General features: G+C 37.6%; 10 protein-coding genes across 61 annotated transcripts in view; 4 read left to right on the top strand and 6 right to left on the bottom strand.

Annotated features, from left to right (window-relative positions):
* The window catches only part of smad3a (SMAD family member 3a), a 36,456-nt gene extending 30,960 nt beyond the window's left edge, over window positions 1–5,496 (bottom strand). The window contains exon 1 of the mRNA XM_046840121.1: window positions 4,891–5,496. Coding sequence (XP_046696077.1) covers window positions 4,891–5,093 — 203 coding nt within the window. The 5' untranslated portion in view covers window positions 5,094–5,496. The remainder of the gene's footprint in view (window positions 1–4,890) is intronic.
* Window positions 5,497–17,195: 11,699 nt separating this feature from the next.
* On the bottom strand, window positions 17,196–25,772 carry smad6a (SMAD family member 6a). Its single transcript, XM_046840120.1, has 5 exons — window positions 24,284–25,772; window positions 22,827–22,883; window positions 22,522–22,599; window positions 17,713–18,283; window positions 17,196–17,677 (listed from the first exon to the last, which is right to left on the bottom strand). The coding sequence occupies exons 1-4, from the start codon at window positions 25,002–25,004 to the stop codon at window positions 17,748–17,750; spliced, it is 1,392 nt and encodes a 463-aa protein (XP_046696076.1). The 5' UTR covers window positions 25,005–25,772; the 3' UTR covers window positions 17,196–17,677; window positions 17,713–17,747.
* Window positions 25,773–26,661: 889 nt separating this feature from the next.
* Window positions 26,662–59,723, top strand: lctla (lactase-like a). Its single transcript, XM_046840584.1, has 14 exons — window positions 26,662–26,798; window positions 54,124–54,293; window positions 54,930–55,090; window positions 55,275–55,362; window positions 55,475–55,584; window positions 55,786–55,914; window positions 56,135–56,230; window positions 56,360–56,414; window positions 56,615–56,776; window positions 57,327–57,601; window positions 57,707–57,833; window positions 57,928–58,127; window positions 58,714–58,777; window positions 59,248–59,723. The coding sequence occupies exons 2-14, from the start codon at window positions 54,167–54,169 to the stop codon at window positions 59,361–59,363; spliced, it is 1,710 nt and encodes a 569-aa protein (XP_046696540.1). The 5' UTR covers window positions 26,662–26,798; window positions 54,124–54,166; the 3' UTR covers window positions 59,364–59,723.
* On the bottom strand, window positions 49,039–53,701 carry crybgx (crystallin beta gamma X). The gene is made up of 8 exons (XM_046840029.1): window positions 53,678–53,701; window positions 53,569–53,576; window positions 53,279–53,415; window positions 51,150–51,199; window positions 50,743–50,864; window positions 49,628–49,763; window positions 49,388–49,527; window positions 49,039–49,295 (listed from the first exon to the last, which is right to left on the bottom strand). Exons 1-8 carry the CDS (start codon window positions 53,699–53,701, stop codon window positions 49,163–49,165), a joined length of 750 nt encoding a protein of 249 aa, XP_046695985.1. The 3' UTR covers window positions 49,039–49,162.
* Window positions 59,724–60,519: 796 nt separating the features above from the next.
* Window positions 60,520–65,147, top strand: tipin (timeless interacting protein). 2 transcript variants are annotated; one of them, XM_046840557.1, is made up of 8 exons: window positions 60,520–60,617; window positions 61,263–61,413; window positions 61,503–61,593; window positions 61,683–61,758; window positions 62,959–63,081; window positions 63,758–63,824; window positions 64,024–64,209; window positions 64,342–65,147. In XM_046840557.1, exons 2-8 carry the CDS (start codon window positions 61,275–61,277, stop codon window positions 64,554–64,556), a joined length of 897 nt encoding a protein of 298 aa, XP_046696513.1. In that variant the 5' UTR covers window positions 60,520–60,617; window positions 61,263–61,274; the 3' UTR covers window positions 64,557–65,147. The 2 variants fall into 2 exon arrangements, with proteins under 2 accessions (XP_046696513.1, XP_046696512.1); XM_046840556.1 differs by lacking the exon at window positions 60,520–60,617 and adding an exon at window positions 60,635–60,875.
* A 1,154-nt stretch (window positions 65,148–66,301) lies between these two features.
* On the bottom strand, window positions 66,302–78,894 carry dis3l (DIS3 like exosome 3'-5' exoribonuclease). The gene is made up of 17 exons (XM_046840955.1): window positions 78,672–78,894; window positions 77,128–77,281; window positions 76,881–77,009; window positions 76,680–76,815; window positions 75,183–75,350; window positions 74,977–75,055; window positions 74,714–74,890; window positions 73,849–74,018; window positions 72,570–72,731; window positions 72,203–72,453; window positions 71,884–71,976; window positions 70,095–70,619; window positions 69,815–69,969; window positions 68,008–68,186; window positions 67,598–67,743; window positions 67,271–67,442; window positions 66,302–67,077 (listed from the first exon to the last, which is right to left on the bottom strand). The coding sequence occupies exons 1-17, from the start codon at window positions 78,799–78,801 to the stop codon at window positions 66,736–66,738; spliced, it is 3,168 nt and encodes a 1,055-aa protein (XP_046696911.1). The 5' UTR covers window positions 78,802–78,894; the 3' UTR covers window positions 66,302–66,735.
* Window positions 78,895–80,598: 1,704 nt separating this feature from the next.
* Window positions 80,599–85,088, bottom strand: muc15 (mucin 15, cell surface associated). The gene is made up of 4 exons (XM_046840016.1): window positions 84,876–85,088; window positions 82,966–83,659; window positions 81,912–82,082; window positions 80,599–81,236 (listed from the first exon to the last, which is right to left on the bottom strand). Exons 2-4 carry the CDS (start codon window positions 83,639–83,641, stop codon window positions 81,115–81,117), a joined length of 969 nt encoding a protein of 322 aa, XP_046695972.1. The 5' UTR covers window positions 83,642–83,659; window positions 84,876–85,088; the 3' UTR covers window positions 80,599–81,114.
* Window positions 85,089–102,821: 17,733 nt separating this feature from the next.
* Window positions 102,822–104,873, top strand: fibinb (fin bud initiation factor b). The gene has a single exon (XM_046840026.1). It carries the CDS (start codon window positions 103,287–103,289, stop codon window positions 103,911–103,913), a length of 627 nt encoding a protein of 208 aa, XP_046695982.1. The 5' UTR covers window positions 102,822–103,286; the 3' UTR covers window positions 103,914–104,873.
* A 2,745-nt stretch (window positions 104,874–107,618) lies between these two features.
* Window positions 107,619–128,810, top strand: bbox1 (butyrobetaine (gamma), 2-oxoglutarate dioxygenase (gamma-butyrobetaine hydroxylase) 1). 2 transcript variants are annotated; one of them, XM_046840768.1, is made up of 8 exons: window positions 107,619–107,756; window positions 110,887–111,288; window positions 112,810–112,924; window positions 121,558–121,756; window positions 123,879–123,984; window positions 125,458–125,654; window positions 126,442–126,608; window positions 127,009–128,810. In XM_046840768.1, exons 2-8 carry the CDS (start codon window positions 110,929–110,931, stop codon window positions 127,167–127,169), a joined length of 1,305 nt encoding a protein of 434 aa, XP_046696724.1. In that variant the 5' UTR covers window positions 107,619–107,756; window positions 110,887–110,928; the 3' UTR covers window positions 127,170–128,810. The 2 variants fall into 2 exon arrangements, with proteins under 2 accessions (XP_046696724.1, XP_046696725.1); XM_046840769.1 differs by lacking the exon at window positions 107,619–107,756 and adding an exon at window positions 108,216–108,367.
* Window positions 128,811–129,106: 296 nt separating this feature from the next.
* The window catches only part of LOC124380089 (MAP kinase-activating death domain protein-like), a 46,761-nt gene continuing 38,770 nt past the window's right edge, over window positions 129,107–137,097 (bottom strand). For 19 of the 50 annotated variants that reach the window (XM_046840817.1, XM_046840823.1, XM_046840830.1 and 16 more), the window contains 4 exons: window positions 136,520–136,528; window positions 135,754–135,823; window positions 132,642–132,688; window positions 130,868–132,543 (listed from right to left, as the gene is read on the bottom strand). In XM_046840817.1, coding sequence (XP_046696773.1) covers window positions 132,430–132,543; window positions 132,642–132,688; window positions 135,754–135,823; window positions 136,520–136,528 — 240 coding nt within the window. In that variant the 3' untranslated portion in view covers window positions 130,868–132,429. Of the gene's footprint in view, window positions 130,572–130,695; window positions 130,763–130,867; window positions 132,544–132,641; window positions 132,689–135,753; window positions 135,824–136,519; window positions 136,529–137,097 lie in introns of those variants that run through there. The other 31 variants (XM_046840843.1, XM_046840844.1, XM_046840845.1 and 28 more) reach the window with 3 other exon arrangements.

The following is a 137,097-nucleotide window of genomic DNA, read 5'->3' as shown; positions in this document are numbered from 1 at the left end:
CACTGAGAGTGTGCTTTGAGATATAGCAAGCTTCCGAAAGCAGATACAGACAGAAGCCTAGTGCAGATCTCCTCTGCTTGTGGGTCAAACAGGATGTGAGACTGATGGAGGACACAAACAGGTGCAGAGTCCCATGTGAGGCTTAAGATTAGCTGCCACAGGTTAAAACTTTAGGGACCATGTTTCCAGACACAATACTCCTACTCACAGGATCAAAAATCCACAGGATTCCTGTTTGAATGGGCAAACAGTAATATTATGTAAAGAAAACAAAAAGGTCACTCAGATTTTTGAAAAAAATAAAAATTTCTCAATTGTTTTGGATAAAATAACAACATATTATTCCTAATAATTCACAAATTACGAGATTTTTCTCATCAGGAATTTGAGATGTTTACTTAAATGTCACTTATAATTAAAACTGAAAGGAAAATGATTGAATGTTGTCTATGAATAGTTATGCCAATGATGTATTTAATTAAAAAATTGTATCCTTAAAAACCTCTAATTTGATCCTTTTTTCAGAATACAAAGTCCCTGCATTTTTACCTGAGCATATACATAATCTCACATTTATAAAGGAATAAAGAAATGTTTTATATCTTTTTTTTTTTTTTTAAACACAAACCAATTTCATGCAACACAATTTTCCGACAGATGCAATATGGTGCATACTATATTACTATTAATCAGTTAATAAGATTTAACTACTTATTTAATTATTCCATATTTAATGTACATTTTTACTAAACTCACTGTTATAGACTGTCTGTGGAAGCTTAATGTATCAGTGTATAGAAATAATTACAACTAAAACAAGTGTAAGAAAGTGGCCTAGGTTGATGAGATTTATTTTTTTGTTTTTAATGAAGAAAGAAAGAAATTGCCTTTATACTTGTCAGCACAATGAAATTCGTTCTTCGCATTTCCCACCAATGTTATAAAGTTGAGATCAGAGAACAGGGTCAGCCATGATACAGCATCCCTGGAACACAACGTTCTAAGGGCCTTGCTCAAGGGCCCGAGGAGTGGCAGCTTGGTGATCCCAGGGCTTGAACCCACGGCCTTCCGATCAGCAACCCTGAGCCTAAAACACTGAGCAACCACCTTTTCCAAAAGTTAATAAAATGTAAATAAAATTAAAAATATTTAAGTTTATATTCTTTCTGTGTGGCCCTGTACCAAATGATGGTGGTTGGTGGTCTGAGACCCCTGTTTTACAGTACTATTAGAAGGTTGTTAAAGATGGCTTTCTCATTCCTAAAACACTGATATTTCTTGTTTACGATTTCATATATTATTTATACTGCTTTCTGTGTTTTCTTGCTTTAATTCCTTACAGCACACATATGATTCATATTTGTATAGTGGATAGAGAGTAGTTTGGAAAAAGTCTTTAAAAGCTTTTTTCAGGTGTTTTCATTGGAGAATCCATGCTGCAAGTGATCACACTTGAAAGTGAGAAGGAGTGAGAGAAGGTTCTGTGTAGAATAAAACAGAGAAATATTTGGACAGTTTTGACAAAAAGATACTACATATATAATAATAATAATAATAATAATATATATATATATATATATATATATATATATATATATAAAAGGGTTGTTTTCAACTTGGATGGCAAAAATTACTTCAGGATATAAAAAGTTATATATTCAGAAGAGAAAGGAGAGAAGGGAAAGGTGAGATAGGAGAAAAAAAAGCACACAACATACCATACAATCAGCACACTAGCTCTAGCACTTATATAACTGTCTGTATCATTTTCCCCCTATGTAGAATATAACCCATAGGCAAACACAGCCATTTAGACATATTCTATTGTTCTACATTCCCCCTCCAGTACTTCAGGAGTCTCATCTCACCATCTTCCTGTACATCTCCACCCACTGGAATCAAACGGCCTCTATCTGTACGTCTCTCCGAGCGGGCCCTGACAGATTTCGAGCAGCATGTACAGACAAGACAGCAGTCTATAGCACAGCAGTGGACTGCAGTCTCGCTTCCTCTGTAACTGATTGTGTGCGAGACGAGAGAAGGCAGAGACGTGTGAGGAATCCGGCAACCCAAACTCAAGTGGTTAAGACAGAAGTCAGGGCCAGGAATAGAGAGCAGTGCTGAACACTGTGCTGATTCAGAAAACTCATACGCTCTGGGGAAGAAAACAGACGTGCAGACATCTGCAAAAAAAATACAAAATCGAATGCAACCATCATAACAGTGATCCTGATCCTAGAAACAATCAACTATACGTAACCGACTGGTGTATTAGCGAAAAAACTTTTAATAAAAAGATTTCTAAAGCACTTGTATGAATAATTGTGATAATTCATAATATAATTATTATGTTTTAATTATTCGTATTATTATATAATGATAGATTAGTTGTAAAGTAAAGTAACCATGTATTTTTGTAAAGCCTGAACATTCATCTTTATAACCACATTTGAATCCAAGACAAACGTATTTTTGTGCATCGTTTGGTTTGCTTGGAGTGAAACCTACACTGGATTTCTTTCTTAATGACCCAACGACTGATGTGTTTGCATGCTGCAGTTTCCTTCTCAGCATAGCTTCACCAAAACACTAGCAGAGGGTTAGACCACAAGCCACAAGCTCACTCCTGAGTGACTGAGTCGAATCAGTGGCTCGGGGCTCTGCTTTCACTTCACTATCTGTTGAGAAACAACAACCACTCTGCAGGCTAAAACCACCTGAGGCTTGGCCCTCTGCAGAAACACACCTTCCACCAGCACACGCTCGGTTCAAAACATAACCGAATAAACAGAAAGAATACTATAGTCGAGAAGTCCAATATGTACGGATGCTGCATATCTGATCCATACATTTATATTCATCTAGGAGCTTCAGAAATCTACAAAGATTTTTAAAGAAGTGAACATGTGCTCAAAAAATGTAATATTCGATCAGTTCTCGAGTCAAACCTCTATCCAACTCCTTGACTTCCTCAGCAAGTACCGTAGAAGAATACACGTTTTCTGTGTGAACAGAAACTTGTTGGGGCAGCTGCTGACTTCCTCTACAACTGCTCATAGGCTTTCATTTCCAGTTATTTTAAGTAAAGAAGCTGAATGTATATTTCTTGATACGGGGAAGTGTGTAGAGATCAGGTGTGAACAAAACTCTGAACCGTTAAGAAAATGCTGGAAAAACACTCAAAACTGATTCAACATTCATGATGTGTACTGCCTGGTGCTTCTAGATACTCCTAGGCTCTGGTTTTTGAAAATGTTTCAGAGGAAAGGAACCATTAGCAAACACAGGCAGGTTCTAGTGACCTGATGAAATAACTGAGGCAGTTGAGATATTTGCATTGCAGGATGCAATGAGGATGTCTGGGTGTACAAGGAGGCCTAAAACAACATATTGTGGAGAAATGTTTGTGTGTGTGTGTGTGTGTGTGTGTGTGTGTGTGTGTGTGTGTGTGTGTGTGTGTTTGTTTTTCTCTTTATGTATTTGACCGAGAACCGTAAAGGCAGCCTGTCATTAAAATATGCTAGTGGTGTTCCAGGATGTGACTGAACTCTCAACTTTTTTAGATGATAATGCATAATATAGTAGTAATAACAGTTACTAATTGACAACTGAATAAACCTCAGCGTATGTGTTGTTAAGCATCATGGCCTTGTCAAAATAAAACACAGGCTGATGAATAAACTCGTTGGCACACAATCACTGCAGCAGGGTTCAGGGTTCGAGCTCCAATTAATGTCTGTGTGCACTTTCACATGATCACCTCTTGAGTTTCCTCCTATTGCTATGTTAAAATAAGTGTGTGTAGGATTTTTTTATGTAGGTGTGTGTGTATGGTGCACTACAACAGACTGTAATGTCCCACAACATGCAGGTTTAAACCCCTTTATACACCTTTCACACCCACAGAAACACTGCACAGTTGCTGGAAAAGCTCTGAAGATTAAAGGTTGGTCTTATATAACATTATCAGGCAACGGACCAGGATGAAAGCCCGAGGCGGCATGGTACTGTGCTCTTAAAAACTCGGTGCCTGATAAATACGTGAAAAAAAAAAAAAAAACACAGTAATATAACTTTTATGAGGATGATCATTTCTGCGTGAATGAAAAACTCCAGTGTGTATGAATACATAGATAGACTGTCAAGATTGAGACCAAGCCCGAGAAATAATCATGAGCTCTGGGAGGCGTGAAGTCCAGTCTGAAATGTGATGCATTCTCCAAAACCAAACCAAGAACAACGTGGTGCCGTGAAGACGTGCTACTGTGTCTTTTTTAATTAGAAAAAGGAAAGAAATAAATTTTTTACGTCACATACATCTCAACAGAATGAAATTCGTTCTACGCATATCCTAGTAAGATAGGGTCAGAGCACAGGATCCACCATGATACAGAGCCCCTGGATAACATAGAGTTAAGGGCTTTGCTCAGGGGCCCAACTGGCAGCTTGGCGATACAGGGGCTCGAACCCTTGACTTATTCCGATCAATAACCCAGAGTCTTAACTACCACTTTAAAGTGTTAAAAAGAAAAAGATAAAAAGAAATATGGTTGATCATGTCTCTTAGATGCTTTTAAATGTACAATATATCCATGACTTCCACTTAAGAAGGTTTGATGGAAGTCAAAAAGACGAACGAGCATTTTTTTTCTCAGTTCACCACTAAAATTATGCTATTTATTATACAATATTGATATGTATATTATAGAAGTGTGGTATGGGGTAGAGGTGGTGCTCTTGGGAACCTGCCTCCATGTAAAGTAGAAGAAGCGCTCCTGTCAAAAGCGCGCACATGGACAGGAGACACTGGTGAGACGAGTGGAGTGAAGAGTGAAGTCTGAAATGAGTCTGAAATGAGAACTCTCCAACTCTGCTTCTTCTCGAACTCACCTCGGGATGGTGATACACTTGGTGTTGATGTTCTGGGTGGTGATGGCTTTCTCCAGCTCGTCCAGCTGGCCGGTCTTCTTCAGCTTCTTCACCAGGCTTTTGACCGCCTTCTCGCACCATTTCTCCTCCTGGCTGTTCTGCTCGCCTTTTTTCCACCCCAGAAGTCTTTTTACGATGGGGGGAGTGAAAGGTAAAATAGACATTGTGAACTTCCAACTTTCGCTCTTGCTGTGGATCTCGTTCTCTCTTGAGCGCACTTTTATACGGAAAGAAAAAAAAGATGGCTGAAAATGTTTCCAGTGCGGAGATGTGGATTAAACCCCAGCCCGGATGGCAGATGACAGGATCATGTGCTACAAGGTTGCAGCGCAGATTAGACTTAAGACGTGCCTGCGTTTGCGAGATCTCCGCCTGCACCCTGGAGCGGCACTGGTGCTGTATCCTTCCGCGCACAAATATAGTCCCAGTATCCCGACTATTCTCTTTTGCTAGAAAACCAACAAATAAGCAACCCCACTTTTGCTGTATCTGCTATACCGCGCTGTACTTTCTTTTCCCATGGTGACATCTCTCTATCATCTATCCTGCGACTCTTACTAAAAGTTTTTTCAAGTTTATAGTCTTCCGCTACAAGTGCAGTGATGCGGCTCCCTGACGTCTGCGCAGTCTGCTTCTAATGCAAATCAGCCACTATTACCCTCGAGAAAGACCCCCGATCCGATCCGCTGCAGTCAGTCAGCCAGCCAATCACGAATTTCCATTTCCTGAATGTGAAAACAATTATTCACCCAATGTCTCATCATTTCATACTCAGTTAATCAACCCTTATTTTTTCACAAAGCAACCTCGTTAAGGTTGTATTTCTCATCCTGGACGTCTCTTCTCTAACTGTTGAGGTCTGGAGATGTTTTAGATATTCTGTAGATGTACAGTTTTCTTAATATTTGCCTGTCAAGGTCTGTAGAGGTTTCCTAAAGTCTGCAGATGTCTGCTTAAGTCTGAAGATGTTTGCTAAGGTTTGTCGAAGTCTGAAGATGTTTGCTAAGGTTTGTCAAAGTCTGTGAATGTTTTTAGTCTGTAGATGTTTGCTAAGGTTTGTCGAAGTCTGTAGATGTTTTTAGTCTGTAGATGTTTGCTAAGGTTTGTCGAAGTCTGTAGATGTTTTTAGTCTGTAGATGTTTCCTAAGTTTTGTCAAAGTCTGTAGATGTTTGCTAATGTTTGTCGAAGTCTGTAGATGTTTCTTCAGGTTTGCTGTTGTCTGTTGAGGTCTGCCGAGGTCTGTAGAGGTTACTTGAATTTTGTAGATGTTTGCTAAAATCTGCAGAGGTTTGGTAAAGTTTGAAGGAGCTTTAGAAGTTTGATGAGGTCTGCTGATGTCTGTCAAGGTTTGCTGAGGACTGTAGAGGTCTGCTAAAATCTGTAAGGGTTGGCAGAAGTCTGTAGAAGTTTGTTGAGGTCTGTAGAGGATTGCTGAAATCTGCAGAAGTCTGGTAAAATCTTTTGAAGTCTGTAGAGATTTCCTGAAGTTTGTAGAGGTTTGCAGAGTTCTGCTGAAGTCTGCTGATGTCTGTCCAGGTTCCAGATGTCTGAGCATTTTATATACTCTTCTTTTATCATTATGGACATCACATCTCTACCTCTTCTGCCTCCTGAATATCTTGTCAGTGTTGTGTTAGAAAATCATCATCTTGTTATACAAATCAAACCACTTGAACTTTGAAACAGCAGTGACTGCAAGTGAATGCAATTTGTCCCACGTGTACCATTGTGCATTTTATTGCCTCTTTTTTAAAGACTTCTCTATTGAAAACACTTTCTAAAGCCTGAACAACAACTGCAATTAGACAGGAAGCCAAACGCTGAAATTCAAATTCTCGAGGAAGAGGTAATTAGCTTCCCCCATCCCCATCCCCCTTATTCTTTCCTTAGAAGTGTGTGCAAGCAGCCTAGCTACATCATTCATTCACTATGAGGGGATCTCAGGCACTGAAATCCATCTGATACCCAGGGGCATGGACTGCTTTTTTTAGTGAACGCAAGAACGGGTGAAGGGTATCACAGAAGGCATGTAAAAAACCTGCCCCAGCTTGCCCCTTCGTATCTTACCGTAATCTGTACAGCCCTCTGAAGACAGTTATTGGCCATGTTTGGGAATAAAAATGAAGGCATATTCGAAAGGCAGAACCTAGCTTACTCGTGCCTATAAGTGAGGCTCATATGATGTGTCATGCCTATAAGTGACTATCATAAGACAGAAAAGTTCCTCCTTCTTAGTGTAAATATAGAGAACCCGGCAGTTTCACGTACAGTTGACACCAGAGGGTTTACAGCTGAATCAAGTTTTCAGAGTTCTACATTTCTATATGCCATCTTTCAGCTCTCAGGGACCCATGTGCTTGCACATGTGCACACAATTATATATACACACACTCCTCTGAGCATATTGCGACTGGGGGGGGAAGGGTCAAAGTGCAGACGGAAGAAGTGTGAAGGAGACGGCCAGATGTTCCCCCAAAATGCAAATTAAGCAACACAATGACGACACGAAGCCTGTGAAGGCCGTGATTCTACACAGGATCAATTTCTTTCAATTAATCACAAGATTATTTCTTCCCCTCCTTCAAAGCAATCACAATTTATCTAAAATATACAGCCCTAATCAGATGATTATGCTTATACAAGCTGCAAGTGGCACAGCTTTTGGTTTATGTTTGCACATTGTAATTGATCTTTAAATCACTCGTGAATCAACACGGTATGACAAACGCAGTGATTATGTAATCCCGCTTTTTATTTTTTTTGCACAAAGCATACTGTATATCGATCTTTCACTTTGGGTCATTATGAGGTTGTTTCATGATGATTTGAATGCATAAATGTTTCTTCTGGTCTAGAAACAGGACTATTCATTGCATGTCAGTGTGAGTGAAGAGGTGTATTGAATAGAGACACACTGTGAAAGCTTTATTCTCTTCCTGTCTTTGATTGTGTGTGTTCCTCTCTTTAAAAAAAAAAAAGCATGCTAGTGTTGCTAAAAATAAGCTGGGCTACCACTCAACATGGCTAAGGCCCTTCCACTCAGCTATATTTATGAGCCATCAGTGTATATTTTCACCTCTACTAATGCCTACTGTTTTTGTCCAAGCTCATTTTAATGACCATAAACAAGCCAGAAAAGGAATAATTATTTGCTATAAAGTTGATAACATCCGATTAAGGTTAATTATTATTTTCGTATAATTTAAAAGCTTTTTCTGGTCACGTTTCCTGGTCATGGAATATGAAATAGAACTTTGGTCTGTTCTATAAACATCTTATTACCAGAACATTACAGAATGGGCTGTTGAAGCAATCAGTAGAGGAGAAATAAAAAAACGTCTATTTAATGTACCTGGTGTGTGTGTGTGTGTGTGTGTGATTTGTTTGTGGTTGGGATGAGGTTATGAGCTCTACCATGTGCTGTCTGGGTGCAGAGGCGAGCACGAGCTCAGCACCTGTTTATTCCCTCAGGATCGGAGCTCCAGGACAGCTGGTTTGGTGCATGAGTGTGTATGTATGCATGTGTTTATGTGTATATGTGTGTGTGTGTGCGTGTGTGTGTGTGTGAGCATGGGAACATGTAGGGGGAGTTAGATGGGATCCAGCAGATAGATCTTGGAAGAAGGAAGGGAATGTCGGCTGAGTGGTGTGTGTGTGTGTGTGTGTGTGTGTGTGTGTGTGTGTGTGTGTGTGTGTGTGTCAGAACAATTGCTCAATACAAAAGGCAATGTGAATGGGTAATGACCATGTGCAAGCTGACTGGTGATAAGTCCATTGTGAATTCTTGGACTCCAAGGACTCTGGGGAGTGATGGATATAGAGCATGAACAAATGAATGTTTGGATGGATAAAGTAAAAGATGGAAGGATAGACCAGATATTATTAGAACAATTATTTCAATAGTAAAGTAAACACACTAACCACTTGTTTGGTTAGTAAAATCAACTCAATATTCCGATTTTCCGAAGTCAAGCTGCATGCGTGTAGTTTTGAGTGCAAGTGAGATGTCTACAGCTACTGTGTTATTAATGTTTTTTTTATTGGAAAGATTGAGCAAAGTGTGAGGTAAGAGCAGCAGCAGAATTGTTCTTAAATCATTCCTGGAAATTGAAGCACACAATAAATTTATATATTCTCCCTTCCAAGAGGATCAATCTTTGTCAAAGTACACACAGATCCAAATCTGCCATGGCACGTGTTGTTTCGGGCTCCAGTCATATGCACGTTTTTCACTTCTGCTATTGCATTAAGACCCTGGACTCTTTTGACCAAAAAAATTTAAATAAAGTGAGAACCAGTTGGTATGAGGGACATTAAATATACAGTGTGATAAAACCACACACACATGCACACATAAATAAATAATAATTCAAACATTCCTGCATAAATACACTTGGTCGTTTATTAGGAATGTAAATCTTTGTGGTTCTAAAAACAGTTTACAAGGCATACGAGTATCTCTATGTTAGTGTCGTTAAATTGAGCTTGCATTAAGGTAAACAGAGCACTAGAATATTATGCAATAAGCGGAAATGGCCGAAAAGTCATAAAACTAGTTATTTATGGGGTTCCTGTGAAGCAACGAGCGGCCCTAGGTCCAAAATGAGTCAACACTATGAGGTAATACTAATTTGAAATTCATCATTTCTGCAGAGCACTTAAAATCTGTAAGTAATAAATAGTAGCTGCTGAAATGTATGGGGTTCACACGAGGCAATGAGCAGGCTGCAGGCCAAGTGACTCACGTCATTATTTAGTCTTGACGAAGTGAACTTTTTAGTATTGTCAAAACCTCACGTCTTTTAACAGACATCCTCGTGAATGAATAACTTGAATGTTTATACTTTTACCAACCATTGACGGTTTTTGGGCTTGCAGCTTGCAGCTGGATTGTGCATTATCCCCTATAAGGCCTGGGTTGCTGAAGAGGTTGTGTGTGCTCTTATTCACTGTTTGTATTGCTACTGTTATTCATTTAGGTTAAAATAAAGGGGGCTGGTTTGAGGTCACAGAGGACACACCTAGTGTAGATTCTGGTACAGTTTAACTGTAAAAGCAGTGTAGGTTGCCCTACACCAGAGTGATGATTCAGGTGTTACTGTGTACACAGGCCTGGACAAAGCCTGCTGAGCTGACTGTTCTATTGTCCTCCTACATGATGCATGCTGCATACATAGTTTTAGCACCTGAGTCAGAGTAAAGGATTTGCTCAGTATGATGGAAAACGAGCAAAAGGAATGACAGGGATTACCAGCTGCTGACTCAAACCTCACACATACACTGAGCCATATACGGTCAGTGTCACTACGTCATTCATTACTTATTTACAACTTGTAGTTTACGTGCACATTCTCACAGATGGAATTGTTAAGGTACAGGAAAGAGGTAAACTTTGAGAGAACACGAGCTTGCAATTGTGTAGGGCCCCCTTGTGGTGGAAAATCGATATTAAATATCTAGAGAGAATGTTATTAGATAATATATTCATATAAAAAGTATGTTTTAAAATGTTTTATGCTAAAAAGTTATGAAACATAATTATTCCAAATATTTATTTTTAATGTCTTTGTAATTTATTAAACCAATGTCTTAATATTAAATTTAAATACTAATTCAAATCATAAAATGAATCAGTAAAAGTAATAGGAAGGGTACCTAATAATTAGAATAAACTCACTGGTGCTTTTAAATAAGAATAAATAGTAAAATAGTTTAGTCCAGGAATCCAAAATGGGCTATATTAAACCATGTATCAAATGTTTTTTATGATCTAATTGGATGTTAGACTGAAGGACTAATCAGATTATATGCAGGTTTATATATGACTATGCATTAAGAAATTTTGTTAAAAATAGTTAAATAATAATAAAAATGTAACCACACACATCAATCCCTGGGTAGACTCCCTGTGACATCAAATGTGACTCTATACACCTGAACTGAAGTTGTTAGCTTTACGCTGTGCATGTTATGGTGAATATGGGCACAGTTTTTGTATATATTTGACAGACAAACTGCTCTACTGTATTGCTGTGTGGAAGCACGAAGGCTCTGGGAAAGAGGGGGCAGTGGGAGTGTTCAAACAGTCTATATTATCTATAATTAAACACACACACACACACACACACACACACACACACACACACACACACACACACACAAACAACATTGTTTGAAGGAAATAACAGAGCATAACAAATACAAGAACAAGTCTGGCATGTTATTTACAGACCATCCCCTGCTCAAAGTGGAAGGGTGGTTATTTTATGTAAATTACATGTTTCTAAATTATATGATTTGTGACTATAATTATAAGTTAGCCTAACTGAAATTAAAATAAAATAGATAAAGTTTGTTATTAATGATATACAGATGATATATATATATATATATATATATATATATATATATATATATATATATATATATATATATATATATATTGTGGGACAATATTTATATATATATATATATATATATATATATATATATATATATATATATATATATATATATATATATATTCTCCTCCTTGCCTTCCTCTTATCCTCCTTCCTGGATGCTCCATCTTCTACTGATATACCTCATGTCCCTCCTCTGCACATGTCCAAAAACGTGCCTCTCTCACTTTGCCCACAAACCGTCCTTCATGCGCTGTCCATCTTCTTCTTCTTCTTCTTCTTCTTCTTTCGGCTTCTCCTATTAGGGGTCACCACAGTGGATTCGTTTCCATACCCCCCTTGCCTCTACTTCTGCCTCTTTTAACCGAACTACCTGCATGTCTTCCCTCACCACATCCATTAACTTCCTCCTTGGCCTTCCACTTTTCCTCCTTCCTGGTGGCTCCATCCTCAGCATTCTCCTACCGATATACCCCATGTCCCTCCTCTGCACATGTCCAAACCATCTCAATCTCACCTCCTTCACCTTGTCTCCAAAATGTCCTACATGCGCTGTCCCTCTAGTTGACTTATTTCTAATCCTGTCCATTGTCGTCACTCCCAAAGAAAACCTCAACACCTTCAGCTCTGCTACCTCCAGCTCCACCCCTGTCTTTTAGTCAACATCACTGTCTCTAAACCATACAACATAGCCGGTCTCACCACAGTCCTATAAACTTTCCCTTTTACTCTTGTACAGACTCTTCTCAACAAATCACTCCTGTCACTCTTCTCCACCCACTCCACTCTGCCTGCACTCTTTTCTTCACTATTCTAACACACTCTCCATTACTCTGCACTGTTGACAACAGGTACCTGAACGTCTCCACCTTCTCCACCTCTTCTCCCTGCAACCACAGGACTCCACTGCCCTCCCTCTCATTTACACACATGTACTCTGTTTTACTCCTACTGACTTTCAACATGCACTATCCCTCTAATAAACTAATTTCTAAACCTTAATGAAAATCTCAGCAGCTTCAGCTCTGCCACCTGCAGCTCCACCTCCTGTCTTTTAGTCAATGCCACTGTCTGTGCCACTCTTCTACACCCACTCCACTCTGCCTGCACTCATTTTCTAACACACTTTCCAATACTTTGCACTGTTGACCCCAAGTATAAACTCATACACCTTCACTGCCTCTTCTCCCTGCAACTGCACCACTCCACTGCCTCCCTCTCATTCAATCAGTTAACCGGCTCCTGACTTTTACCACAAATAACAATATTTACATACACACACACACACACACACACACACACACACACACACACACACAAGCTTTAAAGTACTGTACCAGGTTTGTGACAAAGTTCTAGGTTCCTAAAAATAAAACTTAGGTGTTTATTTGACTTTAGGTTATTTTAATCTAATACAAACATCAACTGGAACCTCCTGTAATACATAGAAATCCTTGTTTGTTTGTACACATAAATGGCTTTTTTATGTGTAAATTATTTACTTTTTACAAGGACACATATCTTAGAGCAGCAAGTCTTTAAATAGGAGCCTAAGTATATTCATCATGATTAGGAAGCGTTTGGATTTGGCTGAAACATTTGTGGTGTCTGCTAGTGTAATTCAGCAGATTAAACAATAGGTCTTCTGCACAGTTATAAATCACCAGTGTATCCCTCAACTATTTAGGCTTGAGTCCAAATCTTTATGACTGGGTGCAGAAAAGGCAAAAGAAAACATATGAGGTGGCTTAGCTCCAGTGAGCATTCAGATCTCATGTTTCTTTCAGGGAAATATTGACTAGTTCAGTGGCTGCAAGCCAGACGCTGATGCCAGATATTGTCCTGCTCCTTAGACTAGACGAAGGTCATTACCAGATAAATTGTTCATCGACTTGACACTAGATGGCAGCACACACTGAAAATAAATAAATAAGCTCTAAGGTTTTGGGCTCTGTGACTTTTGGATGAAACCGTGGCCCAAATATTATGGCTTTCTCAGAAAAATGCCAGCTAGCATCATTATATGAAATAAATGGGAATGTAATATAAATAAGAAAAGTGGTCAAAAGGTTTCAAGGCAAAAGGCATAATCTGTTGAAGACAGAATTATTGCTTAGAACAGCACAAGTGAATGGGTGAGAGGTAGTGAAAGCCATTTTAGCAGATACTATTACATACTATATAATTCAGGCTTTCTTGTTATTTTAACAGTGTCAAATCGGCATTTAAGGCTAAACATAGATTTTATATAATTTGGAGATATAATTTGGTCTCAAATTCAATAAAAAAAAAAGAGGCTATCATTTCTATCGTGTTTTATATATATATATATATATATATATATATATATATATATATATATATATATATATATATATATATATATATATGTGTGTGTGTGTGTGTGTTTGTATGTGTGCATGATAATGTCTGGAACCAACAAAAGTGTTTGGTCGAGTCCAGTAAAAGTGAAGCAAATGGATAAAAATGTCTGGCTGCATGAGAATGCTCAGTGCAATGTGGAGCCAGTCCGTCTGCCGACCAACTGCCCTGCTGAAGTCAAAGGAACATCCGATCCTGTTCCTGCTACAGTGAGAGAGCCAGAGAGGGTGCACTCACCTTTTGTCAGCTTCATTCTAAAATGATCTAAATCAATTTCATTATGTGTAATATGTTTTCTTATAAACCATGGGCCTGGGTATACCTATGTGTGCATACCAGTAGATGCTTCATATCACTGATATATCTACTGTATATACTATATATCTAAATGTATAAAGCTTTACATTTACATCTAATTTAGATTCCATAAGGAAACAACTAAATATGCATGTAAATTATTTAATTGAAATGATGAATAAATATTGAATCTTCAAATATAAATTTTATATTTAAGTATGCACATAATGTATAATAATAAACATTATAATGGGATCGTGGTTATACTGTATACAGAGAAAAAGAGAGAAAGAGAGAGAAAGAGAGAGAGAGACTGCACCTCTAAGGGACATTTCCCATAAAAACAAGATTAAGGAGCATTTCTAAGAGCGTGTCTGTCCGGCTGAGTCTATTAGACCTAGCTGGCCCCAGTGACTTTTCTTGACTATTTGCATCAGCTGGAGCTGATCAATGCCGAAAGTAAAGCAGGAGAGCTTTGCTGGGTCCAATAGCCCCATATTGATCTCCACACTGCAGCGGTATTGACAGTATGCACAAAGCAACTCTGTAACTCTGTGTGCACAGAGGATACCATTCAGCCTTCCTGAATTTTTATATTTATACTCTCCAAACCCCAAAAATCATGTACAATTGCTAGAACTCCAAAATCATACAAAGGAAATGAAGCCACAGCCAAGACGTTTACAGAAGAGCTTTTTTCAAGGATGGGGTGGACTTAAAGGCAAATGATTTTGGGATGTCTAAAGGAGTGAGAGATAAAGAGAGAAGAAGGAGGGTTGAGCTGAGAGAATAGCACGGGGGAAGAGAAATGTTCTTGGCTGACTTTCAAGAGCAGAGCCTGAGGAGTGCTGTGGTTGAGAGCTGTTGAAAGAGTGGGCTGTCCCGGCCCAGTCTCTCTGTCTCTCTATAATTACCACAGCGGCTGACAGACATAGTGCTTAAAGAAACAAAACAGAGCCTGGATTAAGAATAAACACCAAATACAAGTATACACAGAGGACGTTTACCATGCAGAAATCTATATATCATACTCCAGGGTGGATGACATTCTTAGATACACATGGGTTGAAAATGCTTTTGGCTGTGGGGTTATATAGGCTGGTGAAGGATTTATCTGGATAATGAGACAGAACCAGAAAGTTACATAAAGATGCAACATATTTTAACAGGCAAGTACCCAGAATTAGCACTATAAGACAGTAGGTAACTAGAATACCTGCCTATATTCTGAACTCAGGATTAATGGCTGAGGCCTTAACAGTGGCCTCTGATGTAACACTCAGTTTCACAGCAGTTACTGACTTACTGACTGACTGGATTCCAATTGAGGGACATATACTTACTGTATAGTTAGCTATTTCATTCAGTAGTTTTTATTACACATTTGGGCCAAATAGGAGATAAAATGCCATAACTAGCCTAAACAGATTTAATGTTTAAGAACTTCTATAGTCTTTGTTGTGTTTATATATAGATGCCTGGGATAAACTGATGGATAAAATTTGATTAAGTATTAACAAATCATTCATCGCTAATACATCTCCTCAATTAATTTCAGAAGTCAGTGCAATATTAATGCCCCATTATAACTAGTTTCGTACAATGACTATTTTACTACTGTATAACTGATGGAATTCACTTAACTAGTCAATCCAAATTTCTGAGTTTGAAAGAAGCACCTATTGCTTGTCAAAAGACAGATAGCTAAAGGTTGTCTTTATTTCATATTGTTTTCTACTAATTTAGAAATATAATGGTCGCTTCAGTACTTAGTAACCTGTATTATACATTTTTAACAGTACTCCTGGTGAAGATTTTTACACACTGGACTAAAAGATTCACCCAGTATGACTTTCTTGAACTTTCCAGTTCTCTATGCAAATCTTTACCAAGACTCAATTTTCTGTTATAGTAACTTCCACTATTCTGGGAAGATGTTCCACTAGACAAGAGTGTTAATAAATTCAGGCACTAATGTAGGTGAGGAGAGAAGGACTGGGGTGTTGTCAGCATTCTAATTCATCCCAAAGGTTTTCAATAGGTTAGAGGTCAGAACTCTATAGCAGGCCATGATCTTTTAACTCTAACCCATATAATCTATATCTTCAAGGAGCTAGCTATGTACACAGGGGCATTGTGATGCTGGAGCAGGTTTCGGTTTTCTCGTTGAAATCAAGGGAAAATATAATACCAACACATCCACAGACATCCTATACAATTGTGTCTGCAACTCTGTGGTAACAGTCTGGAGAAGAACCATATATGGCTGGACCGAGGGGGTCCAAATATTTTCCTGTTTTTTACCCCAGAGAAACACAACAAAAAAACGCATTCAGACTATGATTAGGGGATTGTAAGATTGAATCCCATCAATGCCAAGCAAGCAAGTTTAGCCTCTGGTGCTTTCTCAGTACAAGAAACAGCACAGTGAAACTAGCCAATCACGGGGCATCTGTGTGAACTTATGTATGTGTGTAATGGGAATCGACTTTTCAGATCCAATAACTGCAATACAGAGCCTGTTATTCAGAGACGCCTGTTTTCTGCAGTGGATATGAATTGTAAAGGCGTTGACCTAATATGGTTCATTGTGAGGCTACCGAGTGAAAAAGCCTAACCTTGCATGCAATATTATTTTTTGGAGGGTTACTGTGAACCACTGAGCTCCTAAATTCGTGGGAAAGAACTGAGTTGAAATTAAAACGGACAAACTTTCCCTCTGTTTGAGAACAGCAAAGAAAGTATTAGAGGAAACAGCAGAAAAACATGACCATCCCTTCCATCCATGAGGTCTTTTCCCTGGTGTAAGGGCACAGACGCAAACCGTGTGACCGTGCTAATTTTCCTGTCTCTACAGTCATAATACAACATGGACCTGAAGAATGCGTCTGGAGGCTGAGAGGCCAGGGCATTATGGCGCATGCATATAATATGCACGCGGCTTTCTGAAAGCCTTATTTTAAAAGGGATGAGGTGGGGCTGGCCTGGCTGCTGAATAAGCCGAACAGTCGCCTTCCAGAACAAACAGAAGCTTTAAAAGAAAAAAAACGTTGCCTTCCCCCGACCCCGGGTGCAAGCCCATGTTCTAGACCTGCACAAAAAAAAGTAGATTTGAGTTCAACTCAGTGCATAAGAATGCACCAAAGACTAATTAAAATTTTGAATAAGGACAGCCAACACTGAGATTATCTGAGGAATACTTTATTATCAATGTGTCCATTGTACTTTTTGTTTTTTTTTGGGTATTGATCGTATATGAAAACTATACACCAAAACCAGGGTTTCTGTACACATCCGTTAGTAAAAATGGCAAAGATTCCATGGAAGCATATAGAATCCAAAGTGCATCACCTGATCATCTTGTTTTCTTCACGTCCATATACACATTGCACCGTACATAAATAATTACACTGTAAAAAGGACTCATTATTTACAAGTATGATGTCCTTTATATAATATGTATATATAAAACTTTATATTAAATCTAAATAGATTACGTTTCGGGATCGGGAGTGTGAATGTATTTATGTGCCTGTGTGTGTGTTTTGTGTGTGTGTGTGTGTGTGTGTGTGTGTGTGACAGAGAGAGAAAGAGAGAGAGAGAGAGAGAGAGAGAAAGAGAGAGAGAGAGAGAAATAAGTAAGACTAAGTAAGTTGCCACTGTGTTTTGTGTGTGTGTGTGTGTGTGTGTGTGTGTGTGTGTGTGTGTGTGTGTGTGTGTGTGTGCACGTGTGTATGCTATCTGTGGTTATTAAGCAAAATCTCCAGCCAGCATGGACATGATGTGACAAACTGTCTTGAGTAGCATGGTCCCCAGCCCTTAGCAAAGCTGATCCTCACGCTGTTTGGATCGTACGGCCCTTCCGTGTGTGCCAGGTGGCCGATTTGGCATGACTTCTCGTAGTCAAAAATCTTAACCGAGTAGTCTGGCATCACCCGTGTGACGGTGGGGCTGCGGCAGCGAGGGTGCTCCAGAGTGGGCGAGTTGATGAAGATGGGGTGCTGGCTGCGGTTGTACGCCCACACACCATCAGCCTCTCGGCTTAGTAGGATACCATGGCCGATCTTGGCGCGTGCACGCTGAACCGATGAGCTGCCACGGCCCATGTTGGGCAGCAGGCCCAGGCATAGGCCTGTGCCCTGAGGTAGGTCATAAAAGATGCTGAGGGAGGAGTCGTACACCGGATACAGGCGACCCACACGCATCCGGTGCTCCCAGTACGCCACGTTACACCAGTGTTTACGTCCGAGTGAGGAGGGAGACGAGCTGGTGTCTGTAAATATAGAAATGTGCATAAGGAAAAGAGTGGCATCAGCTTATTGCATTTTATATTACAAAAACTTTAACAGTGCTAAAGATACAGCAGAATAGCCAAACTGTACTTATTAAAGAGCAGAATGCATATAAAGTCCTTCCACATACTTCTAATAGTTGTAACAAACAGACATATTGTGAAATGTTTCCGGGGGGAGTACCGAGTTCAATCATGAACCGACTCACAAATCTTAGCCTGGAGGATCCAAAAAAATACACATTCAAAAGGCATTAGGAACAAGTCCAGGTAGTTAACTAGCAAGCTTGCGATTATAAGTGTAAGTTACCCTTAAGCCATTACTAAAAATATGATTTTACTGCTTTAGATGTTTTATTCTCCAGTGAACATTGACTACTGACAATATTCATTCAGTGTCCACAAATTTTCTCAAAGCACTTGTTACCATTTTTTTAAAGGCTGAAATGAGCAAAATTGTAAAAAGTCCAAAATGATTGGTAAATCCTATGAATAGAATGAATCCCGATAATACAGATCGGATATAACAGTCATATTACAACATCAAGCTAAGCCAAATACAAGCGATAGAATCATTCTTGCATCACACCATAAATAATGTCTTGGCTGGAAGTGATTTTTTTTTTTATTTGGAAAGACGGAATCATGATGCTGCATTTTTCCTAAACTGGAAAACTCCAAAAAAAAAAAAAAAAAAGCAAAACAGCAAACAGTAATGGCTATGAAAACACATAATATAGTTAGTATGGAAATGAGTTACATATGTAGTTACAACAATTACATTTTACATGCCATAGACGTTTACTAAATGAAAGCCACAGGCAATAGTTTGCAGGTTTCTGAAACATGACAACATTGCTCTGAAGCATTACATCAAACGTTCCCATCACTTTTATGTCGATCCTTTCTCTGTTTTTTCATTCTGCTGTTATACGGAGTGGAAGTGCTACCTCATTTCCTTACAGTTTTACAATTCCCTTTGAGAGGGCTTTGGAACTAAAGAGGCAATGGTTCCCACTAAAAGGCCCAAATCTGTCATCTCTACCTCCAACACACACACACACACATACACACACACACCCCTCTCTGCATTCCAGCGGGCCACTCAGGGGCCCTTCTCCCCCTCTGAGGATCTCCATTCAGCTCCCTGACAACTCGTGACCTCCTGACCCCCCAGCCGCCAGCCTATCAGCTCTGATTAACTGGCACACAGACTGATGGCATTATTTTGCTTCGCAGGCTCCATTGAGGGGGAGGATCTAAAGGCCCAGGCCTGTGGCGCCATTCTGCTCACACTCCACTCCCTGAAGCAGCCGAGGAAGCGCTGCTAATGAAACGAGACTGGTTTAAGGAAAGTGCAGGAAGGCGCATTGACTCCACTATTGATGATTCTTTATGACTCCAAGTGTAATATGAGAAGGAAATAGTGCTGGCTCTTGGTGTAAATATGGACAGTAATTAATATATGCATGTGAGTGAGTGTGTGCGTGAGAGGCAGACAAAAAGCAGAGCAGTGTGGTAAATCAAGCTGTGAATTTCCTGCTCAGGTTTGACCAGGAAAAAAGCATCGATTTTAAAAGACCCATGTTAAGTTTAAACCAGTTTACATAATTAAACAGGATAATTTTGCCTGATTAATCGTTCTACTCTACTGACCCTGAAAAAGCTGGCAAATCTACAAAGTTTATGACATGAAAACGTATTACCATTATCATAGATATGATAAAAAAACAATCAAAAACATAGAATATATAATGCTGCTAATACACTGATGCTATTTCTTTTTTCCCTTTTTCGATTAAATGGTTCATAGAATGTTCAAGATGTTCATGGGTGGTGAGGCATGCACACCCATCAGAAGAGGTCTGAGCACAGCTAAGCCTAAACCAACACCGCCAAATGAGAGGAGGAGGGGAGCGAAGCAGTGCTGTGTATCCTGCTGAGCCAAAAATGAGATCTCCCTGCACAGATTAGACTCTTCCAACATGTTGGGTTACAGAGAGACAGCAAGACAGACAGAGAGAGTGAGAGAGCGAGAGAAAGTGAGATTTCAGAGTGGGGGACACACAAGCGAAAGCCAAAACCAAAAATGCTTGCAACACAACCGTTGGCTTAACAATGCAATGAGAGCTATTTTTGCAATTCTAAACCAAAAACAAAGTTCATACTGCTGCAGAAGTAAGACAGTGCAGCCCTTTTGTATCTCATTCCTTTTTAAGAATGCTTGGAAAGCTTAAAAGTACCAAATTTCCTCTGTTGCTCACTCAACCCTGCATTTCAGTCTGAACGGATTTTGCATGCAGGAGCAATTATTTCTCAGCTGCTTGCCCTTTCCTCACCTAAATTTAGCACCAAATTTCTTTTTATTCAAAGTAAGAAATGATGGCAGCCTCGTATCTGATTCAGAAGACGCCTCAAGGATAAGTGCGTAGTATTATTATGCACGGGTATTGCTTTCTTTTTCAAGGTGATATGTGATAGAAGTGAGCAAACAGACTGCATATCGATCCATCCCTCAAAATGTAGAAAACAAGCTATGTCAGGATGATAGAAGGCAGACGCTTCACAGTGTCACAACACTCAACTCAGGAAAAAAGGCTCCATCACACACATACATATGCAGACACACACAGAAAATCACCTCGCAACTGAATAGAAACACACCCTTCACCGTCTCCTCCACTTTTCCAACAACTGATAGAGTCGTCCCTTGTCGACATCTGTAAAGAATCTCTGCTCAGACTGGCAGGATTTCATTAGTTAAATTGCGTGTTGGCCTGCGCTCAGTCAGGAAGAGGAAAAGCCACAGCGAGCCCTGTAATTTAAACCTTATTTTAAAATGCGACTGGCTGGCTGCGCCGAAGCCTGTGTTGCAAAACTCAGCAGGAAACAACAACATGCAAATAATGGAGCAAGAGCCATGTGTGACACGCCAAAAGAGGATCTCGTTCCTTGTCTTCAGACCACAAAGGCGCGGTAATTATGCGGTGCTCCGAGACTTCCCACTGCTGCTGGAAGCAGCGAGGCCCGCGCTCACAAAACTGCCCATTGTTGGTCATAATCTAATTTACAAGGAGTTGCGCCTCAAGTCTGGACACCGGGAAGTGTGCAAACGATGTTGAGGAATCTCTTCACTGCTATAAAGGAAGTCTTAAAGAGCTCAACTAGATTAGACAACGAGGAAAAAGGTTACCTTGGTATAAGCTTTTGAACCGCAAAGCAAATGGACACAGGGGCAACAAAACCACACAGTACAATGGCAGACGTAAATTACAGAAGGATAGTATATGGTAATCGCTGCTTGAGTCCACAACTTGTTTCTACTCATCACTCATGTTTATTTTAATTCACTCAGTTTCCTCTAGGGGGGTGAAATTCCCAGCAAAGCCACCACAAAGCTCATAGAATAGATTTTTTTTATCTGCCCATTCCTACTACTAACAAACACCTAGGAAGCATTCAAATGAATTCAAATAAGTGCAAGTTTAAAAAGCACTCCAATGTCATCTCAATCCACTGTATCTGAAGTGTGTGTTTAGTTGCGACAGAAACTCTTTAAAAAAACTTTCTCAAAACGTACTTAGTCTAAGGATAGTTTTAATGACTTGTACAAGCGCAATGATTAAAACTCTGATAATAAACTTTTATGTGCAAGTCATATTTTTGGAGCGCGCTTTCATGAATCGTAAATAAATTAAGGATTCTTTTTTTCTTCTTTTAATACAGTAATACATTTTCCTGCGAGAGAATCGGTGGACACGTGTTAAACTACGAGATTGTAAAAACTTCATTGCAGAGCGAATAACCAGAATTACTATTTACTGTTTTGCTCGTGTTTTCGTTGTTCATTTGGGGAAAAAATGACATAGGAACCATTTTAATTGGACATTTGCTCATGTCTGTTTCACAACAAAACCTTTATAGTCAAACAGCTGTAAATTGATGGAAAAGTGTTTAGACTTCAATTATGAGTGAGATTTCATTCAGGATCAGATTCTCGCTGCCTTTTTTTGAAATACAGGTAAAAAAAAAAGGGGAGAATACTGCCCAGGATGATCACTCAAATGATCTAGATATGGTGGCTAGAGATTATTAACAGTAACCCAACACATCATATACAAAGAGGATGTCTGTCAAGTAAAATACATAACCAGCAGACATCGGTCGATCCCAGGATGAATGATATTTCAGTGAAAATAATGATATTTCAGAGGACTCACCTGAGTGACCCCTGGTTGTGCTGCTTAGTGACCCAGTCGCCTCAATCTCAGTATAAGGCAACACCGGGTGTATAGGAACTATAAAAAAAAATCATAAAAAAAGGTTATAGAAGCCATTTAAAAAATATATATCACACTATTGCTATATAAAACACAATAGTGAATAAAAGCACTTTGGTGTGTCTGCTTAGTTCTTCAGTTCAAATTATACAATATATAAATATATACAAAATATAAAGCTTTACCCAATACAAAATTCACTGAATTATTTAGCCATACTGCAAGTAATGATGCAAAAGTCTTACCCAGAGACTCCTGTCCTAGTTTGGGAGAGAGCTGTGAGTAGGGAGGGGGTGGCGAATCTAAAAGGTAAAAAGTTTACATTAGAACTTGCTTTATATTCAGCTTTATATACACATTCATATATTCATGATTTAATAAGACTGCAGCAAGTATGGAGCATAGCACAAAGAGTGAGAGGACCATAGCACAAAGGCAAACACAGAGCTGGGGATGTCAGTCTGCAAAGCACGCACTGTCAGATTAAACTCATTTTTTTGTTCTTTATTATTTAACAATTTGTGCACTTTTGTGGACCATTTCTCAAGAACACAAGAATTTTCACGTTATTTAATGCAAAAGGTCTCTACAATGAAGGCATCAAAAGTCCATCTCACAAACTGTGTTCTGGTTTAGGGAATGCACAGCGAAGACACACCTGCATTACAGTGCATTTTCTAGGCTATTGTCTATTTTTCTTGCAGTAACTTTACAAAAAATGACCACTAACACTCATCATTTCTCTTTTACTTGCATTTGCACCAGTTCAGAATTCACACGTATTACGTTTTCTTCTGTACATAATACACAACTCTCTGTACTTTGCACATTGAGCATACTGCACTGTATTTAGCCATTATTTCAGATTCTATTATGCTTTATATATACATACATACATATGACATACTTTGTCATCTCATGAAAGTGTTTAAAAGTGTGTAAAAGAGTGAAAGGAACATTTATAACACAAAAATGCCCTTCAGAATAACTCTACATCACACACGCATGCAAATATTAAACAAAAAGGTCAGTATATACTGAAACGATTTGCGTATTATTTCATTGTTTTCGAGGACAGCCCTAATCTTCGCTCGATTGTTTGGCAGAAGCATGACTCAATTCGGAGAAAAATTTTGGTGAGTGCACAAAATCAAAAGCCTGAAATATGGAAAACCTCTAAATAACTGATCTCATGAGAACTACTACACCCTGCCTGGGCAGCAGTGCTAAGAGCTGCTCTGTGCACACTGACTGTGTGTGTTTTTGTGAATAACACTCTTGAATGAGGAGCAAAAAAACGAAGCGTCCCAGTAGGGTAATGAATTGGGAGTTCCACTTCCTGAACAAGAGAGTGTCACAGCCAGCTCCTCTCTGTTTCTCTCGATTTAATTCCCACCGTGCAAGCGCAGGATTGTGCAAGATTGTGCAAGATCTAATAACAAATGATGGACATTTTATGTAGGCTTGCATGTGCTCGAACCAAAATCAGCCTGTCTGTAAACTAGACACTAACTTTAAATGGAAATTGAGTTACAGAAGACATGCATGTGGCTTTATTTATGCGTGATATCGCACTGTAACTTGAAAATGTATCAAATCTGTAAGATCTTTGCAGAAGCCTTGACATTCCTCATTACTACCCTCAGCCATTTTATAGACGCCATCATGACCCTGAAGAATCCTTCGCTTCGAGCATCCTCACCTGGTCCACAAAGGCGGCTGTAATGATAGGGGTTGCAGCATGGAGCCTCGCCACCTGGCGCCCTGAAACTCTGACAGCAGCACAGAGCTTTGAGCGGGGATGAGAGCTGCAGGTCAGGCCAACGGAAAAACCTACACAGCAGGTATTGAGGAGACACCGCACGACCTCCGACATGCAGCTCGGCCTGAGGAGCTGCAACACATCCAGCCATGACAGCACCTTTAGACTCCACAGACTCCAATAAGACGCCCAGGGGTTTCTCCTTAAAACTTTTCAGGAGCGCATAGGCACACCTGTGAAGTTCTTGCTCCAGTAATGTCCTACGAGTTCTCGAATCTGCAGCAGCACTAACACCATGGTCTCGAACCTGCCAGGAATCAGAAAGGTCACTTTTGCTTCGATGGAGGTCTTTGAACCAACAGCAGGTCACTGTCCTGCCTTCGCTCTCCTCCTCCTCCGATGGAGGGAGTCCACGCTGCTCCTGGACGCACATGTCCACTTGGATGCCTGCTTGTTCTACAACAAGCTCAGATCCTACACTTTCCACCAAAGCCAGGGTGTCGCTTGATCCCCCGGAGTTTCCCACAGGCGTAGGCTCCGTTCGGGAAATGTTCTCCGGATCCTCGCAGCTCTTGCTGCCTCCATCGGCCTCCTCTCCGTCCGCGATCAAACGGCTTCTCCAGAGTCGCCGAACCAGAGCGCCGCGTCTCGTCCTGAACATACGACACCTTAACCGTTTCTCATGCGCGCTTTTTTCCTTTCCCAAGGCGTCTGTATGTATATATAAATATATATATATCTATGTGTGCGGGACTGCGTCCTACGTCTGCTCCCGATCCCGACGATGCTCCTGCTCGTTGTCCGACATCAAGGCTCGGTGAGCGCCGTGCACAAGCCTAGACGCACAGCCGCGGGCGCATTCCTCCTGGCCGGAACACAACATTAGACTAGGGCAGTTTTGCAGCAAAAAAGCGGCGGCGCTGTCACGGCGCATCAATGCCAATTAGAATAAAAAAAAATAAAGTAAATAAAAAAATAAATAATGCATGCAGATCCAAGTCTGCAAAACATGAAAAAGTTGATTTAAAGGCTTGCTTGAGTCCGGTGCATTCCTGCACAGCCCGTTAAGATTCACATCACAGGATGAACACACTCTTGATCAGCCGAACCTCGGTTACACTGTATAAACAGTATATACTCTGTTTCAGATCGGTACAGGCGCGTGCACGCTGCAACTCTGTAACCAACCCCAAAGTAATCCTTTCAGGGGGAACACCTCCATCCTGATCCAGCCAGACAATATATATATCTCTTTATCTCTATGCAAATTATTCATGCAACGGAAACATCCATGAAGTCTCTGCGCCAGGAAGACTTGCCCTTTAAATCCTTGCGCTCCGACCGAGATGAACTGGATCCTACGATTGTTCCTTGCGCTCCTTCTCCCTCTCTCACACGCACGCACGCATACACACACACACACACACACACACACACACACACACACACACACACACACGCGCGCACGGACTCGCGGGGGCCCTTGGAAGGAACGCGGCCGAGTCATTGGCTGCTCCTCGTCATGTGCTCGTCTAGACTCGGTGGCGGCCGCGGGGCGCGCGGGGCGCTGCGCAGGCGCGGTGTCGGGTTTCGGCACGCTTAAAGGGCCCACTCATGGAGCCCTGGAAAACCTAAAACTATAGTAAATATACATATACATATACATATAGGAATAACTACATGCACAAGTGTAAAAATCCCACAATGAACACGCATATGTGACAACCATGCATGATCATCTTTTGCATGCAAGCAAAAGAAATTAATAAATTACTCAACATGCATATGAATGTGTGATGCACAGAAAACAACAATCAATCCAAAAGCACCATGCATTTACATTAAAGTAAAATAAATTACATAATAACTAAATTATTCATCTTGCATGCATTGCAACAGTTATGGTACTCTTGTTTCTTCCTGCAACTATATTTACATTTATATTTATGACTTCAATATGTATCGTATAAGTTGTAAAAGTATTAACAACACTAATAATGGTGATATGCATAGTAGTTGTAATGTGGTGGTACTATTAGTGAAACAGTACCAGCAACCTCCAAGAAAGGGTTAATTCTACCCATGTGGAGTTTGAGAAGAGAAAACACACCCCATAATACACTGACTTGATCATGGTGAACAAAGTTCTACAAAAAAAGGATTATTCAGTTCTACTATTCTTATTTCAACTGAGAAGTGTAAAGTTTAATAACAATTTGGCCCAGCCTTTCAAATACTTCAGGAGGCGGCAAGGCAGATGTGACCATGTGCTATTAATGGATGAAATCATCAGGCTGTAAATCATGGGCTAACTCCTGTAGACCCCATATTTAGGCTAGAGCTTTTGATCATCCTGACAGAAAGACTTCTCACACTCTTTACAGGGATGTGCACGTTTAGAGAGGCATCTGGAATCCTGGTCTCACCTGGTCGATTTCTGCCTTATTTACAGAATGTAAGCTTGCATCTTTACAACTGGTCTTAGTGTCATGCGGTCATTATTGGGAAAATATGCGCTTGCTGATGTTTGCAGTTGAGATTTTCTATATATTTTTCAAAGAATAATAAAAAGAAAAATTTTACAAGTTTAGAATAAAAAAAGTTCAATTGCCAAAGAATATAACAAAAATGTATAACTAAACACTGCTGTCCTAAGATAAATAACAATTGCCCTTTGTGTTGAATGATAGTACTGAATTGTTGCAGTTGGCATTTTGTTCACACATGCCTCTTCAATTAAAATGAATTATATTAACTGCAAAGAAATTGCCATCTACATAGGTGTTTCCAAAAAGCTTTATGGTACAAAATAATGTAAAAAACTGCTGAAAACATGTGTATGGTACAAACTTCAGTAAATTACTAGATTAAAGCCTTCCTCTGTATGACAAGTTCTGGTATCCTCATTACAGCTCCCGTCACTTATCAGTGCTCTGAGTGGACGATAAACGTGCTCGCCTGGCGTCAGGTTCATAACTGTTCCGACTCCCATTTAGTCTCCTGAAGATAATCTATCAGCAGTGAAGTTTAGAGCTAAGGAGACAGGGAGTCCGGCACCAAACCAACTCCCAAAATAGCTGTGTCCACCCAGGCTCTGGGCAGCCATGGTGCTGTCGTAAGGGGCCTAGCAAGACCTAGCACAGGAATGCCATGTCATCAGGAGCAGTAATGGAGCTATGGCAAGGTTGCAAAAAGCAGCAAATGAAGGAAGTCACTCTGAGTCTATGAAGGCTTGAAGTGGATTGGGGGCAGATAGAGTAGACTTTGCAGGCTGGAATTGATCTCAAGCTACTAGAGAAAATGGATAATGAGAAACGGATACAGAACAGTGAGATGGTGATTTAAGAGGCTGGATGAAAGATGCCGTTCTGAAGTACATTTACACTTGTACTGTGATTGTATTGAGTTTGTAATGCAATGGACCATAAATCAGACTTTCTGACTCCAGTGCATAGTTTAAGAATGTTCACAACATACACATTAAACTAAGAAAAACCCAGACTAATTGGCTTTCCAGAATATAGATAGATAGATAGATAGATAGATAGATAGATAGATAGATAGATAGATAGATAGATAGATAGATAGATAGATAGATAGATAGATAGATAGATAGATAGATAGATAGATATTTTGTCTGACATTCTAATTTAATACCGTCTGTATAGTTGTGTCTGTGGGAAAGGGGAAAAAAAGATTTTCTAAGAATTAATTTCTATTCAAATGTTTCAGTGGTACAGAGAAATATTTGTTTTATTTTGCAATGGACCATATTAAGTAACAGCATATTATTAAGGTTGTCTGGGACTTCTCTTGTGCAACGAAAGAACTGTAGCAAGTTCTCCAAGAAGCCCAAAAACAGCAAGCCAGCCTAGTTTCTCAGAACACCACTCCACAGAGTCAATAAGAGAATTGGTGCAATTGTAACCACAAATGGAACATATAGTATAAATTCATGTTTTATTGGTTATGCTATTGTTTAAAGCTGAACACTATTCAGTAGCAGCATGGTGGTGCATTTTGTAGCATCAATCACAGATCCAGGGTCTCTGGTTTGCTCCTTGCCTGGGGTTACTGAGAGTTTCTGTGCATGATTTTGTTATGTCTGTGTGGGATTTACCTCCCAAAAACATGCCAGTAGGTGAATTAACAAGGATAAATGACTCATAGGTGTGGACTCCTAGGTGTATTCCAGGACACATTTTAGGATTCCAGGATCATGTGATTCCAGGATAGACAAAAATGTATAGACAATGAATCTACCATCACTCTTCAGTTAAACAAATGCTGAAGATAAGTAAGTAAAATTTCATAATTCAAATAAATGATGTTTTATATATATATATATATATATATATATATATATATATATATATATATATATATATATATATATATATATATATATATATTAATAGCATAGTAAAACAATGCTACCAGTGTAATTCAAACTTTTAATTTGGATAATATATATGGATTTGATTTCTTTTTCATGATTTTCATGATTATTAAAAAAATAATAATAATAAAAAATCATTCACAAGACAGAAAAGATTTTAGAAGGAATTTATTTTTATGCATTTACATCTTGTACAGAGTTTATATAAAATACCGTCTTGAGAAGTTTAATATCATCAGCCATATAATTACATATTTTTGTCTTTACACCTTAAGCATTTGCAGCATTTGGCATTTAAGCGGCTTAATCTGGCCAATTGCTACACACAGTGATGGAAATCCCTAATATTGCCTGATACACTTGGACATTTGTGGCAATACAACAGAAATAAAATCTGGTCAGCTGTGGTCTTCTTTCCACTGACAGATGAAATAAAATATGTTCACAGAAACAGATTATAGGCTATAGTCTATAATTATATACCTACAAAAATCAGCTTGGATGTTACCTGTCAAAAATAGAAGACGTACACACATATTAGTTCGGTATAAAGCAACTGGATGTCATGGAATTTGAAGACACAACCCTCTGGTCATTAGCAAAACTCATAATCACTTACTTACTGAGGAAAAATATGCATGTAAGATGAAAACTTACTGGAATAACAACAATAAAAAAAATGACCTTTTTGCTAATTTTGCAATTTCACTGACAATGAAGTGCACTGTAACAGCAAGACTCAGACAGACACACTCAGTGGAATCTGTCTGGGGAAATTTCTGGCCTTTCAAACCGGTGTTTCGGCACGTGGAGCTTCATTTATGGTTAAACGAGGAAGACAGCCAGAACCCTCAATGAGTATCTGCTGGGAAAACATGGGGTAGATTCTTCAACGTGGCACAGGCCGGGAAAAGTCTGAGCAGAGCTAAATCCACAGTAGAAACGTCTGATAGGTTTCAGTAGATTCAGAAGACACAGAGGTCACTGATGTGTACATGCTCTTGTACTTTACAATAATATAACCTTGTGTTATAAAATCATGTGACCAAGTATGGTTCCTATACTGGATTATTTTCCAATCTTTTATTTCATTCTGCAGGATTGGCAATGATTACTATTTTTTTTTCCAATAAAGAACAAAACAGCATACATTCATTGTTAATTTTAGGGAGCGTAAAGCTTAACATGTACTTTGTAAACCGCTGCTCAGGCTGCATAACACATTTAAAAACACACCAAGAACACACTAGATAAAGTACTCTACACTCTTTTCTACATATGGAAACTAAAAAATGTCCAGGACTGCCAGAGTGTCATTGTGATTGACCAGTAAGAGCAAGCATGCCATCCCTCAGACCTAGAAAGCTATTTTTGTTTCTCTGGCTTCTAGCCACAAATGGCTGTGACAATGTTGGGATTCGTCTTTTTTTTATGTTAAGGAACAAAAAGAGTTATAATTCTTGATAATTCCCCAAATCCTCCATCTCTGTAATTGTTTCAACGTATGGGCACTGTAGACTTTTTCCATAAATGCTAAGTAAACTGCCATAAATGCTCAGAGAAAACAGCATTAAAACAGTTACAGTTTATGTGGCGCTTTCATTGTCTAAGTTCAACCAAAGTGCTTGCATGTGAAACCTACTTCTCCATAAGGTTTTTTGGAGCATTTGATTCTGAGCTGGTTGGGATGAAAGATTTCTTCATATGTTATTGTGTAAAAATAAAAGAGTTCCTTGTGTCAATTTCTCTGCTATCCCAATATAATGGCATAGCCGTAAACTACATCAATCATCACTTTTGTGTATTCAAATCAGCATGAGTGTGTAGATCAAGAGCAGTACTGTCTTTATACTGCAATTATAAATAAATAGCATTTCCTAACATGCAAGGTCATGACAGTTGTGCAGAATTACAGGCGTCATGCTTCTTTTGTTTTTAGAAATCTGTCATTGGAAGATCATAAGCCTTCAAAGTCTGCAGAAAAGCTTGAAGCACTTTTTTGGTTACAATAAACCAGAAAGGACCACAAAGACTGGGGTACTGCTGTTTACATGGAACAATCATAAACAATGTCAGGATTATACAATGAAGGCCCTGGTCCTGAAAAACTCTCATAAACACTCTTAACCAAAAATTATTTGGCCAGTCTCCAGGTTTTTATTATGCTGGACAGAAATACAGTCATATAATATATTTATGTATTAAACCCAAGTAGGGCAACTCCAGACCTGAGGTTCTGTGTTCAGCTCCTTTCATTCCTTTGCATGCTTTCTAAACATGCCCATGTTTAGACTGTGAGGGGGAAAGAGAATATCTAAGAAATTGAGGAAGGAAATGAGTTGAAAACAAAGGAAAGGGCAAGAAAGGCAGTGTGACAGAGGGCTGCGTGGCTACTGATTGCGGCTGAGGCTCCAAAGAGCTCGGCGCCGACTGAGCAGGCCACAGAGTTCCAGACAGAGAGATTAGCTTCTGCACTCACATGGGTGCAAATACACCCCGTCTGCACTGATCTGTGTGCATATGATGCACTTATGAAGGTTGATGGGATTCTGTCTATATCAGCTGAGCAGTTGGTGAATGCCAGTAAAAGGCACCTATCTGGTTTATGTCAATAACTGCAAGGTATAACAAATAAAAAAATTAAAATAAAATAAATGTCTGGTTTTATATAGAATTTTTTTTTTTTTTCTTGTTTCAAGAAGAATCTTGGCAGGGTAAAAAGGAGCAGGACAACAATCACAGCTTGGCCAAGAGATAATTAGAAAAAACTGTGTCCAGAACACTGTCATGGTCTCAGCATGTATCTAGAACTGTCTGCAAAGCAATACATTTTTTTGCAGTTGAAAAAGAGAGCGAGAGAGATGAAGAATTGATTGTGTACATCACTAACCTTACAAAAGCAAAGGCAGACACGTCCTGTCAACAGCCGTGGCCTTTGCGTGCATTTGACCACCAGTGTTTACGTCAGCAGGTACAGAGACCGTATCTAATCTCCAAGAGTGAGACGGGGAAGGGGGGCTTGAGTGCCACTACTGGCTGGGGTGCCTGAGGGGCCGACTGCTTTGAGAGAGAGAGAGAGAGAGAGAGAGAGAGAGAGAGAGAGAGAGAATGAAAGCAAAGGGAGGGAGGCAAAAGGGAGAGGCGGGGGAGAGAGTAAATCAGCAGAGGAGATTTGAGACAGGAAGAGTATGGCGTCAGTACAGGCTGGAGATAAGGGCTTGAGCTCCATAGACAAACATGCTTTTTCCCTGGGCCTGGCAAATACTCTCTCTCTCTCTCTCCCACTCTCTCTCTCTCTCTCTCGCTCTTTCTTGCGTGCACATTTTTTTCACTCTTTGTCTCCCAGTCTTCCAGAAAAGGAACTAAGCAGGTGCCACTTTGCCGTTGCTCCTCATCCTGACTCATAGGCCTTCCTCTGAGAGAATTCTTCAGCAAGTCATAATAAGCATACATTCACTCTGAAGCATTTTACGTATGTACAAATATACAATATACAATAATAATAATAATAATAATAATAATAATAATAATAATAATAATAATAATAATAATAATACAGTAATATACTTGCTCATATGCACTATATGAGCTAAAGTATGTGGATACCCCAGGTCAGGTGTTTCACTGACACCTTCAGCTATAAAGTAGACAAAATCGAATGCATAGCCATGCACATTCTAAAGACAAACTTTGGCAGTAGAATGGATTGTAGAGAAGAGCGCAGTGATTTTTAACATGGTGTTGTCAGGACCACAAAACAGTAAAATTTCTGCCCTGCTAGATCTACCAAAGTTGCTGTTGAAATTGTAAGTGTCTAAAAACAGTAACAGCTCAGCCACGAAGTGGAAGAGCATGAAAAACACAGTGCAGGGTCACTCAAAATCTTGTAGACAACCTTCACAGAAGAGGCTGTTATGGCCACATGGGTGGTGGTAGTGGGGGAATCACTGGAATGGTTGTAATATTATTTATTAATATCCATGATTTTGTAATGGAATGTCCAACAAGCACATTAACTAAATATAATCTCATATGGACTGTAATTAATATAAAGAGCGTGCTACATTGAACAGTTTACAGTCAAGTCTCCATTCAGTGAACAGTTGATACTATAAATAATTTACATTCAGTGACACCCAGATGAGAATGGGTTTCTTTTAGAGTCTGTTTACTTTCAAGATTTCTTCCTCATACCATCTCACAAAGGTTTTCCTTTCCACTGTCGCCACTGGCTCACTCATCAAAGATAAACATGTAGGGACCAAATTATGATGCTACACTGTATTATTTTGTGTAAAGCGGCTTTAGGGACAATGTCCATTGTTAAAAGTGCTATATACTTTTTTATTTAATTGAATAGGACTGAATTGAATATACGAGTGATGCACTCACGTACTTTTCGTCATGTGTACATATACTCATTAAAATCTTTTGCGAATTAGTAATACATTTTCAACTTTGACCTTTACAATTATGCTTGGCAACAAAGCGAAAGTAGTCAAACATGCAATAAAGTATGTGCAAGGCCCAGAATTTCAGAATTTCATCTCTAGTAAACCTGTCTTAATACACTCCACCAGATTGTGATATGCTGCATCTTCTTACCTCTATCCTTTCTATTAAATCTTGGCACATTTCCCAATTGCTTCAAAGCAATAGAATTATTTTTTTATTGGCTTATTTTCATGTTAAATCTTTGAAACTTCAGTCATGTGGATAAGAATTCTAACCAAGCCTAATTATAAACGAATTTACTCACATGAAAGATATAAAGTTGCTACCTTGGTATGTGATCAAGCATTAAATGTGAATGTGTATAAGTTAATGTCAGCTTTTTAGGAGAAAACTAAGACCGATCACTTTTTGGCTACTGGAATTAAATTAGTTGGCAGTCAAACCTGACAGTAGCTGAAAACCATTAATAGTAAATACAAGAATAACATGAAACATAAGTACAGTTAACATGATCAAATTTGGATCAAATGTACCTCAACATGCTTTTTGGGAAAATGGATGGAGTTCATATGAGAGGACATATCTCTCTGCATAGGAGTCTCTGCTTACTTTTTTTTTTTTTTTACTTTTACATAGGGCTGAAGGCACTCTGAGTTCATATGCGGTGTTATGGTGTATCTATCCTCAAAAGCACATTGATATCTCAAGGACTATGAGGATGAATTTGGACTGTAATTAATATCAACAGTCTACTACAATGGCACAGGACCAAAACCTGCATTTTCTTTCTATTTAAGTGCCTAATACTACACCCCTCAACAATGATGGAACTGCCATGAATGGACATTCAGTGCCACCCAGATGAGGACGGGATCTCATTTGAGTCTGGTTCCTCCCAAGGTTCCTTCCTCATGCCATCTCCGGACGTTTTTCCTTGCCACAGCTGGACATGGCTTGCTCATTAGTTATAAACTTATAATTATAAGAAACAAACTTATATGCACTAAATGTTTTAAAAAAATAAAATACAATTTATAACTACTTTATCTCTGTAAAGCTGCTAGGGAGACAATGTGCATTGTTAAAAATGCTATACAAAAATTATTTATTGCAAAAGTACAGAATAAACTCAATTAAAACCAAACACAAATGTGATGAAACAAGGAACAACAACATAAACCCTGAAATAAACTCACAGCCAAGTGGGACAAACATGAGACAGTGAGCACTGTGAAGAGTGAGGCTATATAGAAGTGTAAATCAAGGTGACAAGAAACAGATGTGAGTGATTAGTAGAATGTGAGCCAGGCATGCAGTGCAGTGGCTGCTGGATAGTAGATGGTCCATAATCTTAACAAAGCAATGATAATAATAGATAAAAACATTATTATGTTTCTATTATATTTTTGATTGAATTGATTAAATTATATTTAGGCTATTATTCTGATGTTTATGGTGCAATCACTGGCAAGAGATTGCACTTTTAAGATATCTATTGAGTTTTCTGAAGGCCTATATGTGTGTGTGTGTGTGTGTACATATATATATATATATATATATATATATATATATATATATATATATATATATATATATATATATATATATATATATAAACCCTTAAGATCACAACACTCAGAGGTTCAGACTTGCACAAACGTTCCCCAGTCACATAATCACATACTTGTCCTATTTCTAATAGAAATGGAAAAATTAATATAGATTACAGAATAATATGCCTCAATATGTGTTCCTAAATAATGAGATGAGAGTGTAAAAAGAGTGTAGAAATCTAGCTAGATTTCTAATATTAGCATGGAATATTTGATCGGCGCTATCCTGAATAATACAACATGTTTTTGCTGTGTTTTGAACCAAACAGCAACAATGGACTAGCTGAACTCAACTGTTTCTTCCTTAAACTAGCAAGGCACATAAAGCGATACTTCAAGGAAACATGGCCTCGAGCAAGCAATGTTTTGAGTCCTGGTCCCGCCAGTCAGAGGAACTTTTCCTTAAAGATAAGAGAGAAAGTAGGCGGAAAGGAGACATAAAGGAAAACACTGTGTCTCTTGGGAAGTGTTTTGCTTTGAGAATGTTGTAATTGTGTTGTGAAATTGTTTAAAGGAATGGATGTTTTTAAGCATGTGCATGTGTGTGTTTGTGCACAGCCTGTGATAAGGTTGGCACCGCTGCGGGAAAAACACAGCATGCATAATATTGTCAGAGAAGGATAATTACACCCACTCTCCTCCTACTGAACCCCATGTCTCCTGTTCACTCACTCTGTCCATTATATGCTTTCTTTTACATATACACAAAAACTTCCTTCCTCTCTTGCTTGAATGATCAAAAAACAAATCAGTGAGCTGTTTTTATGACACCGTACAATCATTGTTGGAAAGACCTTTTAATATAAAAAAAAAATTACATAATTATCTTTATTTATTATTGCCACACTGGATTAATTGTTCTTTGTTGCTATACTTAATTATTATTATTACATATTCATACATTAATATTGACTATTATTTAATTTTTTACATTTGTATGTAAACCTAACTTCAACTAAGCCTAAACCTAAATCTAAACAAAATTATTTGATTTGAACTTTGCTTAGATAACAATAATAAAATATAATTCATTATTTTTGACTGTTAGTTAGGCATCATATATATTGCTTCAATTAAAGGACATATTTTTACAATATAGACATAATCAGGGCCATAATCGAAAGTAACTGTAATCACCCTTTCCAGTCTAAATTATTTGAAAAGTAATAACATACAAACCTGTTAGCTTTTACACCAATTACCATGTATCCAGTTTGAGTATTAAGACAGACATTATTTGTAATTACTGTACATTTGCCTATTAAACAGTAGGTAGTTATTGTAAAATAAAGTGCTACCGGGTTTTGAGTGCAAATCCCTTACAGGAAAAACTCCTTCACATGGAGGAGAAAAGGATAAATCTCGATCTTTTTTACACACATTTTACACACTAAATATAGTTTAAAGTAACTAAATTCTACATAAATAAGAGATAAAATATTTAATCCAATGATTACATATACCTTAACAATTACAAGAAGAAATGTAAAAGAGAGGATGGAGGGAAAAATGAAGAAGGAGAACTGAGTTACCTCTATCTGTCTTGTCGCCACATACCTACCTCTGTATATATATATATGTGTGTGTGTGTACATATATATATATAAACCCTTAAGATCACAACACTCAGAGGTTCAGACTTGCACAAACGTTCCCCAGTCACATAATCACATACTTGTCCTATTTCTAATAGAAATGGAAAAATTAATATAGATTACAGAATAATATGCCTCAATATGTGTTCCTAAATAATGAGATGAGAGTGTAAAAAGAGTGTAGAAATCTAGCTAGATTTCTAATATTAGCATGGAATATTTGATCGGCGCTATCCTGAATAATACAACATGTTTTTGCTGTGTTTTGAACCAAACAGCAACAATGGACTAGCTGAACTCAACTGTTTCTTCCTTAAACTAGCAAGGCACATAAAGCGATACTTCAAGGAAACATGGCCTCGAGCAAGCAATGTTTTGAGTCCTGGTCCCGCCAGGGGTCAGAGGAACTTTTCCTTAAAGATAAGAGAGAAAGTAGGCGGAAAGGAGACATAAAGGAAAACACTGTGTCTCTTGGGAAGTGTTTTGCTTTGAGAATGTTGTAATTGTGTTGTGAAATTGTTTAAAGGAATGGATGTTTTTAAGCATGTGCATGTGTGTGTTTGTGCACAGCCTGTGATAAGGTTGGCACCGCTGCGGGAAAAACACAGCATGCATAATATTGTCAGAGAAGGATAATTACACCCACTCTCCTCCTACTGAACCCCATGTCTCCTGTTCACTCACTCTGTCCATTATATGCTTTCTTTTACATATACACAAAAACTTCCTTCCTCTCTTGCTTGAATGATCAAAAAACAAATCAGTGAGCTGTTTTTATGACACCGTACAATCATTGTTGGAAAGACCTTTTAATATAAAAAAAATTACATAATTATCTTTATTTATTATTGCCACACTGGATTAATTGTTCTTTGTTGCTATACTTAATTATTATTATTACATATTCATACATTAATATTGACTATTATTTAATTTTTTACATTTGTATGTAAACCTAACTTCAACTAAGCCTAAACCTAAATCTAAACAAAATTATTTGATTTGAACTTTGCTTAGATAACAATAATAAAATATAATTCATTATTTTTGACTGTTAGTTAGGCATCATATATATTGCTTCAATTAAAGGACATATTTTTACAATATAGACATAATCAGGGCCATAATCGAAAGTAACTGTAATCACCCTTTCCAGTCTGAATTATTTGAAAAGTAATAACATACAAACCTGTTAGCTTTTACACCAATTACCATGTATCCAGTTTGAGTATTAAGACAGACATTATTTGTAATTACTGTACATTTGCCTATTAAACAGTAGGTAGTTATTGTAAAATAAAGTGCTACCGGGTTTTGAGTGCAAATCCCTTACAGGAAAAACTCCTTCACATGGAGGAGAAAAGGATAAATCTACGATCTTTTTTTTACACACATTTTACACACTAAATATAGTTTAAAGTAACTAAATTCTACATAAATAAGAGATAAAATATTTAATCCAATGATTACATATACCTTAACAATTACAAGAAGAAATGTAAAAGAGAGGATGGAGGGAAAAATGAAGAAGGAGAACTGAGTTACCTCTATCTGTCTTGTCGCCACATACCTACCTCTGTATATATATATATATATATATATATATATATATATATATATATATATATATATATATATATATACATATATATATATATATGTGTGTGTGTGTGTGTGTGTGTGTGTGTGTGTGTGTGTGTGTGTATACACTTTCTGGCCAGGCTCCTGCTTTCGTCTCTCCTCTGATTGTTGTTCTGCGGTAGTATGAGGAATGCTTTGCATTCTGTCTCTCTAGTGGAAGCAAGAGATTTTCCCTTGCTTTGCCACACCATATACATGACACACACAAACATTCAAGACTAAGGAACAAGAAGCTATTTTGGCAGGTTAAAATGGTGCTAGCTGTGCAAAAGTAATGTTTACCTCTCTTTCCATGCCACTATTCATCAATCTTGTACACCATTTCACTTTAAAACATAAAAAAAGGAGCACAGAAAATTGAACATATAAGATTTCAGGCATGTTTCACACATATGACAATCAAACTAATCTTCTTAGCAAAAGAGCTAGCTGACAATCTGACTGGACAAGCAGAATGCTGAAGTTAACTGAATAGAATGGTTTAATTAACTTTAAATCAAAGATCTAGACATATCCGTAGGTCACGAGAAAGTATGTTTGAAAATGCTCATCATAAAAATTACTATTGTATCCGCCTGACGTCTTTAATTAACGAGTTTGCCAATTAGTGCTGTATCCTTTAGACTCTACAACTATCTGTAAATAAATGAAAATGTATTATTGACCAACCAAGTGGATGAGTAAAATCATGATGGGTTATTTTGAAGGATAATATAGAATTAGATTGTGGATTTAGAGGCGTGTCACTGCACCAGTCAGACAAAAGGGAACTTTTGCTAACAACCGAGTTTAAAACTGTGTTAATGAGCCCCCACAGGCATGCAAGAAGAATCAGAGAACAGGTAAAGTAAGGGAAAAGCCAATCTTCCTAACTTCAGGTTCTATATAGAGCGCTACAAGAGAGAAAGCTATACTGGTAATTAACCAATCAACCCATGAAAACTCTTTTTTTTCCCCTGACAGTCAAAAGAACATTAGTTAACAGTACTCCAGAAGACCTGACAGATCGAGTATCTTAGGAACCAAAAGTTTATGTTCATGAAATATCCTGCTAACCTAAAATTATTCTACCCAGCACCCCTCCTAAGTGTGTTTATATAAAGTGGAAAAAAAAACTTTGATGAAGACTTTAAGTATGAGGTCCGAGGTTATTATATGGTGTATAGAGTTTACAGAGTTTGTGTGTGTGTGTGTGTGTGTGTGTGTGTGTGTGTGTGTGTGTGTGTGTGTGTGTGTGTGTGAGAGAGAGAGACAGAGAGAGAGAGAGAGAGAGAGAAAGAGAGAGGGAGGATGTGCTCAGCATGGGTTGAGCACTCTTGGAGAACGTGTTTTATATCACAAGTAATTGCATATGATTCTCATTCCGACTTCAAAGTGTACAACATTGCAGTTCAGGGGACGGAGGCCAGACTACTACCAAAGCGTCCCCCAATTTCCTGTCCTTTCTCTGGCTTTAAGCAAGACAAGAGGCCCAGCACTATAGGAACAGAGATGAGACATATATGCACCTCAAACCGAATGGAAGACAAATCCAAAAGATTAAAACAGATCTAAATGTTTTCTCATATTTTGCTTAAAGTGACCCTTTATAATTAAGGTCACAGGATGCAGAAATTAGTGATAAACACATATCCATCCTTTTCCTATTAGTTTCACTTGGTTACTAAATAATATACTTTTTATTAATTAATTAATAAAAATAAATTAATAAATGAACAAAATGACTAATTCTGTTTCTATAAGGAGGTTTTATTATTTCAATTTTCACTTACAATATCCATTTTAATAACTGGTTTAAATCTTTTTTCAGTCCATATTTACTTTTACTTAAAACCTAATTTTCAACTGTTATTCAAACATCAAGATTTATTTGCTGTCAAAACTCCTTTAAATTTGCTGTCAAGATGTCTTTAGTGAAAGAAAACAGTCCTAGGGTGAAAGATAGATATTACATTTTTTTTTTTAGATTTGGCTAATATTTCCCAGAAGTGGCTTATCAATATGTTCTAGATATGTCAAGGAATGATAAGGCAAATCTCTGAGCGTGGATTCTGTCCCTTGTCATACATCATTATACAGATATCTCAAGGCATAATTTTCCCTTCATATCAGACAGAGCCAACTAAATCCCCTGTAGCCCCCCTTCCTCTCCCTGCCTTCTCTTCCCGACATCTCTCACTGACATTCCCGTTTTAATCATTTCCCATTTTTCCTGTGCTTCTGTCATGGACACAGAGCGACAATTCTTAATTAGTAGTAAGTTAAAAGCATGCTCAGAGATCAGGTGCCCAAGAGAGGAGAAAAAAAGAACAAGAAAAGCCTCCAAGGATTAATCAAGGATCAGCTTCTCTTATCTTGATCTATACAGACGATAAGGTCCAAAAGTCTGTGTGCATTACCAAGAAATAGTTTTTATTCCATTAGTGGCTATGCTTTCCTAAAATGTTAGAGCAAAGAGCCTTTCTGAAAGATTTCTCTTATATATATATATATATATATATATATATATATATATATATATATATATATATATATATATACACATTTTGAGAAATTATTCAAATGATTATCTTAATTATTTTAACATTATGTTCTTGTAGCAATATAATACAGAGCTGTGAAAAAAAAGATTGTAGTCAAAAGTCAAAGTCAGGAGCTAGGGGTAAAGGGCTAAACCGTCTATTTTGCTATCAGAGACAGACTGTATTCCAGACAGGAAGAGGTTTGTGCACTGGGAAAGGGTTGTTCACACTGCACAGGACATAATCACACGTACATGAGAGCAAAGATACAATGTGCAAGAGCCTGCAGTCACGTCTCTTTTAAGCGTGCATTACTTTTATCTGTTTGCCGTGTACACATGCACACAAACACACAAATACATACACTCACAGAAATGGGATCATGCTGTAAAGCCACATTACCACATTTAATTTTACAGCACTAATGCGATTATCCGTTAAAATGATAAACATGATTTTGCTTCACAAAAATGATGGTAGTGCTGGCAAGCTCAAATAAATTTTGCCTTTAGATATTGATAGGCCCTATGACAAGAATTGGATTCATATACACACCCATGAAACACCCCCCTCTACTGCCACACACATACATGCATACATGCAAGCAGTGCTGCTGCTTGGGATTATGGCTTCATGGTACATGTCACAACTCACAGCATGGATTGACTATGACATGTGAATGTGGAACAGCCCTAATTTAGATGGCCATGTTTTTAAGCTTATAATGGCTGCAGTATAAGAGCTAAAGGAGCCAGGCAGAGGCACTCCACAGGACTGCAAGCTAGAAAATATTCCCTAACATTCATGTAGAATCAAGAATGAAAGCCAATTTGTTTTTTGTGCATAACTGTGTAAACTGTAGTTAGAACTGTATTATTGAAGTATATTCGTATATATAGGACAGAAATCCTATAGATGCGTCTTAATTAAATATAATTCAATTAGATTTAAATATAAAAAAAAGACCCAGTGAATAACTGCAGTTTACTATAATTATTGAAAAGGTCATAACATTTGTAATTTGAGGGAAACAGGATATTATGGACAAATGTCTTTCATCACCCTGTGAGTCACACTTGACCTCAAGAAGCATTTTACTTCCATGGGTAAGAAGTACTATATAGATCATTTTGTTTAATAAATATGACTGATCAGAGTGTTATTCTACTTAGCCATTACATGCACAAACACACAGATTCAAATGAAAAAAAGTTCGAAGGTGTTGGACCACTGAGTCACTAGGACAGCTTGAATGCACAAAATCTACAAGTCTCAGGAAATGTACTGGAAAAATAAATGGCATTTTTCTGCACAAATATTCCTTTGATAGTAGAACTATTGTGACCTATCTGGTATTACATCACACCAAAATCTCCCATAGGTGTTCAAATGGACTGAGATCTGGTTAATCCGGTCATATACAACATATAATAAATTTGTATCCTCGTTCAAACATTCAGTGAGCCCCAATGGCCTGTAGAATGGATGCAGGGTCATCCTGGAAAACATACACTCCCTCCCTTTATTTTTACAACATACAATAAAGGTGATCAGGAAGTAAAACTTTGTTTGGATTTGCAGTGACTCTTCTCTCTGAGGAGAAATGTGGACTCAAAACAAAAAAGTTATCCAGTGTGCATGAAAAGGGAAGAAGTTTCATTAAATAGTGCCATAGTGGTCCACACTAGAAACTAAAACCACAAAATGAGTGAAAGTGGTAGTAATCAGAGAGGATACACAGTGTTCACAGAACATCAGTTCAACATATGCTGTAAATGACTTCATCTACAGCATGAAGTCAAGAAATCTATCATACAGGAATATAAAAGAGGTGGTATAGAAAGGTCATTTGTCATTAAGTACTGTAGTTCATCATTATTCCTGAGAATTGGATTCTGTGTTAAAACAGGAAGGGTATCAAATGTAACATCCACTTCAAAGCCTTTCCCCCCCAAAAAAAAAGAAAAAAAAAAGAAAACAATCATTCAACTGTACACACTAAATGGTGAGGAAATTCACATGCACAGGGGCGTCAAAGCTTTTAGAAATCCACGGCTGAACAGTGGCTGAGAGGAGGGCTGTGGCACGCCTGTGTGTCAGTCAGTAAAGTGCTTTGGCCTGTGTTTGTGTTTGATAGGATCAGTAGCACAGTGGGTGGCACAGAGTCTGATGACTTCAGGGCTGAGCCTTTTAAAACTACTCTCTGGTTCACAGGCTGATCCTTACTGCCTCACTGCCTGGGCCTAAATGTAAACAACCAAACAAGCTTGTGCTCTTTTAAAGACATGCTTGAAGCTTCCAGGCTTAATTAGAAACATACTGCAAAAAAAAACTCTTATTCTGAGATTTTGATGCTTTATCAAGTGCAAATTTTTTTGATACTGCTGTGCAAGTGTGGATGTGTTACTAAAAGTGTTAGTCATTTTGTTATATTGTTGCTAAAGATCCATCTCAGCTATAAATTTATGAGTTTTGTGTTTGTTTGAAAAACCGTCAAGTCACATAATCGTGTTCTGAAATGTTTTGCGCTTTGGCTTGACACACAATTGAAATCCTAGATTTCTGTGAGGCTTGGCTGGAGGAGAATGGAAATAAATGTGTGGTATAGCTGATTATACTTGGCAACTAACAGTGCTTGTGCACACGCGCACACACACACACACACACACACACACACACACACACACACACATACACACATACTTGTCTTATTATCCTTGTGAAGACATTCTATTGGCAATTATGTATTCATCCAATTATTGCTATCCTACACATAAATCTCTAACATTAAACTCACTTTGGACTCTTTTTTTTCTTTTTCCCCTAAAATAAAAACAGCCATAGCTTTTGGGAGTGTTAATATAGCTTTTAGACCAGCCGTCAACATGCCCTCACACACAAACACACAGTGCTGAAGGTCACAATAAAAAGTGAGAGGGAAGAGAGCGAGTCAGTTCTGGCAGTAGCACCGGGTCTTTTAGTTATGGCTGAATGGAAGAGAGTGTACATGAGGCTTAATTGGTCTAGTGTGTGTGTGTGTGTGTGTGTGTGTGTGTGTGTGTGTGTGTGTGTGTGTGTCAGTGTGTCAGCGCTGGTGATAACTGTGGTTCACAGGTGGCCGTAGTGGTCGCCTCACACAATCCAGACTGAGGGTTTACATCAGGGCCTGGGAAAAAACACACACACATTCCAAAACACAAATCTTCAGCCAGGTTGCTTGGTTGCTCATTGGCTTTGACTCGTTATTACCATCATTTAGGCTTAAGTTATTTTCATAATTGCTACGAAAGAGCTTTAAAACTCATTCCGTCATCTCATAGGACAGGGAGTAAAGTCAGTGATATTCAAATTCTTTCGATTTTATGTATTTCTCCACAGTGCAATCTATTTCCTGTTGAGGTTTCAGAAACTGTAGGTTTGGCCTCATCATGGAGCCTGCAGCCTCCCCGAGGCATTTCCTTTCTCTGTTGGCTACAGAGCCGAAAGCATGTCGTAACAAGACGCCACGCCGCATACCGGCTTGTAGCATCAAGATTTTCCTGATAATCATCCTGAAATAGCTTGTCAGACATGCAGGCATGTGCATTTAAGCCCTGCAAGGTATTTTCTCGTGAGATCATCTGTAATTAAATCTCACCGTACCCTAGACGGAGCTGGCTGAGAGAAAGCATGCAAGGGCAGTGAGATCTGCTGTACCGGTATCTGGGGATCTACAGCTAGAAAATAGGTTTTTGACAGGATGGGTGCGGCAAATGGGGATAAAAAACCTAGTGTAATCACTGCACAATGGTGCAGATTGTCAGTATGTGGTGTTTGGGTTACACAAAGGTGTTTCGAATATGTTTCAAAACTTTTTGTGATGATATTTTGCATACCTAGGTGATTCCCTGAAAATCAAATGTTTCTATTTTGCAAGTATCTTCCACATAAGTAAAGTTATAACATTTTAAAATCTGGTAAGAACTAGACGTGAAATATGAGGACAGTACGTTTAAAGATTCTGTTTTGACTCCATTGGTCTATTCGTGGAAAAATCATATTAGAGACACATTACCAAAGATTATAGGTCTTGTGGAAAACATGCAAATCACTCTGATCATCAGCATCATACACATCTGCCTTGCAGGACACATGTTAGCATTCTATATGTAATAATTATTCTCGCTCTTTTTATCTATTAACATCTTCCAAAAAGATTTAAAAGGTTTAGAAGGTAAATTTAACATGATTGGCTGCTGACATTATTATTATATAATGTAATTAAAGGAATTATATATTTTTAAGATTGAGGTGTTAAAGTATTCAGCCCCTGCAGTTATCAAATCAGTTAATCATGTAGGAAGATATGGTGTATAAAAGATCTTGCTCTAGAGCTCTGACCTCAATCCTAATGAGCATGTGTGGGCTGAATAGAAACAATGAACTCTATTAAACACCTTTTGGGTTGAATTGGAGCACCCAGACCTTCTCACCCTACAGTACATCAGTACTTGGCTTTACTAGCACTCTTGTGGCTGAATGAACACAAATCTACCCAGATTAGTGGAGGTTATTATAACAGCAAAATAGTAATAATTGTGGAATAATATGTTCAAAAACTATATATGAATGTTAAGATCAGACATCCACAAACATTTGTTGATAGTGTAATTCAAGAGCTTCCAATGACCTGTCACATAATTAGCTGGCTGGATAATAGTATGAATAGGAAGGTGTATGTGTGTGTATTTGTGTGTATGATATACACATATATAACATATATACAATTTTCAGTGCAAAGTTTCAGTCTCATGAGAATAGTTATTTCCTGAATCTTTCCTGTACTAATTTATGTTTTTTTTTCTGAAGCAGGCTGTTCGGATATAGCGTCTCTTTTTGTGTTGCTTTCTTAATAACATTTTACCCCGTGCATTTATATGTTACAGTTAGAATGGATATAACGTTAACAGTAATGACAGTCATTTACCAAAAACTACAGTATCTCTTTTATCTTTTTATGGCAGCGGCTAAAACCGAGGCTGTAAACCTCAGTGACATGGAGGTGCTTGTTTCCTCCTCCAGGCTAAGCAAAACTGTTGGAATTTCCCAGATTAGGTTGAGCTAAAAATTGGACAAGGCATCAGTGTTTTGTTTGTGCAGTCCTTGAAAGTATGTGTGTGTAGGCTGATCAGAGCTTACTGCAACACTCTTCACACACTCATGACAAAGCCTGAGGGTTGCACTTGGTCTCTGAGTGTCAGACCTCAGATGAGGGAAGCCCTCTGGAGGATAGGTTTTGCCACCATGCAACTACATTCTTCCATCCTGTGACAAAAACACAAACACAGTGCATTTAAAACATTGTGAAATACTGTAGCACACCATAACTAAAGAGTGTCAAGAGTGTGCTTTTGGGTTGTGTGATCAATGCTGGGCTTTGACTTTAAGAGTCATTTTGCAACTATGCAGTAATTTGCTATGCATGCAATAATGCAAGCTTTTTAAATGAACCAATTCACCTCTCTGAATTTCATGTGATTAAAGGGAAAAATGGCTGAGAATTTTCTAGAATTCGGGAAGGCAGACTCCATATCAGGGTCACGTTATTTAGATGCACTGATAAAACAAACATATTTCTCAGCCAAGGCCTATAATCAGTGACCACCCAAAACTATGCTAGCTTACACATGCAAAGCACATGCACGCCACGCACCATTTGTAAGCTCCCCTGGAATGAGAAAGAATTGAGGACATCAGTTTTCCACCAAGTGATGTCAGGTAGTTTAAAAAAAAAAAATATATATATATATATATATATATATATATATATATATATATATATATATATATATATATATATATATATAAACTTACTACCTGAGATCTCAAAAATATTCTACACTTAAAACCTGCATGCTAAGCTATTAAGCTAGAGAGCTTAGTACATTTTACATTGTATTTTTTCAAACCTGGCTGCTGCTTAGCAAATCCTATGAGAGCCCTAGATGCTGATGTTCCACTAAAGTGTGTCAAACTCGACCTTATCAACAGTTGAAGAGTTAGCATGTTTGTACATGAATTATGATTTATGGCATGTTTGTACAGCTTTGGCTAGTAATAAAAAAATAAATCTGACAATATGACAATTACAATTTAGACCCTGGATCTAAAACACATATTCATGTCTACATATGAGTTAGTTTGCTTGCAGTTATCCAGACAATAGCTAGATAATATGATATATAGATTGTGTTTTGTTTAATGATTCAAAACTACATTATTTTAAACATAGCCCAAACATTTTATCCCCAAAACACATCACATTCAACAAGCATGGATTTGTCTTATCTCAGGTTATTTTGACTTGACCTTTGACGCCTAAATCAAAGCAAAACACAAAAAAGGATGTTGCCTCCCTGTTAATGAATCAAAAAAGGGGAAAAGGGCAGAGGGTTGGAATTCCTCTTAAGACTTGCTGACGTTTGGATGCTCGTAAAGTGGCTCACTGGTCAGATTGAACTGCTTGAAGAATACTGACAGTGGCTTATTAACTGAAACCTATTGATTGTGGCTGGCAGATGACAGCTTGTCCGGGAGTGTGTTACTGGTTGAGACATAAATAAGTGACCACTGGTTTTACTGAAGGTCAGCTGAGGTAGAGCAGCATATCTGACTACGTAAACACACTGTGGTGAAGGAGCATTTGGGGGAATTGAAGGTTTGATGGATAGCATATGAACTGTGGGTTTTTGCATGCATGTGTATGTGTGTGTGTGTGTGTGAGAGAGTGAGAGAGTGAAAGAGAAAGAGAAGGAGTGTCACGGAAATCATTCATAACTGCTTGTAGGTCAGGAAGAATGCAGTGTATGGGTGGTCACTACTTAGTTTACAGATTTGACTGTGACCAACTGCCTTGCAGAGAAAAACAGACATGAACCCTCCTATCCATCTAACCGCATCATCTCAAGAGCTAGTACTAACACAAAAATCGTACATGTGTGGGTGTAAGAGAGATCGAGAGGGAGGAAACGAGAGAACAAAGAGAGAGGAAGAGAGGACAAGCTTTGTGAGGCATTTTTAAAGTTAAGACAGCGGATCCGCATCATTTTTTTTTTGTTCTATTTAAACCAGTTGCCTCAAACATAAAGTATGTCAGCCTAACCACAGCTTTCCACTGCTAATGATGCTCTCGTTCCCTCCTTTCTACCCATGCTCTTTCCCTGTGGCCTAAACAAAAACCGGAGCTCATCAAAGTTGTGTATAACGAGACATTACAATACTCAGCGTGCATCTTATGCAATGTTCTGCATTACTATAAACCATACTTTAGCAGTGTACAAGATCTTCCTTTCTGTGAGAAACTGCACAACGGATGTGTGACTAGTGTAAAGTGTCACATTCCTGTCTCCTGCATTAATAGAGGCATCAGCTGGCATTAGCCCGTATCTCAGCACTAGTGCTGAAGACCAGCTGAGTGGCTCGAGATGGAGACGGATCCTGGTGTCAACAGACCAACAGAAAGAGAGCAACTGTCGCTCCCACGGCTCACAGAAATACCACTTATGTAGCCTACATGGAGCAGGACCTAGCATGTGTGTAGGAGACAGAAGCCTGCCTTAAACCCATGTGAATTCCTTATCGTAGGCTCTCATGTGCACAGAAGTGCCTACAGCTGTGCTTGAAGCGTTTAGGGCATTGAGGACTTAAGCTCTTTAAGCACTGCTCAGGGTCACAGGGTGAGAACAGTGAGTATATAGCCCACTGCCAGAGGCCCATAACAACTGATGCTATCAAAATTACGGTCGGTAAGATATGCTGATAAACTTGGATATGCCGTCATACATGAATTATTACCCCCTTTTGTGCATGCAATTCATAAAAGTGAAGCTATCTTAGTGTTAATAAATGCTTATAATCATTTCCTACAGAAGTAGAAAGCCACACTTGTACAAGATTTTATACAATTGCTTTCACATTAAAACTTCCTGCATACGTGAATTTTTGGTTCACAAGTATGAATTCTCATTCGCTCATCTTCTTTAGACACTACATACTTGTCAGCGCTATGGTGGATCTGGAGCTTTTACAAGAGCTCTGTGAGCGAGGTGGAAATACACCCTGGATGGGAGGCTAGTGCATCATTTTTCCTGTCACTTATTAAAAACAAGAAACCAGAAAATACATAATTAAATAAATGAATAAATAAATACAGCACTTAGATATAGACAGCATGCCAGATAAAGAACCTTCAATCTTTAGACCCTTTCTGTTTAGTTTTAAATGGCTTCCATTTTTTAAAACAGCAAAACATGTCAAAACACAACACCAGGGGGCACTGACACAGAAACATGCACACAGGAACTTCCAACTACAGTCACTTATTATCAAGCTGTTCATGTCTCATTTTCAGCACTCTTTTTGTTTAAAAAAAGGAACCACAAGATGACCGTGTTTTTCTTTTTTTACAAGTTTATTACTAAAAAATGTTTTTTGTCTGGTGGCATTTGGATTTTTTGTGGCTTAAATGTTGTGTGGAAAATGTCAGGATGGTGGGGTGGGGTGGAGTAGGGTGAGGGGGGATTTGGAGAGATTTTACAGGGTTAGTTAGGAGGAGTTCAGCTGAAGCGAATTCTGCGTATGGAGCCCACTGCGCTGTTCTGAGCTCCCCAATCTGAGAAGTTGTTATAGTCTTTCCGCTCTAGGATATAGTGGGATCCTCTATAATTGGGCTCCTGGTACACCACCCACCTACACACACACAGGTTTTAATGAGAAATTTGCATAGAAGTAGTGTTTATTTTAAAAAATATATCAAAAACATCATCTTATTAGACACTTACGCTCCACCCAGCACCCGGATTGAGGAGGCTCTGTTTAGGTTATATCTCGTCATGAGGTTAGGGATGTCATCCTGGAGCTCAATCTTTCTCCCAGAGAAACCTTGCCTTTCAAACAACTGAGCACGAGGAGGGTTTGTGTCCTACGCAGTCCACAAAAATTTTTTCAAAGAAATCTTGTGAAACAGTTTATTAAAACCACACGTTTGAATGTATTCATAAAGGATCAAGTGTATGTCTCACCTGATTTACAGAGCGTACAGATGCGATAGAGTCACCCTGGCCACACCACCTATCTGTGCAGTTATATTCTCCACGATCAGACATGTCCCATAAATACTGGCGCCCACGGAAGTGCTCATGCTCATAGCCCACCCAGCTACTCACAACAAACACACCCACATATTAGCAAAGTTTATAAGGACATCTGTAAATAAGGGTATAATGGTTTAGAGCACTTCACTAAAGAGGGCTGAAGAATACAAACATGTCTTCAGATGGACAAAAGGGACAGATTCGATCTGTTCTTATATGCACACAGTCATCATTAGACATACATTATTTGTCTTAATCATCGGCCACTGACAATTCCTTGTTTAATCACTGGCTTAACTACTATATATTAACAGATTAAATTATGGACTTTGTGGGTGTTCACACACACACACACACACACACACACACACACACACACACACACACACACACACACGATTGACAGGATCATTATAGGGTTTTGTAACGGGCAAATGATCAGGTTATTCTGCAAATTTGTGCCATTAATCAGCTTTCTTCTTTCTTTAATTTACATGCTGTCTCCTGCTTTGTCATCAGTGAGTTTTTTGCAAAACAGCCTTGTTGATAAATGAGAATACATGTTTGCATAGCCTGCTATGTTTATCAGCATGCATTGATTAGTCATATAAAAACACATTTCTGTAAAAAGACTCTTTTCAGGTCATTTTTGAGACCTAAGTTGAAACACTTATGAAGTTCAAGCAATTGTAAATAAAAGTTGCTTAATCTTGTACATTACAGTTTGTGTGTAAACTGGCTTTTTCTTTTTACAGTACGTCTCACTCATACATTACAGCACAGTGAAATTATTTCTTCCCATGTCCCAGCGATTTTAGGAAGCTGGGGTCAGAGCTCAGGGTCAGTCGTTATATAGCACCTCTGGAGCACAGAGGGTTGAGGGTCTTACTCAAGGGCCCGAGAGTGGCAGCTTGTAAATACAAGGGCTTGACCCCCAGACTTCCCAGTCAGTAACCCAGAGTCTTAACCACTGAGCAACCACTTCCCTGTATGCGTGCGTGCGTACGTGCGTGCATGCTTTTGTGTAAGCAATGTATACTCACGCTCCACTCTCCACTTGCACAGAGTTACATTTTTCAGGGAAGTTTTTGTCGCTCAGTTTTTGGCAGTCCGAGCTCAGGTCCAGTCGGCGACCGGCAAAGTTCCTTTGCTCAAAAAGGGTCACCTGACACAAAACACGAGTGCATGCATTTTCCTTCTTTTCAATTCATGCTTTAGAAAACATTAAACAATGGTCTTTCAGTAGACAGCTATAAATGACTAGAGTGTTCTGGAGGCTTGTAGATAAAAACCTTCCTGAATAAAAGTGTTGATATCAAATTTGTTTATGTATTTCTATAAAAAAAAATGGTACCAACAATTACAAGTCGTTTCGTCACAAACTGGGAATAACTCAATTGACCCTACAACAATAAATTTTATAGAAGTACAGTGTAAAGAACAGATTTACCTTCCCACTGGACCCATAAAATGCACGTTGGAGCACAGACCCCAGTTTTGCTATGGAACATAAGGAAGAGAGATAAAATCACAAGCAGAGAAAGTTTTCACACAACACACAATGCAGAGACAGATACATGGGTATACTTATAAAGAATAATTTCATATAGGGTGCTACATACAGTCACATTAACAAATAAACATGCACCATAATAACACCATAAAATAAACATTATTCTGTCTGGTAAAGAGAGGGAAAGATATTTGTGTGTGTGTGTGTGTGTGTGTGTGTGTGTGTGTGTGTGTGTGTGTGTGTGTCTTTGTGTGTTCAGTGTTATATACTGAAGTGCCTTTTATGCTGCTGTGGTTTTTTGAAAACTCTATATAACTTTAATAATAATGGATTTTTGCCAAGAAAAAACAAGTTACAATTTATGTTCAGTGCATTTAGTCAGTTTCATCAAATAAATGTTCAAGTAATGAGTGAATTTTATGACAGCACAAGGCAAATTCACACATAAATCAACTTCAAATAACCCACATAATAGGTTTGTTATTATTTAAACACATTTGGACATCAGGACACATTTCTGCTCACAGGCCAACGTTCATACAGCCTCACTGCAGTTTTTGGTTTTGCCAAAAGCTTCTGAACATATCAAAAACATACCTGGATTGATGGGCTATTCCGGAGAGTTTAGTAAAGATGTTCATTTAAGCTCATGAAGGGAACAAAAGTGCTCCTTAAATACAGCAGCATTAGAGAATAAGGAAGTGCCAGAACACTCATTCTTTTTCATCTGGTTCTCTACAGCTTCTCTGTATTGATATGCTAAACACAGTGTACAGCATGTACAGAGGACTGTTTTAGTATTGAAACACACACACACACACACACACACACACACACACATGCACTCACACACATACACACAAACATACTCACACACATATACACACACCTACATACTGTATGTCAAAGAATAGTCATGTGCTTTCAAGCTTTGGGAATTATTGTCATAACCCTTTCCACACACACACACACACACACACACACACACACACACACACATACATACACACAATAACATCGTGTAGTGCCAACACTTTTCCATGATGAATCATCATATTTTTTGCACTGCTACAACGCTTTTTCTCTCTTTACAAACAGTATTTAAGCATTAATTACTAATTCACAATCATTTTTACTACAAAGAAATTGACTGCTGTATTCAATATATGTAAATATGTAAATATTAAATTTAAGGTAAAAAATAATGCTTAACATTTTTTTTATTATACTAATAGATTTTTGTATAATCTTTTATTTTTAAAATAGCTTCTCAGAGATGAATGTAATAAGATTTTTTTTTTTTATGTATACAATAGGCAAGGACATAATAAATAGATATTAAAAAAAAGGCAAAATTAAAGCCTTCCATGCAACACACATCTATTCATGACATCCTTTCAGATATAAAAAGAATAATACACCAACAAATAAAAAATTTTAAACACAACAATTATTTTACTGCCTCAAATCAAGTCTCAAATCAGGCACCAAAATCCACAGTGATTTAAATATCCTGCAGTTAAAATCTGTGTGAAAACATAGCAAAACTTTAGTTTGGTGTCCTGATGTTTTATGTATTTTATAACTCCATAATTACTTTAAAACATTGCAAATATATATTTTGTCTTTAATCTCTATTCTATTTATGTTCTACTCTGTTGATTTTGGTTTCACTAATAATAAACATACATTTGCATAAAGCATTAATATTCTTCCATGCCTATGTTGTTTAGAGTATAAAAAAACCTTTAGTACATTTAGAACAGATAAAAATGTGCCATTAAGTGGCATTAAATGTGCGATTAATCACAAGTTAACTTAGGAAAATCATGCAATTAATCATTATAAAATATTTAAATTCGATTGACAGATATATATCGATATATATCTACATATGGTGGTAATCAATATATTTTGGAAAGATGTTAAAATTAATGCCTTATTTATAATTTTTGGCAGGTTGTACAGTATGTTTAAAGATTTTCCAGTGGAATCCTGCCAGCTTCTGGATCATCCTCATTAACATTACTTTGCTTACAGCATCAAAATCTGTGTTTCTATTGAACCTGTTTGCACCAGCATTTTTCCCTTTTCACCCCACTGAGCATGAATGAGGGGGTATTTGTGCCAGTGTGGGTCATGAGGCTGAATCAGGAGCTGAACATCAGGAGCTGCTGGATGTTTCTCTTCAAATTTGTGGTGGCTGAATAGCACCCGTTGGGTGACAATGTGAGAATGGAATAAGTCTAGAGATTCGGGTTACATTTTGGGATCCATGCAAGTAGAGAAGGTACTGTATATGTGTTGTCTCAGATAGAGAGAGGGGGTGTGGAGGGAATAAGCCCTCTGCATTAACCACTTGTGCTAAAAAAGCACACAGAGATGAGATTTAATAGATTTTTAATTCTAACACATTTCTGAGATGTCTTTCGTATTAACCGCTCTGGATAAATTGGCTTACTTACATTCTGTGTCAGTGTGTCATCCATCTGTCTGAAATGAACACAGTAATATGAGATCATCTGTGTTGTGAAAATGTTAAGCATTTTTTTGGGGGCATTTTGTCATGTGTGTTTCACATACATACAGGCTGTGGACCTTTCTGAGTAAGTTACAAAAATTTTTTTAAAAATCAGGTATCTTGTGCAAGTGCTGGTTTGTGTGTTTCCTGCATTAATAGATGGATTTGTATGTTGAATAATCAATAAATTGCAATGTAACTAGTGATGAGACTAGAGTCCGAGTAACTACTGATTATTTTTTCAAGTTTACATACCAAAAGGCTGCTTTGCCTGAGACACTGTAATGCATAAGAGATGTTTTCATGTGTCACTCTTGGTGGTGTAAATAGTTCATAACTGCTTACATACAGTTTTACATGTAAAACATTGTGAATTTTTTATCTATCTAGTAGGGACAATCGTTGAAAGGCCGACACATACCATAAGAACACAATGGCACAGCGTACTCGTCTGAGCTCGTGCTATGTTCTCGTGTTGGTGTTGTGCATCTACGCAGCAGAGGATTTTGACTGGACCAAGAATGAGAAGGGATCCTTTCATTATGGCACTTTCCCTACTGGTAACACTTTATATTCCTAATAAGACATAAGCACAGATTTAAAAAGTGATTTTAAAATCTATTAAGTAATCTATTAATCATATCTGATTACAGATATTAAAATATTTAAATAGTAAATAATAATTTGAATGTAAGTAATAATTAATGTACACAGTGAATTAAAATATTATGAGTAACACTGAGATGTTTAGTCTCCTTGTAAATTTGTACAATTTTAATCCTATGTGCCACTCAGTAGTGCTGGCACAGCATCAGGGTTTGATATTTAGCTCAGGTTACCCTCTGTGTGGCATTCTTTTGGTATCCCTGTGTCTGTCTGGGTTTCTATATTTTCCAAAAAAAAAAATGCCATCATGGGGATTTCCTACCCACAATTACCCCTAGGTCTGTGTGTGTGTGTGTGTGTGTGTGTGTGTGTGTGTGTGTGTGTGTGTGTGTGTGTGTGTGTGTGTACATATTTTGCATTGTGCATGGCCCCCTTTGGACCCAATGTTCATAAACATCTATAAAGTAAAATGAACGACAATTCTATCAAATACAATGTATACATTTTTTGTTGTTGTATTATTTTAAAATGGCTCCCTCTAGTGGACAAATGTGTTTAAATTTGGGTGCATGTGTCTAACGTTATCACAGCTTTCTCTTGGGGTGCTGGCAGCTCAGCTTATCAGACTGAGGGAGCTTGGAATAAAGATGGCAAAGGAATGAGCATCTGGGATGTGTTTTCACATAAAAGAGGCAAAATCCACCTGAACGACACTGGAGATTCTTCCTGTGAGAGTTATTACAAGCACAAGGTCACATATATTTTGCATGTACAGCCTGTATAATGTCTTCATGTCCAAAGAATAACATGTAATATTGTCTGAATATAATTCAGTGTCTATTCATTAATGTAATATACATATTTAGACCTAATGTATCAAAACTGTATGTGCAGAACTGGTCCATCACACTGAATTTAACTTTTTCTATATTCAGGATGACATCTTGTTAATGAAAGACATGAAGCTGACTCACTACCGCTTTTCTATTTCCTGGCCAAGGATCTTACCCACTGGTGTTAAGTGTAAGACAGAAAAAAAAATAAATAAAATAAATAAATATTTACTACTAAACTAAATTTTTTACCAATAAAACAATAAACTTTAGCAATTACAGGCCAGTTGTTGTATTTACAGCTGACCATATCAATGAGAAGGGAATACAGCACTATGACAACCTCATCAATATGCTACTGGAAAATCAGATCACGCCCATTGTAACCCTTTATCACTGGGATTTGCCTCAGGTGAGTATTAGAGCCAATTTACAGTAGGTATCCATGTTTTTCAGGATAATAAATATAGTACTTAGATTCTAGAGGAATATTCTAGAGGTTGGGAATGTGCATAACTGTAGTGTCTGGGAATGGAGATAATGATATTTCCAACCAGAGCTTTGATCAGATTTGCTTTTGGTGTGAGTTTAAAATTCACCTGCATATTTTCAGGTTCTTCAGGAGAAATATGGCGGCTGGCAGAACAGCAGCATGGTCAACATCTTTAATGATTATGCCAACCTGTGCTTTGAGAGATTTGGTAACCGGGTAAAATACTGGATCACCTTTAATAACCCATGGGTAAATAAAACAAACAGCATCACATCTAAAGTTGACATTTAATCTCTTTGAACAATGTCATGACAGCACTAGTTTGCAAAATTTGTAACATTGAGAAAAACTCAGTAGCCACTATTTACATTTTCCAAAATAAATGAGATTATAAAGATCAGAAAATCATTTTGTGCACCTGCTTCATATGACACATCTATCCTGTGACCTAATTTCGTTATCATTTTAGTCGATTGCAGTGGAGGGTTATGAGACTGGCGAACATGCTCCTGGACTAAAACTGAAAGGCACTGGGGCCTACATGGCTGCCCACAACATCATTAAGGTAAACATGAACCTATTATCTCTTAAAACAGAAAACAATCATCTACACTTAGTATACAGGAAGACTTATCATATGGCTATAGTAATGTTTTAAAATTAAGAAATAAAGTTTTTCATTTTAAACCTGCAGGCTCATGCTAAAGTTTGGCACACTTATGACATCCAGTGGCGAAGCAAACAGAAAGGTAAAAAGAAATTACTGTCAGCAAAAAATCAAAAATATCTTGAAAAAATATTGATGAAAAATTAAAGATTTTTTGGTTTTCTCTAATTAACGATTCTTTAACTTTTTATAACTAACTATGGTTGGCTCAAATGTATACCTATACAGTACCTTAGTGTAGTAATACAGATTATTGCATTTAAAAGCTCTCCTTCACTGCAGGAATGGTGGGTATCTCTCTGTCTACCGACTGGGGGGAGCCAGTGGACATCACGAACCAGAAGGACATTGAAGCCGCCGACAGATACATGCAATTTTACCTGGGCTGGTTTGCTGCGCCGCTCTTCAATGGAGACTATCCTCAAGTGATGAAGGAATATGTAGGCAAGTTATCGTATCTATACACAACTTTCTAATAGTTAAGGGCAGGAAGAAGCATAGAAACAATTGACAATTTGTTTCTTTTTAGTTTTTCTTGACACACATAAAAATAAGTAATTGTATAAATTGGATTAGATTTGTTCTGGAACATTATTGTATTTTTGTAGAGATCTCACAGTGCCATTGTTCCTCAGTGAATCTATATGTTTCGAGATATACAGTATTCTGTTCATATCCACACCCTGGGTTAAATTGTGGTGAGGCAGCTATTTGTTCATTTAGCTACAAACTTTGGAATTCCAGAGATGTCCAGAGAGCTCTTAATGATCTGGGAATATTTTAGCAAGGATTGTGGACCATCGGCTCATTCTATTGCCAAAATCTTATTATTCACTCAGCAAATAAACAATGTAATCAGATGTTACTTCAAATTAAATAAATGTTCCCCATATCAAATACCAGATGTTTAAGTTAAATCACATAGCATTGTTTAACGTTAATTACAACATGTTTGAACTTGAAAAATATATGTTTGGAAAATGTTATTCTCCAGGAAGGAAGAGTGCACAGCAAGGCCTGGGAAGTTCCCGTCTGCCCACTTTCAGTCCACAGGAGAAAAGTTATGTAAAGGGCACCTGTGACTTCCTGGGAATTGGCCACTTTACCACACGTTACATCACACAGAAGAACTTTCCTTCAAACCGTGAAAGCACTTACTTTACTGATCGGGACCTAGCAGTGTTAGTAGACCCGCTCTGGCCTGATCCTGGCTCTGAATGGCTCTACTCTGTGCCATGGGGTTTCCGTCGGCTGCTTCATTATGTGAAGGTACTGATCTTTTAACTCACATTTTTACATTTAGTTGAGCAGAAACAAATCCAAGATGTGAGAAACGCACAGTGATGTAACCCTTGTCTCATTTCCTTTCTTGAGACAACGTATGGAAACCCTATGATATATGTGACAGAAAATGGTGTCTCAGAGAAGATAATGTGCACTGACCTGTGTGATGAATGGCGGATGCAGTACTTCAGGGATTACATCAATGAAATGCTTAAAGGTCATTGAGAAACTGGAAGACAAATATTTTACACTTGAATTTTTCCAGCTTCATTAATTACGAGCTAACGATTCATATATTTTTATTTCCTCAGCGGTTAATGATGGGGTAAATGTGAAAGGATACACTGCATGGTCTCTGCTTGACATGTTTGAATGGGATGAGGGCTACTCTGAACGATTTGGCTTGTACTACGTGGACTTTGGAAGCAAAAATAAACAGCGTTACCCAAAGGCCTCTGTTCAGTTTTACAAACGCATCATCAGCTCCAACGGCTTTCCCAATCAGAAAGAGGTAAGATTTCTTTTTTGCAACACTCACTGATGCAGTGTTAAAAGTAGGATAGGAAATAAAGATGTAACCACAGAAGAAACATCTGGTTACGTTTATGAAGAGAACAGCTCCAGCTGGCTGCTACTATATTACTTAGACCAGGGATTAAAGTGGAAAGAAATACTCATGACATCCTCATTTTTGTCCACTTTCGAACGCCTGCTTTCAACATTTGTCCAGTATCACACTAGATGTTAAAACAGAACCCCTGAGCAGGCCAGATGTATCTGTGAGAACATTATGGTATGGTGTTGAAAAGAGGTTGTGCACAAGTTGAACTTTAAATGAACTCAAACATAAAGATTTGCGGTGAATTTTCTATAAATTATGTGAAATTTATAGCTTTGCCGTGAAACCCTCCCCACCAGCATAGATATTTTTTCCAAACATACCTCAGTTTTTAAAATGACCTCTATATGATATATATATGGTGATAGACTGCATTAATCAATGTTAGACGTCTTAATCTCTCCTGTACATAACAGCTCGAGGGTTTTATTTCTATCTGCTTTGTTTTATCGCTGTTTTGCTTTTCTGTGCATTGCAGATCGAGAGCTGGAGACGGAAAGCAAAAGAAACCTGCACCTCCAGTAATCAGCTTCTAGCTGCAGGTCAGTGGAGTTAAGAAAACCTTTTGCTTAAGAATAGGAAGTAGTAGTACAAGTAGAACACAAATTATAGTAAGCATTAAAGAATTCCTATCAAATCTAGCTGGGGCAAACAAAAGAAAACCTTGAATTTTTTAGAAATCTGTGAAATAACTGCTAAATTAATCTATGACAAAACCCAGCAAATCACAACTATTGATTTCTGGCGAATTGTATACATTTAATTACCTTAATTACCTTAATTAACTCAATCTAACAGGATTTTTTTGGTTTGCTTCTCCAGCTAGAAGAAACCCCAAGGAAAATAAGTTGCATGCAGAAATGCCAAAGGTTTGGCCTGCACATGATGAGGTTTAGGTACTAGAGAATGATTTTGGGATTTCAGGGATTTGCTTGCATTTTGCCATATAAGTCTTAACTGGTTGCAATAATTTTATTTCCATTAATTTGAACACTGTAACATTATGTTTTAGATCCACTGACCAGTCACATGGAGCTAGTGACGGAGATCGTGGTTCCTACAGTGGGTACCGTCTGTATACTTCTCACTGCTGTTTTCCTCATGTTCCTCCTGAAAAGTCACCTCTGAGGTCTCGAATTCTGTACATGCCAGTACTTCCTGTACCTTCAACACATTCCTTCTGTCTTCATCTGTAGCCTCTGGCATTATTGAAAACCATCTGTAGAGCAAATGAGATTATAAAGTAATACTCATGGCAAAAACTATTACAAGAATCTGTTTGACTGTATGATTTTTTGAAGGAAAATGTTTAAATACATTAAACTCTCAGTAAATAACCTGAAGTTTTGCTGTTTGATCTGAGGTGATGAGTGAATTTTGGAATAACCATGTGGTTATAGACACACTGGATTAATATTTGGTTCAGATTTTTTTTTTCTGAGAGGAAAAACACAGTGGGAATGTAATGTGTAACATCCATACATTTAAATAAAGATCAGATCTCTGTATTTTGTGTTGTTTTTTTATTTATGGTTTTGTGTCTAAAATACTTTATAGTTTATATATTAGTGAAAGGCAAACAATTTTCTATTCAAATCAAAGACGAAATAAACGTCAGGCACAAAAAAAAACAGCAATAAATTTAATCCAAATCTCTTTGCTCTGGGTTGTGGTTGTGGTGGATTTGCAGCTTGTCCCAAACACACTGAAGAGAAATACACCATATATATATATATATATATATATATATATATATATATATATATATATATATATATATATTGAGAGAGAAATACATCGATATTGAGGAATTCCCAGAGGTTTTAAGTCTTTGTTGGCTGCTTTTCCTTCACTCTCCAGTCCACCTCATTCCAAACTGGATTTAGACTGGGTGATTTTGGGGGCTAGTTCATTTGATGCAGCAGTCCATCACTTCACCTTCTTAAGCAAATAATGCTTAAAGAGATCCTGAAATAAGAAAATTTATGACAGTATTAATGTATAATGTTGAAAATAATAAAAATAAAGGTGTCCAAACTCTTGACTGGAACTGTATTTGCATGTGAGCACTTATGTTTGGCCAAAAGTACAAATGTATAAGATTTATTTCAGACTTTCTGCTAAATAAGAAAATAGCAATGTATGGTAATTTGATTTATTATTGTGTTTTTATTATTAGAAGTAGTAGCAGTAGTGGTATTAGAAAAAATAAAGTCTCAGCCATTTAACGTGTTGTATGAGATTCTCCACCAGGGAGCGACATTATCAATAAGACGCACAGAGTAGAATAACAGAAGCAGCGCTACCAGGAATCTGATTGGCTGAGAAAAACAAACCCGGAAGCAACAAGTAGATGCTGGATTTACACCTCGTCTGGCGGAGGTACGTGTGTTTCATATAGTCCGGTTGAATCTGTTGATTAGGATGCAGACAGCACAGCGTCAGTTTATGAGGAGATTGGTGTTGCTTTTTGTGTGTTTTTGTAAAAGTTGATAACCTATTAGGCTACAAAGCAGCGACGCTGTTTTTTTTCCTACTCGTATTCCGAAAAACCCCGCTCGGCAGCTCGCGCTCCAAAAGAAGGCAGGTGATTGGAAAGATAGCCTTTTGGCGGGATAATTCTGGCCAATCCTAGCCCAGGTGACGAATACGGGTGGGGAAAAAATAATGTGGTCTGGTATATGTAAGAACACAAGAAGTTAATTATTAGCAGTATGGTTTTATATATTTTATTGATTCACGCTTTATTTGTATATTTTTGTATGTACAGAATGTGCTGTATATTTTATCAGCTCCAACTGTAGACATTTCCTCATCCATTTAGAATATTTTCAAGACAAATGTTGCAAATAATTAGAATAATTTGATTATTATATGCTGGATTTTCAAGCCATTATCAAATAAAATTTTGTCTGATACACATACCGGTACATACAGAGTACGACATGCAGTGAAATGCTTCATTATTCATTGTAAAGTTCATTGTGGAGGTATTCAGGTTAATGATGTCTTGTGGTTTCTCTTCAGAGTCTATGCAGGATGTACGATCCATCAGAAAACGGTTTGTTTGCAACGTCTAATTATGATGAGATAGAGGACGAGTCTTATCCCCCTCTCCCACCGCCGCTGTCCCCTGGACAGGACAATCTCGATGACGATCATATAGCCAATGGAGAGGGTAAGACGCACACCCACACACACACACACACACCTGGTCTTTGTTCAGATGATCATGTGCTTAATGAACCAGCTGTTCTTTCCATGCAGGTGAAGAGGGAGAGCTTTCCAAGCTCCCTGATGTTCCTGTAGCTAAAAGGCGAACAGTAAAAAGACCTCAGCCTAAACTCGACTCCCGGAGGTGAATATTATTGTCCACATCACATCCTTGATTATGGGGTACATACAGGCTTCATGTTTATCACTTTACTCCTCTTTCTTCCGTCATAGGTTGCTGTCTGATCGCGGACTTCCAGCCTTGCGGACATTATTCACTGACGTCAGATTCAAAGGAAAAGGACATGAGGTGACTTTGAACTTGAAACACTACAGCCTTTCATCAGCCTGATAGAATTTTGTCATTGTATAGTACAGGTACAGTACAGGTACACAGCAAAGAAATGCAGTTTAGCATCAATAAATGCAAATACAATACCACTGTGCAAACTGACAGGTGCAGGTGAATATGTAGAAATATGTACAACAACAAAAATATCAAGGATATGGTACACCAAATCCAGATTTGGTAGGTACATCGGTTTTTAAGTCGTGGTTTTAAGTTCAGTTTCATTACATTCTGGGGGAATAAATGGAAAATTTTTTAAATTGCTTGTCAGTTTTTATTAACGCAGTTTAATATTCACATTTGTGAACATCAACAGTTTAAATTTTTCGAAGAATTTCAAATAAAATGCCTGTTTGGTTAAATAATATATAAAATAATATTTAGAATTAAATAGAATAAATTAAACTAATGCAGTACAGTTTTATTATATTGATAACATTGAGTATAAATAAATGAAAAAATTAAATAGGGTATCTTTGTTAAACCCCATTTGGGTAATACAGATGTATCTGATCTGTGTGTGTTTTTTACATTTAATATTTAATTTTCTAAAGGTATGTTTTGCTTAACTGTTCTACTTATTTCAGCATAATTTAATAAATATCTTCATTAATTCACTCCCTCAATATGTGGAATTATCAGGATTTTTTCCTTTTAAGAGAAGTTTATGAAGCTGGACATAAAACGCTAGAGACCATATCTCGGCAAAGGAGAAGTGCTCACTAACACAGATTTAGACAGATTAGTGAACAATATTTGAGAGAAATAGGCCTTTTTTTGTGCATAGAAAAAGTCTTAGATCTTTCAGTTCAGCTCATAAAAATGGGGGCAAAAACAAAAGTGTTATAATTTTGTTCAGTGTATGTAGAGAAATATGTATTGTATTGATTAATGTACAGAGTGGAGCAGAACTGCATAATTATTACTGGCAGTAAAATCAGTGAAGCATCATCGAGCCATCAGTGTCCTAGTGGTGGGTGTGTGTGTGTGTGTTTGTGTGTGTGTGTGTGTGTGTGTGTTTGTGTGTGTGTGTGTTTGTGTTTGTGTGTGTGTTTGTGTTTGTGTGTGTGTTTGTGTTTGTGTGTGTGTGTGTGTGTGTGTGTGTGTGTGTGTGTGTGTGTGTGTGTGTGTGTGTGTGTTTGCATCTTGTGTCTGGATTAGGCTGAGGATTTAAAGGTTCTAATGCAGAAAATGGAGAACTGGGCACATAGACTTTATCCCAAACTACAGTTTGAGGACATCATCGACAAACTGGAGGTTTTAGGAGGCAAGAAAGAAGTACAGGTAAATCTGCCAGTCCATTTACAATAAGAAAATGTGATATAACTGTCATCTAAATCAGCGGTCCCCAACCTTTTTTGCGCCATTTTCACGGACCGGCCTTTAATGTGTGGTGGATAAATACAACAAAATTAAATATGAGCAGCATAAAAACTGGTATTTTCTAAATATAATAATAAATGTGAATCTACTGTGTTGATTTTAGTTCATTTTGCTCGCTTGGGGGTTTGAATTTAGCGGTAATGTATGATGTGTTAGCGGTCGGAGCAGCCCCTTTAAGAAGGTAGCGGATGGAGGTAAGACGTGTGACCGAGGAATCATGACATGCATCAAGAGTGAGTCATAGACAGATGTGGAGGAGAGAATCTGGTCATTTTCCAAAAGAAAACATTGTTCAGAATCAGATAATAAATAAAATGGAAATAATGTAAGTTATGTATTCTTTCTGTGCGGCCCGGTACCAATTGACCCACGGACCAGTGCCGGTCCAGGGCTCGGGGGTTGGGGACCACTGATCTAAATGCTAGACACGTATAGTATCTCAGTACAATATAGATTGTTTCATAAAAATGTCCCTTGGAAAAAAAAAAAGATTATAATATATTTTTCTTTATTTGAGGAAGAATTACATTTCTCAGAACATGTAAGTATAATGCTGCCTCGCTTTGTTCTCTGTTAGACGTGTCTGAAGCGAATTCGACTGGACATGCCCCTCACTCACGAGGATTTTGTTGGAAATGATGGCGGTGAGAAAAACATTGAACTTTCTCTTAAAGCATATGGTTTCCTGCAGGAGAATGTAGTTTTTATATATATATATATATATATATATATATATATATATATATATATATATATATATATATATATATATATATATATATATATATATATATATATATATATATATATCTCTTCATATCTCTTCATCTCTCTTGTTTTCAGATGAAGCAGAGGTCCGCTTGCAGGAAGATCCAGACCCGTTTGTAGATCAAAGCTTGTCTGAAGATCCGTTTATCCACTCCACTCCTGCTCCTGCATCACTGTCTTTGACCGAGGAACAACAGCAGCGCATCGAACGCAACAAACAGCTGGCTTTGGAAAGAAGACTGGCTCGACAAAAACAGCTAGGTGACCATTTTGAGTATACAGGTTTTCTATCATATTGTATATCAACATGGAATATGCTTTACTACATTGTGTATATTGTTTTGTTTATTGTCTGTACATTTTTTCTTTTATTTTAAAATTCTTTGAACTCAGAATCCTGGCAGCCTGTGTTCCCGGATGAACCTGCTCCAAGTCCCACAGCACATCTCCTCAGCCAAGACGACCAGAAAGAACTGGATCAAACTACAGGAAACCCAGAAACACCTTTAAAACAGGATCCTGTGGAATCTCAAAGCTCCCCTAACTATAATAAATGTGACAGTCCAGTTCCAGAAATAACAAACGACCCAGATATTGAGAGCGTTTGATCAGTTTTACGTTTCCTGAATACGCCAGATTTTTTTGTGATAGATGGAAAATGACTGCCAACTAATTATTCAGAGTGAAAAACTTTCAGTTGTAGTTGTTAGACTGATACCTCATCTGGTAAGTCATCCAAATGCTAATAGACGGTTGTATTGTTCTTGTCATCCTCTGTGAGGATCTATAATGAGAAAAAACTCAATTTATGCTTTCTTTACTTCCTTCAGCTTAATAAAACCATCATTAAAAATGCAGAATTATACAATGAGAACCAGCTGCTGTTGTTGACCCTGATTTTTATAGTTGCTGTTATTTTTTTCTGTTTATTGCTTGACTATTTGCCAATAGTAATATTAACTTATAAGCAAAGGATAACCATATCATTCACACATGAATGAGTAAACTGGGCTACCAAGGAAAACAAGGTCTGAACTGATCTAAAAGTCATACCTAGGCTTCAGGAGATAATATAATAAAGCATTATTTAATACATCACTTTAAAAAGGTATTTGATTAAAAGTTTGTAATTTGCATTACTCATGTATAATTTTCTGTATTTTATTTTACTATTTTCAAAATAAAGTGTTCTTTCTGTATCTTGTACAATGATGTGTGTTAATGTCACCTGAACAGATCTGGGTTAAAAAAATTACATGAACAGCTACAAACTGTTCTGGACCTCAGGGTGAACAAAGTTTATCTCATGGACAATGGAAGTGAGGTTGGTATACACCCTGAGCTACTCCATCTTATGGCACACACACTCATTGATAACTATGTGCAAACTAACTTTATTGGCTGTTGGAAGGAGAACCAACAGGAAACCCACATGGTCATAGCTTGATAGATAGATGGATGCGCTCTCTCAGGAGTGTAAAAGTACATGTATTCGTAGCAAAATATTTCGGTACAGGGCGTTCACGTGTAACAAATGCAATAATTTTTACATGTGGAAATTTGTTAAAATCTGAGTTCCCTTAGGAACGTATTAAGTGGCAGATCACAAGTTTGTTTAGTCTCCACATCACACTTTGGGTCATTTTTTTTTAAATCAATTTATTATTAAAATTAAAAACATACACAGCAATTCCAGCTGTATAAAAGATTGTTAGCGCAGTGTCACTGTGGCTACTCACGCCTTACCGGAAATAAGATTTGTTTTGCGTATTTGCATAAAAAACGCTAAAGAATTGATCGTGCTAACATCAGAGGTGGGAAGTAATAAAGTACAAATACTTTGTTACTGCACTTTAGTAGATTTGTCTTGTATCAATACTTCACTATTTATTTTTCAGACAACTATTTACTTTACTCGTTAGATGTTTACACAAATATCTGTACTTTCTACTTCTTACATTGTCAAAACAGGCTCGTTACTTTTAGTTTTAATCTGTTTGGTGACAATATTTTTTCTTCTCATTGGGCTATTTTTATCCCATCAACCTTTTTCCTGTCCTTGCTCAGCTTTTTAAACCTAACACTTGTGTATCATTTACTGGCTAGTTTACGAAGCAAACAATAAGCACGGCAGAAGGCAACAAGAAGTCCGGGGTTAACGTGGATGAGACAGAGGGAATACATGAGAACAGAGATGTTCCTGATCACATGATCATCATCATCTTTTCTCTGCTTGTGTTCTATATGTTCGATCTTCAGCCTGGATACATTTATTAGGTAACAAAATTAGAAATTCTTTCTGTATTAATACATTAATATGATCTGAGGTCCAGTTACCAGCGTGACACTTAAACAGGTTGTATTATTTTTATTATTTTTTTCACACGTGAGATTTATTGGATATAGGACTTTCTTTGTTCAAAAGTTTTGCATCACAAGATTATATTACAAACTCAACATACAACTTATAAAAATATATTTTAATAAAACACTCCAGTAAAGTCTCAGTGCAAGGTTGTAAATATTACAATTAATACAATCATGTACAAAAATATATATAAACTAAAAAAGAAAAAAAAAAAATACAGCTAAACCACAATCATTAATTTGTAAATCAGTGCATCACTAAAATCACTACAATTCATTTAACCAGTTATTATTTAATGACAAATATCTGAGTAAATCCTTAAAACACTTGAGTGCATCCATATAATCACAAACAGAGTAACTAAAAATAACACTTCACAATATCCAGCAATAAAATCCAGTTGAATTTGTACTAAATCTTCAAGCTGACGTTGTGCATGTTGGTACAGTGTTTTGTTTTATGTGACAGAAAGCAGTATCGGACAGGGCGAGCTCACTGATCTCCTGAAGGATTGTGTAGAGATTTGGTGCTTTGCTCTGTCTGAACTCCTTTTCCTCTTTGCTCAGTCTTGGTCTCCTGGTCTTCTCAACTTCTGCCTGAATAGATGCCTCTTCCCTGCGCACCACCTCCTCGATCAGCTCAGACTGGACCCGGCTGCTCACCCGAGACTCTGTGGTAGCAGACTGATGTGGTTTGTTGTTAAGGAGTTCCAGATGCAAGTTGTCAGAATGGCAACGGGAGGTTTCCACAGAGATACGCACCTGAGAAGTAACAGAAAATAATCATTAGTACGTCAGAAGGTTGTGAGATATCAGTAGATAGTGATGGAAATTTAAAAGTTATACGTTTTTTAAGTTGGTTCATGTGTCTTGGCATTCTTTATAATTTAAAATAATTCCTAAAATATAAAACCTGTTTAAATGTAAATGTAAAAAATGTAGTGGGTGTACTTACTGTGATATGGTCGAATAGGTAAAAGGTGTTTGTCCCAGTGCTGGTACACGAGCAGATCCTGTCTGGATAACGCTGCAGTGTCCCCGCCTGCCACACACACACACCGTCATCCCCCACACTCACCACCTGATTCTCCCGATTCTTCAGGTACACTGCACCCTTTAAACCATACCTGCGAACACATACATACCCATGAGGAAAAATTAATTAGGGTTCTTTTATTGCATATCAAGTACCGTTTCATTATGTTTCATTATAATATAAACACAAACAGAAACTAACAAAAGATCTGTGTTACTTTGGAAGTGTTAAGAAACTGCAGTTTACCGTGGGACAAAGACCAGTATGCCATTAGCCCTGATGGAGTATATAATAGCATCGGCCACACAGCGCTCGTCAGTGAGTGGGTCCTTATCTCGGAAGTAGAGGCATTGGAAAAGCTCTGTGGACTCCTTCTGAGCATGCTGAGCTGCCTGGAGGTTTCAAAACAAGTTTGTTGTCATTCAGTGTCTCATACAGTAAAACACTGCCACATAGTGGCCAGTGTGTCATACACAGTCACACTGGATTCTTTACATTTTATAGTTAAAAATTAGATTGATTATATAAGAATGTATATAAAAAATGTATAAGGTCACAAACAGTACATCAGTATTCAGTATAAGGATGATACTGTATTATTTAATGATGATATTAACTCAGACTCTAGCCCTGGTTAAAGAATTGAAACTATTTACTCGGTTTCTGTTGTTGATATGATGAGCGATTTCCTCAAGTTCCTTGTTGTTAGCGAAGCTCTTGTGAAACCACTCCTCTTTCTCTGACTGGACAGAAGCCATGAGAAGACGATGCACTATGATGTCAGCATAGCGCCTGATTGGAGAAGTGAAATGGGTGTAGCGATCCAGAGCAAGACCTGCAAAATAAGAAGAATCAGAGGAGAATCAGATGTGAACTATAGATGGAAAAAAGGAAAACTGCAATGTCACAGACATAAAAGATATAGCAGAATATTAAGACTAAGTTCAATTTACAGATCACAATGAACAATAAGACAGAGGGTACAATTATTATTTAAATAGAAATGATTATTTAAATAATAATGAATAATTATGATTGACAATAGTGTGGTCAAGTGGGAATCTGTGAAATGCACATGCAGGTGCATTGACAAGGTAAAAACATTGCACAATAATAACACTGTTTCTATGTACATGATGATCGTACATACAGGTTGGACCTTAAATAACCAGAAAGTTGTAATATTAATAAAAAGAGAGAAAGAAAGTGCATGAGCATATCAGTGCCATCAAATGGACAACCTAAGAGGCTGTAAATGAAGGTATATTGACGGGATCCTAACAGTTTAACAATATGGTTAACAAATACAGAACAGAATGTCTATTTTCCTATTTATCTCCATTTATAGTGATGTACTTCAATTAATTTTTATTAGTATAGCGCTTTTAACATTGAACATTGTCTCAAAGCAGCTTACACAGATAATGTGGTGATAAAAATTAATATGATGTTCTTTATAAGTGTAAGTTTGTCCCTGATGAGTGAGCCGGTGGTGACTGTGGCAAGGAAAAACTCCCTGAGACGGCATAAGGAAGAAACCTTGAGAGGAACCAGACTCATTATACTGGTTGTTGACCAAATAATGATTATACTTAACTATAAATTGTGGTTGAAGTTGTTGAAAGATACCTTAAATTTGCAGTCTGTTATGTTTAACAGTTAGAGCCTATAAAAAAATCATATAATGATTTTTCAGACTATAAGCCGCTACTTTTTCCCCATGTTTTGAACCCCGCGGCTTAAACAACGAAGCGGCTAATTTATGGATTTTCCCTGGGTTTTTCCCGGTTTCACAAACTTCAAGCCAAAAAACTGAGGGACATAACATTAGACCAATGAAATTTCCGAACGGAAACGAAAAAACGCACTTCACCTGTGTTCTGAGCTGCACGGCATCGGGAGAAAAAACTTTCACCGATGGTGATTTTTAAACGCACAACGATGCCAAAAGATAAACTCCTGAGAGAAATAGTTGTGAAAGGAAGGAGGAAGACGGTGAACAATGACTTTCTTGGTCAGCTACTGTTTAGATACAAGCCGTTGTAGCGTGTTGAGTCTGGGTGAAGGGAGCGCTCGCTAACTCCAGTTGCAACAGAAATCATATAAGCACAGACAGGTTTCCAAAACTCGTGCTTTTTTATTTTTCTTGTTTCAGTGTAGACATCTGAGGCTTATAAACAGGTGCGGCTTATTTACGTTCAAAATAAAAATCTTTGTCAAATTCAGTGGGTGCGGCTTATATGTGGGTGCGATTTATAGTCCGGAAATTACGGTAGTCATTATGAAGCTTCATTCACTCTGTCAATCATTTGAGACAATGTCTGTTGTGAAAAGCGCTATAGAAATAAATGTGACTTGACTTGACTCTGGTACACTGCTGGTTGGCTTCAACCCTTTTCCATAAAAGGTAATGGGTAGGTAAATGGTAAAGTTTGAAGGCCTAACTGAATGTATGAGCTTTACCATAGTGGTAGTACTGTTCCTCTGGGCAGGCTCCAGTGGAGAAGTACAGGGCATTAGACATGGCCTGGGTGGCCATCACCCTCAACAGCCTATTTACCAGGGGGTCTTGAGAATCCACTGCCTGGTCCAGAGAATCAGCCAGAGCTTTGTTGGACCTACATACAAACAAGCAGCAATTTGTATGAATATTAAAAACGCCAGTTATTTTCTGTAGCTCTAAAATTCCAACACATTATATTATATTATATTATATTATATTATATTATATGAAATTCTCTACCTGGTATCAATGACAAAGCCTCGACTCTTGGCACTGTCAATCAGCTGGTTGAAGAACTCCTGCCTGGGTGGCGGATGATGCCTCAGTAGCGCTTGGTGTGGGAAACATTCCTGGATCTTACGTGCCACCCAGTGATTGGCATAAATCATGCACTCTGCCACCGTCTCATGCACCTCCAAAGGTTGCTTGGGCACCAGAGCGGTGATGTTTTTGTCTTCATCCAGCTGTGCCCTGACTTCAACACCCTCCAGCTCTAAAGCACCACCCTTGTCCCTCTGTGACCTCAGGTGCCTGGCCACTCGAGTCAGCTGTTTCAGGGCCTGTAGGAGCTCAGCCAGCTTCTGGTCCTGTACTGAACTTTCGAGCTGGGCAAGTTCCGGCACCTTTACATCTTTTCCATTTAGCAGGTTCTGCGCCAGCTCATAGTGCAGCTGGTAAGAGGATCGGATGAGTGTGCGGCCGTACCACACGCTACACATGGCCAGGGTCTTAGCATCCAGCTCCCATATAACACTCATGGCATATCTATAAGATTATAGAAAGCATCAGAGGATCGTTTTACATATTTCAATCACTCCCATGTATTTACTATCAATACATCAATAATTCCCAAATATGTTTTCTTTTGTTCAGTAGTGATTTGGGCTCTTACACTGTATATAACTTCTGTACAATTATACATACAATGTACATAATACATATGGAATTTTCTATACTCTTTATTCTCTACAAATATTGTGCCTTACATACATCTGCACTATTTTATTAATGTGTATCTATATATACACACACCTTACTGTACATTCTGCCTATTTCACATTTATATATATATATATATATATATATATATATATATATATATATATATATATATATATATATATATATATATATATATATATATTTACTGGACTTGTTTATTCAGCTTGCACATTTTTTAATGCCATAACCTTATAACCTTCTACTTATTGTTTCTTTACAACAGTATCTGCACATTTTTTTAAATGCCATAGCCTTAGAACCATTTACTTGTACTTTTACAACCATTTACTTGTACACAGCTATAGCCTTTATATTTATTTACTGTACATATGATTACATATATACATTATATATATATATATATATATATATATATATATATATATATATATATATATATATATATATATACACATTTATCTGCACTTGTGTATTTGCCCAATTGCTACTCTTTGCACTTCTGGTAGACGCCAAACTGCATTTCATTGCTGTGTACCTGTACTATGCAATGACAATAAAATTGTATCTATTATTATTATTAAACAGTACGAGATCAGCCTCTAGAGGTAAATCACTGACGCCACGTGCTGTTTGTTCTGCACATTTAGCACATTTTCAAGATTCAGTAATGTGTTCTTTTTTTCATTTTTGTTAAAAAGTTCAGTACTATTTTACATGGTGTTTTATTTTTTATTTTTTTTATCCAGTATCCATTTTAAAAACTATTGGTTGATTAATCGGTTATCAGCAAATATTATCCAACCAATCAGTCGACTTCTAATAAATACTACTGCTTCTTTTTTTGTTTATATATTAGTGCTATTGAACAATAGCATTTATATTGCAAGCAAGTTTAAATAACCATAATATATTTCTCAGAAAGAAAGTAAAGTAAAGACAAATGAGGATAAGATGAGGATTATTTTATCCACAAAATTCAAAGCGACTTTCCAAAAAGCCTACATTCATGATTCCTCTATGGACTTCAGAAATGCCTTTCAAAAAAAGCGTTGTGTATTTGACTCACCTGTCCACTCCTCCTAGCAGTGAGCAGAGGTCAGCACTCAACACCGCTGGCAGCATGTCATATCTTCGATCAGCCAGGTAATAGGTTGTTGCTCTGAATGGACAGATAGTATGGAATCTAAAATGGTCTAGCATCTGATCAAAAGTATACTTCCTGATGTCTTTTTTATTAATGGAAATTGTTAAAGATAACCACTCATATTCAATCAAATAAATGCTGTCCATTTCATTCATTTACTTAGAAATAGATATAGGATGGGTTATACCTGGATGTTCTTTATTTGACATGTAAGATATACCATAAATTTAGAACCACTAACCTGGAGCGAGCCTCCAGATCAGTGAGAGATCCCTCTTTAACAAAGTGTGTGACATCTGCAATGTGGACCCCCAGCTCTAGACGTTTTCCCCCTGGCAGCGTTCGCACCGACAATGTGTCATCCACGTCCTCACAGCCCAGAGGGTCAATACTAAACACCAGGTGTGTTTCACGCAGGTCCTTCCGAGCACTTATCTCAGCCTGGTCTATCTGCCAAGGCTGCTCTTTAGAGTTCACAGGCATCTCACGCAACTGCAAAAATACAGATACGTGTAAAAAAAACACAAAAAAACTAAATATTCAGTATATATGCAAAGGAAATCAGTATTAGTAGTATTCAGTATTTATACAATCCCTATGCTGCTCACCTGGGCTTCAGAGAATGGAGTCACACTGATGCAGTTCTCCACCAGTATGGTCTGAATTTCAGTCTCCACCTCACCGGCCTTCCCCAGGACTCTCACACTGTGACCATTGGGGTAGAGAGAAGTGCTCTCCCATGAGTCCACTCGCACAATCACCCTATGGTCCTTAAGCAAACATTAGCATTTACTTATATTGTACATGCATCACATGGTATCATATTTGCTTCTATTTTGACAAGACAATGTGAGGCTAGCAATATTGTTTTGGGGTATGAGTGTATATACTATACACCATAGAGGCATAACTTTATGGCCACCGATTAGGTATTATAGAATTTTATGACCACCTGCCTAACAATGTGCTGGTCCTCCTTTTGCTTTAACAGCATTAACTCCTTCAGCAATTGAAGCTACAAGAGCTCGTCTGTTGGATCGGACTACACAGACCAGCATTTGCTCCCAATGTGCCTTGGCCACCCATGACCCTGTCACCGGGTCACCACTGTTCCTTCCTTTGACCACTTTTTATAGATACTGACCAATGCAGACAGGAACATCCCACAAGAGCTGCAGTTTTGGAGATGTTCTGACCCAGTCGTCTAGCTGTCACAATTTGTCATGTTCAATTCCTAATGCTTGCCCATTTTTCCTGCTTCTAACACGTGGAATTTGACATTAATATTCACTTGCTGCGTAATATATCCCACCTAATAACAGGTGCCATGATGAAGAGATAATCAGTGTTATTCACTCACTAGACATATTGTTATAGTCATAATATTATGCCTGATCGGTGTACACTACAATAATTTAGTGGGAAATGTTAGCTCAGTGGTAAAGGTGTTTGATTTCTTATGCGAAAGGTCATGAGTTCAAATCCCATCACCACCAAGCGGCCATTCCTGGGCCCTCAACCCTCAACTGCTTAGGTGTAAGTTGCTCTAAATGTAAAATGAGCACAATGCTTGCTGTCAGAGCAGCCTCCTACCAATTATAGGTACGGATTTAGCAAAACATTAATTAATTCACATTAATTCTGATTTCTGATCAGTTTTCAGTATCACATATGTGTCACAAATTGTAATTAAATCTAAATCATGTCTGCTGTATGTACTGAAATAAGACATATATTTGTGTCACTTTTTCTGTGTCACGATTCTACACAATAATTGGACAGGTCCATATGTTTTAAAACCATATGACAGTATGTATTTACGTTTGAATTAAATGCTATTAAAGGTAATATATTCACCATAAGATATGAGTAATATAAAATCCTGACCTGCAGTGCTTCAGCCTGCTGGGTGCTGATCCGGATCTTCGGGATTCGGCAGTCCCATGGAATAGCCAGAATCTTCAGAGAGTTTCGGGACTGAGTCTGCAGCTCCTCTCGAGGAGGAAACGTGACCACGTAGTCCCTCCAGTTTCTCTGTATGATACCCACCACCCTGCCTAAAGGAGAACAGAAAGAGAAAGAGGAGGAAAAAACATCATATTCTGGAACGTGTAGTCGTCGTCTTCTTCTTTCGGCTTCTCTGATTAGGGGTCGCCACAGCGAATCATCCGTCTCCATACCACCCTGTCCTCTACATCTGCCTCTTTCAACCCAAGTACCTGCATGTCTCGCAGCCTCCTTGGTCTTCCTCTTTTCCTTCTTCCTGGTGACTCCATCCTCAGCATTCTCCTACTGATATACCCCATGTCCCTCCTCTGCACATGTCCAAACCATCACAATCTCGCCTCCCTCGCCTTGTCTCCAAAACGTCCTACATGAGCTGTCTCTCTAATAAACTCACCACAGTCCTATGAACTTTCCCTTAGTAGTATTAGTTATTAAGTTATGTTAATGTGTCAATGCTGTATTGGTTAAAATTAATAATTTGTACTAATTATATTAATCCTTTTAAACTTTACATCTTCCTGATAATACTCTCCACTTTGAATGAAGATCATTAATTAGTGTCACTTTGCCTTCTGGAAGCAATTCTTTCTAAAAAAAACCCAGTTATATAATTAAAACTACATCTTATTTATATCCAGTATACATGAAGTCACATGTGTTTTTTATTTCTAGGGTAACTGCATGAAGCTTGTGTAACAGTAAATGATACCAGTGTAAAGACAATGTCCAGGTTTGTGTTAGTTACCTGTCGGCATAGGCTGACTCTGAGTTTCCCCTCCTTTCTCATCTCCTCGTCCCTCTGTTAAAGCCATGTTACGACCCTTCCACTCACCACGAGGCAACAATTCTACAGCAACTACGTCACCGTGTATGGCCCGATTCCGATGCTTCATTCCATTGATCAGAACATCACTGTTAAGCTCTAGGGACATGTCAAAGAATGAACAGAAATGATCACAATTCAGCTAAAAGTGGTTAAATGTATTTAGAGTTTTTGGGTTTGCTTACCTGCATTCTTGCTCGCAGAGCCCTCAAAACGCACAAAGGCCTCATGCTGTGCACGGTGCTTGTTCACACTCAGGGTTCCCTTGAAACAGGAAAAAAAAGGGATGCAGCAACATCAGTGGTCACCTTAGACCGAAAGCAAAAAAAAGCAGTCCTGCTACTTCATTTACCATGTGTAAGTACAGCTGATTGGAATAAGAGGCTCTTACATGAATGTATCTCCCAGATTTGATCCCAGACTCCAAAACCTCAGCAGGTAAATGCTCAGAGTACTCTTTCTCTGCCCCTTCATTCTCTCGATCTTGTAGGGTCTGAGCAATGGAGGCATACAGCTCTTGAGCTGCATGCAAGTTTGGCCAAAAACTCTCCAGGTATTCCTATGAAATGTTCATATGTACAGTCTATTAAACATTTTGTTGACGTGAGATTTTTTTTGTCTGAAACTTTCCACTGGTCTGCAGTGATGTGTGCTTGTTTCAAGCTTTACTGAAAACAATCTCACACAGCAGGGACATAAATAACATACATCTGGATCTAAATATACCAAACTGTTATATTATATTGCACCCCCTTACTACAATGAAACCAACTGCAAATATTTTGTACCCACAAGAATAGATTAATTAATATGGTACAGTGAATTATGTACAGATCAGGCATAACATTATGACATTATAACTCAGGGTGCTCCGATTGATCGGTCGCCGAACATAACCGGACGAAGTTCGGTGGTCTCTATATTATCAGTTTTCAAAGAGTGAGAGGGACGGTTCAAGTGTGACTCACTCAGCTGTCTAAAGAAATATTTGACAAAGTAATGAAATTCATATGCATTGAAGACGAAGAGTTCAGGCAACTCGTGTCCCACTTGGATTTACGTTACGTCAGTGGTTTTCAAAGTGTGGGGTGCGGCCCTCTAGTGGGGAGTACAGACATGACAGGTAAAGAGAAATGAACGGCAGGATTTATACGTATTTATTTTTTGTGTTGTTCATTAATCTTCATTTATGATTTTCTGTATTAAAAATAAAGTCAGTTAACATCAGTTAAGGTACCAAACACAACTACACTTACATTTTCTCAAATTTTTTCTTTTTGATGTTATTTAACAAGTAGCATAAATAAATTAATAGATAGATAAATAAATAAAAGGCTTCAAATAGACCCTATGGTTGATACAACTTCCAGTGATCGGGGATAGGCCCTAAAAATCTGATCGGAACACCCCTATTTACAACATTATGCCCGGTGAGTGAATAACACTATTTTATCTTCATTATGGCACGTTTGTGGGTGGGATATATTAGGCAGCAAGTGGACATTTTGTCCTCAAAGTTGACATGTTAGAAGCAGGAAAAATGTGCAAGCGTAAGGATTTGAGTGAGTTTGCCGAGGGCTAAATTGTGATGGTTAGATGACTAAGTCAGAGCATCTCTAAAACTGCAGCTCTGGTGGGATGTTCCTGGTCTGCAGTGATCAGTGTCTACCAAAAGAGGTACAAGGAAAGAACAGTGGTGAACCGGCGACAGGGTCATGGGTGGCCAAGGCTCATTGATGCATGTGGGGAGCGAAGGCTGGTCCATGTGGGCCGATCAAACAGACAAAAGGGGGACCAACACAATATTAGGCAGGTGGTCATAATGTTATGCCTGATCGAGTGTGACAGGGATCAATCAGACTGAAAGTCTATAATATAGACATCATACCCGAGTTGAGACGACGTAAACACCACTGTTCTGACTGCCATACTCTTTAATGGCCTCCTGGTCTTCTGTGATCATAACTACTGACATCAGACTAGCCAGGTGGTTATAATACCACACCGCTGCATTGTACACACACCTGCAACAAGTACAGATTAGTTAACCAAACACCAGATAGGCGTACAAAACACCAAAATTTCTTACCTTGTTTGCCATTTCTCTTGTGATTCCCCCATTTTCCGTGCACAGTAAGAAAACCGCTGAAACTCATTAGCATATAGGACACAGTCATACCGTGGGTCCTTTAGGAGGCCACGCAGCCTGTTATAGTGCCTATACAAAGAAGGACAAGAAATGCATGTCAACATTTTAGACGCTTTTATTTTTCCATACAAAAGAAACACCGCATGCACATAAATAGACTATATTGCATATAATGGTCAGGGTTTACCTGCGCCCACGTGTGTTTTGTAAAGCCTGGCATGCAGTCTGTGTAAACACCACCCCTCGAAACTCCCTGAACTCAAAAATCTCCAGGTAGTCTCTCACCACGCCAGCATCTGGCACCACATAATGAGTCACATCCCCGGACAGCAGCTTGCCATCTGCATAAGCATAAAGTATAGATAGTGTAATAGAAAAACATCAATAGTTCGTATTGGAGAATCATGGTGGAGCTCCATTTTCAGCTCAGGTTACAGTTTGTGTGCAAGCACGCATGTTCTTCTCTTGTCTAATAGGATGTCCTTTAAAAAACCCACAAAACATGCCAAAGGGTAGAAGAACTTTCATTGTTTACAAGTACAGTATTTTTAGTTGGACAAATTAGTTTTGTGGACAAAGTGAGAGTGAGATGGTTTGGACATGTGCAGAGGAGAGACATGCGGTATATCGGTAGAAGAATGCTGAGGATGAAGCCACCAGGAAGAAGTAAAAGAGGAAGGCCGAAGAGGAGGTTTATGGATGTGGTGAGGGAAGACATGCAGGTAGTTGGTGTAAAAGAGGCAGATGTAGAGGACAGGGGGGTATGGAGACGAATAATCTGCTGTGGCAACCCCTAATGAGAGCAGCCGAAAGAAGAAGAAATCCATCCACTCCTGGGCCCCTGAGCCCCTGAGCAAGGCCCTTAAACCCACAGCTGCTCAGTTGTACAAATTAGATAAATGTAATGCATAAGGGCGTCTGCCAAATGCAATAAATGTAGTGTGTGTTAGTTTTGTGTAGTTCTGAGGTCCACGTTTTTAATTCGTGTGTCTGATGCACCTCGGTTCTGAGGAGCGATGTTTCGTGTCACTGTGTACTGCACTTTATATGTTTGGAATGACAATAAAAAGCCTGTAAACACGCGTGCATGGCGCCTGCCGATTCCAGGTTGCGTAACAACCTCGTCTCAGGATTCACCATGAAGATGATCAGGGTAAAACAATCCTGAAGATCTTCATCAAAACATGGTGAACTTTCAGTGATTCCAACATCACACACACACACACACACACACACACACACACACACAAACAGCTTGAAGCATGCCTTAAATGAGAAGAAGCAAGGTGTGGAGGTATTTCACACCCAACACTAACAATGATCTAGTTCTGATGGATCTAGAGGCAAAATGTTACACATGGCAGAAGTCCTGCAGAAGCTGATTAAGCATATATACTGCTGGAAGCAACAGCAGCTGTTGTTCTCATTCAATTATTATTTCTATTTCAATTTGTTTTAAATTAACACATATCCCCTGAAGCATGATCTAATTAGATTCACTTAATTACTAATTTTGTAGATAATTGATCTTATTAACTCTTTAATTAAACAGGACTCAAGAGTTGTGAACTGCTCATTGCACACATAATGCATGCTACCTACTGCAAACTTTCACTGTAGAAATACCAAAATTCCCACTTTTATTTAGACAATAAATCTTTAAATGTATAAGTATAGACTGTAGTAAATGATGTAAGTGATGTCCATGACTGCGGCTGGTTTTGCGCTCACCGTGTTGACATTCCGCCTGGCACAGCACACTTCCGCACGGGACCTGCTCCCGCAGATAGAGCTCCCGAACCACACGAACTTTTCTTCCCCGCGAACTCTTTAAATGTAAGACTTTTTCTGTTTTGATCATTTCCGAAGTTTAGTTCATTCCCACCTTCAGGGTACAACAATAACAAATTATAAAGAAAAACCGCTTTTTTCTTCAATAGGGCAACAAAAGAGACTGAAACCCCTCTAGGGCCCCCTACTGGTCTGGAGGATATACTACTAGTAGTAGTATTTTCTTCCATTATTATTATTATTATTATTATTATTATTATTATTATTATTATTATTATATAAAAAATAATGAATATAATAATATTTTTATTATTACTACTACTACAACATGTACACTTATCATTATTTGTAAAAGTAGTAGTAGTAGTATTCTTTTCTTACGTTATTATTATAATTCTATAAAAAATAATGAATTTAATATTTATTATTATTACTACTACTATTATTATTATTATTATGTACTATTATTATTATTTGTAGAATTAGTAGTAGTAATATTCAAATCAAATCAAATCAAATTTTATTTGTCACATACACATACATACAGGGTACGACATGCGGTGAAATACTTTTTACGACGGTCCGGCATGAGGGAATAGGATGGGGAGAAAAATAACCAAGAAAAATAAGGCAGATAAATAAAGTATAAACTATATAAAAAATAAAATATATAAAGATATATATAAAAAAAGGTGTATATACAAGGTATGCTTGGTATGCTTATTCTGTCCTTACATTGTTATTATAATTCAATAAAAATAATATATATAATATTTATCATTATTACTACTACTATGACATGTACTTTTATTATTATTTGTAGAAGTAGTAGTAGTAGTAGTATTATTTCCTTACATTGTTGTTAGTATAATTCTATAAAAATAATGAATATAATATTTATTATTATTACTACTACTACTACGACATGTACTATTATTATTATTTGTAGAAGTATGCATTTTCTTTTACATGTTTTTAGATAATAATAATAATAATGATTATTATTATTATTAATTACAATAATAATCAATATTATTATTATCTAACAACATGCAAAAAAGACATCATACAGCTTCATATCTATATGTGTGCTTCCCCAACTGTCAGTTAAATAACTTCACTGGAGCTAAAATCCCCTGACCTTAATTCCACTGATTGCTTTCTGAAATGTATTAAAATCAGAACGCACTACTCGCCTCCTTGGTGCACCGACCTCATTGATGCTTGTGTGCCCAAATGAGCAAATTTAGTGAAAGGCCTTGCCAGAAAAGCGATGATAATTATACCAGCAAAGGACGACTAAATCTGGGATGAGATGTTAAAGTACAGACCATCACACAAGTGTTATGGTGAAGTGTCCATTTTAGCCATATAGGGAATAATACAAAAGCAATATAATGATGTGCCAGCACTTTGTGCTTAGATATATTTGTTTGACGAGTTAGCTCCTTTATTGTTACTTTAGATAGAATCCCTTAAACGAATTTAGATTAAGGTGTGTAATGTCTACAGAATATATTTACATGAGGGTTTAGCTGAGATTTATTAAGTCATTATAATGCCATTAAAAATAAAAAAGTCTTCATTTATAGCTACATGAAAATATTGCCATGGTGATGTAATGACAAAATATTTACACACTGACAAAAACAGCCAATGAGCTGCAAATCTTTAAACGATAGGAACAGTATTAAGAGGCATCTGGGGGAAATTTCACTACTGATCCGAGCAGCTTCTTAAGTCTATTCGAATAAGTGCTGAAACATTTCGATCCAACCAGATGGAAGTCCAGTTGACATTAACTTTCAAATAATCACACCTAAATTTTTGAGAATCTTCACAAACAGTAATGAGAACCATTAGATTCTTCGTTCTTTTTTTTCTTTTTTATTATATAAATCTTCCCCTTAGGCTCTAGAGGTGATTTTATACAACTGTATAATCTATATACACTAAACATTACATTATCATTTACTTTATTCATGTGTATATATTAATGAATCTAAATATATTCGAAATTACATATATTACAACCTGTAGTGAAGCCTTTACAGCCCATAGGCAGGGATATTTCATCATTTTTATTATAAAAGTTATTTTATTTAATTATTACATGGGTTACTGTGTAGTATAAGCAGACAGAAAGCCACACGTTAATCCTATGTGGAAATTAATACATCTAAAGTATAAAATCAACATTTATTAATCTGTACTTCCCAGCATTTTACCTGTAAAAGGAATAAACAAAACACCTCATAAGCTTTGGATCGTAGCTCATCTATAGATAAAGACCTTTTGGCAATTTGCTTCTCTTTGTTCTTAACAGGAAACTTTACATCATCAAAATTCTGATTATATCAGTCTGTTTGGCATTGAAAAGATTTTAGTTAGTGTGTCCTTGAGGAAAATTTGTCATTTGAATGTTGTCTCCTTGCACTCCAGGATTGTAGTATGCAAATCCATCAAATTTCAAGTCCAGAGGCTCACCATTGTCCAACCGGAGAACTATCAATAGAAAAAATTAACAAATTAAGAGCAAGGAAATAACCAGAGAGACATACAGAAATATCAGTGCAACATTTTGTGATCAGAATCAGATAGGGAATAAATATAAAGCTTAGCATAAATGTTTATCGTCAGTAAAGACAGTAAAGAGGACAAAGTTGTTAAGTAACACTACTGTAAGTATAAGTGTGACACATTTGACACATTTCCATCAAAAAGTTACAAATTTCAGAAATGGCTGGTTTTAAATTCCTATATAGATATCTGCCTATACATTTGCCTTACAGCATATGAATGTAATGTTCTGTAGTATTAGTCTCTAATCCCACACAAATATCAGACCAGACTGTATTATTTGTATCTGCAAAAAAACAGTCATTGCAATAAAAAAATTCTGTCAATATTTTTCTGTTGATTTTGCCTTTCATTTTTGATTGTTGTCTTGTTGCAGGACACAGAAAGATTTTATTTGGCGTTCTTAGAGTACTTATACTCCAATAGTATGTAAATATATTGTAAATCAGATTATATTTTAATTTCCCCTTACCAAAGACTTGATGCAAAGACTTCTGTCCTATACTGTGAAGCATGAGCTGTTATTTCTATGTTGTTGAATCTGTACAGCTCTTGATGCTATCTAATTCATAAAGAGGATGATATATAATGGGTTATTACCTGGTTCACCTGGCATTTCCTCCACTAGTTTCCTGTGAGAGAAATCTCTGTGGTTCCTTCGTTTTACAATGACATACAGCACCAGGCCAATAAGTGCCACCCCAAAGCCGATACCCAGAATGGCACCCCATGCCTTACTTTTGGTTTGCAGTTGAGTATCTGAAGATAGATCTGCAATGATTCAATGAACACATGATTAAATTATACCAAACTCAATTGCTTATCATAAGGCCAATTTTGAGAATGATATTGATTAGATCTTGTTCTGATACTTTAGTTGGCATTTGTAGTAATTTTGCAATACATTTATGGTCAACTACTCAGGTTTTAAGAAATACTGGTTATGGGAAACACCTGCTTTCTTTGATTGGGTATAATAAAGTTAGGTCAGTGGTTAGCTTTTCATCAACTAGTGTTTTCCTGAACTGGGGGTGTAACCCCTTCCAGGACTTGATGAGGGAACACAGCACTCATTGTGCTTTAAGGTTAGGTGTCAGTAACCAGAGCCCTTGGTCCAGCACAAGAGACAAGCCAGCCCTGAAACCGAAGCCTACACATTAAGCCAGTGGGAGTTGTATAACTGAAATGAGACACTGAAAATATGGGACAGCTGGAGGCTGAAAACCAAGAGATGTGTTGTTTGGCTATGGATGCACTTTTTTGTTTTCTAAAAATGATCAATACAATACAATATGTGTCTCGGAAAGAATAAAGAATCCTATTTCCAGGTTGCTATCGAATCTTTTTCTTTGTTGTTGTTCTCATTTTTAATTAGGATAGAACTATATCTGTATTTAGCACAAGAAAGCAAACAAAGGGGAAAAATTATCGTGTTACCTGCTATTTTTCCAGGAAAAGGTAGCATGCACACTTGGTTTTAAAAGACAGAATGACCTTGTGGCTTTTACTAACTTTTACTGCACGCACACACACCCACCCACCCCCTGTCAAATAATGCTTGGAACTTAAATAAAGTGAAACAGACAAAATAAGAACGTAAGAACAAAAGATTTTTCAGTTATGAGTTATGAGTCATGTTGGTTTTGATCTTTACCTCCATTCATGTTGTCTCTGACATCAAGGGATCCTCCATTTGCATTTGTGGTGGAAACGGAGCTTGTTTCATTAAGCAGTACAACACTGGTTTGGCTGGTAGTCGTTGTAGAATTTGAGCTTGTGTAACTTGTGTCTTGAGGTGCATTTGTAGTCGTATCATTCCCACTTCCTGATGATGTTGTGCCCTGAGTGATGTTTAAAGCAGGATCAGAAGAAGTAGTTGTAGTAGTTGTTGTAGTATTTGCAGTAGTAGTAGTAGAATTCCCAGGACTTGGACTTGTGGTGTTGGTCTCTGTCAGGTTTACACTGCTCCCATTAGTGGCTGAAGGTTCCAGGTATGGGTTCTCTGTGACTGGATTTTGCTGGATCAAAGTTTCATTGTTTTCTGTTGTGCTGAGTGTAGTCTGAGGCAAAGTGTCCGCATTGACGTTATCACCATTATATTGTGTTGTTACTACTGTGACAGGCTGGTTGTTGGCTTGATAATAATAATCCCCACTAACCCCATCTTCTGTTACGTTTGCATCATTGTCTCTTTTCCAGCTATCAGGTATCCCTTGGGCTGGTACAGAAGGTTTTACTTCGTTCAACAGATTAGCAGTTTGTGTTGACACAATCTGGAGGCTCTGGAGTGTCAGCAGTAAAGCTGAAGCAAAGGCCAAGCCTAAATACATTTTACTTTTGCACGTTCCCTGATTAAAGAAACACAACAGTATAGGAAGCCGTTATTGTTTTTGTATTTGTTAAAATCAAATATGTAATCAGTGTCTGTCAGTATATATTATTATTATTATTATTATTATTATTATTATTATTATTATTATTATTATTAATATTATTATTATTATTATTAATATTATTATTCAATATTTTACTGATAAAACTTATGTTTAACAAAAATAAATAAATAAATAAAGGAATAAATATATATATATATATATATTTTTTTTTTCGTTAAACATAAATGTATGTATGTATACATAATAGCACTCTGATGCAAAAGAAGTTATTTGGCTTAATCGTCTGCTGCATAGCTTGAGTCATCTCAAAAAAAGTAATCTCATATGTGATCAACAATAAAGAGTATTTCAGTAACACACCAAAAATTAGCTTTGGCTAATCTTAAGAGTCTTTTGAAGGAATTTCAGAGATACTTATTTTCAATATTTTGATTTCAATATTTAGATCGAATCGAACGATTAGGATTTACCATATAGAGATACAAATTTCCTGTACAACTTGCATTGAAAATGTGAACTGGATAAAGAGAAGAAACAAAAGGAATGGTCACCTAACTGGTTTAGACTCACTTATAGCATAGTTTCGAACAATAGGCAAACAGCCATGTTGTAGAACTCACAGTAGACAACCACAATATAACCAGTACAGTTGTGTAAATATATACATGGTAAATCACATTTTGAGGATTTCATATACATACACAGTAAATTAACATATAAGGGTTTTTTTGGATTTATTTATTTTTATTAAAAGATAGATCACTAAATGTTTTTATCTGTAAATGAAAAGGGAAGTATTCAGAGAAGGCTATGGAAAGGAAATGTGCTTGTTTTGAATATATGGAAATCTGCCTGGTGTGATATGACCTTTGTTAAACCATTGTTATTGAAGTAACAATGACAATGTAGTACAATGTAGCATTTCTTTAGTTCTTCTCACATCAATAATAGACACAGCAAAACACAAAATTGTTTAACGGACAGTGTTTTAAAGCTTTTTATTAATTTCTATCAAATAATTTAACTCTGGTATCACTGCTGAGAGATAGTTTGATGAACTCGGTCAGTTTTGGAGCTTTCACTTACTTACATAGATTCTTCTACTTTCTTATGTGTATTTATTTTTTAATCAGAATCCAATTACCAAAAAAAAAGAATTGTGTCCTACCTGCAATTGTCAGCTCTTAAAAGTAAAATCCGGTTTGTAGGATTTGTAGATGACCTGTAACGAACAGACAGATTTCTGTCTCATGTGAGGTTATCCAGGTACTGACGTTGCTGGAACTCACACCTGTTGGCCACACCTCAATATAAGCCCTACCTCACGCAAACTGGCACACCAAATGCAGAAAATCATGTGAGCAGTCCAAAGCTCCTTTTTTTTAAGAGTCACTCATACTACTGTGCTCTATTTAAAGACGTGTTCTACTTGAAGAACATGTTTCAGAGATATTTTGCCCAAACCTCCAGTACACAGTTTCCCTGTGGGAGGGAGCACCGGCTGAACAGGTCTCTAAAGCATTACAGCCATGCCCTGTCTCCATGGCAGCACCCGGACCAGGAGGATCCTTTTTCCTCCTGCCTCTGTCTGTTCAGTGTATCCAATAACAACAGTCAGAGGGTTATTTTTACATACAGTAGCTGATGCTGCCATGCGTCATAAGATTATTGAGATTATTACACTTGAGGGTAGGGCAAGGAAGAACCAAACCCAGACAAACCATCCACCTGAAACACACAACGAACAGATACATTTCTCGTGTGTGTGTGTGTGTGTGTGTGTGTGTGTGTGTGTGTGTGTGTGTGTGTGTGTGTAGAGTAAGTGGTGTCTCTTTTAATTTCACTGTGAAGAAAGAAAAACAACTGGTTTCATGGAAGGCAAATGCTTGTGTACAGAAATAGTTGGTAATGCATTAATTAGCAACACAAACACATATAATTATAATAATAATAATAATAATATTAATAATAATAATAATAATAATAATAATAATAATACAGAAATAATTATAATAAACTGATTTTATATATTTAAAAATTAGTAATGTGAATATGATAACTTCATAGACAATCTAAATACAGTACTGTTGGATCAGTTGCAGAACATCCACTCATCCACTCAATCATAAAGAGAAAGAAACCTTTAAAGGATTGCTAAGCTCACATTATATCATATTTATTATGTACATTATTTATTTAATGATACACTATTAGGATATGTAGTGTGTATAGTAAACTAAATGTATTAAATGTCTTACTGCAACTTTTTATATGCAATGCAACTTACAATATCTCAAAACAGCTTTACAGGGAAGTTTTTTTTTTTTTATTGTAAGTTTATCCCTAATGAGTAGCCTGTGGCAAGAAAAATATCCCTGAGATGGCATGAGAAAGAAACATTGAGAGGAACCAGTCTCAAAAGTGAACACATCCTCATCTGGGTAAAACCCGATGAGTTCATCATTGTTAGGATGTGCAGTAATTACAGACTGCTAATATTAATTACAGTCCAGATACATCCTCAAAGTTGTTATAAATATAATGGTATTTATAACAGGAACACTGAGGATGGATCAGGATTGTAATTAATATATATATATATATATATATATATATATATATATATATATATATATATATATATATATATATATATATATATATATATATATATATATATATATATATATATATATATATATATATATATATATATATATATATATATATATATATATATATATATATATACATATATATATAGGGACTGATTAGTGTTGGAAAGTAATACATAGTGAATTAAAAAAAAAATCGCATGTTGTTCTCTTCGAGGTCAAACAGCAGGGGGCAGAGTTTACTACACAGTTTGTAGAGTGGAGACATTAATAATCAATAAGCTTGTGTAACACCTTTCAACTAAGATGGTTACCATTACTGTGTTTAAAGAGATTATGCTGCATTTCAGTAATAATTGCCTTATCTAATATTTACAAAAATATATATTATATAATACATTAATGCAAATGAAAGAATGATTTCATTACAATGCTGACAACATAAACAGATTATTTATTTATTTTTGAAAACAATACACAATGTTAATATTTCAATGTACTAGTATTCAATATACTATTACTATTCTTAAGTAAATTTGCAGTGTAAAATTTAAAATTTGTAAATTTTACAATATTCAGATTTTTTCTCATTGTCACACTTAATGGTGTACACATAATGTACACATTCATTATATAGAAAAAAGTTTATATTATACATACTAGCAGAAATAATAAACAGCTGGGCCTTTTAAGGATAAACCAACTAATACAATAGTACAATGTTAACCAATAAAAAAAATGTTCTGCAACGGAAACACTATTACTATGGCTGCTTTCTTGGAAATATTTTTTAAAAGGCCAATAAAGGCACTTTCTTTGCTTACATGAACCTGTAAAAGTAGCATTGGCTACTTTCTCTCAAACACTTTATATAAGCATCATGAGATCCATTTTTCTCCACTTTCCAGAAGGATTGTATCATATAAATAAATTAATGAAATTAACTGAAATGTACAAAAGCAAAGCGTATCTGTTGATTAAACTACAGGGCAGTGTTCTATAACACGTCAGCAGAGACTACTCAGAAAACACCCAAAGCAATTATATAGAGTTGACTAAGGCTGAGTGAACTATTAATTGCTGGTGGCTGTGCATGACACCATAATTCAGGAAAAAGTTACAATTAGTTGAATTGAGTTTTTCTGTCTCAGCCGTTTTTAATGAACTCACTCAGATGCCAGACATAATATAAATCCACAGGGGATCTGCGAGCTACACTGGATTAAAGAGCTGTGACAGAAAATGGAAGTGAGACAAAACACTGAAGCAATGCAAACCATAAAACCGAACGATTCAGTGCATTTGCCTGAATTAAAGTTGACAGAACAGTGTAACTAAAATATAATCTCGAGAGCCCTGTGCCATGAGTTATCATGAAAGAGGAATTAACCTTTTATTCCAAATCCTTCATCATATAAAGGATATCCATGATGTTGTTTCAATCCACAATGACCCAAGAAGACTTGTATTATTTTGTCCTTGTGTTTTTACTTTTCTTCTTCTTCAGTCATAAACAATTCATCACATGTACACACAATGTTCCAAGTTCGATTGCTGTTTTCCATAAATCAAGCCGTGGTTTATTTAGTTCTTGGCTTCACATCAGGGTGTATGTTGGTGTCAAGAGTGGAGATCTGGCTCAAACAAACTCCATATTAAAACTGCAATTTGTGATTCTGGACCTTATCAAAATGAGCTGGAGATGTGTTTGGACTTAATTACTGATTTAATAAATTGTCTTGTAAACAACATGCTGCTGAATCTATTTGCTGTTGCAAGACATTGGGATCTGTTATTGATTCTTTTGTAAAAGAAAACCAGTTTATCATTCAGAAGTATTTTTGGAAGATCCTCGAGCGGTCTGGAATGTAAATGGAATTTTTCGACGTGATCCACCATCTGCAATGTTAATCTCTCTCATTTTAGACACTGATAAATGTTACCAGGAAAGGCATTACACATTTGGTAAAATGCTCAACCAGGAGCTACAAGCAGCAAATTCTTATTACACATTACCCTTGAATATCAACATTAATATTAATATTTACTATTAATCACATTCATCACTATGAAGTACATAGGTATCACTTTGAAGTACATAGACATCACTATGAAATCATCACAATCATAATGATGCATTTAACAAATAAAAGTTACCCTGTGTTTTTTAACTGCATGACTCTAAATAAGAATAAAATGAGTTTACGACATATTTTCTTTTACAAGCACAACAATACTTTTATTGCAAAATGTGTTCAGCTTTGAAAAGGGTGTGACATAATGGTCCAAAGATGTTCAGCTAGAACGAAAATCATGCACTCAAACTTGCACAACATGTTTTTATGGAGAGTAGACATTAGATGATCCACAGTTTGTTAGTCATGCAGTTCTCCTGGCTGTCCATCAAGACCAAAGTCTGCAAGAGCAGAAAGACTTTCCTCATTTCCCAGCACGCTGTCTCTCTCCTTATATTTTTTTTTTCAAACACAGCAGCTGGTTTTTCATTTATCCCTGTATTACATAAAGGCTGGAAAAATGTGGGAGTTTAGAGGAGCGCTCATGTCAAGCATCATTTGAGAGGAGAGATCAGTCTACAATTTTGGATCCTGACATCAACCTCAAAAATAATATCTCGTTCCCGTTGGTGCCCGGATTTCCTCTTTCAGGAATTATTACGTGGTTGGTTTTCTCTACTGTATAAAGATTGCATTGGAGCAGTCTACAGCTTTGGAGGAGTAAAATGAGTTGGTATCAATACACTGTTTTTATTCCGTTTAATTAAACTTGAAATGAAATACCAGAAATCATGGAGGATAAGAAGCTGAGCAAACATACAAAGCAATTCAAAAAGAGTTCAATAAATTTTTCATAAACAAATCAAAACATAAACATAATGCTACAGTATGTTTAGATGAATATACACATGCTTAGCATATAAATGCATTTAGTTTGTAAAATAAGCAATAACAACTTAAGCTGCATACAGTTTGTTTGGTTCATGCATTGCAAACTGATTCATAAACTTTTCCAGTACAGACCAAGCACAGACCCCAGCTCTCCTACTGAGGGGAAAATGACTCCCTATGCTACATGAGCACATTTAAACCTACAAAAAAGAGAAGTGAGATGGAAGACTTTGGGAAAAGCACTTCCAGATTCTACAAAGGAGACTTTTCTAGATTTTTGCCAAAGATTGTACAAGGTAAATGGGTGAAAAGCAAAGTGAGATTTTAGCATCTTAATGCACTTATCAGTGTAGCCAAGAGCAGTGGAGGAGGAAAGGAACATGTGGAGGAGTTGCTTTAGTAAAAAAATTATAAGAAATAAAGAGAAAAAAACCTGCAGTGAAAAACTTGGTGATCTAATTCCCTATCCATGAAAACACCCTAAATTTTAGATCAGATATAGTGTCAACGGAAACAATACTTCAGTAATTTTAGTCAAATTCAGAGAAACCTAACACTTACACAGGCACGTGCATACACACACACACACACACACACACATACATACACACACATACACAAGCTTAAAAAACGGCTAATTCGACACATGGCTTTTTCATTCATTTACACTTTGGATGTTTATAAAGTTTTGTAATTGGTAATAAGGCGGTTGATAATTGGCACTCATTTGACATGATCCATAAAACCTACAACTTACTTCTCTTTTGCTTGCAGCTAATTACATTCCATTAAGGATTTCCTCATTTCATGCTCAATAAATAAGGCGTTTCTCTGTTGCTTTGGTTTTTGTTCGCATTCATAACTCCCCCCTGCTTCTAGCACTGTGTCTGTCAGAATCCATCTGGTGGCTCTGTTCTTCTTTGTCCACAGTGGAAAGTCTTTTTACACAGTTTAACAAAACTTGCCTGGGCGTGCTCTGCTCTTTGAAGTGCTCCAATAATGTGGAGAGACCAAACACATGCTAAATAAAAGCTAGCTTACTGTTATTTTCCAGTAGCAAGCCTTTAAACAAATGGTTCAAGCTATTTTGGGAACACAAAGCACTCCTATTAACTGAAGCCCAGATCATGTCATAGAGCTCATATCAAGGCCTGAAGACAAATCCAGGGACAACCAGATGGCTTAAGTGTCTTGTTTAGCACCATATTTTCAGTATTAAAATTCACGATTAACAGCATTACATACGCACCTGGGTTGGGTACGACCCACAGGAGTAGATTTATATGTATTTTCGTCAAATCACAGTAAATGGGAATGTCTATGACTCACAAACCTTTTCCAGATGTGTCTGTGCATCATGTAATGATGCATTATTGGTCATCATGAAAGGACACTTCGACTTATTAGCAATAATAAATTTCCTGTAATCTCATTTTGAGGTACAAAGCCCGTCTTGTTTCCAAGCTATTAACGTCATCTGTCTGAAAACAAGCAAGACTTTTACATTTCTCCTTTTAAAATTTACTTCTGTCACTTTTTCCACTATGAATATCTTAGGTGTTCCTAGACCTTTGGAATCTGTCCTATAAAGTCTACATTATGTTGTATACTGAGCATTTAGTATAGTACATGTACAGTCCTCTAAAGACTGACCTGAACCTCTGGAAATTTGTCAAGTTTTTAATAGCAGCGGCCATAGGACAGTGGCGATATCATGGCGCGTTGTGGTGTCTGTAAAGTCAGCTCTATGCTTGGCACAATAAGGGCATTATGGCCTACAGATGACGGAAAGAGCTCCAGTCCCACGGCAGCACTGCTGGCAGACGCCTGGAGGATTGAACTCCACCGCAGGCTGAGCACGCTCCAAACATTAGCACACTAGTATGGGCACACAACCCTTAACACTTACTGCATATGGAAGGCATGCAAAGTCCTCCTCCTTCTCTGGCTGAATGTCCACGACTCAAGATGTTCTCAACTGCTCCATTGTTTGAAATGCACTTCACACCTATACAGAAAAATATAAATTCAGCATAGTGTTAAGCTCATTCATTTAGCATTTAGGTATACCAGCTACATACTGAGTGCTGTTCAAATCAAAATATTAATCACATGTCTAGACATTTGTCAGATGCAGTATTATTAGCACCTAGCATTTTGTATTAGAAAGCATCTGTCCAGTAGTGAAAGAATTACACTAACCATGTACTAAAGTAGAGATACACTAGATAAAAAATTACTCCAGTAAAAAGAAATTTCTCTATTAAAATCTTCGCTTGAGTGAAAGTACAAAACTATTTGCCTTAAATGTAATTAAGTATCCAAAGTACTATGATTTATTAGGGCTATAATGTTCTGTTTTAATTTTTTTTTAAATCACAAACTGTTGCTTATTCAAATCTATTAATTGAATTTTAATATGACCAATCTAATAATAGAATGATATTAATTAGTCAAACACTGATCGATATCTTTTAAAATAATCATGAAACCAAAACCTTCTTTTTAATTACATCAAAACATCATGCAAATAAGGCCACTGGTGTTGTGACAAGTTTGAGTCAGGAGGTTCTTCCCTAGTTTATTCCTCTTTTAATGTTCTGCTTACTGTTGAAATGATGCTGAACAGTAAATACCAGAAGATACCACCAAACGGCAATCAAAACAAGTTAAAAACAGAACACGCGCTCGACCCTGATTGGTGGTTTGCTGCGTGCTTGAAAAGCTAAAGAATTACATTTACTCTGTTACTGTCCAACACTGCATCTGTCAATGTTAAAGAAAGAGAAGGTAAAAATGGTACAGTAGCTTCACCATCATTCACTCAAAGCTTTGGTCACTGACTCAATTTACTTGAGCAAACTGATTCAATATCTTTTAAAGATATCCTTTAAAGTGTCTCATTATGTTTCATCGTTTTATAATATTATTATATATTTATATTTTTAAATTGCATCTAGTGACTGTTAATAAATTAAACATAACCTATTGTCATGTGATGTGTCACATTTTGGGGTTGAGATCATTAGCACCACATCATAAAGAAATGACAAAATCATTTAGTGATGTGCAAATCTATGCATAAAAACACAAGCAACAACATATTAATACTGCCTTGAGAGAAAGCTGGAATAATGCAATTTGCTTATCTAAAAGAATTACACATTACAAGTTTGGCAATCTGAAAAAAAAAACTTGTCGAATGTCATTCCAGTTTAACTAAAAAAAAAAACTGCCAAAATAATGTGGAAATTGTTTATTTATTGTTGTTTCTTATTTTGACTTGCTTGTAGGCAAACTGCCTATAAGCATCATGTTTGGTGACAAGCCAGTTTAGCTTCTATATTGTCTCATGATCAAAGCAGAGCTCACACACGCTTACACACACCTAAAATTGGAATGTCTACATTACTTAATATAAACACATTAATAATAGACAGAATGCATCAATAATTATTTCCATTAACATAGATCAACAGAGTAATGAGTGAAAAGACTCATGTGTGAATGTTGCGAGGTGACTTTGTGTGATAAGTTAGAGATTAATGTGGATAAGGCTAATAATCAGAGTGAGAATTTATTAAACATTGTAAACTTCCAATTGTATGTTTCTGTAAGTTTATACACAGTTTATACACTGTGCAATTGGAATGGACATTTGAAATTCAATTTTCTCATTGTGCACTTTTGTGTTTAATCCAAGTTTACTTCCAAAAAAATTGAAAAAATGCCAATGTGAAGGGTTTTCCCAGTTTCCCACTTATATGTGTTCCTGGGGGCAAATTTACATGCCAGCATTGCAAATCAGATATGCCACGGTCCCACTTTCAGACCACCACCGATGTAGACATAATTCCTGGGTTTCTCTAGGTTCCTCTGGCTCTCCTGCCTTTTGCAGTGGCGGATTAAATTGAATTGGAACATAAGCAAGACATAGTTTGACGCATGGCTTTGACTCACCACACTCCAGGAAACACAATAAAAATGCTATGCACTCCTTGAATAAAATTAACATTCCCCAGTTACAATATATTTCTAAAATATTTTAAAACAGTCTTCAATGCCATCAAGTTTCTTACAGCAATCAATGCAGATGATTCCTCAGTATCATGGTTGAACTAAGCATTACCTTTATAAGACGTTTAAAGTGTTTCACATTCTTGTACTGACGTCATTTTTACTCTGATGCTATCTGAGGTGTGTTAATCTGACTGTCTGTTGCTGTTATTGTCACATACCAGATCTACCTGGATCTACGTCACCAGGGCAGGCCTAGAAGCAAAGGTTCCTTTTTTTATTAGGGATCAGGGATGACAATCAAGTATTAGTACATGTATTAGATATATGAATTATCCATTTAAACACGCCAGATTAAAGACATGCTAATATCCACAGGCTAGTCTTAATTCAGTCAGTTTTTAATTTCTATATAGTTGTAGGTTCTTTGTTTCAAGGGACTCTGGTTTACTCAATTGTATAAAAAGCTATGTGTATATATTCATAATTTAGCTTAGGGCAATTTTACTTATTTTCAATGTTCTGCATCTTTTTTATCCTGGCTGTAGTCATACTGGTTGTAGTCATTCCCCAAGAAGTATATAAAAAATTACCGCAGATGGGGTGCCAGTAAATTACAGGACACTATTTTTGCACACATCCACACACATATTTACAATGAGGGGCAATTTAGTATAGACACTGTGCCTACCTATTTTTGAATAGTGGGACGAAACTGGAGTTTCCAGTGAAAGCCCATTTGAACATGTAGAAAACTTGAGACACTTTGCACAGACAGTAATCTGAGCCTAGAACTAAAACATACTGTGCTACCATGCCTCCCACATAGATTAAAAGTTACTGATAGTCACACATTAAGAAAAGTACAATCTTTAGTAATCACTGTATTCATTGCCTTACTGGAATACAGTTCTTCAGTTCAGTCTGTTACATGTCGGTTTTATATTTGTTTTATTTAACATTTTGCTTATGTCTTTCAGCAATGATTAAAATATATTATTGACACTAAAAAAAACAGGAGGTTTCCTAGTCTTTATTAGGAAATGTATCACTTGGGTACCTAACTGAATGATCAAACTAGGCTTCTATTTAAGTGCAGCACTTCCCCAGTTATTTTCTTTGCTGTGAACTGGAGCCTTTAATTCAACGCCGGAAAAAACCTGGATGAGGTCTTCTCAGGTCATTGAGCCACTGAGTTGTTGCCATCTCCTTTCAGTTGATCTGTCTGATTCTCTCAGACATTACAAGATCTTGCCAAAGTGAGTAAAAGCACTTTTTTCACCGTAGGTGAACATGCAAAAGAATAGGTCAAAGTCTCACGCACAAGACACGTGCGCAAGATATAAGACAGACAAAGCAAAAAGAATACTTACAGTATTGAATAAGGCTTATGGTATGTCTCTATATTTACCTATCTCTGACGCATCCATTTGTTGTAAAACTGGTTCAGGAGTGTACAAACACTGTAATGCAACACTTTCAGTGGCTGTGTGGAAAATCTTATTTGACATTATTATGATATTATGATGGTTCATATAATCTGAGCACTGCTACATTCAGACGTGGTATACTGTATGCACAGGAATAACCATCAGGGTTCATGATCAGGGAGAATTACTGCAGTTTAAAGACAACATTTGGAAATGACATTAAAGGTTAACATTTAGCTGATTTGGCCTCATTTTGTCCGAAATACCTCCCCGGAACAACATATAAAATATCTTTCACACATGTGAACACACCGCAACGTTGGAAACAGATACTATCAAAACGGGTTGTACCATAAATCTCACTGACAGTCGCTTGCTGCTGGTTTGTTGTTATGGTGAGATCATTGCTGCAGCAACATTATTTATGCTTGGCATAAAATCCGCCTTAGCCATAATTTACATAAGAAAAGGAATTTGACAGACTAAGAATTTCGCTGTGGAAGCTCTGTTGAATTAAAAGAACAAACTAAAGCTGTTTATTTTGGCTAGATTGATTCTTTGACATTTGGTTTGTTTCTAATGAAGAATCCTTTTTACTAATTAACTGATCGTATGTTGAAGCAGGATGAGTAAATGTTAATAGAATTGTATTTATGTTTGTTGGAGTATTCACTAGAAGTAAACTAGAAGGTAGAAGGTACGTGAAATTACTCTGCTTGTAAAACAAATTGTTCCTCAATTACATTTTTTCTTTCTTTCACATTTCAGAATGACAGATCAGGGAACAAAGAGGCCCCTCATATCCTCATGGATGGAAACTAGCACCCTGCCAGAGAGATCACAGTTTCTGGGCGCCTGCTGGTTGTCGATTCTTGTCTGTCAGTCTTTCTTTCTTCACTTCATTATTTCTTTCTGCCTGTTTTGTCTTTTTGACATATAGTGGCATTTAAAAAAATGTGAATATAGCAGCCATTGCATTTACGCAACAGCAAATGCAGCAAATAATTATTCTGATACAATAAAATACAAAACAATATTTTTTTTCAAGGTCCTTTCTTACAATTACAGTACTAACAAAAGACTTGATTCACAGGAATTGCTGCCACGTGTGAGCTTTACAATAGAAATGTTATAGCAGCGTCAAACCGTCCACTCCGCATAGTGGAAGATGGTCAGAAAAATGCAAATACTTTGGAATGTGGAAAACTGGTGGGTGGGTTGATGTATATAGTGAATGTTTCAGAAACCTTCAGCCAACAGTGTCAGTGTGGTGCTAAGCACCATTCCCCATGCACCATACAGACATCCTGGCAATCGCACTATTGTTATTTATTATCACACAACACACAGTTTAGAAGCCAGACATTGTGCCATTGTTAGGATGTGGCTTGGTAAACAGTTCTCAATAGTTCCCTTTTTTTTTATTATTTTCAATTTTGGTTTATGACACAAGAACCCCTATTCTTTTGCTATACCACTCTTTATATATTGTTGTTTTAAAAAACCCAAACAAGATAAATGTTTGGTTCTTTTAACATACCAAAGTCCACTGGCTTTTGTTTAGCTAGCAAGCATCTAACAATGGTTTAAAAAAAATAATAATGTAATTTTATAAGAATCATATTTATTAAAGATTTTAAAGTTACAGATAGATTATACATTCATGCATTTTATACACAACTTAATGGAAGCTCAAGCATAACTAGATCATCCATCCTGCTGTTCAACTTTTCAATCACAGTACAGTAAGATTTTCAAAAGGATAGGGACAACTGCAGTGATATAAACCACAAAAATGAACCCTTCACCAGATCTAGAAAGTCTTCCTTTTTTTGCATGTCCCAACAATAGAGATTCAAATCAGGTGTGCTGAATCAGAATTAAATAACCAAGTCTTTTTATGAAAGAACAATTCTGCATCATGTTAAGACATCTGGACTTCAAGCCAGGATATCTGGTATAAATCATTTTGAGTTATTAAGACAAGTTTACACCATGTGTTTTGTTAAAGAGGCAATTGATTACTACCAAAAAAAGATCAATTGCTTTAAAAAAAAAAGGTCTGCATCTAAAAAAGTTCTTACTGTGCCAAGATTTTAAAACAAAGACACACGTAAGGCGCACACAAGGAAATTTGGCAACTGTCAAGGAAAATTCAGAAGAAATGTGAGAAAACATTCCTGCTTGTAACTGCTCTAAATTAATGCAATGTACCATTTAAGTTTCAATATAATTCCCAAAGTTTCATTTTAGAGCCATTCACTCTTTAATGCTAAAGACTCTGAGTTATGGATTGGAAGGTCACTGGTTTGGCCCTTAAGCAAGGTCCTTATCCTGCTCTGCTTCAGGGGCAGTGTATCATGGCTGACCCTGCTAACTGACCCCAGCTTTCTAACAAGCTGGGATATGCAAATTTCACCGTGTTGTAATGTATTTGTCACAAATAAAGGCCTCTACTACTTTTAAAGGTTCTTGGCGTTCTTAAATAGTTGGATATTTCCATGGAACTAATGTTCACTTTGATGCCTTATCATTTCTGATTATTTAAAAAGGAAATACTCTATATAGAATATTAAGGATTTCTGTCAGAGGTACAACCCAACAAAGCCCTAAGGGGTCTACATTTTCTAAGACAATCCATGCTATTAGTGAGTGGTTTCAGCGCAGCATTTAAAAGAACCCATTATTCATGAGCCACATTTACACAATTGTAAAATGTTTCCATAAGTGCTCCACAGAAGAATGTTTCTGAACAATATATATATATATATATATATATATATATATATATATATATATATATATATATATATATATATATATATATATATATATACAGTACAGACCAAAAGTTTATATATATTATATATACTGTACAGTACAGACCTTGGACACACCTGCTCATTTCAAAGAGTTTTCTTTATTTTCATGACTATGAAAATTGTATAGTCACACTGAAGGCATCAAAACTATGAATAACACATATGGAATTATATACATAACAAAAAAGTGAACTGAAAATATGTCATATTGTAGGTTCTTCAAAGTAGGCATCAAGAGAATGCCAAGAGTGTGCAAAGCAGTAATCTAAGCAAAAGGTGGCTACTTTGAAGAACCTACAATATGACATATTTTCAGTTGTTTCACACTTTTTTGTTATGTATATAATTCCACATGTGTTAATTCATAGTTTTGATGCCTTCAGTGTGAATCTATAATTTTCATAGTCATGAAAATAAAGAAAACTCTTTGAATGAGAAGGTGTGTCCAAACTTTTGGTCTGTACTGTATATATATATATATATATATTTGTGTGTGTGTGTGTGTGTGTGTGTGTGTGTGAATATATATATATATATATATATTTTTATACATTTGTATTTTTTATTTTTTTTTATTTTTTTTGATGGACTAAACCCAAAAGTTATATGATAGTTAAATGAAACATAAGTTTAATTTAAAAATGTTTTATGTAGCTCTGAATAATCTTGTTACTAATGTAACTATATGAACATCATCTGCCAGTGTTGGTGAGAATCACTTTGGTAATATGGTTGAGGTAGATAAAGGAACAACTAGGGTGTCACTAAGTGACCCAAAATATTTAGGACTGGGCCTGGTGTATTTGAATTGTGATATAGTGCATTTAACCCCATACTTATACAGGAATTCACTTGTGGTATTTGGTTCTTCCCTCCAGTCATTTTCAGTGTGAACACTAGAAGACACTTATTTTTTCCATGTAAGTCAGCAGTGTAGAAAGAGAGAACTAATAGATGGATGGTGCTCGATTTTAGCAACTGGTTTGGAACCAAACAGTAAAAGTCACATTTTTAAAACCTATGTGGCTTAGTTTTTAACTTCATTAAAAAACTTGGACTGGTATGGGAAAACTTTGAATAGAAATAAAAAACTGGTGGAAATGTTCAGTAAAAAGGGCACAATAAGGGACACATAAATTGTTGCCAATGCATTGGGCTGTTTTATTAATAATACTTAGCTTGTTATTATATATTTAATTACATTTTAATGTTATTTCTTAATAACTGGTTCAGTTGTCAATTTTAGGAAGAATTGGTAACATTTCTCGTCAAACCTCTCAGAATCCACGTTAGAAATTCTACAAAATGTTACTAATTTTTATAAAATGCTTTATTCTGATCAGGGTCACGTTGTATCCAAAGTCCATCATTGGGAAAAAGGCATGGAAATGGGATGCCAGTCCATTGCAGCTCTACGAAATAGAACAATAATATGATGCAAACATGAGTCCAAACAGTGTTTTCTGCCAAGTGCATTTTTTTTCTTCCCTTTTATACTTCCATAAATTACATAATGTCACTGGTAATTGTTTCCTTTCTTCCCCCAGTTCTATATACACAATTAAGCCATCATGGCCTAATGAATGCGAAAATGAAGAGCCCTGTAGTCAACCGCTGTTTCATAAGCCACATGTGTTGGCCATTATGGTTTAACGATGGTGGCTTTGTTCTAGCAGAGACATGAGTGTAGTCTCTGATCTCATCAATACGGTATCAGCACTGCAAGACATGAAAAGGAATAGCACTTCAGGAAGAGCTGTATGCTAGACAGCCATTGGGCTACATGTCTCATTGCTGCAAACATGTCAGAGTTAATGTTTTGTCAGACAGGAGGTCTTCCAGGACTGTAATTATGTCTGTCATGCTTGTCCTGAGGAATTACCTCTGTTATTACCTCTGTCTTCCTCTGAAGTACAAATAAGGTTTGATATATTGCATGGACTCAAATGTAGACAAAATAACACCTGTGTACTGGTTCTATGCTCTTTAAAAGTTATCCAATTTGGTGGCTTTAGGGTAGGATTGATTTATTGGTTGAGAATTTACTTTAAAAGGCAAAATGCAAACCCAGAAGTTTCCCTGCATATGATCTACTATGATTTAGTAAAAGATTCGAATTATATCAGGTGTATTTAGGTGGGTGGTATTATCATAAATGCATGCTGGACATCTTTCTGGGAGTAGATAATACAGATTATTGCCATGAAAAATCTAATTTCACAGGCTGTTAAAATTCAAACACGACCTTCAATAGTAATAAAAAGCACAATTTGTCATTTTTTTAATCTACAAAGTTGTAGTGGCAGAAGGACAATATGTAATATCACAAAACTTATAATTCAATTGGCTTTAAAAAGTTTTTTTATAAGGTCCATGGTTTTTTGTGTGCACTTTGTGTGTGTGTGTGTGTGTGTGTGTGTGTGTGTGTGTGTGTGTGTGTGGGTGTTCCAGCTAGGGAAGCGCTGTCTGACTGAATAAATTTGGCTCCGATATGTTTCCATATGAGAAAAAAAAAGTTTCGAAGGCTGACAAACGCAAAGCCAATCCAGGAACTGCCAGCGAAACGCTTGACCACAAATCCGCTGGAAAAATCTTATGAGCAGTTGAGTATGAGTGTGCAGCTTCAGGATCTCTAGGCGCGCTCTGGAGGTCACGCCTGTATTCCCTCCTCTCTCATTACACTGTATGTCCTTGTGAGCACTGAGACGAGAGCACACCCACGTGCATTAAACAGAAACACTACAGATACTTTCTGAGATGTTTCATCACATTAGATGTGACTGCTGACTAAGCGTTGACTCGAGCCACAATCTAATAGTGCTTTGTTCTCTGTAGCAGTAGTGCTCTTAGTCGGTTGAAGAGTACAGTTAATAATAAAAATCATCCTGTTTTATCACTGTGCACTTTATAACTGGGCAATAATTAAGATGTCTTCAATAATTGGCTTGATATTTTATGAATACTGTGGCAGGTCTCTTTTTTTTTTCCAGGTGATATAATTTATTCAAAGCACCGTGCAGCATGTGCATGTGTGGATTTAGTTCCACAGTCATATTGTGGCTTCTAGTATTGTGTCATGAGGGCGTTTAATTGCAGCATGAGTAAAACCAGGTTTATATGAGCATTCAGTGGAGCTGTTATCTGGAAGGTCAATGCAGGCCTGTGTGAAGAAACCAAATGTGAGATAAAGCAAAAAGGCTGTATTGCTTTAAAGCATAAATTTCCTTCCTTTATTCATCACGGTAATGCACGCATCAAAAGATCTGTAAATCCTCCTGGAATTAATAAAATTGCGTGGCTAATTTCTACGCATGGGAATATCTATTGGCTGTATCCATTCATTCCAAATGAAAGCTCAACTTTTACTATAACACCAGATGCTACGGTAGCATTTTGTAGCATCTGGTGATGTAATCTGGCCCATATCTGAAACACTAGCCACAAGAAGGTCTGTTCAGAGGGCGTGGCTTTGTGGTTATATACAAAAAGCTGGAATTGTACTTTATTTTTGTATTTCTTTATGTGACGCCTCATGAAGGGGTGTGCATAAGGGCAAGTGGGTCAGAGCCTCAACATATACTGTATATCAGTCAAATGTTAGTGTTTGTGTCTCTTTACTCATGCAATGAACTCTGTCTGTTATGAGTTTACTCTTAAAACTCCCAAGACTGAATACGTCTATGTTCTTTTTTCCTGATGGCTCTGTCCCTAGCACCTGCATCTTTTATTGCGCTCTTACAAGAACGCTCCAGTACCCTTGACTTCTTACAAAATGGAAAGTAGTACAGCATGTCCAGGGAGAAAGAGTTTTATCGACTTTCTGTAAAGATTAATGATCAATCAACCACCCTTACATAAATCCTGCCATTTCATTTCCAACCTGGCTCGTAGACCTCGTTCATAAGAGGTTCAATGGCATATTTTCCAATGCCCATTTTTTTCCTGGCCAAGTGGATGGCTTGAATTCAGAGCGACCTTAAAAGAACTGCAGTTGCGATCTACTTGACGTGCTAGTTACATATCAAATGTTTACTATAAAAATGTTCATCATCTTGGTGAAGTGTCTGAAAGGAGAGGCAGATCAGAAATAGTATCTTCAGTCTGCAATCTAACGATTCCTTTGTTTAGACAATTATTTTATCCGTCAATTACATGCTCACTGACTCCTGATTGCAATGGCTCATCAGTTCAGCTAAAAAGCTAGCCAAAGGAAACGGGATAGTGCAAAGCTTGCAGGACTTCTGATGGCTAATAAAGAGTTTCCGTTACCTCAGTTGTTAAAAAATTTGATGCTTATAAAGTACTTAAAACAGACTGAGATGGTTTAAGAAGAGAATTAAATGTGACTCGGGAGTAGAGAGAGGGAGACGGCTACTCAGAGTGGATGTGGATGGGAGGAACCTCAGGGGAACCAGGTTCAAAGGGGGTTTGGGATGTCTAGGAAATTATACTTTAGGTAAATTATAAGTGACTCTGGAGAAAACAAGGCTGGGAACAAGTGGTTCTGATGTAGTGAAAAGTGAAACTAAGCACACACATTCAATGGCCTCTTCTCTCTCTCTCTCTCTCTCTCTCTCTCTCTCTCTCTGTCTCTTACATTATGCTCTGTCTGTTGGTTTTCTGCCTTGGAAACACATTTGTTGGGAGTTTAGGGAGGTAACTGTTTTCCAGCTTCCGTGCTTAGCTGCATAAACGACATTCTTTTAGCATATTTATGACTTCTTTCTTCTCCAGCTCCCAACCAGGATTACAATTAGTACATGAAAATAGCTTATAGTGTGTATATGTGTGTAAGCGTGTGTTCACACACCTGTCAGAACAACCCCTACACACAGAAAAGATGATGTCACTGCCTAAGCAGCTGCTTCATGGTCTAGTGCTTTGCAGGGGTCGTAACCTGTCATCATCACTCAGCAACTCTTTCAGGGTAACTTGGCAAGAAGAAAGATAAGTTGAAGAAATGCATACAATATACATCTAATGTTTGAGTAATGTCTACGGTTTTGTTGGTGTTGGGGAAGAGAAGATATTCAGTGGGCTTTACTCGGTTATTAATGGAGTAATTGATGAGTGTTTGTGGCGGTGTATTTAAATATAAAATATGACGACAGCTGCTGGAGGTCAAGTGCTGTGGCTAATTTAAGTTAAGTGTCAGAGGGTTATTGGCTCTTGCCATTCTTATAGCAAGACTTTCATTAACACCCTCCTCAAAACCACCACAGCTGTTCTTTATATAAAGCACTTAATAATATGATGAATAATATTCAAAAATACTAGGATAGTAAGAAAAAAGTTATAAAAGGTCTGTCCCAACAGGGTTAAATAAATTATTTGGATCTGTACAGTATATTTTTTGTTTAATTCATTAGTGCTAAAAGCTTCTAATATCTCCTGCTACTCTAATAACAAACTCCTGTGTGAAAGAGTCGTGCTGCTGCCAGCCCTTTGCTGTGACGGGTCTGTAATTTGAGAGCAAAAGCAGGGGGATCATTAGTCTAAAGCTAGTGCTGTCTCAGAGAACCAGATGTGCAGACCCTCCGAGCGAGTGCACGGACTAGATTGCTCGCCTATCATCTCAGCCTGGATGAAATCTTACTGCGGGGTGTAGGCACCAAGTCCAAACCGATTAAAGAGAACTACAAGCAGGCAGGAGACCGATGTCGGGTGCGTAGGATGGAGATGTAGGATTGTCAGAATGTTTGTCATGCAGCAGGCTGCAATGGAGACTTTCTGAAGTTTGGATGATTTTTTTATTTATTGAAATTTTTGTTTTTTGGTGAGTGAAGAAGATGGTTTGTCTTGAATTATTCGTGGCGGCGTGCCTGGTTTGTCTGCGACTCGGAACGGCGTATTTGGGTCCCCTGTACCCGGAGATGTCCAACGGCACCTTTCATCACTACTTTGTGCCGGACGGCTACTACGAAGAAAACGACGACCCCGAACAGTGCCAGATGCTTTTCCGAGTGAAGGACGAGACCCGGTGCGTCGCGGAGGAGGACACCGACGCGGTGATCCGCGACGACTTCACCATCCTCAGGCGGCACGTGGAGGACGCGGCGCGCGTGCTCGAGGCCATCGGCCGGAGCGTGGCGCTCGACCTCGACGGCGAGGAGGAGAAGAGCTACGGCGAGTTCCTGCGTCGCGAAAGCGCGCAGATCGGCGAGGCCTTCGGCGGCTCCGAGAGGTCGCTGCTCGAGCTCGAGGTGAAGTTCAAGCAAAGTCAGGACCAGGAGCTGCGCGACGAGCACCGCGTCGGCGACGACTTCCTCGCCATGGTGGCGCACGCGCGCGACTCGCTGCGCGACACGCTGGACGCGGCGCTCGCGCTCAAGGACAAGCACGAGCTGCTGTCGCTTATCATCCGGAGCCACGGCACGCGCTTGAGCCGCCTCAAGAACGAGTACCTAAAGGTGTGAACGTGGAGAGAAAAAAAAGAAAAGGGCTGTCTGGCGAACACAATGCAGCTATTTTGTGCAATACCTTAGAAGGCAGTTTTTTATTTTATTATTTTATTCACACTCTAGATGAACTGCATCAGACTGGACCAGGAGTCATTAATTTCCCTTCTTGTTCCATCTGATAGGATCATATAATACTCAGGCTTTGTGACAGTAAATAGAACCAGGGTTTAAACCACCTGTTCCATCTTTTTTAGATGATGTTCAGGTATTTATATGCATCAATAACGTATTTTCTTCCTTTTTCTAGTATTTATCCAAATGATTTTAGTCATTACTTGAATGTGCATATTCTGCAAAAAAAATCTAAAGATTTTTAGTTTTGTTTTTTTGTGTTGTTGTACATTGCACATCATAATCTATAAATTCATATTCATATTTAGCACCCAGATAAACCCCCTATTGCTGAATTCCCATCCCGTCTTCACTCATCCAAACTGAACACACAAGGTGTACAAATAACCCTGAAAACTCTGCGGTGTATTCGCAACACTTAAACATGCTGACAAACCTCCTGAAATACACACTGCTTAAACATGTGATGTAAAATAGCTTTTTAATACTGTTATTCAAAGGAGGAGAGAATATATTTGTAAGAGCTTTTTTGAATGGGGAAAGCTTTTAATGTTAATATGAGCTTTGAGGATGTTATACTGTGAGTGTCTATATTTTTCATGCAAAAAAAACTGGCTACAGTGTAAGGTATTCATGTTAGAGTTTTTTTGTAGTATGAATATATTTGTACGATTTATTCATTGAAGGAGAAAAAAAAACGAACAAAACTGAAATGACGTATTCTCTGACCAACCAAGATAACTGCAGGCAGGAATATTGGACTTCAAAGCTTCCTATCATGTGTAGTTGCATTCCTGAGAGGTTGTTTATTCCACTTTGTAATAAAAAAAAAACTTTAAAGAGGCAGTGTGTGCGTGGGTTTTAGTGTTGGAATGCAACAGGCTTTTTTTTTTTTTTACAATCTAACAGACAGAATACATTTGGAATCCAGGACCATAAAGTGCTATGCAGGCGGGCAGATTTATAATTGTGTGATGAAATCTGTAAAAAAAAAAAAAAGAAAACGGCAAAGACTAGGGACGTGTGTTGCTGGAAGGAGGATTAAATGTAACAGCAGGAAGAGCTAAGACTTTCCATTCTGATCATAATGTGTATAAACCACACATAATTCACCTAAGTCGGAGGAATTTGTTCCTCTGTGGGATTTTATGGGATTTTAAAAAGTGGCTTTTCTACACACATTTACGTTCAGTCTTTAAAATTTCTGAGAGAACATGTGCCAAGGCAGCATCTGCAAACAGACCAGATAAATTATAGGCAAAGCCTGAGTACAAGTTTTAGAAAAAAAAAAGAAGTATGTGAGTTTCTCCATGAAGCCATACAGGTGCTTGAGGAACCTTACAAAGCTAACAAACAGCTGCTGTGGGGAACCCTTTTCTCTTTACTGACTGTTTTTGTTAAGCTGTAAAAAATGTGGGAAAAAATGTCATAAAATAAAAAAAAAGATTTTTAGGGTAGCTGTAAACCAGGAATTGTCACTGGTTGGAGTAAAATGTTCACGCTACAGAACATAGTGTGTGAGTTTTTGGAGAACGCCTCTAGTATATAGACTTTCTCCCGACGTCTATTAATAATCAAATAAAAACAATAATATCCCTACGAATATGTTTGTGTTATTAAATAAACCACAACAAAAGGCCAGTTTTAGACAAGTTCATTGTTCAAAAATAGCTCACATGGTTAAACAGTACCGGTCCAAAATCTTCGACACACCTTCTTATTCAGTTGCTTTTTTTTTTATTTTTTATTATTTTCAACACTGTACATTATTAATGAATACATCCAAAATACGAAAGAACATGTATAGAATTATGTAGTAAACTAAAAAGTGTTAAATAACCCAGAATATGTTTTACATTTTAGACGATCCAAAGTGGCATATATGGCGTTGATGAGACTTATAGCGTTCTCTCATCAGATTCACGGTTTTCAGATCACGTGTGTGCCATTTTAAGAGTTTTTTTTTATATAATTTTCTGACATTTCTTGGCTTCCTAATGTGCTTTTGACTATCAGTTGTCTTGTGCTGAGGAAAGGATGAGTACAGGGCCAAGTTTGTGCTACTACAAAACTATACAAATCCATATTATGGCAAGAAACACTCAGTTAAGTAAAGAGAAAAGACAGTCCTTTAATCATTTAAGAAATAAAGCACAATTACTATGAAAAATCATAAGAACTGTAAATGTATCCCCAAGTGCAGTCTCTAAAACCATTACTCGCTTTGATGAAACCGTGAACCGTCCCAGAAAAAAAAACAAAACAAGAGCTACCTCTGCTGCAAAGGATACGTTTATTAAAATGTCCAGCCTCAGACCATTGCATACAGTGCAAAAATGCTTCTCCAACTTCAAGTAGTAGACATATTTCAACATCCACTATGCAAAGGAGACTGCGTGAGTCAGGCCTTCATGGTCAAATTGCAGCAAAGAAACCATTCCTTTGAAAGAACAACAAGCAGAGGAGACTTGTTGGGCCAAGAATTACAATTAATAGACTTTAGATTAGTGGAAAACTGTTCTTTGGTCTAATGAGTTCAAATGTAAGATTTTTGGTTGTAACTGCCGTGTAACTTTGTTAAACATACAAGGGGGTGACTGGATGGTTCCTGAATGTGTAGTTTCCACTGTGAAGCATGAAGGCGGTATGATGGTGTGTGGATGTTTTGCTGGTGACACTGCTGGTGATTTAGTCAAAATGTAGGGAATAGTGGAACCAAAACTTGTTTTTCAACAGGACAGTGACCACAAACACACCTCTAGTTTATGTAAGAGCTTTTTGTTTAAGGAGGAGATTGATGTATTGCTGCATCAGATGACTTCCACAATCACCTGATCTAAATCCATTTGAAATGATTTGGAATGAGTTGGACCAGAGGGTGAGGGAAAAGCAGTTAACAAGCACTGACACCTCTGGGAACTCATCAAGATGGTTTAAAAACTATTCCAGGTCACCACCTCATGAGGCTGACAAAGTGAATGCCAAGAGTGTGCAGAACTGTCATCAAAGCTGAAGGTGGCTACTTTGAAGAATTGAAAATATGAAACCTATTCTGGGTTATTTAACAAGATTTTGTTTAATATAAATATAATTCCAGATGTGTTCTCTCATAAGAAAAAAACTACTGAAGAAGTGGTTGTGTCCAAACTTCTTCTTCTTCTTCTTCTTCTACTTAAAAAAGTTATTAAAACGAGATCATTCACACTGAAACTCTTCCCCTATTAATAGATTCATATTAAAATTAATATTTTCAAATATTTCCACACGTCATTCCATCCTGATGTGGGTTTAAGTGTAGGGAAATCGCAAACCCTCAATTGTGTGACTATTAAGTGTTTTGGCCAAGATATCTTGAAGTAGCATGATTTTTGATTGCAAAGGTACGAAGAATTGACTTGTATAGTAAATCAGTGATTTGACTTTCTTACTACTATCTTCAGATATAACAAATAAATACAGCAAATACTATCAAATAATTTTATAAATGACAAAGTTATCAATTCAATTCATCATTTTCTATGGAGACATTTAATGGTTTTTAAAACATGCTATTTAATTCTAATAAGTGGAGGGTACGTGAAACCTGATGCATGAGGGTGTGTATTGATACTGAAAGCACAGCGACCTTTCACACACTTCCTCTCTCCACACACACACACACACACACACACACATCTCCTTCTTGGTGCACTCTGACACACTGAAGCTTCCTTTTCTTCACACAAGGTAAGTTTATTTTCAGCTGGTGCATACACTCGTTTTTTCGTCACGTCTCGTCATTCACACGTGCACGTGTTAAAGCTCCTTACACACATACACACAAAGGACATCATCACAACACCATTCTTTCTACTCTCTCTCATTGCTGATGTTTTTGTTTGCTAGCGTGCGTGCATATGGTATTCATAACATCTCTGTCTATAACAGTTTAATATTGTGTATGAAATATGTTTTTCCCCCATTGATTTCCGTTTACAAATAACAACAGCATCTGTGTAAAAGCAAGCGAACATGACCGGAAGTAAAGCCGGCGTTTTTTTTTCTTTTTTTTATCGCGCGACCTTTCACCTACTTCTGTCGATAGGGCGCGTGCGGTCGTGCGCTGACGTCACGCGCTTGTCTCGCGCTGCACCCGAGATAAACATCATACGTCACAGAGCCTTCCACGTAATACATACAATATATTTGTGTGTATGCAGGATGTCTTTTGTGTTGTCTTACTGTGACCACGGTGTTGCTTGGAAGTCCATATTCATGGTTCTGAGTAGGCGCATTTTACCAGCGAAATAATATTCAGAGGGATAATAAGATTTCCAGACATATAGTCTCCTGCAAAAGTAAGAAAGCTATCAAAAATACAAATGTTAATCATTTATTTTGAATCCAATTTATCAAAAATGTAATAATGGATTATTAGTATTTAGTGTGCATGAGCTTGAACATGTGCTTGTATCATCAGGAAGTCATTATGACATCACATACATTTAGACTTAATAAAAGAGCATGTGAACAGCAGACCATCACACCTATATCTAGCTAACAATTTTTCATCACAGGGCTTTCAGCTTTGTGCACATGTGTACCGAATGCAGTCCTTTTTACGTGCGGAACACAGTTAAAATCTGAGTTCCCCTCAGGAACGTATTAAGTGGAGGACCGCAAGTTTGTTTAGTCTTCGCACTTTGAGAACATTTTTTATTATTATTATCAAACTTAAAAATATACACAACAAAGCCAGGGGTATAAAAAAAGAAACTAGAGTTAACACAGTGTCACTGTGACGACTCACTAAGATTTGTTTTGCAAATTGCAAATGCATGAAATGCTAAAGAATCCATAGAGCTAGCGTTAGCCGCTAACCAGGAAGGTACAGATTCTTCAGTGTTTTACAGTCCAGCTTCAGGGACTTCTCTTAAAAAGAGAAATTACTGACACTTCCACATATCGAGGAAGTGAATGAATGAAGGATGGAAGGAATGAAGACATTTGTTAAATCATGCTAAAATAAGTAGTTAAATAGATCATATCTAATATTAAATGTAAAATACACACAAACTTGCACATCTGTATTACCTAATAGGGTCTAACAAACTATTTTATGATTACATTTAATTTAATCAATTTAATTTAATCAATTTTTAATTTACTCCATTTAATCGATATAATAAATGTGTTGCATTAATTTGATTTATTTTATTTTTATGTAGAAGAAATCAATTTTTATATTATTTAACCAAGCAGACACTCTTTAAAATTGTTTGAAAAATGTGAACTGTTCAAATTACGATGATTACAAATGTTAATAATAAACTGCGTCAATAAAAAACAAGAAAATATTTTTCTTATATATATATATATATATATATATATATATATATATATATATATATATATATATATATATACGTGTGCGTGTGTGTATGTATGTGTGTGTGTGTGTATATATATATATATATATATATATATATATATATATATATATATGACCTCACCCCCACTAAAGACCTCTAGGATGACCTGAAAGATTGGCTATGTGCCAGATCGTCTGGCCCGACTTCAGTGTTTGATTAATGACATCAGTGCTTAAGTCATGCTATTATTACTCCCTATAGCAACGTTCCAATGTTGAATGGACATTGTTCCCAGAGGAGTGGAGCTTATTATTAACATAATGGTTTGTCCAATGAGGGCTTTATGGTAAAAACTTTTGGCAATACGATGTATATAGCCTTTAGGTGTGCTAAAAAATGTGCGTACATTCTGCATGTTGTACATGTTTTGTTGCTGTTTGAATTACTTGGTTACGTTTTGGCATCTTTGGAAGCCTGTTGCTGTGGATGGTCCCAAATGGATCCCTTAACAAAAACAATGTATGCTTACTTCTGCTTTAACTTTTGAGTTTGCATGAATAGTAAAGACCTAAACTTTAGTAAAAAATCTTTTTAACACAGTACTGTTTATCTACAATTTATAATTATGGAAGACTAATTTATAATCCCATTTTTGGGTATTGGGAAGAGGATGGATGTGTTTGTCTGATTCCTCTCATGCGCCTCTCAGGGTGTTTGCTTTAACAGTTTGGATTCTAGCTGCTCACTATGGACTTCAATCCATAATATCAGGATAAAAAAGGAATACATCCTGGAGTGTGCTTAAAAGCAGTGCCAAATTTATTTTTTCTGTACAGGTAGTCTTCGACTTTGTGGTTGTAAGCAGTACCTGCACTGTATTTTTTCCACCAGATATAATGGGATATCTGTTTTTTTATTTCCTTTTTTCACTGGTCATTTTATAGATGGCAAAATAGAGCTTTATTTCCCCTGACACATGAACATAAACTAAAATTATGAATCCATACAAAACTTTTTCCTCAAAGATCAGAGATTTTCCTGCTAAATTTCATTACCACACCTCTGTAGAACTACCTGAATAATATAAAATGTGATTATGTAATATGCATTTGTGTGGCAGTGAACAGTTGGTTTGAATAAATAAATAAGGTTTGTTTACGCCAAAAGTGGAGTCATACCCCTTTAGGTCAGAGTTCAGCTTTAGATTTACAGTAGTATGGGTTAAAGGTTAAAGGTCTAGTATGATGACTTTAATAGCAGTGTTGTAATGTTTGTTCACTAATAGATTTCCATTTGAAATCAATGAATGGTGTACAAACCATACTTTTTCACAATCATGCAGTGCGACTAGATATTTTACAAAAAGATCATATCAGTATGCTTTAACAGTGAATATTGAGATTATCATCTTGTAATAAATTTGTCGTAAATCTGTGTGGTTATCATATACAAGGCTGTAAAGTAATTATCTAACCACGCAACCCTTTTTATGTGTTTCCATGAAGAAAGTCAGCTTTACACGGCTTCAAGCTACACCGCAGATCAGGATGTTCTCTAGTCTGGCTTGCTGTGCCTCAAGAGCAGCTCTGCATGTGCTGAAATCAGCTACTCGTCCCTCCAAACCAGCAAAAATCCCTCGTTTTTGGCATCAGACACTGGCAGCGGCCCGTCTACCCACTGTTGGAGGGAGCGCGGTGGCGAGACAAGCTCAAGTACTGGACCACAAGAGGTTGCTCCAGGTGGAGTGGGATGATGGAAGCTATAGTTTTTATCCGTTTACCTGGCTTCGGGATAACTGCCAGTGTCCTCTGTGCATGCTGCAGTCAGCACAAGCACGGAGACTGCTCCTGACCGACCTTGATGTACACACAGGAATGGACCAAGTGCAAATATCGGAGAATAACAAGGTACGTTTTTGTAGATTTATTGAAAAGGTAACATGAGGGTTTTTGACTGTATAATTGTAGACAATGTGAAATATTTCTAAATGCTGGAAAAAACTTCTAATGATTTTAAATATTTACACATTTAGACAACAAAACTGACCGGGTTAATAAGTGAATATGACAATGATGTTAGTACAGGCAATGATTAATTGACAGCAGAGGTTTGTGTTTAAATGCAGTGTGTGACAAAACAGAGACAGATGCATACGATATTAATAATCGAAGAGATAATGAGCATTTCACATTGTCAACTTGCAGTTCTTTAAAATGTAGAGTAATAGTTTTATTTCAGGAGTTTAGGTTGTAAATCAAGAGGTAGGTGGTGCATCTTTTGTTGGAATTGGAGTGAAGTCTTGACTTTCTAACCAGAATATGGATCACATGTAGTGTACCCCTGGTTGAGATATGTACAAATGGGATATGCATTGCTTTTGAGAGACAAGTACTGTTTTTAGAACTATAAAAACTTTCTTTCGGCTTCTCCCATTAAGGGTTGCCACAGCGGATCATCCGCATGTTTGATTTGGCACATGTTTTTACGCTGGATGCCCTTCCTAACGCAACCCTCCCCATTTATCCGGGCTTGGGACCAGCACTAAGGCTTGTGCAACCCTAATGGCTGGGGTCGGTTCCTGTATATAAATTAATTCTTTTTAATACAGCTTTATTTGTATATCGCTTTTAACATTGGATATTGTCCCAAAGCACCTTTACAGAGATAAAGAGATATTGAAGTTCGAATGCATAAGTTAAGGCGCCTAAAATTTTATTCTATGTAAGTCTATCCCTAATAAGCGAGCCAGTGCCGACTGTGGCAAGGATAAACGCCCTGAGATGGTATCAGGGAGGAAAATCCAAAACACACCCATCCACCAAATGTCCATTCATTATAGTTCCATTATTGTTAAGGTGTACTGTTCAGTGAAAGGCGCTTAAATTCAGAACTTTTGTTCAACGCCATTGTGGCGGACTGTTAACATTAATAACACTCAGTTGCTCAGTAGTTTCATGGATATTTAGGCTGTTCACATGGAACCATTCTCAGCTGCACAGACTGGCCTCCAGTTGAAGAGAACTCAATCCAGAAGTAGGGTGTCGTGATAAATCTGTCAGATCCAAAATAAAAGGAAAAGAGAACTGGCCATTGGTACTTCAGAAGCATGTTTAACTCAACAGTGAAAGAGAGAGAGAGTAGAGAGGTGACTGGGAAAAAGTTAGACACTGTACAGTGTAAGGAGGGTGTAATTTAAGACTAGTTATGGCAACATAACTGAAAGGGAAAACCAGAACACAGGGAACGGCCTTCCACACCACCATTAACAAACCTGAATGAGTGTGTAAGAGTGGGGATATACAGTATAGCAGACAGTGTTAAAGTTTTTTCTCAGGTTTCTACACATACACTGATCACTCTACTACATGCTACATGCAACTCTATGTGGGCATGACTAATGGAACATCTTTCCATGCTGTTTTATGAAGGTCTCCATCACATGGCCAGATCAACATAGCAGTGAATTTGAGCCTGAGTGGTTAAAGAAACGATGCTTCTCACCTGAGGCAAGACAAGCACGACAGGAAGAACTTTTTCTAAATGGTGAGTACTGGTGATTTATGTGTCTTACTGTTTCCCTGTTTCCATTTCCAATTTCATAAGTACTACTGACCTGCGAAGGCTAGACAACACAGACATTACATGGTCTACTGGTAACTGGTGGTTCAGTGGTTAAGGCACTGGGTTATTGATCAGAAGGTTGGGGGTTCAAACTCTGGTGTTGTCAAGCTGCCATTTTTGGGCCCTTGAGAAAGGCCCTTAACCCTCTGTGCTCCAGGGGTGCTATATCATGTGACTGTAAAATACATGTGACAATATAAAGCACCTTTCTTGCTAGTAAATTGTATTAAACATAGTTCTGGAGATACTACATGATACTAGGGTATTCTGTCAGTGGCTGATGAGAACGTTGGTTAAAATCAATACATTTACTTCAGAATAAATCACAGCACCAAAACACACTATATACTCCAATATTCATTTTGCTTCTCAGAAATGTAAACACATGCATTCCTCGTGAATGAGGCAAAATGCAAACGATCGTTTGAGTTTTCTTAGAAATTAATGCAAAGGTCTGATGACATTCTTATTCTGAAAGGAGTGGTCTGTTCCAGGAGCACCCTGACCTATAAACCACAAGAGCTCACACTTTGTACAATATTATTAGAGAGCACTCTTACATACCTTCATCCAATATCATTAAGAAGAATCTTTTCAGTATAGGTCTAAAGATTTGTAGAATCCATGTCGCCATTTTTTTTCTTCAGATTATTCAAATATGTCATTTATTTCAGACTTCTGCACAAGTCTTAAAAGAGTCCATAAGTCTGGGTCCGCTCTGTTTTTTTGGGAACTGAATGAGTTCCTGTGGACATTTTCATTTATTTATAGAATTCAGTTTTTCATGAAGCAGAAGAATGGGGTCTTCACCACTCTGGATTTAACTGGCAGGATAGAGATGTTCACTGTGGGTTTTGGTTTTTCTGTGACAGTCTACACACGTCATGTTGCTTATGCAAAGCCTCTCTTTCAGGATAAAACTGTTAGTAACACTGCAACTAGAGTCACTGCCTTTTCTCAACAGCTTAGTAAATAGAAATAAGTGCTGATCTTTTTATTTTCGAGTTGTTGTGTTTCCTCCCATTTTGCGGATTTTTTGTGGACACTGAAACAAATGTAGAGCATCGCTGCCTTTACACATCTCCGGGAAAATCTTGAGTGCAGCATTTTATTTTAAGAGTATAATTCATTTAATTGTTAAAGGTATTTTACAGTTATGGCATTTGGCAGACCCCCTTATCCACAGCGACACACAATCGTCTCATTCACACAACCGAGCAGCGGCGTGGTTAAGGGCCTTGCTCAGGGGCCCAGGAATGAAAGGCATTCGAACTCACAACCTTCTGATCCAAACGCAAACACCAAGCCACCACTCCCCAAATCCTCCAGTTCCTTCCTTAATAGCGCTCAAACTCAACCACACCGAGATTATTTTGCCAGGTTAAAAAAACTTTACATAATCGTATAAATTGGAATACATTTATAATAATCCAACAGTCTAAAAATCTTTATGCATCCCTCTATTGGTTTACTCACAGTGAGAAAATACAGAAATTCCACTTTACGAGTAAAAAAAACCAAACCGCAGCAGTAGATTCAACTCTGTTCCCGACCTCCTCAGGAACCCTGATGATGGAAACACTCAGCATGGATTTTCTAAAAGGCTGAAACTGCACAATAAATTATATTTAAAAAATTGTTCTCTGATCATGGACCTTAAAGGATAAAATGTATAAGGTATTTATACATTTCTTCTGTGGTCAAGATAGAACTCACTCAATCACAAACACTGATGGATATTTGAAGCAGAGCAGCTGACGTTGTCTTGCATTGCTGGAATATGAAGCCATGCAGATGTTCCATCACATCTATAAGATTACATTTTATTATTGAAGTGATCAAGTGTAGCTCCTGGAGAATACGCTCCATTGAAACTCCATTCTTCTCCCCTTGCTCCATCTTTACCTGTCCTTCAGAAGTTATGAGTTTGAACTGAAGCTCTGTATAAAATCTGATGTAATGCATGGATGAAAAAGTTCCTGCTAAGGAGTTATTCCTCTGTATGAATGATTTAAAATAAATATTTCGCAGTTGATTTCGAGAAAAGTAATATCAGTGCGTAATATCGGTGTAGTAGTTTCATGTGGTTTCTGGAACAGTTTTAAGGCTGAGGCATTTGTCTGAGGAGACACATCCAAAGGATTACCCTTGAGTGGAAAGTCTTTTCCCACTTCCTGCCATATGGAATTGTGATCTAAGCAACTCGAGAAGAGTGCTGCAACGTGCTCCAAACAAACCCGCATGTGTCTGGATTGAAGACTAATGGTTCCTTGACTTGACATGGTCAGGCCACAGCTGAATTGTTGGCGCTCTGTGGCTTCATGTTAAAAAAAACAGATGCAGGTTAGCGTGAATGAGATGATCGGGGTACACCTGGGTACAGTTTGGAGAGTGTCTGGGATTAAAGAGAACATAACCGTTTCATGAACTACACCAAAAAGGATTTAGGTTGTAAATACCGTTGTTCCTAAGTACTTTTCCTTGCGATTGATGTATGTCATTGAACGGTTCATTTACGAAAGTCTGACCAACTCTCTAGTTTGAACCAATGTCATTTGGTCAGAACACAAATCCTCTGCTCAATGCAATGAATGACAAGCCAACTTGCTTTACTCCTGACTTCACACTGAGGAGTCCAGAAGGTCAGTTTCTGCCTCTTGTTAAAAAATCTTCCTCGTAAACCTCTCTGAGGATTCAGCTGTGCAGGTCTGCGATGCGTCTGTTGCCGATGGCAAAGTGCTTTTAGTCTTTTTTTTTGGCTTTTTCTTTCATGAGCCGCATTAAAGCGAGACACCGGCGTTTGTTTTTTACGCTTGCTCAGAGTAAAACCACAGGAGGTTCTCCATTTTAACAGCACCTCCAACTGTTCCGAGCTAATTTTACAGCCCCTAAATGCGTACGCTCAGCGAGACGGAGACTTAACAGAAACCTCTCTCTGAAGGTGATGTGCCGGTTGTTTAGCTTGCCTATTATATGTTACTACAGAATCCTCCCTTGGGTCTCATTGATGGAGTTGAGTAACACCGGAGCACTGCGTTTGGCTTTTCTGGTGTTGATTTCTGAGTGCTAATTTAATGCAGACAGAAATAAGGAGGTTTGTTTGCTGAACATTAGATGACTCCATCTTTTTGCATCAAACAACGGCAGAAGTTTTTCCTCCCACTGTGAAGCAAGGAGCCAAGAAAGAGCTCATTATCCACGTTGAAAATTGGTTCAAGTGATTTCTGAATGTCTTTAATTCAAGATTGTGCTACTTACTAAGGGAATGTTCTCTATGCACAGCCAAATGTTTCTTCCAAATGTTGGTTGTCTCATAAATGTGTTAAAAATCCAACAGGCTTTGTTAAACACAAGTGTACAGAAGGTTGTGAGCCTTTTTTGAAATGAAGAATGGATTGATGTAATAAACAGTTGGGTCTTTCTTCCATTTATGGTGCTATCTAAAACGTCTACCTCAAGGACAGGACTATCCGTACACTAGGGAACCACTCATCTGCAGCTGGTTTCAGACTGTGTAATTAAAACATTCTTTTAGATTATTACTTGTCACAATGTACGAGAGGACCTCAACAACAAAATTCTATAAAATCAACGTTTCCCCATGTCAGATTTTACCTCTGTAACAACTGATCAGTGAATAAAAGGTCACTACGCTGTGCTTAAGTCAGGGGTCCTCAAACTACGGCCCTATAAACAACAAGAGACATATTTAGAAAATTGAATTTGAAATATGTTTTACTCAAACCATATCTGTTAAAAACTAAAATTTCACTTAGTTATCAATAGAAGTCAAGGCACCGATAGTTGGTTGCTGGAACCATCGGCTATCGGCAAAAATCCATTCCAATATTTTTCCGGTCTCTGGTCCGCTGTAATTATGAGAGCGCCATCTAGAGGTGAATCACTGGCACCATGTGCTTTTTGTTTTTACACAAGAGACTGCATAGGGAGCGTTAATATTTATCGCTTGATTAATCAGTTTTTGGCAAGTACGATCCAACCTCGCTATCGGTATGATTTTTTTTTTCCGACTTTATTTCTCGGAAACATCCAACATTTCTGTTGCATCCACCAGTAACCATGTTGTTTGGCATGAAGTTTGAAGCTGTTGGTGTATAAACGAGGCTCCTCTGCTTCATCTGTCTTGTTCCGTCTCCTCCAGAGCTGAGTATTACACAGAGTTCTCTCCAGGGATCAGAGGCTTAGTTTGATACCATGCAATTCTTTTGATTGTGGCCCATTTTACTGTCAACGTGTAAGGCTTTCTGGCACTACAGAGGCGGTGATGCTGCCCGATTGGCTTAAAAAAAAATCGGAATTGCGAGAGAAAAAATGCAGAATTGAGAAAAAATAAAGTCAGAATTGAGATAAATAATTTTTTTATTTGGTGGAAACGGGTTTCCATATAAATCTTCTCTTTGCACCTTGCTGTTTTCCCGTTCCTCTATTTTATCATTCCGCAGTGTCTTCTGTGGCTACCTCTTCAGAGTTTAGCCGGTGGTGCGTCAGTAATAATGGTCCGTGGAGAAACACAATGCTCAGTGTGTAGTTAAATGGACTAAATGAAGCATCAAGGCAAATATTTTTTTTATTCGAATGACTCGAGTTACTCGAGGAATGGTTTCAGCCCTATTAAAAAAAATCATAATGAAATCTCTACAATAATACTGGTAGTCACTTGACTGACTTGACCCTCCAATAAATAAAGGAAAAATTATGTAGCCCTCACAGGAAAGGGTTTTGGGACCCCTGGTTTATGTCAAATCTTGACCTAATGTCAATAGTCACAATCTTTAAAGTGAGCTTGAGGTAATATGGATATTTTGTTTCTGTCCAACAGCATCTTTTCTTCATGTTTTCCCGTTGTTACTACTGTATTTGGAGATGTCCCAGGAGTTTTGTGTAATCGTGTCATGTCTGCCTATTTGTGGCTTTGAGACGAGTGTTACATAGAATTTTTTACATTTATATCCCAAAGGGACTAAATCAGCTGTCAGTGAGCATGTCATGTGTGTTCTAAGATCACCAATCGAAACCAACGACCGAAGAATTGTCTTACGATCTGTGCTTTTTGTCTGTGACAACACAGTCAGGCCAAAAATCATAAATGCCACGTAAAAATACAGCTTCAATTAATTTGTCTATTAAAACGTCCGAATAACATCTTCCAGCTGGGTGATAATAAACACCCTTCTGGGATAGGAACTGGGAGGATAAAGTGGTCTAATGTTCTCCAATTTCCACAGGCTTAGATTTAATGAGCATATATTTCCTGCAAATAAATTGCCTGTGTGTTCATGTGGGAAAGTGTTTAAGTTGGAAAAGATGCAAAGACGTATATGAAACGTGGAAAAACCACTGTACAAGTTGCCACACGTGTGAATTCACTTCCATCAGATTAGGTGCACTTACAGTTCACGTACTCATCACAAGTAAACGTTCATGCGGATATGAACGTCAGTAAATGGTTTTCCATCTTTCTGTTCTGTTTGATCTGTTTGACACGGTTGACAAGGACAGCTACAGGGCTGGATTAGTGCTGCTGCTGTCAAACCTCTCTGTGAGGAACAATGCATGGCTCAGGAACCCTTCAGCAGAAGAACGGGGATTAAAGTCCACCTGGCTATTGAGTTTGCTAGCGAGTGCAAGAGCAGTCGTGTTGCTTTGAGACAGAGTGATGTATTATTGCTGCGAAACCCAGCTGGAAACTATGCAAAAGTGAGACTAATCTCTGATTGGCTCTGAGACTGGAGTGCATCGTGCCAAGAAAACCTAGCAGCAAATGTGTGTCGTTATGAGGGAATGCTGAGCACCGCTGCATGGTAGAGGAGCACCATGTGAACCTCCTCACCCTGGGCCAAGTGCCCAGCTTTCTCCGTACCTCCCTCCCCCTATCTCCATCTCTCTCCTGTCCTCCTCTTTCTCTCATCTCAATATTCGGTCATTTTTTGTCATTAATCTCTCATTTGCAGTGCACCACTCACCGCTCTCTAATTGTAGCACAAATCTGCTAATTTTCCTTTTGGCTGGTGGGCCACATTTTCCACAGAGCAATACTTTTTATTTTATTATTTCACTACTGTTAGAATCTGTGCACTGTACGCTTTCATTTTTAACCGCTTTATTCACCTCTCAAGACTCAAAATTATTTGGATTATGAATTAGCTGTTTACATTGGAAAACCATTGCTACCATGTGTGTTCACATTCTAACTGTCAGATTTCTTTAGGCAAGTTTTTTTAGGCCCCGCCTCCAAAACGAACTGCAATTACATTATCCTGGCGATGCTTTTAAGCTCAATCTGACATTTAACTGCTTGAAAGCAAAGTAATATCTATAATAATGTAAAACTTCTCCTTATAATGATTTACTAGGTTGCGAAGGGGCATTGGGGTTGTTCTCATTCTCATTAACCTTTAGAAGGAAAAGTTGCAAATTAGGCTGAATCCCCAAAAATCCTTGTACAGTATATAAATCTATGTATATAACCTTACTATAGATATTATACAATAACATTTAAAAATCTACAAAATGTACAATAGGACCATTTGAACATGTGCTAGAGGAATCAACACCTGTCACCCTGAATACTATCACTTTAATGGCCCAATAATAATGTATAATTTTAATATGACAATAAAGGGAAAGGCCTTTGTAAAAAAAAAAAATAATAAATGTGGGTTGCATAATCCATCAAAGTTTGTGCATATAGACTAGATTAATGTTGTGTTTGTCTTGGCAACAGAGTGTTTAGCCACTTGAGTGTTTACTTCAAGTGTGTTTCCTTCTGTGCTCAGTTTTATTACTGTTTCTAATAAAACAGTAATAATGGAAGCTCTGGTTTTGTTCAAATGATCTACTCACATTAATGAAGAGCGCACACACACACACACACACACACACACACACACACACACTATATATATATATATATATATATATATATATATATATATATATATATATATATATATATATACATACATACATATACACACAGTATCTCACAAAAGTGAGTACACCCCTCACATTTATATATAGATATATTTTAGAGTAGTCGATGTGCAGCTCGTATCGCAGTACAGATTTACTGTCCTCAAATAACTCAACATACAGCCATTATTGTCAAAATAACTGGCAACAAGTGAGTACATCCTAAGTGATAACAGCTGTATGTCGTTTAACCATGCAAAGCAACACGTCCTGTTCATCGTGTTCATGTTTTTGTCAGCTTAATAGGACCATACAAATGTGTATCTTGTATTAGAGCAGTTAAAATGTGGCACTTTGAGTACAATTCTCTCATACTGACCACTGAATGTTCAACATGGAACCTCATGGCAAACAACTCTCTGCACAGCTTTTGTGAGATATACAGTATATTTAGAGGAGGAACGAGGAGAAATCAATCTACATATAAAATATCGTCCTCCAATCACGAGCCTTCAATCACGAGCGAAACTGCCGATTGCGTGTCTCTGCATCACGAGCCTTATGTAAATGACGTCAGCTGATGCTAAACAAACCAATTAGAACACATCCCGGTGGAGGTGGAGAGCGTGTAGGCAGCATGTAGATGTGACAGGGATCGTTAATGTTGTAAAGTGTGATGCATAATACAGTAGAGTACTGATATGTAAATGTAATTACTAAATTAAAATTGGTTTTGTTTTATGTTTAATATATTGATTTCTTAATTTTGGGGTGGAAAAGTGGGAGTCGTCTTATACATGGAAAAATACGATGCATATAAAAACAACACACCACGCACACGCACACGCACATGCACATGATGAGCTTATATAAAAGACTAAAATAGTGACATTAACTGACATCAACAAACCAAAGAAACCATCTGTCTCCAAGTCATAAATACAGACGCTGTTGTGGCTGTTTTTTCTCTCACATCGAGTCCATTGTTTAACCACCATGTTTTGGCTCAGGTCTTGAAAACACAAACATACTATTCCAATTAAATAAAAAAATCGCCCAGCTAACTGGAATGAGTCTAAATTTCCATTATTGGGTTTAACAATTGCCATGTGGAGTTGGTGCTCATCTCTATCTTAACACAGGGATAAGAGAGATATGCCACAGAATAATGTACATGCTGCTGCTCACATTGACTGGTGTCTAGGCTTGTGTAAAAGCACTTCCATGTATTTCATAGGATTACAGAGTATATACTATATAATTAACTGTGGTAAAATAGCCAGTGTTTGAGCATTAGGGCTAAAGGATTTCCAGACTACCAGAAATGAACAGAAAAGGAAGCAGGGGTGAGACTGTTCTGCTGATGGAAACCTGTAGAATACATAACAACCTGGTAATTTGCTGTGTGTGTTTATTCTCACAGGCTTGTCTCATGGATATTTAATGGAACGGTTCAATTGGAATTAAAAAGCTGAATACGAGAACATTTTCTTCATTGTACATAATCTACAGTGTTATATGATAAACCTGGTTCAGTTTGTTTTCTTTTTTTTTCCCAGAAGTGTGAAATGTGAGTTTATGCGGGATTTCTAATTATGATAAATGTCTCTGGGTTGTTTCAGAGCGTGAATTCTGGGATTCTGGTTGGCAGATCCCCATGGCAGATTTTGAGGAGGTTTTACATGATGACAAGGCTGCTCTGGTATGGCTTCTGGCCCTCAGGCGTGTCGGGATCGTGTACCTGAAGGGGGCGCCAGCAGAACAGGGCCAGGTGGCTAAACTCAGTCAGAGAATCGGATACCTCAGACTTACATTCTATGGGTAAGAACCATGTATATATACAAACACACACACACACATTTGACACATAATTGAATCGATTTCAAGAAATGTATTTTCCACACTTACTTCATAAATCGTTCACGTCTCGTTAGTGTATGCTCGATTGCTGAGAAATTCGACCTCAATTTAGCGTGAAGAAACGTGCATTTTTTTCTCCAAAGGATTCACTCTTCTGTAAAAGACTAAAAGTTCACCATGAGTCACTGGCAAACCATGATCAGCTTGATGAAAGCATTTCCTGAAGCTGAATCTAGCCCAAATCAAACATCTTTTTTTTTCTTCCCCCTCTCTCTTTCTCTCCTCTTAAATGAGTTCCACTGCCACTGACCTTCACTTCGACTGCAGAGCAATGAATCAGAATTGCATAATTTGACACTTACAGAATATCCATCTCATTAATGAGCTATTTTTGATGTCCTTTATTTTTCATCCTTCATGAATTACAAATGAAGACAACACTTTTTTCTAAGTAGGAACATTTCAAGTCATCCAGATAGAGAACGCTTTTCTAGAATAGAAAAAAGACAGGAACTGATATATAGAAGGAAAACAGATAAGTAAGGGAACATAGTTTTTAGACAGATAACACAGTTCATCTGTTTAGAACATACTGAATGTTCTGTCAGCTTTAGTTGGAGGACAGCATATGTGAAGCCAGACCCAGCTGGACCCCATTTTACCTGATCACAGCCCACACACACTCAAAAAAAAAAAAAGCTGAGATCATGAGTTAAATGTGTTCAAAGCTACTGACAAGGAGGAGGATGACAAAGAGAGAGAGAGAGAGAGAGAGAGAGAGAGAGAGAGAGAGAGAGAGAGAGAGAGAGGCTTTTCTGGAAAACAGTCAAGCAGTCCTTTCTCAGGAATGACATCATGCTGTACTCTGCAGTTCCAAGTGTCTCCAGTCACAGCAGGTCTTCCCTCTTCTCTATTTAGACAAAAACGTCAGGAGAGATAGCGAGTGTCGGGCCACTGCACTGTTTTTCATTCCTAGAACTCTCTGGTTCACATTTAAATAATTTACTTGTTGTCAACATTCTTCACTGAAAATGTTTACTTGCACTGTCCAAATCTGGAACACAGTACTAAATGAATATCAGGCACTGGTTAGGAAACTTGAGAATTCATTTTAATACACTGTTTAAAAAAAAACTAAAAAAATGGCTGAGCCGCTGTATGAACGATTTTCAATCCTGAGCTCCACGTTTTCCTGTCTATGTAATGGTTTTCTTTGAATTCTCCAGTTTCCTTTTACCTCCAGAAAACAGCAAGTAGCATTCGTGTGTGTGAGTGTGGTGGATAGGCTCCAGATCCCTCATGACCCTGAGCAGGATGTAATGCTTATAGGAGATGAATGAATTTGTTCGGGGGGTGACCCTGAATAGTCGAAGATAAAAGTTCGATGCTTTGATAGAAGGAGCCTGTTTCGACTAAAAATCTCACATTCGCATTTTCGCAGAGGTGTTATGAAACGAGGATCATTCCATTTTCAGTTATATAGGGGTGTTCAATGTCTGCTTTCACATAGAACTTCCAATATTCTCCAATATACAGCCTATTATGATAAAGCTGTAAATAAATGGATGAAAGGATGGAGCCACCAGGCAGGAGGAAAAGAGGAAGGCCAAGGAGGTGGTTTATGGATGTGGCGAGGGAAGACATACAGATGGGTGGTTTGAAAGAGGTAGATGTAAAGGACAGTGTGATGTGGGGACGGATAATCGGCTGTGGCGACCCCTACAGGGAGCAGCCGAAAGAAGCCGATTTTTAAATCCATTTTGAGTTTATGATTCATTCATACTCTTTTAAAACCATTTCAAGGATTTCCTGTATGACTCAACAACTGCAACAGACTTGTCCCAATGGACATTTGTCCTGACACGACAAGGGTCAAATGATGCAGCCGTAATCACAGAACTCCATTCTGTTTCTGCCATGTGGAGCTCCTGCCATAACACGATGTCTGTTATGTCTATTGCAACAATTTCTTACGGTTATTAAACTCTCTTGCTACAAAAACACTGTAACCATTTTACAGCTGTGGTTTCCTCCAGTCGGTTCACACAGACACTGTAAACATGTGCTGCGTTTGCTTCAACAGACACACATGGCAAGTGCAAGACAAGCCCATGGCCAACAATGTAGCATATACCTCAGGCAAGCTGAGTCTGCACACGGACTATCCTGCTCTGCACAATCCTCCTGGGGTGAGTACACTACTCTACACAAACACAACAAAAATGCATGATCTACAAAAAAATGTCTGTTTAACTGTGTGATGCTTTGACTTATGCCGATACCTAATAGATGAAGTTCTGATAGAATTACACTGCTAGCATATCATACACTAATTTCCACAGAGAAACGGGATCTTATGTGCTCGTTAAGGATCTCTGAACTCTTAGGTAGATCCATTGCAGAGTCCCTCTTTAAATCTGATTTGGGAAAAGGGTGTAAAAATGCTTTATTCCTGGTCAACATCTGGTTGGAAAACATCTACAACTGCTTATCCGGTGATAAGCAATTTTCGAACTCGCAATTAAACGATTTTCTAAAATCTATCCATATAATAATCTGTATATATTAACTGGAAGTGAAGACAAAGAGAAATAAGCTTGCAGGAAACCTCCTACACATCATTTTGGTCTCACAACCGAATAGGATAATAAGAATGGTTGGTATTTGAGCTATTTAGTATTGACAGCGAGTTATTATTTTTAATGGCATTGAGCACAACTGCTTTCCTTTTCATTTTCTACTAAGTGCCTGCTTATAGACATTTTTATACGAAAGCAGGAAGTCTGCTACAGTAGTTTGTGTCTCTGTGGGATTATTATTATTATTAGTAGTAGTAGTTTTTTATTATATGTAGTAGTAATTGTACAAATTCTAATCCTGTGCATATTCATGTCAAATTAGGGCTATAATACACAACTGATTCGAAACTGATTCAAATGGTTTACAAAAAAACTAAATATGAAAGAAAATTAAATCATTTTAACTACTCATTGGGAATTAATTAATGACCAACAGCTGTGGACAGAGGTTTAATGCACATAACTCTTATTACATAAAATATAAATTAATAATAAGTAATTCTAGAGTGCACCTTAGAGGTCGACCGATGTGGATTTCAGCGATACTGATAGCTAGGTTGAATCGTACTTGCCGATAACCGATTAATCAACTGATTTTAACCATTTTTAAAATGGATACTGGATTTAAAAAAACAGACAACAAAAAACAGACCATTTATTGTAAAAAAAACAAACAAAAGAAAAACAGTACTGAATCATGAAAATGTGGTAAATGATTATGATAAACATAAATATAATTATATATTTAATTATATTTATGTATAATTATAATATGGCGCTCTCCTGCAAACAAACAGCACGTAGTGTCAGCGATTTACCTCTAGAGGCCGCTCTCGTAAAGATAGTGACATTCTCAGCTGTGATGGACGGAAGCCGGAAAAACTATCAGGATGGATTTTTGCCGATAGCCGATAATTCCAGCAGTCAACTATCAGTGCCGGTTAAATCAGATTTTATTCTCTTTTAAAAGATGTGTGTGTATCCTATCGAAATTGCGATGTAAACTTGAGACACCTGAAATCTTGTAGAGTGCTGACTATTAAAAGTAATCCTCTCTTTCTACATGTGTGTGTGACTTGGCAGGTGCAGTTTCTACACTGTCTTCAGCAGGCCGTACAGGGAGGCGAGAGCGAAGTGGTGGACGGCTTCCATATGGCCGAACTGCTCAGGAGAGAGGACCCAGAGGCGTTTAACATACTCTCATCCCTCTACGTCGACTACACAGACAGCGGCTCTGATTACTGCGACTTCAACGTGCAGTCCAAGAACCGCATTATAGAGTGAGACAAATACAAATGTGACCGTGTACTACACCAGACTGGTATACTGTCTCATACACACAGTCACAATGTGGCAACATAAAGTATCAATATGCTCTCCAGGAACTCACCAGGAAAACCCAAAACTATGAAAAAAATGTAGCCCATTATTTCTTTCCTTTTATTATATTCACTTCTCTGACTAGAACCGTTTCCCAGAAACAGCTTTTATTGTAAAGCTAGCTTCCTATAGCCAGCATTTTTAAAATGCATTGCTGTCCTGATGAGGCTTGAACTTGTTAAATGGGTGCCGTTAATTGCAATTAGGTGAAAAATCACTATAACATTTAATGTTCTTAAAAACTCAGCAGACTTAATACACTGATTCAAACAGTTTCTGTGGCCCCCAGTTTGAGAAATGCTGATTTAATAACTTCTACTCTTGGCACAGATGGACTTGTTGGAACTGGTCAGCCATGTATATAAATTTACTGTACTTGGAAACACAGATGTATTCTGAGATCATCTCATTTATAGACCAGACTTCAGTGATGTAATACCTGTTGCGATGTGCTTCATTTTTTTAGTGCCAAGGAGGGGTGTTAAATTAAATCGGCACCCTAAACTAGACTGTATGGTAGAGGTACATTATTAATCATATGGCTTACTAAAGAAAACAAGGCACTGATTAAATAGGTCACATGACTTTTACTTTGGTCCACGAGCACTTTTAATGTAAAAACAGCACCATCTATTGTTCAGCTGGTAAAAAAAAAAAATAATTCTTTTTTTTTTTCGGTGCATGCAGTGTGGACAGTGAAGGCCGTGTGGTGAGGATCAACTACAACAATGCAACAAGAGACTCTGTCCTGGATCTACCTCTGGATCAGGTGCAGCCATTCTACTCCGCCCTGAAGAGCTTTGTGGAGCTGATGAACCGGCCCGAGAACATGGTGACCTACAGGATGGAGCCAGGTCAGTCAACTGCTACAGAAAGTCTATAGAGACAATCGTTTTTATTCCCTCCAACTATTGAACTGAAAAATGGAAATCAGGCACAAATCTAGTTACAATGAGAAAACTTGAGTTATTGCCCTTTGCATTATTGCTCTTTGGGTTTGCTTTATACTGACCTCCAAATCAGCAACAGATTCAGAACTTGGCTGGATATTTTGTTATGTATGCTGCGTCATATTTTTTCTTGTTTTTTATCATCCTAATTACATGGAAACTTTTTGGTCTGTCTGGTCCAGAGGCCAACACTTGATGGAAACCAGAGCAACATATCCAGTAGCAGTGGCCAAAACACAAGTTTGGAAATGCAGTTTAATTCTTTCACGTCATATTTCGATAAATAATTGTCCATTACCTACAGGTGACCTGGTAACGTTCGATAACTGGCGTCTGCTACACGGCCGGAGGCATTACTCCTCTGGCACCAGGACCCTGAGACACCTAGAAGGAGCGTACCTGGACTGGGATGAAGTCATGTCCCGTCTGCGCATCCTTCGTAAAGCCGTCCACGGGGAGAGATAGGAATTCTGTTTACTTCATCTGAAACACAAGTACTGTCAGTAGGAGTCTAAGATTGACGCTAAACTGTTGTACGCTGCTTAGCGAACCCTATCGTGTAATTCGGTGGATATGTTTTCTTTTTTGTTTTGTTTTTCTTTAGCTAGGTACTTGAAGGTAAAAAAAAAATAAAATTCTTTGACGCTTTTTTAACTCTGTCTGAAAGGATGGTACACCAGAATGGTAAAAACATTTTGTAATTGATTGCAATTGCTCTTTTAAACCATAAATATTCTAAGCGATTAGACAGCACAGTGTGTTGTGAACGAAATGCTCTCACATTGCTGGCAAATCGTATTTAAAAGAAACTGAACGTTCAAAAAACGTCATTATATGGAACTTGCCAAAACGTCTTGAATTCACGAAGGACATCATTAGTCCTGAACTTCAATGTTAATAAGTTGCCAAATTAGTATTTATTAATTCTGTGGTCTAATGTCACTAAGCATTTTTTTTCTTTAACTTAATGCTATACAACTCATCCTCTAAACAACAGCTCATCATGACAAAAAGACCCCCCTCAGAACGATCCGTATCCTGCCTAACTGTGGGTCAGCCAGGGAACGTAGCAGTAATTCTCATGGTGACTTTACAGATACGATTAGTAAAATACTACGTAAACTATTTGGAAATGCACATTCTATACCGTCTCGCTCATATAATGAAAGCAAGCAGGACACAGCACATAATATAGAAGCACTGCACACACCGAAACTCCTACTCAGTAAAAATAAAGAGGAGCACATTTTCATTACTTTTTAGTGTAAATGAAGGATATTGTGCAGAAGTGCAAACAAAATCGAAAGAAAATTCTCCCAGCATGGTGTTCGTAATCTTTGGTCACTAAGAAAAAAATGAAGGAACATGCCATGAGAAAATGTAATTATGTACTGAGGGTGCAGAAATTAAAGCCATAACTTAAATTCAAACCATAAATCTGCTTGAGAACGTTTATAACCATTGGAAAAAGCTTGGAAGACGTTATGCTATTGCTTATTATTGAGGATTGTGTCAGTAGAGAAGCAATTCCAGCCCCAGACAGTAAATATATCTGTGGGACTGTTTTATCAGTTGATGGTTTGCACAAAGGCGCCGTGGGTCGCCTGTACCTGGGACGCCCCAGTAACTAAATTCAGCAGGGTACAGCATCGTTCACGTGGAGGAAATCGCAGAGTCGTGTCAAATCGTCCCAAGGAGAAGCATTTCATGTAAATATTTTTTTTCCATAACTATTATTCTAAAACCTGCACCTGCAATGCATAAACAGTCCCTCGCTGCTGTTCTATTTATATTTTATTTATGTTTCATGGCGTGCGTGTTCTCAGCAGCTCCGCGATGGCGCCTGTTAAGATGGTTAGACAAACAGCACAGAATGTTGAAACATCTTCCATTTTTAGGGTACATTATTAAAGTATGTATGTAACCTCATGGAATTTTTTTTCCTCATTGTCATAACCTTTGTCACCTCAGTGTCTTAACTGTGTGTTTTGCTGTATACAGATAAAGCTCACTCACTCTCTATCCAGATATAACTATTTTCAGGGTGGCATCAGTGATGCTAGTAATGTACTTTTATTCTCATATTAATAAAGCTTCTCAGAAGGAGATTGTGTACGCGTTTTGAAAGGTAATAAATACTTAAATCAACGGTGGCACACTTTATAACATTAACTCTGCATTTCACACACCCTGGTGCATTTGCTAGAAATAAGCAATTGCAGCACAAGTAGAGCCCATGTAGCAGGAAATGAACACACCGGTGAGTCCAAGCACGACATACACAATAAAACACCATCCTTATATTTTTATCTTATACTTTATCTATCTATCTATCTATCTATCTATCTATCTATCTATCTATCTATCTATACTTTAATATTCAGTATTGCATGTGCAGTTTGTGTAGCAGTACAGATTTACTGTCCTCTGAAAATAACATACAGCCATTATTGTCAAAATAACTGGCAACAAAAGTGAGTACACCCTCAGTAATAACAGCTGTATGTCATGTAACTGTGCAAAGCCACACGTTCTATTAATCATGTTCTTGTTTTTGTCTGCTTGACGAGATCATAGAAATGTGTGTATCTTGTATTAGAGCAGTTAAAATGTGGTGCTTTGAGTACATTTCTCTCATACTGACCACTGAATGTTCAACATGGAACCTCATGGTAAAGACTTTTAGGATTTGAGAATTAGAATTGTTGCTCTACACAAAGATGGCCGATACAGAGTTCCAGTACAGTGGCCAGGGTCATACAGAGGTTTTTCAAAATGGGTTCCACACAGAACAGACCTCGCAAGGGTCTATCAAAGAAGTAGAGTCCTCATTCTGTGGTCATTAGCGCTCAGACCATACGCCGCAAACTGCAACAAGTCGGGTTTGCATGGCCGTCATCCCAGGAGGAAGACTCTTCTGAAGCTGGCTCAGAAGAGATGGTGTCCAGGATGTGTGGCCCTGGTGAGGAGCACCAAGAAAATTGTGTCTTGCCTACAGTCAAACATGGTGGTGGTAGCATCATGGTCTGGGGCTGAATGAGTGCTGCTGGTACTGGGGAGCTGCAGTTTATTTAGAGAAACATGGATTTCAATATGGACTGACATTCTGAAGCAGAACATGATGCCTTTCCTTCAGAAACTGTGTCAAACAGCAGTTTCCCCAATATATGAAAAGATGACAAATGCCTTGCTGAGGAAGTTAAAGGTGATGGAGTGGCCAAGTATGTCTCCAGCCCTGAACCCTATTGAGCACTTGTGGGGCATTCTCAAGCGGAAGGTGGAGAAGCAGCTCTATGATGTCATTTTGGAGGAGTGGAAGAGGATTCCAGGAACAACCTTTGGCGCTCTGGTGAATTCCAAGCCCAGAAGGATTAAAGCAGTTCTAAATATCAATGGTGCTACACAAAATACGACACTTCAAAATAGTCCCCTTGCACAGCAGTACAGCCCTCCCAGAGTTCCTGCAACTTCTGGAATGTGTCCTGGAAGGCTTCTTTCCGAAGCATGTCAAGCTACTTCCTGTGATTCGCGCTGGATCTCCGCAATGGTGTACAAACAGCAACCTTTGAGCTGGATCTTCTTCGGGAAGCGGGAGAAGTTTGCATTAGCTTGAATCTGGTGAGTAGGGTGGTGGCTGAAGTGAGATCATGTGGATTGTTCTAAAAAGATCATGCACAAGCTGTCAAATGGTTTCAACATGTTCTGGGGTTGAGCTCGCGGAAGGTCTTTCTGATCTCTCGTCGCCTTCCAGAAATGTTCTTCTGTTCTTGAAGCGTGCGTGCCGATCAAAACACCTCGAACGACTGACTGCAGCATCGGCGTGCCAAACATCTCAGATTGGCACAGTTTGCTCTTTGTTCTAACTCGCTGTTCACAGTAAAATAGCAAAATGTCAGAATCGCATCTTTAGTTTTGAAACGTTTTGATGCCACCTTGTAAATTTCACAATTCTGTTTCGTTTAGTAAAGAACGTTTTATGTAGCTTTATTACCTCAATCCATCAGACCTGATTTGTTGATCTAACATGTAGGCTGAATTTCCTCCAAGATGAAGACTCCCTAAAAAAAAAAAACGAGAATAAAGAGACTCCACATTCATTTCCAGCTGAACACAAAGCAGGATGTTCAAATAAAAAACAAACAAACAACAAAAAAAAACACTACTTTGGGTTAGACATCTTTTATTGTCATATTGCCAAAGCTGTACAGGTTCTATAAATACTTTTCAAACACTGAAATATTTACATCCAACACAACTCTGTTCTCCTTTTCCCCTCTTGTTTTCAGTAGTAAATGGGACCGAATGAAAGACCTGACTAGCTCAGATGCTAGAGTGTCTGTTTCTTTCAGCCGCACAGCACTCGTTTCAAAACATCTGTCTTTGGAGACTCTTTGACCTGATGAATCAATCTTGTGCTATTTACAACTAAGCCTACGGGGCCTTTAAGACCATCTAAAAACGATTGCTCATCGTGGAGATACCATCATCGACGTACACGTTCTGAAATGGACAACTGTTTAAAATTTAAACACCACATAAAAGAACATTAAAAATGTGTATCCGAGATGCACAATCCTTGACACACACACACACACCCACAAAAGCAAGAAATTAATTTAAACGTGACGTTTGTCTAAACGAAATGCGTAGATTCTCTCAAACAATGAATTGAAGACACTGCATCAGTTACACTCACAGGACCCACATCTGAACATGAGAGATCTCCAAAAGCAGCTGTTTCAGCGTTCACACACACACACTCAATACCCGTGGTTCAGGAAATGCATTCAAACACACACACAGTCTCTCGGGTGACAGTGGACAACTTGTTCTTCATACCCACTACAGTATTGCACATCTACTCAACAAACCACAGTTTGTTTTAGAACGTTACATTTCTTTTTAAACATTGCTCTAGTGAAATGTACAGCATAGGTTTCTTGTATTACTATCCAGTGTTTTTTTTTTCTCTTCATTTTCTTACAGCAACATGCAATTTATCACAGCTGTTTTTTGTTTTTTTGTTTTTATAATCACAGACAGTACAGTAGAACTAGTACAGTAGGCTCATGGCAAAGCTAAAGATGTACACACACACCGTGGACCAAATACAGGAGAGGGAACAGGATGAATTAAACATTGAAACACTGTGCGGTCACCTGCTAAGGCTCATATTCACTCCGTTATAAACACACACTCTATTGCTCCGTAGTGTGAAGCGTTTTAAATTGGACAGGATGGATGTTACGTTCACAGTTAATGCGCGTTATTATTTTTCTACGGATGGGTTAGGGGGGAAAAAGCAGAAGCTGGAGAGCTTGCTAGGACAGAGGACACACTTCTGCACATACCGATTGCTGATATTTAGTGCTGGCATAGTGTGGACACCTCTGCTCACGTGCAAGAGAAAGGGACGGCAGCGTTAAAACGAGGACAGTGACGAATAAGAGTTGAGGAAAGATCTCCAGGAGATGCGGTTATGGTTCCATTCTGATACATACACTGTAGGGAGAAGGTAGAATAGTAAAACTTGCTATATGAGCTTGTTTAAGCCTAATTAGATACTGAGCATAAGGTGGATAAGTGTGAGGAATCCGTGTGCGAGCGAATAAGAAAGCAGGTGTGTGGACGTCCTGTACAGTAAGTGTACAGTGTGGTACAGTGTAGCGTTTACAGGGAGGTTTCTGGACCGGATATAATACGGCAGGCAGTACAGAGGTGTGCACTAGCTGGGTAATGGACGAGGAGACAGCATCTTGGGTTTGCTATCTGCCTCCTTCCCCTTCACTGCGGCCACGTAGGAGAAGAGACAGAGCACGGAGTAACAGATCTGATGTGCCTGCGTAAACAGACGGAAAGAAATGATCAGTGGAGGATCTCGTAGCTCTGGGAAATACTGACACGTGATGTTTAAACGAGAATGTTTACTGGTCTTACCATGGGAGTTTTGTACTTATGGATCACCACTTCTTTAGTTTCAGGAACTGAAAATCACAGGTACGAGAGAAAAAAAAAAAAAAGAGAGTTTGGAAGAGGTAAGGAAAGACCAGCAAAGAGGAGAGAGTGTGAGAGAAAGAAACAAAGAAAGAGAGAGAGAAAGAGGGAGAAGACATATATGGCCCATGGCAGAATTAGTAAAACATTTTATAATCCTCGTTTTGGTATAAACTACAGAAATATTCTCCTCATTATACAGTTCTTCAGATAAACCCACTATACAGGTGCACCTTAGTGGTTCTACTAACAGCTGCCATACAATTTATCAGCTACAGGTTTGTCTGGTAGCAGCAGTCTGAGTACTGGTTTCTCATCAGCACAGTATTGACCATGACCAACTCTCGTCTCTCTCCTTTTTATCGACGTCATATATATGTAAGGGCTGTCGAATGTCAAAATGTAAATTAATTTTAACAGTACTTTTCTGGGACCATTTTTATAAAAGAAAAAAAAAAAATAAATTATATATATAAAAAGAGGCGAAATTAAAACCTTCGACGCAACATGCATTTATTCACGACGTCCTTTCTTTACTCAGATGTAAAAAATAAAATAAACTCCTCCGAAAAATACCATTTTTATTCACTGATGCGCCAAGTTTTAAATCGAGCACCAAAATCCACCATAGTGCACATGTCCAGCAATTGAATCCGTCCGTGTGGAAACATAGCAAAAAGTTCTGTTTGGGGTCCTGATGATGTTGAGTTTGGTTTTACTAATAATAAACATACAGTTGCATAAAACATCAATATTTGTCCATGCCCATGTTGATTATAGAATTAAAAACATGAAAAGTTGCGATTAATCACGAGTTAACTCATGACAATTATGCGATTTTATATTTTTAGCGATTGACAGCCCATATATATACACAGGGTTATTCAGAAAGAATTAACTGATATCATGACCCATTGCTTCAGTTCTCAAGCATCGTCAGTTTATTTATAATTAGTCATTTACATAAAAGGTGAATGTGAGTATAATATTGCTTAGTAGCTCCTAGTTTTATAACCACAAATGACTGTAAAAGACTGTAGAAAGAACAATACTCATAATCTTACACTTCAGTGCTCATGTTAGTTCTCTCTCTCCAGTGTTCTGTATTGTTCAAAGATTTATGATCACACTCTTGATGTCAACCAAATGAGGATGGGTTCTCCTTTTGAGTCTAGTTCCTCTGAAGGTTTCTTCGTCATAACATCTAAGGGAGTTTTTCCTGGCCCCAGTCGCCATGGCTGCTCATCAGGGATAAATACACACCATTCACCTTAACTGTTAAATTCTGCAATGCTGTTTTGAGACAATGTCTGTTGTGAAAAGCGCTGAAGAAATAAACTTGACTATGATATTGCGACTTGGCTGGAGTTTAGTAATACTTTTCCTTAATAAAATATTGTGTAATGAAATCGGTTCATTCTTCTTGAATAACCCACCCGGTGTGTGTGTGTGTGTGTGTGTGTATGTATATATGTATATATATATATATATATATATATATATATATATATATATATATATATATATATATATATATATATATATATATATACACATATACATATACACACACACACACACACACACACATATATACATACACACACTTAATATTAAGTAAAAGTAATTGGCTTGAACAAAACAATACTGCTATTTTGAGGAAAAAATACATTTGATTCGAAGTTTCAATTGCTACTTAAATATCTCACATTATCAGCCATTTTAATACATAAAATCCCAGATTATACTTCTCAAACAATAAATATATAACTGTAGTTCCAACATCTGTGAAAAGAGGAAACCTCTACTCTCTCAGGCTGTTGGCAAACGAATAGGTTTTGTCTGCCATCTAGTGGTAATGATCAGAGTTTTGGCTTCGGCCATTGTGGAGGTTAATTCTGCTTACTTAATTAAGTGCTCCTATATGGCAGGTTTACCAGATCAAATGGTAAAAAAGTGTAGCTCAGGTAAATATACTCAAAACACTGGTAGGAAAGTGTATAATCATTAGGATTAACAAAATCAAAGTCTAATCATGTAAAATCATTATTGCACAGAACAACTTGATCAGTTCAAGTACCTGAATGTGACCATCACAAAAGTTCAACAAACCATTCAGTGTTTCTCTACATGCCTTTCATAAGAATCCATCCCCTGCCAAGCTCAGAGTATAGAGACATTTAATGGAATGTCAAAGAAAAGATAAGCACACCAACTCCTCCACTAGGGGGTTCGTGGTTAATAATGATCAACAGCCTTACAGCCAGAAACATGATATTAGGATTATCAGCATTTCAATAGCTCATGGAATGATTACTGCTACAAGCGGAAGCATGAGATCTTAGCGAAATGTTGGGCAGCCAAGGCCATGAAGATGCAAGTAAAGATCGATTATCGGTCAGTTAAGGAGGATGAATGAAAGGAGTAAAGTGGAAAGAGGAGTACAGAGAGAAGATTAAAGGTGACAAGCACTTTACCTGCTGGAGAATGAAGGTTTTCATAGCAGCAAAGATGAGGGGCGCATTACAAAAAGGAAGCACAGAGACACGGCAGTAACCCTACCTAGTCCTGAAGCTAAAACTGCACCATAAACCTATAAGATACATTTTATTCTCTACCAGGACCATCATAAACTGTTGGCATATGACTAAAGCAAAAATAACTCAGATGTTTGTCTTCTAAAATTTCTTCCAGCTTCTCAAAACACTTTAAGACACACATGTGTGGATCTTGGATAAAGCTTAAAGCACTAGATGAGGGTGGAGAAAAGCCTGAAAACTCATTTACAGACAAATGTATTGTGGAATCTGAGGTGATGTTCACCTATAAAGACTGACTTTATCTCTTTGAGTCACTGATTGAAGGGTGATATGCGCTCAACCGTTCTCTATAAATAAATAAAAAAACATTTAAATACATAAAAACCTGAACATCTCTGACGTTACAGGAATGTTGGTGTGATGTAAACCATCCCAATCTGATCTGTGATCATTTTGTTTTATTTGGTTTACTGCCGTGTCGCGTACAGGCCGAGAATCAGAATGGGGGTAATTACCAAATTCCTCCAGGACAAAGACTCCCTTCACTGTATTGCACTTTTTAATGTGATTCAGCTCTATGAAAACCTAAAATGGAAAAAAAAAACAAACAAAAAGAAAAAAACAAAACAAAAAAAAAAAAAAAAAAAAAAAAACACACCGTTAGCAACTCAATGACACTTTTTGAATAAGTAAATAAAAAATTTAAAAGATAACAAAATAGTGATAGGAATGAATTTTTTTTTTTTTTAAACAGTCAGTAGACAGTAAAACAGGGAGAAACAAAGACAGCACATAACAAGCAAGCTCTGTAAATGCTACCAGAACTCAAAAAAAGATGAGAGAAGGAGGAAGTTTCCATGCTGAGATGCTAACATGGGCCGGAAGAATGACGGCTGGACGTGCATCTCGTAATTCATTTTCAATTAATTACAGAATTTATTATTATAAAAATAAATAAATAAATAAATAAAATTATTTAGTATTATCCGAATTAAGCTTATGACATTGGAATGAATTGCGGCTGTATATTTGTACACATGAAAGATATATTAAATTAATGAATAATAAAGACGGTCTGAGGCCCATGTGAAACACGCATGAAAAATTCCATTGTCTAAACAGAACAAAAGGTAAGAAAAAAAAAAAACAAACAGACAAAAAATAAATAGATTAAATCATAGAAAGAACCGAGGGTCAGCTACAAATGGAGAAAAAGAAAGAAAAAAAAGCCAATGGAAAAACATGACCCGCTAACAAGCAAAGACAGCAGAGGTGGTGTACCTTCCGCTCCTTGCAGGGAAAGAGAGCATGGGAGAGAAACGCTTTGGATTATTATCGCACAAAAGAGCAGAAAAATAAACCACCCGCTGGCACTACGTCCCCCCCGCAAAAAAAAAAAAAAAATCAGTAACCAATTATCAAGAAAAAAAAAAAAAAAAAAGATACCGATTAAAAATGCAAACATAAAAGAAAATGTTTTATTAAAATGAGACGTCGCGTTCGGCGTCGGTTTTTGAAGCCTTCCTGTAATCCCACTCCATTGCCCTCCATGCCTCCTCCGCCAGCAGTGCGGACTGGCAACCTCAGGGAAACAAATCGCAGCACAGAAAGCAGCACCTACACAAGGCCTATACAACATTCACCTACACGACGCCAGAGCTGAGCAACTTTAATGATGATGATGATAATACCGGCTGGATGGATTTGGTGGAATGGACGGTAATGGCAGCTGTCAACTTTCACACTGATGCTGGGTGAAGTCTAGCTTAATATCATGTACTATAATCGAGATCAATGCAATAATAATTTCCAAAAGAAAAATCATCTTGCTGCTAACTACACAGAAATAAGAAACTTGT

The sequence above is a fragment of the Silurus meridionalis genome, chromosome 26 (assembly GCF_014805685.1).
Source record: "Silurus meridionalis isolate SWU-2019-XX chromosome 26, ASM1480568v1, whole genome shotgun sequence".
In the NCBI taxonomy this organism is placed as follows: domain Eukaryota; kingdom Metazoa; phylum Chordata; class Actinopteri; order Siluriformes; family Siluridae; genus Silurus; species Silurus meridionalis.
The sequence above is the reverse complement of the archived record's forward strand: the minus strand, read 5'-3'. Positions and strand labels throughout refer to the sequence as shown.

Excerpts from the sequence above, each read along its gene's own strand:
- smad6a (XM_046840120.1), bottom strand. The coding sequence starts at position 25,004 with ATGTTCAGGACGAGACGCGGCGCTCTGGTTCGGCGACTCTGGAGAAGC. Across the intron at positions 22,600-22,826 it reads ACTAGGACAGGAGTCTCTGG|TTCCTATACACCCGGTGTTG; the intron begins GTAAGACTTTTG and ends TTTTTTTTATAG. Across the intron at positions 18,284-22,521 it reads CACAACCAGGGGTCACTCAG|ACACCAGCTCGTCTCCCTCC; the intron begins GTGAGTCCTCTG and ends CTATATTTACAG.
- crybgx (XM_046840029.1), bottom strand. The coding sequence starts at position 53,701 with ATGGATGACACACTGACACAGAAT. Across the intron at positions 50,865-51,149 it reads TTTATGGGTCCAGTGGGAAG|GTGACCCTTTTTGAGCAAAG; the intron begins GTAAATCTGTTC and ends GTTTTGTGTCAG. Across the intron at positions 49,764-50,742 it reads GTGCAAGTGGAGAGTGGAGC|CTGGGTGGGCTATGAGCATG; the intron begins GTGAGTATACAT and ends TGTTGTGAGTAG.
- lctla (XM_046840584.1), top strand. The coding sequence starts at position 54,167 with ATGGCACAGCGTACTCGTCTGAGCTCGTGCTATGTTCTCGTGTTGGTG. Across the intron at positions 55,091-55,274 it reads AGAGTTATTACAAGCACAAG|GATGACATCTTGTTAATGAA; the intron begins GTCACATATATT and ends TTCTATATTCAG. Across the intron at positions 55,585-55,785 it reads ATCACTGGGATTTGCCTCAG|GTTCTTCAGGAGAAATATGG; the intron begins GTGAGTATTAGA and ends GCATATTTTCAG.
- tipin (XM_046840557.1), top strand. The coding sequence starts at position 61,275 with ATGTACGATCCATCAGAAAACGGTTTGTTTGCAACGTCTAATTATGAT. Across the intron at positions 61,759-62,958 it reads TCAAAGGAAAAGGACATGAG|GCTGAGGATTTAAAGGTTCT; the intron begins GTGACTTTGAAC and ends TGTCTGGATTAG. Across the intron at positions 63,825-64,023 it reads TTTTGTTGGAAATGATGGCG|ATGAAGCAGAGGTCCGCTTG; the intron begins GTGAGAAAAACA and ends TCTTGTTTTCAG.
- dis3l (XM_046840955.1), bottom strand. The coding sequence starts at position 78,801 with ATGATCAAAACAGAAAAAGTCTTACATTTAAAGAGTTCGCGGGGAAGA. Across the intron at positions 74,019-74,713 it reads GAGTCAGCCTATGCCGACAG|GCAGGGTGGTGGGTATCATA; the intron begins GTAACTAACACA and ends GTTCTCCTTTAG. Across the intron at positions 69,970-70,094 it reads GGCTTTGTCATTGATACCAG|GTCCAACAAAGCTCTGGCTG; the intron begins GTAGAGAATTTC and ends GTTTGTATGTAG.
- muc15 (XM_046840016.1), bottom strand. The coding sequence starts at position 83,641 with ATGTATTTAGGCTTGGCCTTTGCTTCAGCTTTACTGCTGACACTCCAG. Across the intron at positions 82,083-82,965 it reads CAGAGACAACATGAATGGAG|ATCTATCTTCAGATACTCAA; the intron begins GTAAAGATCAAA and ends GAATCATTGCAG. Across the intron at positions 81,237-81,911 it reads GGAAATGCCAGGTGAACCAG|TTCTCCGGTTGGACAATGGT; the intron begins GTAATAACCCAT and ends TTCTATTGATAG.
- fibinb (XM_046840026.1), top strand. The coding sequence starts at position 103,287 with ATGGTTTGTCTTGAATTATTCGTGGCGGCGTGCCTGGTTTGTCTGCGA.
- bbox1 (XM_046840768.1), top strand. The coding sequence starts at position 110,929 with ATGTTCTCTAGTCTGGCTTGCTGTGCCTCAAGAGCAGCTCTGCATGTG. Across the intron at positions 125,655-126,441 it reads TCCAAGAACCGCATTATAGA|TGTGGACAGTGAAGGCCGTG; the intron begins GTGAGACAAATA and ends CGGTGCATGCAG. Across the intron at positions 126,609-127,008 it reads GACCTACAGGATGGAGCCAG|GTGACCTGGTAACGTTCGAT; the intron begins GTCAGTCAACTG and ends CATTACCTACAG.